The 101,926-nt window shown below is 35.4% G+C and overlaps 2 protein-coding genes and 1 pseudogene across 24 annotated transcripts; all 3 read right to left on the minus strand.

The window, feature by feature from the left end:
* Window positions 1–12,631: 12,631 nt before the first annotated feature.
* LOC141570143 (C-type lectin domain family 4 member A-like) lies at window positions 12,632–84,686 on the minus strand. 11 transcript variants are annotated; one of them, XM_088797736.1, is made up of 7 exons: window positions 84,549–84,686; window positions 26,575–26,677; window positions 24,994–25,086; window positions 22,731–22,853; window positions 15,478–15,629; window positions 14,286–14,401; window positions 12,632–13,242 (listed from the first exon to the last, which is right to left on the minus strand). In XM_088797736.1, exons 2-7 carry the CDS (start codon window positions 26,600–26,602, stop codon window positions 13,098–13,100), a joined length of 657 nt encoding a protein of 218 aa, XP_088653862.1. In that variant the 5' UTR covers window positions 26,603–26,677; window positions 84,549–84,686; the 3' UTR covers window positions 12,632–13,097. The 11 variants fall into 11 exon arrangements, with proteins under 11 accessions (XP_088653862.1, XP_074182183.2, XP_074182181.2 ...); XM_074326082.2 differs by lacking the exon at window positions 84,549–84,686 and adding an exon at window positions 26,773–26,791 and having other exon boundaries at window positions 24,994–25,083; XM_074326080.2 differs by lacking the exon at window positions 84,549–84,686 and adding an exon at window positions 26,773–26,790.
* LOC141570144 (C-type lectin domain family 6 member A-like) lies at window positions 38,714–57,081 on the minus strand (annotated as a pseudogene). The gene is made up of 6 exons (XR_016018425.1): window positions 56,900–57,081; window positions 54,945–55,099; window positions 53,387–53,487; window positions 49,332–49,483; window positions 41,941–42,060; window positions 38,714–40,821 (listed from the first exon to the last, which is right to left on the minus strand). The product of XR_016018425.1 is annotated as a C-type lectin domain family 6 member A-like (transcript).
* LOC109440324 (C-type lectin domain family 4 member A-like) lies at window positions 61,491–100,782 on the minus strand. Of its 12 annotated transcripts, none has more exons than XM_074326093.2 (7): window positions 100,644–100,782; window positions 77,072–77,174; window positions 75,498–75,587; window positions 72,725–72,847; window positions 63,909–64,060; window positions 62,718–62,833; window positions 61,491–61,696 (listed from the first exon to the last, which is right to left on the minus strand). In XM_074326093.2, the coding sequence occupies exons 2-7, from the start codon at window positions 77,097–77,099 to the stop codon at window positions 61,555–61,557; spliced, it is 651 nt and encodes a 216-aa protein (XP_074182194.2). In that variant the 5' UTR covers window positions 77,100–77,174; window positions 100,644–100,782; the 3' UTR covers window positions 61,491–61,554. The 12 variants fall into 12 exon arrangements, with proteins under 12 accessions (XP_074182194.2, XP_074182192.2, XP_088653899.1 ...); XM_074326091.2 differs by having other exon boundaries at window positions 75,498–75,590; XM_088797773.1 differs by lacking the exon at window positions 100,644–100,782 and adding an exon at window positions 84,549–84,687 and having other exon boundaries at window positions 72,743–72,847.
* Between the last annotated feature and the right edge of the window lie 1,144 nt (window positions 100,783–101,926).

The raw sequence follows: 101,926 nt of genomic DNA on the forward strand, positions 1-101,926 counted from the left end.
ACGCACACAACTTCCCATCCCTCTGATATCACTATATCATAACTTATTGTTATGTCAATATTCAACATTTACATTACTATGATATATAAATATTATTCACATCTGAAGTATGTACTGTATCATGATTACTTTCTTAAACATGTTTTGCTTTTCATGTTGTTATTATTGGCATCATTTTTCATATTTATTTAGTTTTCTATGTACTGGTGAATAATTCATCCCTTAACTCTCCAGAATTGTGTATCACTCTCAGTACGTTCTGTCAGTCCCATATTTTCATGTGGAAAATAATCCCATTGGAACTCTATCTTTCTTTTCTTATCTGATGTGGATGGCTCTCATGGTTTGCCTCACAGTCATTATTTTGTTGATTTTTATTACATAAGGAAATATTTTGTCATTTTAAGTTTATTTCAAATTATGATAATCCGATACAAGAAAATACTATTTACTTATAAGGAACAAGGTATAAAATAATTATCAAGCTATATAGTTAAGTAAGAAATGCAAGATATTTAAGACTATGTAGATAATGGTTCCATTAGTGTAAAAATTGTAAATTATATTCTATATATGTTATGTAACACACATATGAGTAAACATATATAGAAATATACATAAGAAACTGATCAAACTGTACTTACTCTGAAGAAGCATTTAGGGGACTAGAGTTCAGGATGGAAGAGAGATTTACTTTATACTTCTATCATATTAATGTCTTTACTGTTCGCCTTTTAAAATATTTAACACATTACTTTTTCAAAGATAAAACAGTATTTAAAATTCTTTTCTTTTTCTATTAAATTTATTGGAGTGACAATGGTTAGTAAAATTATATAGGTTTCAGGTGTACATTTCTATAGTATATCTATATATCACATTGTGTGTTTACCACACAGAGTCAGTTCTCCTTCCATCACCATAAGTGCTTCAAACTTCTAGGACTACCACAGTGTACTAAACTAATTAGCTTTTTTTTTTAAATTATTATCAGCTTTCTTAAAGAAATTGTGAAGAATAGGAAAGATGCCATGAAAGTTGATAATAGACTGAAAGGGACTAAGGGGGAAAATAGGAAAACCAATCAGAAAGCCATTGCAATAATCCAAGTAAGAGAGATGATGGCTTGGTCTGTGGTAGTAGCCATGGAGGTAATGAGAAATGGTTAGCATTGGGAGAAATATATATAGACGTACCCATAGATGTATAAAATCACAAAGCGTTCACATTTTATTGACAACTGAATCTCTACCAATATACAGTTTTACACAAATAAATATGAGTAATATTAACTCTACAAAGCCTACTAGTATTTACATAAGTTATGTCAACAGGTCTTGTAGATTTTGTAATTTAGTGAATATGGCAAACACAATTAAAGTCACTTAGCATTACTTCAGTTAAAACTATCATCTTTAAACACAGACACATACACACACGTGGAACCAATCAATCAAACACTCACAAATGTCAATCTAATGACTCACACTATTAAAAAGTCTGAAAACAAAGCATCAAACAATAAAAATATTGTTGTGGGGGGTGGGAGATGAGGGTAAGGGGGATCAAATATATGGTGATGGAAGGAGAACTGACTGGGTGGTGAACACACAATAGGATTTATAGATGATGTAATACAGAATTGTACACCTGAAATCTATGTAATTTTATTAACAATTGTCACCCCAATAAATTTAAAAAATAAATTTAAAAAAAAGAAAACTTTAAAGGGCTTGTGATATTTGGGTTAAAAAAATGGTGTACCACTACCAGTTGGAATATTCCACCTTTGAATTTTAAGAGCTAAGATTTTGAGCAGAGGGAGACATGACTAAGACATTTAAGCCATTCTGTTAGATGTGTAATAAATGCACACCAATTGAAAAGTATATATTTTAAAGTATTATCAAGAAAGCAAAATTAATGAAAAATGACTTTCACAGAAAAGATTATTCCTTCCACTGAAACACCAAACAAAAACACATTATCTTGAATGAATTGAACAAAATAAATAAGGCCATCATGACTGAAAATGTTCTATGACCCAGCATGTTTTCTCTATTCCAGTGATGCATGTATATTCTGCCCTAATTTGATGGGTCCTTCTTTTCTGTCCTCATCACAAGGACCCTTTCATAGGTTTCTATTGAATACAGTTCCAGGTATCTTACAAATCCTACTTGACCCAACGTTACAAGAAAAATCTTTCCAGGCCCACTTGTTTTGGTCATTAATAAGGACAACACAATTTTCTTTCTGATGGTTGTTTGGTTTGCCCTTATGCCAGAATCTGAAATGAAAAAAATAAGTAAATAAATAAAAATAAATAAATTAATTAACACACACACACACACACACACACACACACACACACATACATATATCTATTCAGAGAAAATGCCCCAAGTGAAAACTTTAAATTTGCACTGTCTAATACAAATATCGTAGTATATTATTATAGAGCTTGCTCAACATAGAGTGCTGAGTAAGCATTTTTACATTGGTATGCTCTGCCCCCAAATAAATTCTGCTTGCTACCTTTTTTGCCTATAAAGCTCTTTCACCCCAGTCAATATACTCACACCATGTGTGGGTTAAATGGCGTCTTGTTCACCCATTGCCACTGGACTTCACGGTTCTCATGTGTAAATCCCAGGAAATATGAAAATCGTCTACCCAAAAATTGAATAATAAAGTTCTTCATAAAAAATGTAAATTTTATAAATGTATTTGTATTTACCATGTGATAGCTGTTATGTTAGGAAAAGAGGAAAGAGGTCAAATAGATTACTACTTAAGCACAAAAGCATTAACATCAGACAGATCTGTTTTCATTTCCTGCCTTTGCAGTTTATTGTGTAATGTTAGTAATTGCTTTAATCTCACCAAACCCCAGTTGTCTTATCATCAAAAGGGACAACTCCACTGCTTCATAGAGTTATTGTGAAGATTAACTGAGATCATACTTGTAAACCACTTAGCAAATGCTTCATAGAATCAGATTATTAGGAACTTTTGTTTACAAAATTGCCTTCTTTAATTGTGTATTTCATTAAATTCTATTTTATTCAAAGAGTCAATGAACCTGCAAAGCCATGAAAACAGAATCCTCCAGAAAGCCCTGCTGATCAATAAAAGGGTAGAATGTGAGTCCTGGTACATATATGGAAATATATTACATGAGGATATAAATTTCAGCTTTTAAAGAATTAAATTTACCTTAAGATTTTTTAATTCAGAATTACAACCATATGTCTGAATTATTTTTCCTATGCTTCATCCTGAGTAGCTATTTCAGCCTCGATTAACCATTCATCTATTCACTTACTTCCCATTTATTAAGACCTAGCCAGTGTGCCTAGCACTGCACAGGACCCTGGAGATGTAATTTAAGTAAGGCATGGCCCCAGCCCTCTACAAAGTAGGGGTCATTGGAAGAGATACAGTATTGAACAACTGCAGGACACTGAAGTAAGTGCCATGAAACCACAGTGTAGAAAGTACCATCGAAGTACCTCCAATTTAGAACAGGGAAGGTGGAGTATGGGAGATGGGTAGAGTAGTTTTGAGGAAATAATATATAAATCAACTGGAAAAGACCCGAAGAAGTTGGTCATGTGAAGAAAATGAGAGAGAAGAAAAGACTTTCCAATCAGATGGAATAGGTGAAGCAAAGGAACAAAGGCACAGCAGAGTAGAAAATTCCTCTTTCTCTGCAGAGATTCAAACCAACAGAGAAACTGTGCGAGCCTCCCAACATATCTGCTCAGCTTCTGTGCTGATGGTGGCCCGGTGAGCCCCCATCCCTGTACAGTTCCTTTCACTCTTAGTCCATGTCTTGCTGTCATTAACAGGAAAATAGCAGTTAGACTGGAAGGCTCTCCAGCCAACAGGACAACAATTCCAGGTGCTCCCTCACATGAAAATAGAAATGAAAATTAGTTATAAAAGAGCGTTTCATGTCTAACCACTATGCTGTACACCTGAAACTAATATAAAATAGTGTTGAATGTCAACTGTCACTGAAAAAAATAATAATAATTTTAAAAAGAGCATTTCATCTGCAACAGATTGCATAACTATTTTACCACCTAGTATCCAGTTATCATTTATGGAAATAATATCAGGATTACCAAGATAATTCTGTTCCCCCTTTAAAAAATATCCTGAAAATTACATTTGTAAATGTCTTCTAAACAAAAGTATTTGAATCACATAAGAACTATAAGAAAATTACAGCATATTCTCTTAGAAGGAATGATTATTTTTCAACATCCCTACATCTATTTACATTCATACTTAAAGTGCTTCCATAACAAAGCCTTTTGCAAGACATTTTAACAGATGGGGGGCAAAAAGTATGCTAAAACTCTCAAGCATTTCCTCATTCTCCCAAATGAGACTTTATAAATTCCAGAATAATAAAAGAGATAAAGATGCTTCAACAAAGCTATATATTCTAGAAGGAAACAGTCCTTACGATATGTCTGAATCAAAAGAAATGGAATTAAATTAATGTTATTATTTAAGAAAAATACTTGTTTTGAGTTGTTGAGTTTTAAATGCTTTAGAAGTATAATATATGTGTATATGGTCTGCTTGGGCTTCATTTTTCATTCCACACCACTAAAATTCATTCATGTTGCTATATATAGCTCTATTTTAGTCATTTTTTAATGCTATTACCTCATTACATATTAAATGATTAGAAACAATCGATAGAATTATTCTTCCTTCTATAATATTATAATATAAATAAAATAGATAGGCCATATCTATACCATTTTAACACTGGCCACTCTTAGAAATCTATCTTAATTATGCATTCTGTTCCTTATTAAAGATTGCTTTTCATAATACTACTCAAAGTGCGTATTAACATATTATTTTAATTTTAAAAGCCAATTAAGTTATATATGGCAAACATTTTCCATATGTTGGATGTGATAAATGTCCAACTCCAAGGTTGACAAAAATATTGAAAGCTGTGATGAACAGAAGCATTTATCAAAAAGATATGCTGACATTAATAATATTTTATTTTGCCAATTGTCTGAGAATCATGAACTGATCAAAGTGCTTTGTAAGTTTAAAAAGAAGTATATATAAATAATAGTCATTTGATAAGACTTAGAAAATCCTGTTTTGGTATAATTCCCACAAATTGAGAAAGCAAATGACTATTGATTGAGAAATAGCAAAGTTTTTGCAAGTTGTTCTATTTCTTATTATTTATATTCAACAACACTGAAGAATCACCTAATCCAATTCTCAGTTAACAGATCATTACAAATAATTTTTGATATTAGAACACTGATTTTTGGCAAATAACTCTAAAAATATTGGGTGACATTCTAACAGAGCACTTTTTATTGCTATCTATTTTGATAAGTAAAATTTATCAGATTGCGTTGCTAAAGTAAGATATAAGATTAGAATTGCTGTTGAATTCTATCTCAATCTAGGAATAATATTATTCAACAGTATGTGATTACATGTGATTACATTTTTTTTTAAAGTCCCATTCATGTCCTTAACAGATGGGTTTCCAATAGTTTATTAGTAATAATTTATCAACAAAATAATAATGTATAACAATTTATAATAAATTTGTAATGTTTTGAATATTGTATTCTGATAATAATCATAATAAGTCAATCTAGAAGAAATTTTATAACACTTAAAACTTAATGTTCTATAGGAAATAAAAATGTTAGACATATTCTTTTTACTTTATTATTGGCATTTTGGCAAATGGGGGAAGTGCTATGCAAATATTAGTCCAAGAAGGAAAAAGAATTATATAAAACACGTGACTGTTAAATAATGCGTTTTTCTTTTCCTTTTTTTTGTATGCATGATAGTATTTAGAAACCAGTAGATACGTTTAAGAATAGATGTAACAGTTTTGCTTTTATATGTTAATATTTAAAATATTCCAGAAATTAAAGCTTTTGCTTCTATTACATGATGAAAACTTTTAGATGTCAAATTAAATTATGTAAGGGGTATATAGTTTTTCAAAATCTTTCAGGATGGTTGGCAAGCAAAATAGTGTAAGCAGAGTGCAGGCTTATTGAAGAAACTGTTACTTTACTCATGCTTCTAAATGTCTCAACACTCTAACCTGGACTGAGTGGGAAACAAATTGGGGAAGATACAATGTGGATTTCAATTATTTTTAAACTTTAATTAAAATGGAAATTTTGTATTTGGACTTTTATTTTTTCCTTTTCGTTGGCATAATAATTTGAAAGGGTTTTGTTAAAATCTAAGCACTTTTATTGGCTGATATGGTGTTACATAAAATAATTTTCTGATATAAGCTTATCTGTAACTTGATTCAGTTGTATTGAACATCCTGGTTGACCATAACATTAGGTTGGATGTATGTAGAGAGTAAATTTGCAGTCTCTTATGCCAAATGAATGTGAAGTTCATTTAATTAATATCCATCTCTGTCACGTTCATTTCAGAGCATTCTGAAGGCAAAGGCTAAAAGTACCCATTGCTGTTTCCAGGTAGGTATTGTTTAAAACTTCAGTTGTTATAGGAGTGGCTCCAAAAGGTGGGAGGGAGATGACACTGATGGAATTATCTTTTTCTCCCCAGAAGAACCAGCTCCACAATTGTTTGACCAAAAATCCCCACCAAGACAAGAAAAGCATAGGCCAGAGAGAGTAAAGAGAATCATTCCTCACCACCTCCATGCACTATATTCTTGCCAAATACCAAAAAAAAAAAAAAAAAAAATTCCAACATCTCATAGAAATACAGAGAAACTACTGTCCCCTCTTTACCGCTCATAGATTTCTCGATAAAAACAGAAGAGTGAATTATTTAGTTCTTGAAATAGCAAGAATCTGAGATCTATTTGGATTTCTTTACTTGGAAGGAGTAAAACCATAAAGACCACTACAAACATGCTCTTTTCCTTTCTTTGGCATATTTAACTAGACAGAATTGAAGGCAGATTATGATTCTGACTTCAACTCTCCCAACTTTCCACATTCAAATGTACCAGGACTATACTTTGAAGTGAGGGCAGTCTCATCATGAGCCATGTTCCAACATCCAAACTGACCAATAATAGAGCTGATATTTGGAATATAGATGGGTGTTATTAACCAGGAAGCTTAGATAACAAAAAAAGAATTTTATCCAAACGATAAGAGTGAGGATAATTTGAAAACAGAACTTTTATGAATAACTTCCAGGGTTGGCTTGAGCAAATTACATGGTATGTTGGTAGCAGTTATTGAGATCAAGAAGTCTAGGGAGGAACAGTTTTGATGGCAAATCTAGAGCCTGACATGAGCATGTAACTTCAGAGATATCTTAAAGATATCCAAGCAGAGACTATACAAAAAAAAATAGAACAACCCGAACTTGAGCTTCACCCTGACCTCTCTCTCTGAGAAAAGAGACAATCTGATTACAAATTGTAATACTTTACCTGTGACCCAATCCCTTCACTGAAGCAGATTAGACTTGAATGATATGTACATAGTTCAGACAGCCTTTTGTCAGCTTTGCCATATGTAAAATGATAAGTCACTGTGGAGGAAGAAGAAGAATTAGCATCCATCCATTCTTTTTCTATAAAGCCTTATGCTCTATAAATCTGTGCCAAACAGGCTTTCCTCCAAATGCTACCATTTTCTTTTCTGTCTAAGCAAGCCCAATCAAGACCATGTTGACTTACCGCTTGTTTGTATTAATTTATCTTGTTTGTTTATAAGTCTGCACCTTTTTTTCTCTTTCTTCTTTGAAATTTCAGCCCTATATTCTAGAGCAGAGATTCTATCTCTTTTCTACATCAATTAATTATAAACACCTAGAACAGTGATTGTTACAAAATAATCCATAGATATTTGTTGATCCTCTGGTTATACGCTTCTCATTAATTTTGATCATGAAGCAAGCATACAGAATATTTTGATATTTTTAAAATTTTCTGACTGCTGATAGCTACAGATAAACATATGGGGTAAAGAGAAACCAAGGGGAGCCTTTAAACATTTAGACATTTTAAATATCACAAATAAACATTAACTTTTGTGTTCAAAGGTGTGCACATTGAGCAAGACCTGTTTTCTCTCAGGTCCTAATTTGATTCTTTACTCATTTCTGTCTTGTCCTGCTATGACTGAAGCTTAGTACTGCCAAACCTTTCTACTTTTCTCTTAGCCTATGACTTGGGGTCCTAAGTATCTGCTTCCTCTTGATTAATGAAATAACTATTCTTAAACCTTCTCTCTTGCATTTGACCATGAGAAGTGAAACAGATTCTAACTTTGGTGATAATTATTTGTGTTTTAGTAAAGACGATGAGATTTATTTATATCTCAAGAGAACTTTAAACATGGTCCATTTGACATATGAAGTCACTTTCACTTAATTCCAGATTGTTCAATATCTATTGCAATCACCTTATCAGTGAATAGAGAACCAAATTACAGATTAAAGACAAAAGAATTTTGGTATTGCTCACAAAATATAATTGAAATTTTTATTTGGAAGCAAAGGGAGCAGGAAAGAAGTATTTTATTCCTTTACATCTCTATTATTTCATTTCAATACTTTTTCTCTTCAATTGGAAAAGACTGCCAGGTGAAAATCAAAGACCCTATTCTAAACTATTACGATTACAAAAGCAATTATACTCATCTTCTCAAAAGAGGCTTTTTGTGACTAGAGAACTTGTGATCATTAGTAAACCATATAGTGGAAAACGGTGTCTTAGAAGAGGCTACAACTAACAGATATTCGTATGTGTGGTCATGATTGGGAACATGCTAATAAAATCAGCTGAAATATATCTGGAAGCAGAGTCAATTATGAAAAGACGGAGGAAGAGGAGAAAAGAGGAGGAAGAGGAAATCAAAAAAATTTTTGGCATACCAAATAAAAGCTAACATACCAATGGTGTAAAGGAGAATATACCCTAGGGAATCTTTATAGACATGTTGAGGAAAGGAATCAAGAGAAGTTGTACTCAGTGAAGAACTTACCCATACAGCTCACGATGAAACAAGTGCTGAGGAGAGCTATGGAAATCACAGCAACAGACCAGAGCCTCACGTGGGATCATCATACTGCTTTCTCTGTCAGAGCAGCAAGACAAACGCAGTTACCAGGGGGCCAGGAAGCCAGAGTTCCTAAGAAGCTTAGAGCAATGAAGAAACCAGATGAAGGATTCCAGATTATGATAATTACAAATCTAAAACAATAGGAGAGCTTAGAAACTCACTCAGCATAAATGACCAGGTAGTAGCTCTGAATTCCTAAACAACCTGGCAAAACTCATGTTCAACCAACTGTCATTTCCACTTCCTTCTTCTTTCTTCTTAAATAGTACATTCACCCATGGATTCCCCATCTTTCTCAAGACATCACTTTTGTCTCCCACGTCTCATGCCACTGTATTAATATTTGGTTTCTTATCCTTTCAAGTACTTTTGGCTCTGAGGAATTATTCTTTCTTTTCACTTCTCATGACTGCTATAGTGGTCCACGGATAGAGATCCCTTCAATCTGTCCGTTGTCTATCGCTTCTCCCCAGATGACTTATCATCTCTTCATACACTTCTAACTTTCTCTCTCCAAAAGTAAGAAAAGGAACACTTACCTCTACTGTGAGGTTGCCCTTCATGTACCATCATGTTTAGAGAGTCCAGGAGCCTGTTGTGTCTGTCTCTCTCTGAAGATGTTACCCAGAGACCTGGCTTCATTCAAATAGGTCAAAGACCAGAAACAAAAAGTAAAACACTCTGATGAGACTAAGAGACTTCCAATGTAAAATGTACCTCAACAAACGAAGTCGTGGTTTAAGGTCTCCAGTGACGTTAAAATATCAAAAAATAAAAATAAAAGAGGAATTGAGAAGCATATCCAAAACTGTTCATGTAAACTTTGTCAAGAATGTTCAAATCATTTGCTCAGTTTCTGACATGAATTTCTCTCTGATTCCTACTCATGAAAAATAGAAAATTTTATATGCCCTAAAAGAAATGTAATTGTAGGACTTAATTAAGTGCTAAGATCTAAATAAATGGAAAGATATTTCATGCTCTTGGATAGGAAAACTTCATATTATTAAGATGTCAGATTTCCCAATGGTCCATAGATTCAATACAATCCCAATCAAAATACCAGCAAGGTATTTTGTGAATATCAACATTGATTCTAAAGTTCATAGGGGGAAGCAAAAGATCCAGAATAGCTAACACAATATTGAAGAAGTACAAAGTTATTAATAGAAGACTGACGCTACTTAATATTTAAGTCTTACTACAAAATTACAGTAATCAAGACAGTGCATTATTGGTGAAAGAAAAGACAAATAAATCAATAGAACACAATTGAGAACCGAGAATAGACAGACACACAAATATAGTTAACCGATCTTTGACAAGACACTCCAATGGGAAAAGCATAGTCTTTTTAACAAATGGTGCTAGAACAACTAGAAACACACATGCAGAAGTGCATCTAGACATACACCTTATACCGTCACAAAAATTAACTCAAAATGGGATACAGACCTAAAAGTATAAACAAAACTGCAAAGCTTCTTCAATATGACACGGGAGGAAATCTAGGTGGCTTTGGGTTTGGCAATGAGTTTTTAGGTACAACACCAAAAGTATAATACAAGGAAACAAATGGGTAAGTTGAAATTCATTAAAATTAAAAACTTCTGCTTTGTGAAAGGTACTGTTAAAGGAATAAAAATGCAAGTTATATAATATAATATGCCCACTATACAAGAAGAAGAATTAAATGATATTTTGCATTTTCTTCAGTGATGGTAAAATTAATCTACTCTGATTTTTAAATTGTTACTAATCTCTTTAGATTAGTCAATTGTTACTAATCTTTTGTGATTGAATATGTTTCATTATTTTGCAGAATCTTGGTTCAAAACTGATGTAATTTGAAGGTGTCTCAGTTATACATCAGTATTGTTGAATAATAAAAAAAACTTAGTGGCTTAAAACAACTCTTTCGTTATTTTTCGCAATTCTGTCCATTGATTGGAACTCAGCTGGATGATTCTTCACTTAAATGTCACTCTTTAAACACAAAATTACATAAAATCTGTTATATACAATCTTGATTTAATGGTGCTCTAGGGAAAATTTTTTAAAATAGGTTCTGAACCACAATCATAAATGTAATGTGTAGAGAGGAGAAAAGTTCCAGCACTGACTAATGTTACCATTCTCCTTTTCACTCCATTTTAAGCACATCTATTCTGACAATCAAAGGCATTTAATAATGTAGTTCTTGTTGCCCTTCCTACAATCCACTCCCAGATGATTGAAATATAATAATAATGGGAAAATTTCATTGTAAATAAAGTTTCCCCAGAATTAGTATGTAAGTTGCTCTCTGGGAAATAAACTGATAAATTCTACATACAATAAATATGATCAGACCTATATAAAAATAACTAAACTTTAGATATTGATGGGAAATGAGTGGCAAATGTAATTACTGAGTTGTATCAAGAATATCAGGGTATGATCTCAGGTCATATTGGGATAACCATGGTGAGAATTAGCTTTATCATGATCAATTATAACTACTATACTAAAGCAATGAATTACAGGCTTTATTGTAAATATGATATATTTTACATTGTTGTAAATGAAAATGATCTGTGAGAACTTTGGTAAAAAAGGGGACTACAAATACACCAGAGGACCTTTGGAGTGGCAAACCATACATAGAAACCATAAAACTTAACTAAAGAAAAAATGTATCAAAATACCTGATGAATATAAATCTGTATTAACTCACCAGTGTTAACCTAAAAACAAAAGGCCAAAGTGAGAGGAAACAAGCATTTGAGATCCAAAAGCTGTGATTCAGGCAGAAACCTAAATAGCATTCCAACTATAAGTTGAAGATAAGGTGTATTTATGAGACACGTAAGGGGAACAATTACATAAATAGATAGAAGGGATTTCTATAGGTGCAGATAGACTAACATAGTAATGATAATTCTAAAGAATGTCTTTAATTTTCAGCCAGGTAGTCATAATATCAGCTTTTTTTGTTATCCTTGCAAACAGTTGTTTGGGATACAGTGCTCCTTTAGGTCCAGTTCAAAGGTCATTTTGCCAAGTTTTAACATCTCAGAGGAAGAGTAAGACATGCAAGGCACTTCCTCTGGGATGGCAACTCCAACTCCCTTTTTAAAGAGGCTCTGTTTATATTCTTTTTCACACCAATAATAACTATAATTCTAAATATCTAATACTCAATCTCTGATTAGCCTATGGCTGTACTCTGATGTTAAATAACAATCCAAGACCAAACAGAGAATGTTAAGAGCCCAAGAGCCCACTGGACAAAGGCTGAAACTTATCTTACACTGAGGTGTATAATATTCCAACTGCTACATAGTTTGCTTTCAGTGAAAATAATAAATCTCTCTGAGAAATGGAATGTAATATTCAGTATTATTTTCTTTTGACCAACCCATAAAGAGAAAAATCCACATCATATCATTATATCAGTATCGAACCCCTTAGCAATTAGACCAATATTGGGATGGAGGCTCATGCTTCCTCCGTTTGTCTGCAGGTAGGCTCTCCAGTATGTGTCTGCACATGGAAAATGCTCAGTATATTTTCATTTTATTAATGAATAAATAAATGAATGTGTACACTGATTTTATCATAGGTGAACTAGGTGACAGCTTACTGGAAAATTCTATGGAGATCACTTATACAAGCTTACAAATGAAATTTAAAAAGCAAATTAGGGGCAGCCAGATGGCTCAGTTGGTTAGAGCCTGAGCTCTTAACAAGTTTGCCGGTTCAATTCCCGCATGGATGATAAGCTACGGCCCGTGCAACTAAGATTGAAAACGGGGTCTGGACCTGGAGCTGAGCTGCGCCTTCCACAATTGGATTGAAGGACAATGACTTGACTTGGAGCTGTTGGGCCCTAGAAAAACACACTGTCCCCCAAAATTCCCCAACTGAAAAAAAAAGTTTAAAAAAAATAAAAACAAAAAGCAAATTAGCTCTCTCTTTAATGGTGGACACCAATTCAACCACATGTTCACGGAGAATTTTCATTCATAAGTAGATCTTCATCATCTCGCAAATTGATCTTAGAGGTAGATCACAGGGGATATCATTCAAGCCCCACCATCTCTGCTGACGAGCATTCAGAACAGCACAACGCTCATCAGGATCACTGGGTTCACCTAGGTGCCAGAATCTGAAAGGGGAAAAAAGGATGAGGATGTGTCTTCAAATAGTGAGAAGGGTTAGAGACAGTGAGGGAGAAAGCTGGGGTTTAACTTTGTGAAAGTCAAGGCAGATATGCCCAAGTCATTCCTTTCCTACTTCTCATGCAATGTTTTCTCCATCTGTGTCTCTGACATTTCCCTTGAAAACTAAGCCTACACCATCCAGTACCGTGTTATCTTGGGGCATAAACACTTTCCCAGTAGATATTCCGGAGGCTCCCTTCTATGTGTCCATCTATACGCCCTGTTCCTAGGGAACTGCCACTGCTCCTTTAATGATGACAAGGTTTTACCTTGGTTCCCTGGTTCCAAGTATCAATCAATGTAGTTTGTTTCCTTTTTTCTTCTTCTTTTTTTAAATGTACTGCTTTTGGAGTCTAAAGAAGTAGCTAAAATCTCTGAATCTGCTACTATTCCTGTTATCTTGCACAAGGATTTTAATTTCCCTCATTTACATATCTAAAAAACAAAGAATAAAGTAATACCCCTACATATATCACCTAAGGACCAAAGGCAGTAATTTACTAAAATGTCCTAAAGTACTTAAGAGTTTTAAAATACCCTCATAAATATGAAATATTATAAAACTATGAGAATTTAGCTTATTTGCTTTATGAGAGATAGTAAATATTAACAATGGTTATAATCAATACAGACATAAATATTTGTTATATTTAGAAATATAAATGTACTGGTTAAAAGCACAGACTTTGGAATCAGATAGACTTGGTTTAAGGGCCACTGACACCACCACTGGATAATATTCACTGAAGTATCTAAACTCTCTAAACTCAGCTTCCTCAGCTCTACAGTGAGAAAAATAATGTGTGCCTCATAGAATTCTTCGTGATTAAAGTAGATAATAAATAAAATTATTTAACATAGTGCCCAAGAGTTAAAGAAGAGGTGAGCTATTTTATTTTAATACCTAACAGCTGGCATTGATAGTGTGGACCCCCTAAATTCCTGATGATCCAAGACACAGGATTCCTTTATCGAATTCTATACTCACGTGGCACTTCGATTGTATGGTGTCTGATCAACCCACTGCCAGTGTCCTGTCCCCTCTGGGTCTGACAGCCCCACAAAATAAGCGTTCCTTTTTTCCAGTTTCCCAGTGATAAATTCCTGAAGGAAGAAAAGAAAGCAGTGACAGCCTCTAGAGTATTCACGTTCAATTGATTTCTTTATGGCTTTAGGGAGAAGAGAAGGAAAGGAGAAGATGCAGGAACAAACACATGGAGGCCCTGCTCAGGATCCTAGGCCTTCCCCAGCTGTGCAGTGCAGGACCATACGTAGACATCCCTTGTGAGCATGATATTTGTCTTAATCTACTTGGGCTCCTATAACAAAATACCACAGACTGGGTGGCTTATAAACAACAGAAATCTATTTCTCCCAGTTCTGAAGGCTGGAATCCCAGATCAGGGTACTAGCATGGTGGGGCAAGTCTGGCACCTTCTGGCTGTGTCCTCACATAGTGGAAAGGCGATGTAGCGATTTGGGGTCTTTTTTATAAGAACACTAACCCAATTTATTGGTGCTCATGACCTAAGCACCTTGTGAAGGCCCCACTTCCTAATACCATCACCTTTGGGAATCAGAATTTCAACATATGAATGTGGAGGGGACACAAACATTCAGAGTATAGCAATGTTCAATACATATGGAAGCAATTTCTATCCATGATCATAGTGAATTCTCATCTCCGACTCACTTCCCTTCTTTTCTTCACTAAGAGATGATATACTCCAAAGTTATGCACGAGAAAACATTTGCAGATTAAGTTATTTTCCTTTCACAACCTCAGATTCTTTTGCTTCATTTCTGATTGTTGATGGTGATTCTTCCTGATTGAACTTTATTTCCCTATTTGACCTAACACCCCTTCTCTGTTAAACTGTCATTTATAAAATAATTACATGTTGCAATAATAAACTGATATTTCAGGCTGAAATAATTTCATTCTTCCTTTCAACCCCCACATATTGTATTTTAAATGTCCCCATTTATTTTGAGGGAGATCAGTTTCATGGAAGCAGGAACGAGGTGTGGAATGTAAAGGCTTAAGTGATCTTTCCCATCTATTTTAAAGTCTTTTGCCCCAGTGCCAATATCCCAAAACAATGAAAAATGTTCTCCCTAGCCAAAAGGTGTACAAAACCCAGACAAAATTCCTGACTTCATTATTTATTAGAAAGTACCTGCTCAGCCTTGGTGTTGATCACTAGAAGGTGAGCCTTCATTCCTGAGCAGTTCTTCTCACTCTCATTCCAATTTTCGTCTTTAGTAGAGATGAAGTAGCAATTCAAACTAAATGGCTCCCAACCCTTTGGGCAGCAGCTCCAGTCTTTGTCTGTAGTGACATAAGGCCATATAGGTACAATATAAGAAAAGTAATTCACAAAGTGTGTGTTAAAATTAAGGACCAAGAGGGATCCCATGGAAACCGGAACTCCCATCTGCATCCAGAGGTAACAAGGAGCCCCCGTCCATCAGGTGTAAAGGTCAAGTCTACCTACAACAAGCAGTAACAAAGCAGGGCCCCCTTTCCCTTGCCATAGTGCTATCAGGAAAAGCCAGCTAAAGCAGGGTTAAATAAGATCCAGACACTCAGAACATTATACATTAACATCTAGGTTTCAGTGGAAAATCACTCATTATACCAAACACCAAAATGTTCTCAAAATTAATATAAAAGAAAAAGAAAACAAATACATGGCAATACAACAGAAACATTAAAATTATCTGATTTTTTTTAAATTAAAGTTTATTGGGGAGACAATGGTTAGTAAAGTTACATAGGTTTCAGGCGTACAGTTCTGTAATACATCATCTATGTTGTGTGCTCACCACCCAGAGTCAATTCTCTTCATCACCATATATTTGACCCCGTTTAACCTCTTGTACCATCTCTCTCCCCTCTTACCCTCTGGTAACCACTAAACTATTGTCTGCGTCTAGGAGGGGTGTTTTTTTTTGGGGGGGGAAAGGGGAACAGAACTTTATTGGTGTGTACTTCCAGGACTTTTTTCCAAGTCAAGTTGTTGTCATTTCAATCTTAGTTGTGGACGGTGTGGTTCAGCTTCAAGTTGTTGTCCTTTCAGTCTTAGTTGTGGAGGGTGCAGCTCAGCTCCAGGTCTAGTTGCCATTGCTAGTTGCAGGGGGCATAGTCCACCATCCCTTGTGGGAGTTGAGGAATTGAACTGGCAACGTTGTGGTTGAGAGGATGCAATCCAACCAACTGAGCCATTCGGGAACTCAGCAGCAGCTCAGCTCAAAATGCCATGTTCAATCTTAGTTGCAGGGGTGCTGCCCACCATCCCTTGCGGGACTTGAGGAATTGAACTCGCAACCTTGTGGTTGGGAGCACACTAGCCCATGTGGGAATCGAACCGGCATTCTTCAGAGTTAGGAGCAAAGAGCTCTAACCGCCTGAGCCACCTGGCCAGCCCGCGTCTATAAGTTTTTGTTTCCCTATTCGTTTGTCTTGCTTTCTTGTTGCTTTTGGCTTTATGTCCCACATATCAGTGAAATCATATGGTCTTGACTTTTTCTGTTTGATTTATTTCTCTGAGCATAATAATCTCAAGATCCATCCATGTTGTCGCAAATGGCACTGTTTCATGCTTTCTTATGGCAGAGTAGTATTCTATTGTGAAATATATATACCAAATCTTCTTTATCCAATCATCTATTGGTTGTTTCCTTGTCTTGACCACGGTAAATAAAGCTGTAATGAACATCGGAGCACATATATCTTTACAGATAAATGTTTCCAGATTTTTTGGGTAGATACATACCCAGGAGAGGGATTGCTGGGTCATATGTTAATTCTATTCTTAATTTTTTGAGGAACCTCCACACTGCCTTCTATAGTGGTTGCACCAATCTGCATTCCAACCAACTGTATATGAGGGTTCCTTTTTCTCCACAGCCTCTTCAACACTTGTTACTATTTGTCTTGTTGATGATAACCATTCTAACTGGTGTGAGATGACATCTCATTGTGATTTTTATTTGCATTTCACTGATGATTAGTAATGTTGAGCATTTTTTCATATGTCTATTGGCCATCTGTATGTCCTCTTTGGAGAAATGTCTATTCAGATCCTCTGCCCGTTTTTTAATTGGATTCTTTGTTTTTTTGTTGTTGAGTTGTATGAGTTCCTTATGCATTTTGGATATTAGCCCCTTATCCGAGGCGTTGTTTGCAAAAATCTTCTCCCATTCAGTTGGTTGCCTCTTTATTTTGTCAATGGTTTCTTTTTGCTGTGCAGACGTTTTCTAGTTTGATATAGTCCCATTCATTTATTTTACCTTTTACTTCCATTGCCTTTGAGGTCAAATTCATAAAATCCTCTTTGAACCCAAGGTCCATAAGTTTAGTACCTGTGTTTTCTTCTATGCAGTTTATTGTTTCAGGTCTTATGTTTAGGTTTTTTATCCATTTTGGGTTAATTTTGGTACACGGTGACAGATAGCAATCTAGTTTCATTCTTTTGCACATGGCTTTCCAATTCTCCCAGCACCATTTATTGAAGAGGCTATCTTTCTCCACCATATGTTTCTGGCTCCTTTGTCTAAAATTATCTTGCCATATTTAAGTGGTATTATTTCTGGGATTTCAATTCTATTCCATTGGTCTGTGTGTCTGTTTTTCTGCCAATACCATACAGTTTTGATTATTGTTGCTCTATAGTACCATGTTTCCCCGAAAATAAGCCCCAGTTAAGATCATCAGCCAGATGGACATATTTAGTATGTTATGTCGATGTTTCAGAAGAAAATGACATGACTATATTTGAATAATGGTAGATTGTTGTACATGAAAAAATAAGACATCCCTGAAAATATGCCCGAATGCATCTTTTAGAGCAAAAATTTATATGAGACTCGGTCTTATTTTGGGGGCAATATGGTACAAGCTGAAGTCAGGGAGTGTGTTACTTCCAGCATTATTCTTTTTTCTTAGGATTGCTTTGGCTATTCGGGGTCTTTTGTGCTTCCATACAAATCTGATGACTTTTTGTTCTATTTCTTTAAAAAATGCTATTGGGATTTTGATGGGGATTGTATTAAATCTGTATTTTGCTTTGGGTAATATGGCCATTTTAACTATGCTGATTCTTCCAATCCATGAACATGAAATAACTTTCCACTTCTTTGTGTCTTCTTCCGTTTATTTAAAAAATGTCTTATAGTTTTCAGTGTATAGGTCTTTCACATCCTTCATTAAGTTTATTCCTAGAAGTTTTATTCTTTTTGTTTCCATTGCAAAAGGAATTGGTTTTCGGGGTTTTTTGTTGTTGTTGTTTGTTTCTTTTCTTTTTCTGAGACTTCATTGTTAGTATACAGGAATGCAATGGATTTTTGTACGTTAATTTTGTAGCCAGCAACTGTACTGTATTCATTTATGGTTTCTAATAGCTTTTTTGGTGGAGTCTTTAGGGTTTTCTATATATAACATCATGTATCTGAAGAAAGTGACAATTTAACTTCTTCATTTCCAATTCAGATGCTTTTTATTTCTTTCTCTTGCCTGATTGCTCTGGCTAGGACTTCCAATACTATGTTGAAAAGCAATGGTGATAGGGGACATCTGTTGTGTTCCTGAACATAGAACTTCAGTTTTTCACCATTAATTATGATATTAGCTGAGGGTTTGTCATGTATGGCCTGTATTTTGTTAAGGTATTTTCCATTTCATTAAGTGTTTTAATCATAAATGAATGTTGTATCTTGTCAATTGCTTTTTCTGCATCTATCAATATAATCACATTATTTTTATCCTTTATTTTTTTATGTGGTTCATCCTTGTGCCCCTGGGATGAACCCCTCTTCACCGTGATGTATACTCTTTTTAATGCATTGCTATATTCGATTTGCTAGAATTTTTTTTTTTAGGATTTTTGCATCTGTATTCATCAGAGATACTGGTCTATAATTCCCTTTTTTTTTGTTATCCTTACCAGGTTTTGGTATCAGGGTAATATTGGCCTCATAAAATGAGTTAGGCAGTATTGTCTCTTCTTCAGTTTTTTGGAAGATTTTGAGTAGGACAGGTATTAGATCCTACTGGAATGTTTGGTAGAATTCACTAGTGAAGCCAGCGGGTTCTGGACACCATACATCGTTATTACCATACTACTGACTATTTTCCTTATGCTATATCCTATATCCCCATGCCTGCTTTGTAACAACCAATTTGTACTTCTTAATCTTTTCCCTTTTTCACCCACACCCAACCCCACTCCCATCGGGCCACCATCAAAATGTTCTCTGTATCTCTGAGTTTGTTTCTGTGTCGTGTGTTAACTTATTTTGTTCTTTAGATTCCATTTATAAGTGAAATCATATGACGTTTGTCTTTTGCTGTCTGACTTACTACACTCAGCACAATATCCTCTAGGTGGTATTGACCTAATTGAGTTGAAAACTTATGCCCACACTAAAATCTATATGCAAATGTTTACAGCAGCTTTATTTACAAGCATCAAAAACTGGAAGGAATCAAGATGTCCTTTAACAGATGGAAGGATAAACCAACTTTGATACAACCTACAAAAGAATAATATTCAGTGATTTTTAAATGAACTATTTAGTCATGAAAAGACATGGAGGACCCTTAAATGCATATTGCTAAGTAAAATCAGCCAGTGTAAATTGACTACCTACTGTATAATTCTAATGGTAAGGCATTCTGAAAAAGGCAAAAGTATAGAGAAAGTAAACATTTCTGTGATTACTAAGAGTTTGGAAAGGAGGAAGGAGCACAGGAAATTTTTAGACTGCTGAAACTATTCTGTGTGATACTGTAATAATGAATATATGACATTATGTATTTGTCAAAAATCCATAGAACTTTACATATTTATTGTATGCAAATTTTTAAAATTCATTTAGGAGGTCAGGGGATCCCATTAAAGAATGAAGACTGTGACAATAGAATCTAACTGTATTACAAGTATAAGAAATAACCACACTGAAGAGGGTGGGGTGTAAGGTGATGACCTAAGTAACTTTGGAAATGGAGTCTATAAAAGACAAAAGAAACTGTGCATAAGCTCTGTATTCTAGATATAAAGTTGTTTCCCATGGTGATATGAGTTTCTGATTCTGATACTATTATCTGTGTTACTTGGAATTGAATAATTAAGTAAATGTATTGGGCAATGGTGAGAACCAGATTTGTCACTTAAAGATATCAAGGGGTGTAGACTAGAATGATGCATGTGATAATGGATTAGAGTTGGAGACATCAGTAAAAACTGATGTTTAACTTATTATAGGTACAGATAGTTACATGTAGAAATATTCATAGATATATGTAAATACACAGGTTAGTACACACATATATATTTTTTTGCTCTATCAGCTGAGAAGGCCTAAGAGAAATGATACCCCAGTAGCAATGAGCATACCTAGTGTCCAGAGCTTGGTTTCTAATACGGGTCTTCAAGTACAGGAGCCATAGCTCCTCAGACCCAAAAAATAACCTCTCAGGCTTTTCTGATAACTTAGGACACATCTTGTTGCTAATGGACACACAAAATAAATCAAGATAAAGCACCAAAGCTCACAGACCAAAGCTGTGGCAGCTTGATGCTGAGATGCTGAGTGCAGTTGCCTGGGAAGGAGCTTGGCAGGGCCACTCTTGCTGCTCAGGTGTGTGCTGTCTCTGTTAACAGCTTGCTGCAAAACAAACAGTAACTGCTTTGCTTGCTTTTTGCTTTGTTCTGTAAAAGTGAAAATCCTCTTCAGATTTACTTTGATTAACAAAAACAGGTACTAATTTAGGTCTTTTGTATAAGTGAAGTGGCAAAATGCAAACTTCTGAAAAGCGGGGGATACCTATGTTTTGTTATGGCAGCCCAAGCAGACTGATACAATGCTCCACCTTAAAGGACAGGGAGGATAATTCCTCAATACTTAATTGTGGGCTGCATACAGCAACTTCCCTCCAAAGTGTACAGCATGAAAAGGGGGGGGGGGAGAATAACTTTATACTGGAGAAATATGACAAACATTACCTCAGCCGTGTGATCAAAGTCAACATCAATTGTCAAAAATCATGTTGATAGAATATAATGTGATGAAAATATGATATAATGTGATGAAAATGGTACTTCATATCTGTGATCCTCCTCTCAAAAACCAATAACCCCAATCTAATCATTAGAAAAATACCGCTAATTTCCAATAGAGGCTCATCCGACAATATACCTGGCCAATATTCCTCAAAACTGCCAAAGTTATCAAAACCAAGAAACATCTGAGAAACTATCACAGCCAAGAGGAGCCTAAAAAGACATGAAAACTAAATGTAATGAGGTATTTTGGATGGGGTCCTAGAATAAAAAAAAAAATAACATTAGGTAAACCCTAAAGAAATCTGAATAAACTATGAACTTTATTTAATGCTAGCATATTAATACTGGTTCATTAGTTGTAATGAATGTACCTTACTAATGTTGAGATGTTAATAACTGGGGAAACTGTGCACAGGGGAGGGGAATGACATGGGAACACCTGCCCCATGACTCTCACTCTCACTCCTCTGAGCATGTCTTGCTGTTCAGTATCCTCCCGATTTCTCCAGCTCCATTCCATCCTTTTGGAACTGACATTCTGCTCTGCACATTTAAACTTTGTTCACATGGGAATTCTGTATTAATTGCTCAGTTTTGCTATAACTGTAAAACTGTTCTTTAAAAAATTGCCTATTTTTCTAATTAAATAATTCACATTCATATTTATATCACTATAAATTATCTTGATATCAACATTATCATCTTGATAAAACAAAACTAAAACTTTCTCTTCCAACATCTTCAGTCTTAGTCTCTATAGGTAAAACCCTGTAAGAGTATTTTATGTGTTCTTCCAGAAATGTTTTATGAACATACAATATGTTTTCTTCCATCACCATGTGATATATAGATGATGCATTCTCTTAGAAGGAGTGATTATTTTTCAACATCCCTACATCTATTTACATTCATACTTAAAGTGCTTCCATAACAAAGCCTTTTGGCAGGGCATTTTAACAGACGGGAGGGGGGCAAAAACTATGGTAAAACTCTCAAGCATTTCCTCATTCTCCCAAATGAGACTTTATAAATTCCAGAATAATAAAAGAGATAAAGATGCTTCAACAAAGCTATATATTCTAGAAGGAAACAGTCCTTATTATGATATGTCTGCATCAAAAGAAATGGAATTAAATTAATGTTATTATTTAGATGCCAAGAATGGCCCATAAATGTGTCATTATATCCTCCAGTTATTCAACTGATTACAGTCATGAGAAATAATTCTCTCAATTTACTGATGCTCATTTTTGTGCCAGATTCTCATTTTACGTTATTTTACTCTCTCCTGGTTTATTACTGATATACTTTAAACCAGATTATGAATTTGAATGGAAATGGAAATGATGAAGAAATTCTCTTACGCTCTCTGCTACCTGTACCTTTCCGTTCTGATTTTCCTCTGATGCACGTCAGCGCTGTGTGATGCTCTGGTAACTGGAACCCTCCTGTGCTTCCCTTACAGTGTAGAAAGTTGTAATGAGTCACTGTCAAGGAGGGAGAAAAGTTAGTTTCCTTTCCCTATATAACTGCTTAATTAGAGAAATGGGGCTGACTGCTCTAACCTCTCTCCCACCCTAATAGTAAGCCTCCCCCCGCCCCACACATTCTCTTTTCTTCCTATGCAATTCCTTTATTGCAGTTTCAGGTGAATTGGTTGAAAAGAATTGTTGAAAATGAATATTTCATCATATTGTGCATTTTGTACTTTATGAGAGTAGTTTTGCAAGCCTTTATGTGCATGTGCTTTTAAGCATACTTTTCTATCAGAATTTGTGTTAGCATGGAGATTTTTGGTGAACACTGTCCTGCAAAGTTTTATGAACCTTATACATTTATTTATCTTCTAAATGTTTTTACTTCAAAATATAACCAAATGTAAAGAACTAAAAAACATAAATTATCAAATTATTGTAAAGGGAAAATTCTAGGTAACAACTACCCAGATCAAGAAACACAACATTACCCACACCCCAGGTGACCTTCACATCCAAATGCAGCTCACTCCCTCTCTCTTAAAGGTAATCATGCCATAGCTTTTAAAGTAATCACTTTGTGCTTTGCTTCACAATTTTACCACTTAATAACATATCCCTAAACCATATAGATCACATTTGCCAGCTTTTGTACTTTATAAAACGGAATCATACAACATGTCTTCTTTTGGTTGTCTTCCACTCAACATTATCTGTTGTTATGTGCAAATTTAATTTACCCATTTTCATTGCTGTAAAGTGATCCATTGTCTTAATGCACTAAAGTGCATTTATCTGTTTTTCTTCTGGTAGAGATTTACATTATTTCCAGTGTCTGCCTATTGGAAGCTATGCTGCTCTCAGCATTTTTGACCATGCATCCTAGAGGACTTAAGCATGCATTTCTGCAAGGTATATGCCTAAGAGTGGAATTGCTGTGATAGGATATACATATTATCCACTGTGATAGTGGCAGCTTTCCCAAAGTGGGTTTACTGCTTTCCACGCCTACCAGCAACAATTCATTAGAGGTCCAGTTGCTCCACAGTATTATCAATATCTGGTAGTGCCACACTTTTAAATTATTGCCATTCTTGTATGTTAGCAATGGGATCTCATAGTGAATTTAGTTTGCATTTCCTTCAAAACTAATGGTTGAGTTTTTATATGTCTATTTTATATGTTTATTGGACATTTCATTCTGGTTCTATAGTGCTTATTCAAAATTTTGCCCGTTTTTCTGTTGTACGGTCAGTATTTTTCATATTGATTTGAAAGATTTGTTTATATATTCTGTACACTAATTCTTTACTAATTATGTGCATTACAAACATCTCCTATGGCTTTCTGTTTTCTCTCAGTGGTATTTTTTGTTGTACAGTAATTTTTATGTTAATTAACATAATTTGTCAATATTTTATTTATTGGCTAGCACATTTTGTAACTTGTTTAAGAAATCATTTTCTGACTCAAGACCATTAAGATATTCTCCATTTATCTTCTAAAAAGTGCTCTTGATTTGTTTTTCACATTTTGGTCAATTATCCATCTTGGGTTGGTTTTTATACATGATATGAGACAGGAGAACAATTTCATTTTTAAATTACGGATAATTAATGGTCCCTATAACTCTGTAATATCCCCTTCTGTTTTATATAAGGAGTTTAAATATGCTGGATCTGTAACTAAGCTCTCTATTCTTTTCCTCTGGTCTATTTGCCTATACTTGCATCTTTATTATATTACTTTAATTATAATAACATTGCAGTGGGTCTTGATATCAGAAACAACTGGTCTTCCAACTATTCTTCTTTTCAAAGCCAGTCTGTAGTCCATCTGAAAGTTGGTTTTTTGCATAAGAGGCAACCCTTTGTAATCCTAGTCCAAAATGGGGGATGATTTACTACAGCCACCAACCTTCACATGTATAGAAAAGGGTCTAAATTCCATCTTTCATTCTCTGAGACAAGGCAGCACCAGCAAACAATAGCAGGTCAAGTACATAGCCCTGAATATTAGATCCAAGACCCTGAAGATATTATAGATTGATATGTTGGGGGAAATCAAGATAACAAAAGATTTAGAGCAATTTTATGAAATTTGTTTGGGAAAATAACTCAAGGGGAGCTCCTCACTTTTGCTAATAACTTACCCAAACAACTTGCAATAAAGCAGGCACCAAGAAGTGAGATGAAAACAATAGCAATGGCCCAAGGGATCAGCTGGAACTGGGGGCTTCCTTCTACTAGGACAGAAAGGAAGACAAATAGGTTATCTGCTTCTCAGCCACAAGAGCTGGGGAAGCTAATTCTACCAAGGAGCAGGCTAAATATGAGGTCATCCAAAATATTTTAGATCTAGAGGAGGGCTTAATGTTTTCCCCTGACTAAATCAATTTTAGAGCTTACAAATCAATCAATCAATCAATCAATCAATCAATCAATCAGAACTATGTTAACAATTTTGAGGTTGGAATAGGAAACACTTTTTATAAAGAAGATACAAAACCCCAAAGTTATAAAAAATTGATCATATAGGTACATAAAAATTAAAACTTCTATATAACACAAATTCTGTTAAAACACAAGGAGATACAGAAGAAAAATCTTCTCACAATATTAATATCCAGACTGTATAAAGAATTTAAAAAATCAATTGGAAAAGTGAGCAAAAATTGGGCAAGAAATTTGCTGAATATTTAATTTACTGAATTATAAATTGGCCATTAAATGAATAAAAATATGCTCAATCAGAGAAATGTAAACAAAAATGTTATGGTAAGATTTTTAATATATCAGATTTTAAGAAGTAAATTACAAATATGTACGGCACTCTTGGTGAGGAAATAAATGCTTCTACTGAACTACAAACTAGAAAGTCTTTTAGACAGATCAAGTTAACAGCATTTATCAATTTTTAAATACATTAACATTTGTCACAACAATTTCAGTTCTAGAGATCTATCCTATAGAAATAACTGAATTTATTTATATTAAAGGATATTCATTACAGTACTTATGGAAATAGAAAAAAACACTGAAACAATATTTACATATGTATTATCAATAGTAGAGATTCCATATCACGGTGAATCTATATAATGGAATTCTATATGGCAATTAAAATAATCATATGTATCAGTGCATATTGCCATAAAAAATCTCCAAGACATATTGTTACATAAAAACATTTTTTACAGCACCACTGTACATTGTGGGTTCATTGAACTTTGCCATGTTGGGGTAACAAGCTAAAGTGAAACGTTAATTTTAAAATGATATATTTCTGCGTTTGTTCTCTATATTTCTCAAAATATTATATAATGTTCTCATAATACAAATCCATTCGTATCACTTAAGTAAAACATAAAATGGGGTAAAGTTAGAGACTCAGGAATGCTGTGAGCCTTAGTCGGTGTGTTTTCTATCTTTCTTCTATCTCTTCCCTTTAAAACAATCTTCCCAAATTTCTTTCTTTCCATCTTGTTTTTCTTTTATACACTTTAAATCCTCTGTGGGCCCAATTTATGTTTTACAAAGAAGTTTCTGTTACTCAATGTATTTAAATCTGTCTATGACCTTCCTCTTCACCAAAGTCATCCTCATTTTTTTCCACCATCTCCTCTCCATATCATCACATTCAATCTTCAAAACAACAACCATCAATTTGTATTTTTAAATCTTAGTCATAATTTTGCCTGCCTCTTTAAAACTGAAAAGAGAGAAGTACTCACGTCTATTTTGAGGTTCTTCTTGCCCCATTGTATGTTAACTCTTTTGTTGTCCAGTGTTTAGGAGGAACAGATGCTTCTAATATTTTCCTCCCAGGGTATATTTCTGTAGATAAAAGAATATATTCAGAAATACTTGAGATTGAACATCAATCTTACCTATTTTACTGAGACTATAAAGTTGCCAATATAAAACACAACTCAAAAGAAGAAGTCTTTTCAGAGACTGGGCTTTCGTTTGATTCGCTTTGGGAGACGGAGCAAAGAAAAAAAAAGGAAATTGAGAAAGCAACACCCAAAAACAGTTAGCAGAAATTTCCATAAGTATTTTGAAATCACTACATTGGTGTGACATGTCGAATCATCCAATTTGTTTTTATTCATTTAAACAAACAAAAAATTAGCGATACCCTAAAAAACAATCATTATACCTAATAAAATTTTAGTACTCTATTTGACAGAACTAGAGCAGTTACTATCTGCTGCCAAAGTTCCAGTGCAGATGCAAGAAAAAGGGGTCCTCGTGCTTTCTGTCTGTGGTAGCCAAGACTGAATGGGGGAATACAGGGGAAAAAAACATGGAGAGAGTGTTTGCAACTCAGAAATAACCTTGTAAACAGTGAAAAACCTGTTTTACTCCAAAGAAGAATCTTAAATACACGTGAAAAGGACAAACCAGTGCTCACAGACTCAAAATATTATAAAAGACCAGGCATTAAGAATGGACATTGGGCGGGCCCGGTAGCTCAGGTGGTTGGAGCTCTGTGATACTAACTCCGAATGCTGCCGGTTCAATTCCCACATGGGTCAGTGTGCTCTCAACCACAAGGTTGCCAGTTCGACTCCCGCAAGGGATGGTGGGTTACGTCCCCTGCAACTAGCTACGGCAACTGGACCTGAAGCTGAGCTGCGCCCTCTACAGCTAAGATTGAAAGAACAACAACTTGACTTGGAAAAAAGTCCTGGAAGTACACACTGTTCCCCAATAAAAAAGTCCTATTCCCCTTCCCCAATAAAAAAAAAAATCTTTAAAAAAAAAAAAAAAAAAGAAAGGACCTTAATGATAAGAGTAATCTCTTAACAAATCAAAATTGACAATGGGACTTATAGAGAAGGAAACATAATATAATCTTAGACCATTTCTTGGTCCAAAAGAGTCATGATCATGAGAAAGCTCCTTGATGAGAGTTAGCCTCTAGATAAAACATTCACACTTGATCATAGCGGTTGCACAAAATTAAGTGTTAATCTTAGCCAAGTAAAATTAAAAGTGTAGGACTGACAAAGATAGGAAGTAAAAGTGAGAAGAAAGTTGTAGGAGTAATCATCCTCATTTTAATACAGGTACAACAAAAAATTAATGAACAAAAATATTATTTAGAGTTGCAAAAGCAGCAAATAAATTCATAACTAAAAGTAATAATAATCATTTAATTGTCAAAATTTGAAAGAGAAAAGGTGAAAATAGAGAGGAAAGTGAAAAAGAATAGGGGAGCAAGAAGTACTGGGTTGTAATGTTCAGAAAAAAGAGATATAAGTATTATTTAGAGTCACAGAAAAAAATTAGCAGAATTAAAAAAAAAAGCTAAAACAATTTACCTCTGTGCAGTAAGGTTGGGGTAGAAAAGGATGAAGTGAGAGGCTGCTGCTTTTCATCATGAACTATTTTGTACTATTTAAATTGTCATCTTGTGCATATTTCATTTGACAATAGACCTTGATGATTTCAGAATTTGCATTCCTTTTTATTATTCCATACTACAAAATTGGCATGAGTACCTAAGTCAGTACAAGTGATTAGAAAATTAAAATGGCAAAGCTAACCCCTCTGAGTGCATTAGAGCACAGGAACAAGAAGAGGAATACAAGGTCCAGAAACATTTCTAACCCAGCTATGGTTGAAGATATTGTCAGTCTCTGAGAAAGTCAAATTCTGGAGTCATGACTCAGCTGCAGGAGAATATTCAAGCCATTAGTCATACTTGAAATCAGATAAGTAACAGCACTGAGGGTCTTGATAATAGATGCTTTTAAGTACAGAGAACAGCCAAAGGAGTGGCTGTTAGCTGCTGAGTGTCAATTGAGCGGTTTTCAGCACAGGGTCCAAAAGCAGAGTCATAGACATAAAAACCAACCTGGCCATAGGCAGAAACCTAATCATATGGGTGTATTTGGGGTAGTATGAGGATAGGGTAAATAACTTAAAAATTCATAGACAATGCAAGCACCCTGCACTGTAGATATCAGATTTATTAGCAGCAAAATAAATGTCAGCCCTACAACTGAGAGGAGTTGACATCCTTTATGATTTCTCAGGTCAACTCAGAAAGTAAGCAATGTTGTTTTTAGGAGATTGACATTGGTGATTAAAGCTGGAAAAGGCTGGAGAAAGAAGTAGCCAACAAGTTATGGATGCTTTGTGAAGAACACTGAAAGAGCAAGTTAAGAACACTGATCTGAGGTAATATGCTTCTCAGAGGTCAGATAGGACAGAGCAAACCAGAAATGTTTACGAGTATGTCTAGACCAACAGTAAAGATCTGCCTTTCTTTCCATAAGTGCTGCTGACACATCCTAGAGGACAGATTGTAGTCAAGGACATTAATAAAAGAACATTATTCAAGTAGGGTAGACAGCATCCATACTCTACATTACCAACTGGTATTTACATACCAGTCAGTATAGATGCTGTCTACCCCCTTTATTAATAATAATAATATTAATAACAATAAAAATCATAATAATAAATTATAAAATCCTTAGAAAACAGAGATTAAACACTTACATCTACATTTCTTTTATTATCAAGGGCAAACTTAACTTTTGTTTTAAGGCTATAGCAGTTCTACCAAATCACTATACTTTTAAATTCCATTAAAATCCTTTTGAGGTCGTCATTGTCTTACCTCTTATTTTCTATATAACCTGTGTATTGTGTTAAGTCTTTCATTTGCAAAATACAGAAGTAAGCCTACTAAAAACTTCCAAAGAGAGAAAAATGTATAGGAAGTCTGCTCATGCATTCCACAAAAACTAAAGTTACTGAACAACCAGTTTCCCAGAGGTTGAAGCAAGGTAGCAGAACTGCATTTGAACATCAAGAAGACAAAAATCATGACTGCAAAAGAAATATACAACTTTAACTTTGACAATGAAGACACTGAAATTCTAAAATATTTTACTTACTTTGACTCAGTCATCAAATGGAGACTGCAGCCAAGAGATCAAGAGACGGCTGAGACTCAGACGGGAAGCAATGGGAGAATTTGGAAAGATCACTCAGAACAAACGTGTGTCATTAAAGACCAAAGCTGAGATCATCCACCTCCTCATATCCTCAATTACTATGTATGGATGAAAAAGTTGGATGGTGAAGAAGGCTGAGAGGAAAAAAATGGATTCATTGGAAATACGATGTTGGAGGAGGGCTCTATGGATATTCTGGACCTCCAGAAAGACAAACAAGTGGGTCCGAGAGCAAATTAAGCCTGAAACATCGCTGGAGGCAAAAGTGACAAAACTGAAGCTGTCCTACTTCAGGCACATCATGAGAAGGCAGGGGCCTTTGGAAAAGACAATAATGCTGGGAAAATAAAAGGCAGCAAGAAAGAGGAAGACCAAATATAAGATGGATTCACTCCATAAAAGAAGCCATAGGCATGAGTCAACCTAGTTCTGGAAGATACAGCTCACAGTGGCCCATGTGGGGATCAAACTGGCAACCTTGTTATTAAGAGCACTGCACTCTAACCAACTGAGCTACCTGGTTGCCCCCTGTATTTTAATTTTTAAAAATAAATCTCTTCAGTGAAAGAAAAAAATGGAGCCTTGTGGCTCATTCTGGCCAATAATTTGTGACATGTTTCACATCAGGTCAAAACATTTACTACTTATAAGAGAATCTTCAGAGCTCTCTTTCCCCCATAATCATTCATATAGTGGCTGTACCATCTGTCTTGACTCCCAAGTGAGGAGAACAGTAATATAGAGTCTTACCATCTAGAAATGGACATACAGCATGAAAAAGTAGTTTTGTTTTGGTGTAATTGTTTCTCACAGCATAATACAGTCTATCCTGGCAAATACAATGTCTAAAAAATTGATAAGGTCAACAAACATGAGTATGAGTCTGAGGTCAATAGTATCTACCATAAGACAAAAATAGAAGGTAACTTTTTTAAATCAGAGAATATTTTGATTTATTTAATGAGAAACAGAAAGCAATTTTTTAAAAAGAAACAAAATTGAAGAATAGTGCATTGAAAACATGAAATAAGGTAGCAGTGATAACTCAGTGTAAAATAATCACAATAAATAGAAATGGGTTGAACTCACTACTTAAGACAGAAACTATTAAGATCGATCAAAGGATGCTGTTTACAAGATGCATACTTAAAACAAGTAGCAGGAAAATTCAAAAATGTTGACGGGATGAGATGAAATAAAAAAGAAAGGAAAAAAGATAAAGAAAAGAAAAAGACTCAGGCAATATGAACTAAAAGTTTGAATATCAATTTGAATTTCTAATGAAATAGAATTCAATGCAAACTATTGTAAATGAAGAAGAATGTCACATATTGTTAAAAGGCAACATAGAAGATTAATCATAACAGGAGAGAGACTCAAATTATATAAAGAAATAACTGACAGCAATAGAGGTAGAATTAGATAAATCAACATTTACAGTTGGAGATATTAACACATCTTTCTAAACTGGTTGATTAACCATACTAAAGATAAGCAGTCATACGTTTTGTACTTGGTTTTATTAACTAAAAACAAAATTTTAGTAGTCTGCCACCCGGAAGAGGGCCCTCACCAGAACCCGACTAAGTTGGAACCCTGATGTTGGACTTCAGTCTCTAGAACTGTGGGAAATAAATAAATTTCTGTTGTTTGTAAGCCACCTAGTCTACGGTAGTTTGTTTTCGCAGCCTGAACTGACTAAGACAGGTCTATTTTATTGTATTAAGTTATACTTCAATAAAGTCGATTCAGAAAAGAAGGCAATGAGCATGGCAAAAACCATTCTTTTCTCTCCATATTCTTCAGTTCATAAAGAGAAATTTCCACTAACACTTTCAGCATGTTTTTGTGGCTCTTCATTTCTCGCAGTATCTTAGACTCTTGAGATAAAATCTGATGCTTCCATTATGTCCACTGGGGAGAACCAATTAATCAAAGGGCAGTATTCAAGTGTTGTTTTTCTCTCTTGGCTCTCTACAGGAAGGCTAGCAGAGGTCTTTTTTTTCTAGCATGTAGCCTCCACAGTTCTCCCCCAAAGGGGTTTCCATTTTAGACTTGGAGTTGGGATAGTAATAAAAAACTTTTTTTTTTTTTGGCTACAAATCCAATCCGTATTTTTCAGTACAGCTTTACCATCAATAAATCTGGTATTTGGATTCTTTCCTGGTTTTTTTATTTCATTCTCTAGAACTCAGAAATGAGAGGGCTGTCACTAATTACCTTTAAACTTTAATAGAGTTATTATAATACCATTGAGTATATACTGTACTTTACATTACAGTTATTATAATACCATTGAGTATATACTGTACTTTACATTCCATACTTTTTACTTATAGTTGACATTGAATATTACTTTATATGAATTACAGCTGTACAGCATAGTAATTAGGTATTTATATAATTTATGAAGTGATCCCCCCAATAAGTCTAGTATGCATCTCACACTATACATAGTTTTTACAATATTATTGACTATATTTCCCATACTGTAGGAGTATTTCACATCCCTGTGGCTATTTTGTAACTACCAACTCTTACTTCCTAATCCCTTAAACTTTCTCACCCACCCCCACAACAACTATCATTTTGTTCTCTGAATCTATGAGTCTAATTTTTGTTTTGTTTGTTCATTTATTCTGTTCTTTAGATTCCACATATAAGTGAGATCCTTGGTTGACTTTGTAACTGATGATTTGGCCACTTGTTCCCTTCCCACACTTTAATCCCCGCTCTTATGTTTTAAATTCACCAATAAAGAGTGAACCCATAAAACTTAACCCCCCCCAACCATAACCCCATGAAAGAAGAACCCCAGACCTGCTCTCCCTCTGTCTCTCTCTTTTTATCTCTTCAGCCATGAGGAGGCTACTGGGGCCCATGTGAGTGCTCTCAGGGACTTCTAGCCGAAAGCGTAACTATCAATAGCTTGAGACCAACACAAAACCAGGTAAAGAAGGGAAAATTATTGAGAATCATCCTTAGATTAATAGTTTGGGCATCTGGATATATGTAGAAGCCATTTACTGAAAGGGAGAGCACAAGAAGAGACAGTATTTTGGTAAAATCGAGGGCCTCATTTCAACATGTAAAGTTTGAAATGCCTATCTATAATCTCTAAGGGAAACAACGGGACCTACTCATTTGGAACTCAGAGTGGAGGTCAAACTGAATAGGAATTTGAATATTAGAACAAGAAGTCTGATTACTCATGCAAAAGTGATATCTTCCAGTAAAATTGCTTTTCACAAGCAGGTCATCAAAAAACCCATGTCAATTTTCCATTATACAGAATTTTGACGAGTCACGGGGAAAGAGGAAGGAGGATTAGTTCCTGTACTATTTATTATGTCTTTACCAGAACACATGCTCTCACTGATTATCTTACTCCTGTTGTCCCTCATTTATTTTCTCTCATATTTCTTAAGGTTAAAATATGCCATCACTTGCCATCATGATTCTGACCATTTAATGCCAACTCTCTTCAGGTCTCCTAATTATATCACTTTTCTCTGTGCCAAACCTCAAGAAAAAATTTCACTATCTCAGAGCTTGTTTGTATTTCATTTTTATTTAGTTATAGGTTTACATATTTTTTCAATGACCATCCAATTAAAATGTAAGAGCTACAGTTTAGAGCAGGCACTACTAGGGATCTCACTGGTTCTCTAGCACCAAGAAAATAGTAATTATTTGATTAAAAAATATGTTGACTCACTGGCTGCCCATTTCTCTGTATTTTATTATTCTGTGGGCCTTTCAAAAGTTTTTAAGTTTTCTGACTACTAGTAACTACAAAAAAATATAAGAGGTAAAATACACAGGAGAAATTTTCAATGCTTTGAGATATCTTAAATGTCTTACAATGAAAACTACCTCTTTGTTCTTTGGTAAGGACACGAACTGATCTATCTTTGCTCCTCCGTTCATTTCTTCACTCCTTTCATTTATTTTCTTCTGATTTGTGGAGACTTGACTCAATCCAATTTCTCTACATTTCTCTTGGTCAAAATATGTGTTTCCTAATCAGCTTCTACTTTATTAATGAAACACCTATTCTTAAACCCATTTATGTCTGGCACTTGACCTTAAAAAATTAAATGGAGCTGACCTTAGTGATGATACCGTTTTTTTTTGCATTACACTAAAGTCTGAGCGATTTTTCTTAACATTCCTGAAAATTTCCGGTTGTCTAAATCAACATGTTCCTAATTCGCATAAGAAGGCAGCACAAGAAGGGCAAAGGGAGAACACAGATAGTGCCTGACAGCCTCTGTGGCCTTTGGAGAGTATTTTAATCAGCACCTATATGTGTGATCAATTAGATGCCTACCACTTTTTAAATAAGCAAATCTGCCTTTCACAGAAAGACTGGTGCTTTTCAGTTTGCTACCTCTGTGCTGTGCCTATGGGATTAGCCATGATGAGTCCGTTCGAACACCTTGAGAACTGTTTCTTGGTTCTTTATAGACTTAGGGGTCTCATGGATGCACGTTTTGTTGGTTTTCAAAGCTAGATTTTTGGGGGCCCACCTCTCAGGTACAGGTCTTATAAGTTAGGGTGCTAGATGTGGGGTTCAAGCCCTTCACTCCTCAGGGAGAAGCTGGGACGCTTCTAATTGTGGGTCACTGTGCTAGGGTGGGGTTCATGGCAAGATTGTTTCTCGGCCTCTCCTACCCATATTAGTATGAGTTTTTCCTCATTCACCTGGTGTGTAGGAACTGCTCAGCTAGTTTTGGGGCTTTTTCTAGAGGAAATAGTTCCATATGTAACTGTAGATTCAGTGTGTCAGTGGGAGGAAGCGAATTCAGGATTTTCCTACATCACCATCTTGAACCACAGTGCACATTTTTCTTTGCCTTTCAACTGCTCATATCTGAGCTATTTTTCTAATTTTACCTTTTCCTAACCTATTATTAGTGTTATAATCTCTAGTACTAAAATTCTCTAACTTCACAATTCTCTCACCTGTTGGTTTAATTACTTTAGAGAGCATCACTCTTGGAAACAATCTCAATTCCTAATCTTCCATTGTTGGTTTTACTTATACTCTCCTACCTGGAACTGAAAAAAAATAAGTTCTAACTTCCACTTTGAGGTTATTCTTTTAGAAACACTGTGTGCGCATTGCCATAGCAAGGTATACTAGGAACCTCTTATGTCTGTTGCCCTGAAGTTTTTATCCAGGAAACCTGGATTTTTCAGAGAAGTTAGGCCTTAGTCACTCTAAAAAACTAGAAAACTTCCAATGTAAAATTCATTTCAAAAGAAATAATATTGTTAAGGGCTAAAGTCCCCAAAGATTTAAAACCTTTTCCTTTACATTGAGAAAAATGCAAGCAAAAGTACATTCAAAAATAAAAGAATGTTAAGGACGTCTCCAAAATGTTAAAATCATTTGCTTGATGTTTCACATGAAGTTACTCTATTTGATTACCACATCAGATCATGGAAATAAGACATAAAGTAATTAGTTTCTAGGCCTCCAAAATATGAACATTTATTGTTATTCTCCATGGTAAATTTTCATTGGAAGTTTTTTTCATGAAGTAAATAATGCCTTATGAAGAAACATAAGTCATCTCCACCAGAAAGATGGGCAATATCCTAATTTTGCAGACATGATTTAGTTTAAAGAAGGAAATAATATTTAAATAGCTATAAGATCTATGAATATTTTACTGTGTAGGATATGCTTTCAAAAATAGAAAAGAATGAGAAAAAATGAAGTAAAATACAGAAGAAAGAGGAAGAGATACAGAAGATGATAGAAAGTCTTAACATATATTTAAATGAAATGCCAGAAAATAAAAAAAGAAAAAGAGAATTGGAGAAATAATGGCTGAAGACTTTCTAACACTAAAGATGTGCATCAATCAACATACTTAAAAGTCCCAAAGAATCCAAGGTAACACAGAAAAATAAGAAGAAAGAGAAGAGGAAGAAGAAAGAAACATTAGAAGGGGAAGTGAGAGGTGAGTGGGAAAAGGAAAAACAGGAATAACAAGAAGGAAGGAAAGAGGATGAGAGGGAAGGATGGAGGAAATCCTAGACATTTCATAAGAAAACTGCAGAGGGAAAATAGACAAAGAGAATGTCTCTAAAACGGCCAAAGAAAAAAAGGAAATTGCCTTCAAAGGAGCAAAATTTAGCTAAATTGTTAACTTCTTACGCACAATTATGAAAACCAGAAGATGCTGAATGATACTTTCATTGAGCTGAAAGAAATTCATTACCAACATAAAATTCTATACCCAGCAAACATTATCTTCAAGAGTAAATGTGAAATGAAAAGAAAACATTTTCAGGAAAATAAACACTGAAAAAAATTGCCTTCAGAACACCGATATAAATAAAAATATAAAGATTATTGTATAAAAACTGAGGGTTGCTAGATGGGAGTGGGGGGGTGGGGATAAAGGTAGGGAAAGGAATTAGAAAGCACAGTCAGTAACCACAAGATTGCCACAGGGATACGAAAATCAATTTGGGGAATGTAATCAATAATGTTGCAAAGATTTTGTAGGGTGTCCGACGGACACTTGTCTCGTTAGGGAGACCACCTAAGGGAAGATGTAGATGCCTGATCACTGCACTGTACACCTGAAGCTGAAGCTGAACAATAATGAATGTCAACTACAAGTTTATATATATATATATATATATATATATATATATATATATATATATATATACACACACACACACACACACACATATATATACACATTTACAAGGAGCAGAGTAAAGTATTAGGAATAGAGACAGAGGAAATGTAATGGCTGTGTGCAATGTCAGAGGGATAGTGAATGGGGGGAGGGGGCTTGTCACTGTGTGAGGGATATAAATGATAAATGTCTAACTATTACATTGTTTTGTGCACCTAAAACTAATAAAATAAAATGAAATAAAAATGACAAAAAAAAGATTATTATATAGATAGAAGAAAAATTATTCCAGGTATGAAGTTTGAGATGAAGAAATGAGTAAAGAGAAATTTTAAAATAGTAAATATGTAGATAAATCTACATGGACATTGACTGTATAAAACAAGTAAAATAAAATTTGTAAGGTACAAAGAATATATAAAATTTTACTATATGTGCTGCCGAAGCGAGCATGTGAATATATAAAATTAACATACATGACAATAATAGCTTATAAGTAGAGAGGAGTGGCAATGGAGTTAACGTGTTCAAAGGTTCTTATACTATCCAGGAGGACAGCAAATCATCAGTTAACACTAGATTTGATAGGTCATTGCTTCACATCACAATTTCTAGAGTAACCACTAAAAGAATATTAAAAACGTATATAACTTCCAAAATAACAAAAGGAGAAAATAGTAATTTAAAAATAATCCATCCAAAAGATGACAAGAAAGAGCGAGTGGGAAGGAACATAGAACATGATGGGGAATATGGAAACCACATAGTAAGATGATAGATTTAAAACCATGTATACCATTTCCCCAAAAATAAGACTTAGCCTGACAATCAGCTCTAATGCCACTTTTGGAGCAAAAATTAATATAAGGCCCAGTCTATAATATAATTTTATATATATTATATATATTATATAGTATACATATTATATATATAATATATATATATACTACATATACAATAATAATTTTAATATAAGACCCAGTGTAATATAATATAATATAATACAATATAATATAATATAATAAATATAATATAATGTAATACTGGGTCTTATATTGATTTTTGCTCCAAAAGATGCTTATTGTCTGGCTAGGTCTTATTTTTGGGGAAACACCGTATGAAAAATTGTCATAAATGCAAACGCATTAAATTTGCCACCTAAAAATTGGGTTGTCCAAACTAATTTTTTTTTTTTAAGATTTTATTGGGGAAGGGGAACAGGACTTTATTGGGGAACAGTGTGCACTTTCAGGACTTTCCTCCAAGTCAAGTTGTTGTCCTTTCAATCTTAGTTGTGGAGGGTTCTGTTCAGCTTCAAGTTGTTGTTCTTTCAGCCTTAGTTGTGGAGGGCGCAGCTCAGCTCCAGGTCCAGTTGACGTTGCTAGTTGCAGGGGGCACAGCACACCATCCCTTGCGGGAGTCGAACCGGCAACCTTGTGGTTGAGAGGACATACTCCAACCAACTGAGCCATCCGGGAGCTCAGCGGCAGCTCAGCTCAAGGTGCCATGTTCAATTTTAGTTGCAGGGGTCGCTGCCTACCATCCCTTGCAGGAGTCGAGGAATTGACCTGGCAACCTTGTGGTTGAGAGCCCACTCTCCAACCAACAACTGAGCCATCCGGGAGGCAGCTCAGCTCAAGGTGCCGTGTTCAATCTTAGTTGCAGGGGGCAGAGCCCACCATCCCTTGCGGGACTGGAGGAATTGAACTGGCAACCTTGTGGTTGGGAGCCCACTGGCCCATGTGGGAATTGAACTGGCAGCCTTCGGAGATAGGAGCACGGAACTCTAACTGCCTGAGCCACCGGGCCGGCCCCCCAAATTAATTTTTTAAAAATTTAACTACATGTTGTTTACAAGAAGCATATCTAAAACAGAAGACTCAAGAAAAGTCAAAAATGAAGAAAAAGGAAATACCTTATAATACTAATGTATAGCAAGTTGGTAATATCTATTTTAATATCAGGAAAATAACTAAAGCCAAAGGCTGAAGTTAAAGCAAGTGATGTCATAATGATAACTGTGGGTGCACAAAAATATTTTAATCATAATTTGAGATTCATAATACACTATCTTGATATTATTGTCAACATAGATTTATGTACTTTTTAATGTGGTTGTACCAATATAAATTCAAATCAACTATGCATAAGAGAGCCCATTTAAATTGGTGCAGCCACCATGGAAAACAGTATGGAGGTTCCTCAAAAAATTAAAAATACAACTGCCATATGACCCAGCAAGTCCACTTCTATTTATTTATCCAAAACACTAATTCAAAAAGATATATGCACCCCTCTATTGTTCGTTGCAGTACTACTTACAATAGCCAAGATATGGAAGTAACAACTTAAGTGTCCATTGATAGACAAATGAATAAAGATGTGGTACATAAATACAATAGAATATTACTCAGTCATAAAAAATAATGAAATCTTGCCATTTGTGGTAACATGGATGGACCTAGGGGATATCAGGCTAAGTGAAATAAGTCAGATAGAACAAGACAAATACCATATGATTTCACTTGTATGTAGAATCTGAAAAACAACATAAATGAACATATAAAACAGAAACAAATTCAGAGATACAGAGAACAAAATGATGGTCGCCAGATGAGAAGGAGTTGGGGGATGGGCAAAAAAAGTGAAAGGGGTTAAGAAGTACAGATTGTCAGTTATAAAAATCATCATGGTGATGTAAAGTATAAGATAAGGAATATAGTTAATAATATTGTAACAACTATGGATGGTGCCAGATGGATACTAATCAGGATGATCATTTCATAAGGTATACAAATGTCTAATCACTATGTTGTACACCTGAAACATAGTTATAAAATTGTATGTCAACTATAATTGAAAAATAAATTTAAAAAAAAGTCAATTAAAATAAATAAACTGAAAAAATGAAAAAAAATATTCTCTTTCAAACAAATAGATCCGATTTATCTATATCTCCTCCAATACTTGGTATTATCTGTTTTTTATTTTTTGCCATGCAAATGGGTATGACATGGTATATTACTGTGATCTTTACTTGTAGTTCTCAAATTATGAGTAAAGCTGAGCATCACTATAAAACATGTTTGTTGAATTATGTATTTCCTCTTCTCTGAAATGCTTTTCAAATATTTTGCCCATTTTTTGTCTTCCTAATTCATTTGTGACCACTGTTTATATATTCTTGGTATTAATGCTGTGTTAGTTGTATTTGAAATATATTCTCCCAGTTCAACCTTTAAAGGTTTTCTTTATAGTGTTTTGATGAAAACACGTTCATAATTTCAGTGTAGAATAATTTTCAATTATTTTTCTTCTTGGTACACATATTTTGTATCTGTTTAAAGGAAACTTCCCAAATAAATTTTAATTTAGAAAAAGAATTATAGTGTGGATTTGCAATTCTGGCTAGAATTCATGGCCTTACCATAAAAAGAAAAACAAAGAAATCCTGCTATGGTAGCCAGCCTACAAGATGGCCCTCCGTGATTTTCATCTTCTGCTGTTCATGCCTTTGGGTAATCCTCTTCTTTAGTATATCAGGTTTGGTCTATGTGAACAATAGAACGCACCAGAAGTTACCGGGTTTGACTTCTAAGGCTAGAAGACATCGCTGCTTTCACTTACTCTCTTAGATTACTTGCCCTGGTAGAAGCCAGCCACGATATTGTGAGAACACTCAAGAAACCCTATGGAGAGTTCCCTATGGTGAAGAACTGAGGCCTTCTAACAACAGCCAGTACCAAGTTGGCAGCCATGTGAGCGAGACATGATGTATATCCTTCAGCTCTTGCCAGGTCTTCAGATGATTGCAATCCTATCACCATCTTGACCAAAAGGATTTCTCAATGGCATTTTGAGGAAGGTCAGTCATAATTTTTAATAGATACCTACTTATAAGTCTTCTAATAGACAAAATAACACCGTTTCTGACACAAGGAATGTTTGTGAAAAGAAGTATGAAGAAAGTAAAGAAAATCATGCATAACAAATGAAATAAGAAAAACGAAAAATAAGGAAGGAAGAGCTCACCCTATCATTAGTGGAAAAAAGGAAACTATAAGGGGGTGATTGAAGGGAGAAAAGGAGCTGGATAATTCACAGCTATGATGTGAATTACATATAAATTACAAGAGGAAATTATCATTTTATGATAGGTCTCAATTTTAAAGATGTCGATAAATAGAGTTCCGATCATAGATAAGTCTTCATTTCACATATTGAATTCTTTTTAGAGTAACAGAGAACATCATTCAAGCCCCATCCTCCATGATCCCAGAAAACTATTAAAGCTCAATCCTCTGCAGAAAAAATGGGCTCACACTGGTGCCATAATCTAAAGAGAAACAAAGAATAAAAACAATTCTTCAATGAATGCATAGTGATCATAAAGTACATAGGTTTGGGATTGAAGAGAATGAGGCTCAGGGTAAAAGAATATCCCAATGATTGCTCTCCTCTTCTCTTACAGCCCTCTGCAAAAACCCCAAACCTCAAAACCTCAAAAACACACTTTTATAATTGCTCACCTAACATTCTCCTGGCAAAATTTTTATGAAATAGGGGAACACTGAACCTTTTCCCTACAATCTGATCTTCACTTCCTCCTCTACACAGAGCCCTTATCCTGATATGAGTTGTTAAATAATTCATAATTCCTTTTTAGTGGCATGTAATAAAGAGGCTGCTTCCTTCATTTGTATACTCTTATCACCTTCCCAAATTCCTCTATTCTCATGTAGATACCCTAAACAAGTGTCAGGATGTTTGAGTCTGGACATAAGAAGTTACTCTACTTCTAAGAAATACAATCTGTGGCAGGAGTGAAGTGGTGGGAGATAGACCTTGTTTTTGAAATTAAGAGACCTGGTTTTGTTACTGACTCATTTTGATCTCAAGCACATACCTTAATCTTCTCTTTATTTATAAAAATAGGAATCATAATCTCGTCCCCAAATAACTACAAGATTGTATGAGAATCAAATGAAATAATGTATAGTTAAATCTGGGTTTTTTTCAAAGCCACAAATAAATAGTATTATTATATAACTATCCTACTAAATTGAACATAGTTTCCAGATATTTTAAATCTTATTAATTGGGAAAACATTAATTAAAGTATCTACATGTTTAGACGCAGCAAACTGTAATGATTAAGAACACCATCTTTGGAGTTAGACAGACATGGCATTGAGACCCAGTTTCTCATCTTACTAGTTATTGAGCTTGGAAAAGTTATTCCATTTTTCATCAGTAAAATTAGTTCTGAAGAATAAGTTTTCATGAAGATTAAATGTGATAATGCATGCCCTTAGTAAGAATTTAATAATGGTTAGAATCTGTTATATGTATAATAGTTAGTATTAGCATTAATAGTTACTGCTAACAAAATTTCCCTACATTTCTATGTAAGCAAAGCCCTATATATGGTTCATTAATCTGAGTCTGCACTCACCTGACATTTTCCTTGTAAGGTGTCTGATCAATCCATTGCCAATTGTCATTCCTTTGTGGATCTGAGAGTCCCCCCCAAAAAAAAAAAAAAAGATGCATTCAGCTGCTGGACAATGAAATTCTACATAAAGAAAAAAGTCATAGACTGAAATTTCCAGCTTGAACAGAGAAGTGTTCTTATAGCTCTAAAGAAAATGCAAAATGTGAGGAACAGTCTCATGACAGCACATTGGAAAACAGAATGGGCCAAAAGCACCAACATCACTATAGGAAGGAGGGAGTTATAACCCATGAATCCAATCTCAGGCAGAAATTATTGATTTTTTTTAACCAAAAGACAGAACTCTTTTTTAAATGTACATGTCAGTTTTTGTGCTTTCAATCATTTTTTTTTTAATTTTATAAGTTCAGATGTGTTCCATCTTATTGCTCATTGTTTATCAGTGAAATTGTATTTGGGTTATCAAAATTCAAATTTCTTTCTCTATTCTCCTAAGTAGTGCCTCTCTAAGAAGTAGTAAATTATTTGTAAAAGGTAAACATAAACCAATGCTTAGTAGATGTTAACTGTAGTGATTATTTCTTTAAAAATTATTAGTCTCATTTTCCCACCAGGGTTTTTATATTACCTCTTTGAGCTATATAGATTGTTTTCCTGTAGGTAATTTTATTGAAATAAAGTGTAATTAATTTTGAATTGGACACGCAGGCTTAAGAATTTCCTGTGTGTTGTCCTGAGATTATCAGACATAAAGCAAATATTCCAGGGCAAGGAGGATGCTCCTTAGCCAAGGGTGTCATACAATACATAAATTTCCCAGGCATTCATTTCTGTTTATAGAGGTACCCGGCTTGTCATGGAATATTTGCCAAGGCATTTTATGTATTTCAGTGATTTTAAAAGAACAAGACAAACAAATGAGAAACAAAAATTCATAGACACAGACAATAGTTTAGTGGTTACCAGAGGCTACGGGGGACAGGGTCTGGTAGATGAGGGTAAAGGGGATCAAATACATGGTGATAGAAGGAGAACTGACTCTGGGTGGTGAACACACAATGGGATTTATAGATGATGTAACACAGAATTTTACACCTGGAATCTGTGTAACTTTACGAACAATTCTCACCCCAATAAACTTTAATTTAAAAAATTAAATAAATAAATAAAAATAAACAATGCTACACTGAGGGGGAAAAAAGCAAACACCTATCCGTTTTTTTGATATTAACATATCAGCTTAAGTATATTTGTAGCTTGATATTGAAGAATTTTAAAAGAAGAGAGAGAAATAATTTCTCTCTATTTCCCAAATGCTCTAATTAATTTTAGTTAACAAGAGTATGTACCTTTTTGATGTGATGTTTTTGTGATTAAAAAGTAGTTGCAAGTAATGTTTATAATATGTCAGACATTGCAAATATCTACAATAATTATAACATCCCCAATCTTTTGCAGATGAAATTTCTACATACTGAACCACAGGTTTTCCAGGCTCCTAAATGTATCATTTCATTGCACATTTCAGCTATCAGAACAGACGACCTCCCACAAAAAAGCATAAGATGCCTTCAGTTGACAAGTTCCTTTAACTGCATATGTTTAACTACACACCTGTAATGGAATTAATCATATTTCTAAGTTGCTTGCTCCAATGAAATAGGCTTGTGTAGTTAGGGAACTAGAATGGCAAGTAAGTTTAAAATGGCATCCTTTGCAAAGAACTCAGACTTTTAATTTACTATTATAAAATCAGTTGGTACTCACTGCCCAAGAGTGGTATTATTGAGTTTTTGTTAAAACAATCTTAGTGATTTGCTTTGTTTAAAACAACACAATCACAAATGCCACTATCTCTCAGACATTTGAATTTTTGTTTCAGCTTAGGTACATATTGAGTGAACACATTAATCTAGGCAGAGAAAGTTTTTCTATGCCTCTACTCCAGTGATAAAAGGAGCAATTTTTTAAAAATACTAATTTTGAAGACTTCTAAAAAGAAGACCAGAAAAAGGTCAACACTATGGCCTAAACCACTTACCCAGAAGATATATACATTGTACTTTAGTTCTAAAGTACTTTATTATTAAAAGCAAACAACTTTTACTTAAATTACTTTATTTACCATTGATGTATGTAAGTCTGGGCTCTTTGTAAAAATCAACATCTAATAAAAACATGACTTTGTTTACTGAGATTCAAACTTGATGTGATTTTTCAAATAAAGTCGATGCTTTTAGAAACATAGTGAATGTGTTCCTGCAGTTTTGAAATAGTATATTAGTAATTTTACGTAAGTAATACCTATTTTAGAAGCTGGAGAAAGAAACAAGAGAAAATAACACAAAGAAAGCAATTTGAATGCAATTTCTAAGTTTTCTTTTTTAGGACTCTGAATTTTGCAATGGTCCCTAGAGTCAAATTACGAATTATTCCATTGGTTTGTGTATAAAAATATGCTACGGAGAACTCTAGAGAAAACAGAGAACTTCATAATAGATCCTTAAAAAAATACTGAAAAAAAATTAAAAACCCAGTCAACACTTTCTACTAAGCTTTACTAAATGCTGAGGATGCTACTTGCAATATTCTATGTGGGCATCATTTTTACTTTTGTTTCACTATAATACAAATTAACACTGTCAAAACAGACATTCTTCAAATATAGATGACTTTTTTGAGATGTTTATGTCTACTAGATGCTTGACATACAGGTATATTTAAAGTAAAAGGTTGGATTGAGTCTTACTACATTGAAATCTTTTATTTTGTCAACTGAGAACTGTATGTCTAGTAGATACAAGAAAAATAAGTGAAAATTTGAATATTAAGGTGAGCTTTATAAAGAATTTTCACAAATTTTTGTGAAAAACATTTTTTTGGAAAATATAAACCTTGCTACTGTAATATTACATTTGACATATTTCATTTTATAAATCAGACCTGATCATTTATTTTCCAGTTTAGAGCTGATTTGCCCTTAAGAATATTTGGCTTTCATTTCAACAAACAATACAAACTGGTTGTTTATTGTATGGTTAAATGTCAACATTTCTTTGAGAATCTGAGTATAGTAGAAACAGAATTTTGAAACAGAAACTGTTAACTTCTTGTTTGGAAAAGTCAACAGAATTCTGTAGAATCAGGTTTCACTACACATATGCCATTCATCAACCAAAAGAAAATGGAAGGTCAATATGGATCTTATTTCTCAGTTATGGATGTAGACAATATAGAAAGATTGATATTAATCTCATTTTTTACTATGTAAAATAAATATTTATTTTCTTTTGAAAAAAAAGTACATGCTCTGCTGACATCAGCCAGATGGTGCAATAAAAAGGCCCAGGCCTTCATTTCCCCACAGATACACCAATTTAACAACAGTATACAGACCTAATTATTTTTATGGGTATTCAAGAAACCAGTCAATAGGCTGCAACACCCAAGGCAAATGCAAACCTAGAAAATCTGCATCAAAGTAGGTAGGAAAGCTTGCTGCATTTACTCACCAAAACTCCCCTACTTAATGGAACAGCACAAAGAAGCTGGGAGAAAATGCCCAATTCACAGATTCTTCCTTGGGAAGGAAAGAGAAGAGTGAAAAATATTTCCAATGTTCTGGCTTCTGTCTTGCCTCACTGGGAGTACTGGGAGTGACTGCCTGCCCTGGCCCCCACCATTATGTGTATGTCTGCAACCACCCCCTACCACTACACAGGTAACTGCAGATGGCCCCTACAGCCAAGTGTGTGCACACCGCCAGCTCCCGCCCACCATCACTGCTGGCCTTACTCCCTAGCCAATGGACCTGAGAAAACCACTGAGGAAAGCATTAGGACAGCAATAGTCTCTGCAGAGCTGACCAAGGACTATACAGTTGTTGATGCTGTGAATCCCAATGGCCTGAGCTAAGAAGAAATTACCTTCTTGTACCCTCTGCTGCCACAAACCCCCACATTTCGTGTCCTGCACCACTAGACCTGTGGTTGCAACACACTCCAGTATGCCCCCACCCACAGGTGAAAGTCTTCTCTTGCTGAAGTCAGTCCCTAAAGTCTGGAAGAGATGATTGCTTCTTCAAATACACAGACACCTATGCAAGACTACAGGGATCACAAAGAATCAGGGGGAAGGGACTCCACCAAAGGGATACAGCAAACCTCCAGTAAGAAAGAAATGGAGATCCAAAGAATTCAAAATGATTGTTCTAAAGATGCCCACAGAGCTATAAGAGAACACAGATAAACAACTCAGTGATATCAGAAAAACAATATAAAATCAAAATGATTCAACAGGGTCGGCCCGGTGGCTCAGGCGGTTAGAGCTCCATGCTCCTAACTCCGAAGGCTGCTGGTTTGATTCCCACATGGGCCAGTGGGCTCTCAACCACAAGGTTGCCAGTTCAACTCCTCGAGTCCTGCAAGGGATGGTGGGATCTGCCTCTGCAACTAAGGTTGAACACGGCACCTTGAGCTGAGCTGCCTCCCGGATGGCTCAGTTGGTTGGAGCACATCCTCTCAACCACAAGGTTGCCGGTTCGACTCCCGCAAGGGATGGTGGGCTGTGCCCCCTGCAACTAGCAACGGCAACTGTACCTGGAGCTGAGCTGTGCCCTCTACAACTAAGACTGAAAGAACAACAACTTGAAGCTGAACAGCACCCTCCACAACTGAGATTGAAAGGACAACAACTTGACTTGGAAAAAAAAAAGGCCTGGAAGAACACAGTGTTCCCCAATAAAGTCCTGTTCCCCTTCCCCAATAAAATCCTTAAAAAGAAAACAAAAATGATTCAACAAAGATATAGAAAACAAAGAAACAAACAGAAATTTCAGAGCTGTTGAATCCAATGGCAGAACTGAAGAATTCAATAGAAATCTTCAAAATTGCTTGACCAAGCAGATGAAAGAATAAGTGAGCATAAAGATGACTCAATTAAAATTATTCTCATAGGAGCAAAAAGAAACAAAAGGAAGAGACTGAAAAAAGGCATATAAGATCTATAGGATACCATCAAGAGAACCCAATCTGTGTATTATTGGAGTTCAAGAGGGGTAAGGAGGCAGAAAGCTTATTTAAAGAAATAACAGCTGAGAACTTCCAAACCTTGGGTGAGATTTGGATACCCAAGTTCAGACAGCTCATGATTCACCAAACAAACCCAACTTAAAGAGATCCTATTCAACATACATTACAATAAAACTGTAAAAAATCAAAGACTAAGAAAAAACTCTTAAAAGCAAAAGAGAAAAAAAAGCTTACACTTATAATACAACCCCCTAAAGGCTAACAGCAGATTTCTTGGCAGAAACCCAACATGTTAGATGTATTCAAAATGATGAAAGAAAAACCTGTTAACCAAGAATACTTTACCCAGAAATTTTTTTCAGAAATGAAGTAGAGATAAAAATGTTCCCAGACAAACAAAAGCTGTAGGAATTCATCACCACTAGATCTACCTTACAAGAAATGCTGAAAGAAGTATTTCAATCTGAAATAAAAAGATACTAATTAGTAACATAAAAACATATGAAAATTAATAATGCACTGATAAAGATAAGTATATAGTTAGATTCAGAATACTTTAATACTGTAACATGGTGGCTTGTTAACCACTTAATTTTAATATAAAAGTTAATGGACAAGAGTATAAAAAATAACATAGCTACAGAATTTATTAATGGATACACAATATAAAGAGAGTTTTGCAAAATGTAACAGCAAAAACATAAATTCAGGGAAGTAAAAAGTAGACTCTTCGTTGTGATGGAAGTTAAGTTGTTATCAGCTTAAAATAGACTTGTATCTGTAAGGTGCTTTCTGTAAACCTCTGGTAACCACAAAGCAGAAAGCTACAGTAGATTCACAAATGATAACGAGAAAGAAATCAAAGCATAACTCTATGGAAAATAATCAATTCACAAAAGAAGTCAGCAGGAGAGGAAGGAAGGAACAAACCAGTCAAAAACAGTTACTCAGATGGCATTAGTAAGTCCTTACCTATCAATAATTACCCTAAATGTAAAAGAATCGAATTATCCAGCCAAGATATAGAGTGGCTGGCTAGATTAAAAAACAAACAAACACACAACTATATGCTGCCTACAAGAGACTCACTTCAGCTTTAAGGACACACTGAAAGTGAAGGGATAAAAAAAGATATTCCATGCAAGTGGAAACCAAAAGATATCAGGAGTAGCTATACTTATATCAGACCAAAAAAAAAAAAAAAAGACTTTAGCTAAAAACTATAACAAGAGACAAAGAGTGTCATTATATAATGATAAAGGGGTCAATTTAGCATGAAGATATAATAAACATAAATATGCATGCACCCAATATTGAAGCATCTAAATACATTAAGCAAATGCTACCACATCTGAAGGAAAATCATATGATAGGTCACAAAATATCTCAGCAAATTTAAGAAGATTGAAATCATACCATGTGCACTTTTTGTACGAGTGTAAACTATTGCAGCCCCGAACGATGGTTCCTCAAAAAATTAAAATTAGGGGCGGACGGGTGACTCAGTTGTTTAGAGCACGAGCTCTGGGCAATGGGCTGCCGGTTCAATTCCCACCTGGGCCAGCAAGCTGCGCTCTCCGCAACTAGAATGAATTCAATGAGCTGCCACTCAGCTCCTGGGTGGCCAGAGGTCTCCGTTGGTTGGAGTGCAGGCTGTCAACCACAAGGTTGCGGGTTCCACTCCTGCAAGGGATGGTGGGCTGCACCCCCTACAACTAACAATGGCAACTGGACCTGGAGCTGAGCTGCGCCCTCCACAACTAAGACTGAAAGGACAACAACTTGACTTGGGAAAAGTCCCAGAAGACACACTGTTCCCCCATAAAGTCCTGTTCCCCTTCCTTCCCCACCCCCCCAAAAAATAACATTAGAATTACCATATGATCCAGCATTCCCACTTCTGGGTATATATCCTAAATAGTTGAAAGCAGGATCTCAAATAGATATTTGCACACCCATGTTCACTGCAGCATTATTCACAATAGTCAAGAGTTGGAAGCACCCCAAATGTCCATCAATGCATGAATGCAATGCATGAATGGATAAATAATATGTGGTACATAACAAAAGGACAAATACTGTATGATTCTACTTATATGAGGTACCTAAAGAGGTCAAAATCAAGAAACAGAAGATAGAAGGGTAGTTGCCAGGAGCTGGGGGGAGAGGAAAATGGGTAGTTGTTCAATAGATATGGTTTTAGTTTTACAAAATGAAAAGTATGTAGAGATCCTTTTGCAACAATGTGAATATAATTAACATTACTGAACTATACACTTAAAAACAGTTAAGATGGTAAATTTTGTGTTATTTTTTTCCTACAATTAAATTTAAAAAGAAAAAGAAAGAGAACAAAAGTACCTGCTCTGCTTTTGTGCTGATCACCACCAAATGAGCCCCTATCCCAACACAGTTCTGCTCATTCTTAGTCCAAAAATTCTGTTCAGGAGAAATGAGGTAGCAGTGGGAACCAAAAGGCTTCCAAGTACTTGGGCAACATCCCCAGAATTTTTCTGTGTTACATGAAAAGGAAGGGTGAATGCAAGATGAGACAAATGAGATCAGAGAGGTATGTTCTAGACACATAAAATTCCAAGGACCTGAGGTTGTTTTTCAGAGATGGGCTCCTTTTTTTATTATCATTATTTTTTATTACTTTGAGGTATAGAGTTGGGCTTCTTAATTCATGTATTTATTGTCCCCTAAATTATATAATTTGGGGCCATAGAATTGCTTTTAAATAAACATTATTTAACATTAAGTTCTCAATATTTACTAAGGTATACCTGCAGAATTCTTCTGGATTTTTTGACTATCAACATTTTTTTCTGTTCTTCATATCCCTTATATATTAGAAGCACCAAGTTCTACGAGTTACAAATGACTAACAAAAGTGTATCTGGAACGCCAGTTCTGCTTAGTAATCTTGGGCAAGCCACAGAGCCTCAGGATTTTAAAAATAGAAATAATAATTCTCCACAAGGTGGTTATGAGAATGAGAATTATGCCTTATAATTCTGGCTGCACCATTTATTATGTATGCCTTTGGGGAAATTATATAACCTCCTTGAGTCTCACTTATTTCATCTATAAAATGGAAATAATTTTATAGATGTACCAACCTCAAAGGGTAACGTAATCCCATAATATGTGAAAGGCACTTTAAAAGGTGCTTAAGATGAAATTATGGCTCATAAATGTTACCTACTACTAAGTTTTAAACCAGTATCAAACATGTAAGAGTTTTAAAAATGGTCAGTTCTCTCCTTTCCCCTTAGTAACACAAATTTACCACTCTCCTATAATTAAAAAAAATATTTAGTTAACCATATTTATAATCAATAACACATTTTGGTTATATATATATATATATATATATATATATATATATATATATATATATATATATATATATATTTATATGTCAATACATATATATGTTTATATGTCATTTTAGCACAGATATATGTACAACTAAATAATAAGTTGTTTTGAGTTGTTGAGTTTTAAATGTTTTAGAAGTATAATATATGTGTATATGGTCTTCTGGGCTTCATTTTTCATTCCACACCGCTAAGATTCATTCATGTTGTTGTATGTAGCTCTGTTTTAGCCATTTTTAAATGCTATTACATCATTACATATTAAATGATTAGAAACAATCGATAGAATTATTCTTCCTTCTATAATATTATAATATAAATAAAATAGATAGGCCATATCTATACCATTTTAACACTGGCCTCTCTTAGAAATCTATCTTAATTATGCATTCTGTTCATTATTAAAGATTGCTTTTCATAATACTACTCAAAGTGCGTATTAACATATTATTTCAATTTTAAAAGCCAATTAAGTTATATATGGCAAACATTTTTCATATGTTGGATATGATAAACCTCCAACTCCAAGGTTGACAAAAATATTGATAGCTGTGATGAACAGAAGCATTTGTCAAAAAGATATGCTGACATTAATAATATTTTATTTTGCCAATTGTCTGAGAATCATAAACTGATCAAAGTGCTTTGTAAGGGTAAAAAGAAGTGTATATAATTAATATTCATTTGATAAGACTTAGAAAATCCTGTTTTGGTATAATTCCCACAAATTGAGAAAGCAAATGACTATTGACTGAGAAATAGCAAAGTTTTTGCAAGTTGTTCTATTTCTTATTACTTATATTCAACAACACTGAAGAATCACCTAATCCAATTCTCAGTTAACAGATCATTACAAATAATTTTTGATATTAGAACACTGATTTTTGGCAAATAACTCTAAAAATATTGGGTGACATTCTAACAGAGCACTTTTTATTGCTATCTATTTTGATAAGTAAAATTTATCAGATTGCGTTGCTAAAGTAAGATATAAGATTAGAATTGCTGTTGAATTCTATCTCAATCTAGAAATAATATTATTCAACAGTATGTGATTACATTTCTTTTAAAAGTCCCATTCATGTCCTTAACAGATGGGTTTCCAATAGTTTATTAGTAATAATTTATCAACAAAATAATAATGTATAACAATTTATAATAAATTTGTAATGTTTTGAATATTGTATTCTGATAATAATCATAATAAGTCAATCTAGAATAAATTTTATAACACTTAAAACTTAATGTTCTATAGGAAATAAAAATGTTAGACATATTCTTTTTACTTTATTATTGGCATTTTGGCAAATGGGGGAAGTGTTATGCAAATATTAGTCCAAGGGGGAAAAAGAATGATATAAAACATGTGACTGTTAAATAATACGTTTTTCTTTTCCTTTTTTTTTTGTATGCACGATAGTATTTAAAAACCAGTAGATACGTTTTAAGAATAGATGTAACAGTTTTGCTTTTATATGTTAATATTTACAATATTCCAGAAATTAAAGCTTTTGCTTCTATTACATGATGAAAACTTTTAGATGTCAAATTAAATTATGTAAGGGGTGTATAGTTTTTCAAAATCTTTCAGGGGGGTTGGCAAGCGAAATAGTGTAAGCAGAGTGCAGGCTTATTGAAGAAACTGTTACTTTACTCATGCTTCTAAATGTCTCAACACTCTAACCTGGACTGAGTGGGAAATAAATTGGGGAAGATACAATGTGGATTTCAATTATTTTTAAACTTTAATTAAAATGGAAATTTTGTATTTGGACTTTTATTTTTTCCTTTTCGTTGGCATAATAATTTGAAAGGATATTGTTAAAATCTAAGCACTTTTATTTGCTGATATGGTGTTATATAAAATAATTTTCTGATATAAGCTTATCTGTAACTTGAATCAGTTGTATTGAACATCCTGGTTGACGATTACATTAGGTTGGATGTATGTAGAGAGTAAATTTGCAGGCTCTTATACCAAATGAATGTGAAGTTCATTTAATTAATATCCATCTCTGTCACGTTCATTTCAGAGCATTCTGAAGGCAAAGGCTAAAAGTACCCATTGCTGCTTCCAGGTGGGTATTGTTTAAAACTTCAGTTGTTGTTATAGGAGTGGCTCCAAAATGTGGGAGGGAGATGACACTGATGGAATTATTTTTTTCTCCCCAGAAGAGCCAGCTCCACAATTGTTTGACAAAAAATCCCCACTGTGACAAGAAAGCATAGGCCAGAGAGAGTAAAGAGAATCATTGCTCACCACCCTCAAGCACTATATTCTTGCCAAACACCAAAAAGAAAAAATTCCAACATCTCACAGAAATACAGAGAAACTTCTGTCCCCTCCTTACTCTCATAGATTTCTCCATAAAAACAGAGGAGTGAATTATTTAGTTCTTGAAATAGCAAGAATCTGAGATCTATTTGGATTTCTTTACTTGGAAGGAGTAAAACCATAAAGACCACTACAAACATGCTCTTTTCCTTTCTTTGGCATATTTAACTAGACAGAATTGAAGGCAGATTATGATTCTGACTTCAACTCTCCCAACTTTCCACATTCAAATGTACCAGGTCTATACTTTGAAGTGAGGGCAGTCTCATCATGAGCCATGTTCCAACATCCAAACTGACCAATAATAGAGCTGATATTTGGAATACAGATGGGTGTTATTAACCAGGAAACTTAGATAACAAAAAAAGAATTTTATCCAAATGATAAGAGTGAGGATCATTTGAAAACAGAACTTTTATGAATAACTTCCAGGGTTGGCTTGAGCAAATTACATGGTGTATGTTGGTAGCAGTTATTGAGATCAAGAAGTCTAGGGAGGAATAGTTTTGATGGCAAATCTAGAGCCTGATATGACAATGTAAGTTCAGAGATATCTTAAAGATATCCAAGCAGAGACTATACCAAAAAAAAATAAATAAATAAATAAATAAAAATAGAACAACCCGAACTTGAGCTTCACCCTGACCTCTCTCTCTCTGAGAAAAGAGAAAATCTGATTACAAATTGTAATACTTTACCTGTGACCCTATCTCCCCACTGAAGCAGATTAGACTTGAATGATATGTACATAGTTCAGACAGCCTTTCGTCAGCTTTGCCATATGTAAAATGATAAGTCACTGTGGAGGAAGAAGAAGAATTAGCATCCATCCATTCTTTTTCTATAAAACCTTATGCTCTATAAATCTGTGCCAAACAGGCTTTCCTCCAAATGCTACCATTTTCTTTTCTGTCTATGCAAGCCCAATCAAGACCATGTTGACTTACTTCTTGTTTGTATTAATTTATCTTGTTTGTTTATAAGTCTGCACCTTTTTTTTCTCTTTCTTCTTTGAAATTTCAGCTCTATATTCTAGAGCAGAGATTCTATCTCTTTTCCACATCAATTAATTATAAACACCTAGAACAGTGATTGTTACAAAATAATCCATAGATATTTGTTGATCCTCTGGTTATACGCTTCTCATTAATTTTGATCATGAAGCAAGCATACAGATTATTTTGATACTTTTAAAATTTTCTGACTGCTGATAGCTACAGATAAACATATGGGTAAAGAGAATCCAAGGGGAGCCTTTAAACATTTAGACATTTTAAATATCACAAATAAACATTAACTTTTATGTTCAAAGGTGTGCACATTGAGCAAGACCTGTTCTCTCTCAGGTCCTAATTTGATTCTTTACTCATTTCTGTCTTGTCCTGCTATGACTGAAGCTCAGTACTGCCAAACCTTTCTACTTTTCTCTTAGCCTATGACTTGGGGTCCTAAATATCTGCTTCCTCTTGATTAATGAAATAACTATTCTTAAACCTTCTCTCTTGCATTTGACCATGAGAAGTGAAGCAGATTCTAACTTTGGTGATAATTATCTGTGTTTTAGTAAAGACGATGAGATTTATTTATATCTCAAGAGAACTTTAAACATGGTCCATTTGACATATGAAGTCACTTTCACTTAATTCCAGATTGTTCAATATCTATTGCAATCACCTTATCAGTGAATAGAGAACCAAATTACAGATTAAAGACGAAAGAATTTTGGTATTGCTCACAAAATATAATTGAAATATTTATTTGGAAGCAAAGGGAGCAGGAAAGAAGTATTTTATTCCTTTACATCTCTATTATTTCATTTCAATACTTTTTCTCTTCAATTGGAACAGACTGCCAGGTGAAAATCAAAGACCCTATTCTAAACTATTACGATTACAAAAGCAATTATACTTGTCTTCTCAAAAGAGGCTTTTTGTGACTAGAGAACTTGCGATCATTAGTAAACCATATAGTGGAAAACGGTGTCTTAGAAGAGGCTACAACTAACAGATATTCATATGTGTGGTCATGATTGGGAACATGCTAATAAAATCAGCTGAAATATATCTGGAAGCAGAGTCAATTATGAAAAGACAGAGGAAGAGGAGAAAAGAGGAGGAAGAGGAAATCAAAAAATTTTTTGGCATTCCAAATAAAAGCTAACATACCAATGGTGTAAAGGAGAATATACCCTAGGGAATCTTTATAGACATGTTGAGGAAAGGAATCAAGAGAAGTGGTACTCAGTGAAGAACTTACCCATACAGCTCTCGATGAAACAAGTGCTGAGGAGAGCTATGGAAATCACAGCAACAGACCAGAGCCTCACGCGGGATCACCATACTGCTTTCTCTGTCAGAGCAGCAAGACAAATGCAGTTACCAGGGGGCCAGGAAGCCAGAGTTCCTAAGAAGCTTAGAGCAATGAAGAAACCAGATGAAAGACCCCAGATTATGATAATTACAAATCTAAAACAATAGCAGAGCTTAGAAACTCACTCAGCATAAATGAACAGGTAGTAGCTCTGAATTCCTAAACAACCTGGCAAAACTCATGTTCAACCAACTGTAATTTCCACTTCCTTCTTCTTTCTTCTTAAATAGTACATTCACCCATGGATTCCCCATCTTTCTCAAAACATCACTTTTGTCTCCCACTTCTCACGCCACTGTATTAATATTTCGTTTCTTATCCTTTCAAGTACTTTTGGCTCTGAGGAATTATTCTTTCTTTTCACTTCTCATGACTGCTGTAGTGGTCCAGGGATAGAGATCCCTTCAATCTGTCCGTTGTCTATCGCTTCTCCCCAGATGACTCGTCATCTCTTCATACACTTCTAACTTTCTCTCTCCAAAAGTAAGAAAAGGAACACTTACCTCTACTGTGAGGTTGCCCTTCATGTACCATCATGTTTAGAGAGTCCAGGAGCCTGTTGTGTCTGTCTCTCTCTCTGAAGATGTTACCCAGAGACCTGGCTTCATTCAAATAGGTCAAAGACCAGAAACAAAAAGTAAAACACTCTGATGAGGCTAAGAGACTTCCAATGTAAAATGTACCTCAAAGAACGAAGTCGTGGTTTAAGGTCTCCAGTGATGTTAAAATATCAAAAAATAAAAATAAAAGAGGAAATTGAGAAGCATATCCAAAACTGTTCATGAAAACTTTGTCAAGGATGTTCAAATCATTTGTTCAGTTCTGACATGAATTTCTCTCTGATTCCTACTCATGAAAAATAGAAAATTTTATATGCCCTAAAAGAAATGTATTTGTAGGACTTAATTAAGTGCTCCCTAGCCAACCTTTTCATTGGATTTTACGTAAGGCTTAATCCAAGTAATGGATTAAGTGTCCTAGGAAGTGAACAAAAGTCTGATTAAATAGATATGGTTTAGTTAATATGTTAATATAGTAAATTACATACAGACCCATGGACATTGTTCAGGAATATGATAGCAAAATGGAAGATCCTGGAATTTCTCTACAAAGTAATTAAATATTCTTATTGTATCAATACTAATATTAAGCAGAGGTTAGTAATATTTTACAATCTCCCTAATTAGGCAAGGGAAAGCTTAAAGTGGTATAATATCAGAGGCGGGCTTCATGAATTCCTTGTCATCACACAAGGGTTTGAGGATCCTTCTTAACATGAAGTCCCTAGAATGTAGACCTTCATTAACATCAAAAACATCTCCACATTCCCAAGTGAGCAATCATGAATGCAAGAAAAAAAAATCTACCATGGATATATGAATATGAAACACAATAGGCTTTTTCCCCCTCAAATTACATAGCCTTTATTTTACAAAACTAGAAAAGCTAAAATCTGGACTATACTTACTGCATTCCAGGATCACAGAACACTCAACCTCAAGATTCATCTGAACACTAGCTGAACAGAACCACCATAACTATGGATATAGAGAAGAGGCCACAACAGGAAGCTACAAAAGAGTAAATTAAATCCAAAGTAAGCAGAAGAAAATGCACAATAAAAATGAAAACAGGGCCAGCCCAGTGGTTCAGTTGGTTGGAGCACCGTGCTCCTAACGCCGAGTTCTCCAGTTCGATTCCCACATGGGCCAATGAGCTACCCCCTCCACACCTAAGATTGTGAACAACGGCTCTCCCTGGAGCTGGATTGCAGTGAGCAGAGGAGGCCGGCATGAGCTGCCTTGGGTTGCTGCGGGCTGCTGTGTGCTGCCATGGGCTACCATGTGCTGCCACGAGCAGCCGTTGGCCCGCATGAGTGGCCGTCAGCCAGCGTGAGTGGCCGCCAGCCAGCATGAGTGGCTGACAACCTTCGTGAGCGGCCGGCAGCCGGCAAGAGCTGCTGTGAGTGGCCCACGGATGACAGGCGACTGACTGCTTCAACTGAGAAGAGCGCAAAGCTCATAATACCATCATAGGCCAGGGAGCTATGTCGTACACAACTAGACTGAGAAACAACAGCTTGAACTGGAGTGGGGGGAGGAGGCGGAAAAAAGGGAAAAACAAAGGAAAACAAACATCAATGAAATTAAAAACAGGAAAGCCACAGAGAAAGTCAATGAAAACAAAAGTTTATTTTTTTGATAATATAAAGAATAAGTAACTCCCTAGCCTGGCCAACCAAGAAAAAAGGAAAGAAGACAGAAATTACTAATATCAGAAGTGAAAGAGAAGTTATAAAATTAGTTATCACTAATGACACCCTCAGACATTAAAAAATAATAAAAGAATATTATGAACAACTCTATGCCCACAAATGTGATTACTTGCATAAAATGAAACAATTCTTCAAAGACACAATCTACCAAAACTCATACAAAGAGAAAGAGATCACCTGAATAAGTTTGGGTCAACAATTAATAACCTTCCAAAATAGAAAGCATCAGGCCCAGATAGTTTCACTGCTGAATTCTATCAAATTTTTAAGGAGTAAACGGTATAAATTCTCCACAATTTCTTTCAGAAAATAGAAGCAGAAGAAGCAGTTCCTAACTCATACTATGAGGCCAGCGTTACCCTCATACCAACACCAGACAAACACATTACACAAAAGGAAAACTACAAATATTTTTTATACACATAGATGTAAAACTCCTCAACAAAATATTAGCAAATTGAATCCAACAATGTATGAAACGAATCATAGATCACAGAGCCAGGTGGAATTTATTTCAAGTATGGAAGCCTGGTCCAACATTTGAAAATCAATTACTGTATTCCATCACATCAACAGACAAAAGAAGAAACACCATATAATCATATCAAAGATCCAGTAAAAAGCATTTGAAAAAAAACGCAACACACATTCATGATAAAAACTCTCAGCAAACTGAGAGCAGAGTGGAAACTTCAACTTAAATAACATTTACAAAACAAACAGTTACCATCATAGTTAATGGTGAGAGATTGGGTGCTTTTCCTTTAGACTGGGAACAAAGTAAAGATGTCCTCTTTTACCACTCCTGTTCAATATCTTACTGAAAGTCCTAGCTAATGCCAAAAGAAAAGGTGTATATAGATTGAGACTGAAGAAATAAAACTGTTTTTGTTCATAGTTGACATGATTGTCTATATAGAAAGAAACCAAAAAATTGACAAAAGAAACTCCTGGAACTTGTAACTTACTTCTGGTAAGGTAGGATACAGGATTAATATACAAAAGTCAGCTGCTTTCCTATAATCCAGCAATGAGTAATTGCAATTTAAAACTTAAAACACCATTTACATTAACATCAAAGAAAAAAAAAAGAATAGGTAGGTATAAATCTAACAAAATATGTACAAGATCTATATGAGAAAAACTACAGAACTCTGAAGAAAGGAATCAAAGATCTAAATAAATGGAAAGATATTTCATGCTCTTGGATAGAAAAACTCTGTATTATTAAGATGTCAGATTTCCCACCTTGGTCTATAGATTCAATACAATCCCAATCAAAATATCAGCAAGGTGAATATCAACATTGATTCTAAAGTTCATAGGGGGAAGCAAAAGATCCAGAAGAGCTAACACAATATTGAAGAAGTACAAAGTTATTAATAGAAAACTGACACTACTTAACATTTAAGTCTTACTACAAAATTACAGTAATCAAGACAGTGCTTTATTGGTGAAAGAAGAGACAAAGAAATCAATAGAACAGAACTGAAAACCGAGAATAGACACACACACAAATATAGTTAACCGATCTTTGACAAGACACTCCAATGGAAAAAGCATAGTCTTTTTAACAAATGATGCTAGAACAACTAGAAACACACATGCAGAAATGCATCTAGACATACACCTTATACCTTCACAAAAATTAACTCAAAATGAGGTACAGACCTAAAAGTATAAACAAAACTGCAAAACTTCTTCAATATGACATGGGAGGAAATCTAGGTGGCTTGGGTTTGGCAATTAGTTTTTAGATACAACACCAAAAGTATAATACAAGGAAACAAATGGGTAAGTTGAAATTCATTAAAATTAAAAACTTCTGCTCTGTGAAAGGTACGGTTAAAGGAATAAAAATACAATTTATATAATATAATATGCCCACTATACGAGAATAGGAATTAAATGATATTTTGCATTTTACTCAGTGATGGTAAAATTAATCTACTTTGATTATTAAATTGTTACTAACCTTTTTAGATTAGTAAATTGTTACTAATCTTTTGTGTTTGAATATGTTTCATTATTTTGCAGAATCTTGGTTCAAACTGATGTAATTTGAAGGTGTCTCAGTTATATATCAGTATTGTTGAATATAAGCAAAACTTAGTGGCTTAAAACAACTGTTTTGTTATTTTTCACAATTCTGTCCATTGATTGGAACTCAGCTGGATGATTCTTCACTTAAATGTCACTCTCTAAACACAAAATTACATAAAACCTACTATATACAATCTCGATTTAATGGTGCTCTAGGGAAAATATTTTAAAATAGGCTCTGAACCACATTCATAAATGTAATGTGTAGAGAGGAGAAAAGTTCCAGCACTGACTAATGTTACCATTCTCCTTTTCACTCCATTTTAAGCACATCTATTCTGACAATCAAAGGCATTTAATAATGTAGTTCTCGTTGCCCTTCCTACAATCCACTCCCAGATGATTGAAATATAATAATAATGGGAAAATCTCACTATAAATAAAGTTTCCCCAGAATTATTATGTAAGTTGCTCTCTGGGAAATAAACTGGTAAATTCCATATACAATAAATATGATCGGACCTGTATAAAAATAACTAAACTTTAGATATTGTTGGGAAGTGAGTGGCAAATGTAATTACTCAGTTGTATCAAAAAATCAGGGCATGACCTCAGATCATATTGAGATAACCATGGTGAGAATTAGCTTTATCATGATCAATTATAACTACTATACTAAAGCAATGAATTACAGGCTTTATTGCAAATATGATATATTTTATATTGTTATAGAAAAAAATGATCTGTAAGAACTTTTTTAAAAAGGGGACTACAAATACACCAGAGGACCTTTTGAGTGGCAAACCATACATAGAAACCATAAAACTTAACTAAAGAAAAAAATGTATCAAAACACCTGATGAATATAAACCTGTATCAACTCACCAGTGTTAACCTAAAAGTAAAAGGCCAAAGTGAGAGGCAACAAGCATTTGAGATCCAAAAGCTATGATTCAGGCAGAAACCCAAATAGTGTTCCAACTATAAGTTGAAGACGAGGTGTATTTATGAGAAAGGTGAGGGAAACAATTACATGAATAGAAGGAAGGGATTTCTATAGGTGCAGAAAGACTAACATAGTAATGATAATTCTAAAGAATGTCTTTAATTTTCAGCCAGGTAGTCATAATATCAGCTTTTTTTGTTATCCTTGCAAACAGTTGTTTGGGATACAGTGCTCCTTTAAGTCCAGTTCAAAGGTTATTTTGCCAAGTTTTAACATCCCAAAGGAGGAGTAAGACATGCAAGGCACTTCCTCTGGGATGGCAACTCCAACTCCCTTTTTAAAGTGGCTCTGTTTATATTCTTTTTCACACCAGTAATAACTATAATTCTAAATATCCAATACTCAATCTCTGATTAGCCTATGGCTGTACTCTGATGTTAAATGACAATCCAAGACCAAACAGAGAATGTTAAGAAGCCCAAGAGCCCACTGGACCAAAGCTGGAACTTATCTTACACTGAGGTATATTATATTCCAACTGCTACATAGTTTGCTTTCAGTGAAAATAATAAATCTCTCTGAGAAATGGAATGTAATATTCAGTATTATTTTCTTTTGACCAACCCATAAAGAGAAAAATCTACATCATATCATTATATCAGTATCCAACCCCTTAGCAATTAGACCAAAATTGGGATGGAGGCTCATGCTTCCTCTGTTTGTCTGCAGGTAGGCTCTCCAGTATGTGTCTGCACATGGAAAATGCTCAGTATATTTTCATTTTATTAATGAATAAATAAGTGAATGTGTACACTGATTTTATCATAGGTGGACTAGGTGACAGCTAACTGGAAAATTCTATGGAAATCACTTATACAAGCTTATACATGAAATTTAAAAAACAAATTAGGGGTGGCGGGTGGCTCAGTTGGTTAGAGCTTGAGCTCTTAACAACAAGGTTGCCAGTTCAATTCCCACAGGGATGGTAAACTACGGACCCTGCAACTAAGATTGAAAACGGGGTCTGGACCTGGAGCTGAGCTGCGCCTTCCACAACTAGGTTGAAGGACAAAGACTTGACTTGGAGCTGTTGGGCCCTAGAAAAACACACTGTCCCCCAAAATTCCCCAATTGAAAAAAAAAAGTTTAAAAAAAATAAAAACAAAAAGCAAATTAGCTCTCTCTTTAATGGTGGACACCAATTCAACCACATGTTCACGGAGAATTTTCATTCAGAAGTAGATCTTCATCATCTCGCAAATTGATCTTAGAGGTAGATCACAGGGGATATCATTCAAGCCCCATCTCTGCTGACGAGCATTCAGAGAAGCACAACGCTCATCAGGATGACTGGGTTCACCTTGGTGCCAGAGTCTGAAAGGGGAAAAAAGGATGAGGATGTGTCTTCAAATAGTGAGAAGGGTTAGAGACTATGAGGGAGAAAACTGGGGTTTAACTTTGTGAAAGTCAAGGCAGATATGCCCAAATCATTCCTTTCCTACTTCTCATGCAATGTTTTCTCCATCTGTGTCTCTGACATTTCCCTTGAAAACTAAGCCTACACCATCCAGCACTGTGTTATATTAGGGCATAAACACTTTCACAGTAGATATTCCGGAGGCTCCCTTCTATGTGTCTATCTGTACGCCCTGTTCCTAGGGACTGCCACTGCTCCTTTAATGATGACAAGGTTTTACCTTGGTCCCTGGTTCCAAGTATCAATCAATGTAGTTTGTTTCCTTTTCTTTTTTTAAAAAAATGTACTGCTTTTGGAGTCTAAAGAAGTACCTAAAATCTCTGAATCTGCTACTATTCCTGCTATCTTGCACAAGGATTTTAATTTTCCTCATACATATCTAAAAAACAAAGAATAAAGCAATACCCCTATATATTACACCTAAGGACCAAAGGCAGTAATGTACTAAAATGTTCTAAAGTACTTAAGATTTTTAAAATACCTTCATAAATACGAGATATTATAAAACTATGAGAATTTAGCTTATTTGCTTTATGAGAGAATATTGTCAATTGGTTATAATCATTACAGACATAAATATTAGTTATATTTAGAAATATAAATGTACTGGTTAAAAGCACAGACTTTGGAATCAGATAGACCTGGTTTAAGGACCACTGACACCACCACTGGGTAATATTCACTGAGGTATCTAAACTCAGCTTTCTCAGCTCTACAGTGAGAAAAATAATGTGTGCCTCATAGAATTCTTTGTGATTAAAGTAGATAATAAATAAAATTATTTAACATAGTGCCCAAGAGTTAAAGAAGAGGTGAGCTATTTTATTTTAATATCTGACAGTTGGCATTGATAGTTGGGACACCCTAAATTCCTCATGATCCAAGACACAGGATTCCTTTATCGAATTCTATACTCACGTGGCACTTCGATTGTATGGTGTCTGATCAACCCATTGCCAGTGTCTTGTCCCCTCTGGGTCTGACAACCCCACAAAATAAGCCCTGTTTTGTTCCAGGTTCCCAGTGATAAATTCCTGAAGGAAGAAAAGAAAGCAGTGACAGCCTTTAGAGTATTCACGTTCAATTGATTTCTTTATGGCTTTAGGGAGAAGAGAAGGAAAGGAGAAGATGCAGGAACAAACACATGGAGGCCCTGCCCAGGATCCTAGGCCTTCTCTGGCTGTGCAGTGCAGGACCACACGTAAACATCACTTGTGAGCATGATATTTGTCTTAATCTACTTGGGCTCCTATAACAAAATACCACAGACTGGGTGGCTTATAAACAACAGAAATCTATTTCTCACAGTTCTGAAGGCTGGAATCCCAGATCAGGGTACTAGCATGGTGGGGCAAGTCTGGCACCTTCTGGCTGTGTCCTCACATAGTGGAAAAGCGATGTAGCAATTTGGGGTCTTTTTGACAAGAACACTAATGCAATTTATTGGTGCTCATGACCTAAGCACCTCGTGAAGGCCCCACTTCCTAATACCATCACCTTTGGGAATCAGAATTTCAACATATGAATTGGACGGGACACAAACATTCAGAGTATAGCAACGTTCAATACATATGGAAGCAATTTCTATCCATGATCATAGAGAATTCTCATCTCAGACTCACTTCGCTTCTTTTCTTCACTAAGAGATGATATACTTCAAAGTTATGCACGAGAAAACATTTGCAGATTAAGTTATTTTCCTTTCTCAACCTCAGATTCTTTTGCTTCATTTCTGATTGTTGATGGTGATTCTTCCTGATTGAACTTTATTTCCCTATTTGACCTAATACCCCTTCTCTGTTAAACTGTCATTTATAAAATATTTACATGTTGCAATAATAAACTGATATTTCAGGCTGAAATAATTTGATTCTTCCTTTCAACCCCCACATATTATGTTTTAAATGTCCCCATTTATTTTGAGGGAGATCAGTTTCATGGAAGCAGGAATGAGGTGTGGAATGTAAAGGCTTAAGCGACCTTTCCTATCTATTTTAAAGTCTTTTGCCACAGTGCCAATATCCCAAAACAATGAAAGATGTTCTCCCTAGCCAAAAGGTGTACAAAACCCAGACAAAATTCCTGACTTCATTATTTATTAGAAAGTACCTGCTCAGCCTTGGTGTTGATCACTAGAAGGTGAGCCTGCATTCCTGAGCAGTTCTTCTCACTCTCATTCCAATTTTCGTCTTTAGTAGAGATGAAGTAGCAATTCAAACTAAATGACTTCCAATCCTTTGGGCAGCAGCTCCAGTCTTTCTCTGTAGTGACATAAGGCCATATAGGTACAATATAAGAAAAGTAATTCACAAAGTGTGTGTTAAAATTAAGGACTAAGGGGGGTCCCATGGAAACCGGAACTCCCGTCTGCGTCCAGAGGTAACAAGGAGCCTCCGTTCATCAGGTGTAAAGGTCAAGTCTACCTACAACAAGCAGTAACAAAGCAGGGCCCCCTTTCTCTTGCCATAGTGCTATCAGGAAAAGCCAGCTAAAACAGGGTTAAATAAGATCCAGACACTCAGAACATTATACAGAAACATCTAGGTTTCAGAGGAAAATCACTCATTATACCAAACACCAAAATGTTCTCAACATTAATATAAAAGAAGAAGAAAACAAATACATGGCAATACAACAGAAATATTAGAATTATCAGACTTTTTTAAAAAGTTTATTGGGGAGACAATGGTTAGTAAAGTTATATAGGTTTCAGGTGTACAGTGCCGTAATACATCATCTATGTTGAATGCTCAACACCCAGAGTCAGTTCTCTTCATCACCATATATTTTACCCCATTTACCCTCTTATACCATCTCCCTCCCCCCTTACCCTCTGGTAACCACTAAACTATTGTCTGTGTCTGAGTTTTTGTTTCCCTATTTGTTTGTCTTGCTCTTTTGTTGCTTTCGGTTTTATATCCCATATGTCAGTGAAATCATATGGTTCTTGACTTTTTCTGTCTGATTTATTTCTCTTAGCACAATAATCTCAAGATCCATCCATGTTGTCGCAAATGACACTGTTTCATTTCCTTATGGCAGAGTAGTATTCCATTGTGGTATATATACCACATCTTCTTTATTCAATCATCTATTGGTTGTTTCCATGTCTGGCCACTATAAATAAAGCTGTAATGAACATCAGAGCACATATATCTTTACAGATAAAGGTTTCCAGATTTTTTTTTTATTAAATTTATTGGGGTGACAATTGTTAGTAAAATTACATAGATTTCAGGTGTGCAATTCTGTATTACATCATCTATAAATCCCATTGTGTGTTCATCACCCAGAGTCAGTTCTCCTTCCATCACCATATATTCAATCCCTCTTACCCACATCTCCCACCCCCCACCCCCCACCCCCTTACCCTCTGGCAACCACCAAACCATTGTCTGTGTCTATGAGTTTCTGTTTCTCATTTGTTTGTCTTGTTCTTTTGTTGCTTTTGGTTTATATACCACATATCAGTGAAATCACATGGTTCTCTGCTTTTTCTGTCTGATTTATTTCGCTCAGCATTACTCTCTCAAGATCCATCCATGTTGTCACAAATGTTCCTATATCATCTTTTCTTACCGCCGAATAGTATTCCATTGTGTATATATACCACAACTTCTTTATCCATTCATCTATCGAAGGGCATTTTGGTTCTTTCCATGTCTTGGCCACCGTAAACAAAGCTGCAATGAACATTGGAGCACACGTGTCTTTATCTCTAAATGTTTTCAGATTTTTTGGGTAGATACCCAGGAGAGGGATTGCTGGGTCATATGGCAATTCTATTCGTAATTTTTTGAGGAACCTCCACACTGCCTTTCATAACGGCTGCACCAGTCTGCATTCCCACCAACAGTGTATGAGGGTTCCTTTTTCTCCACAGCCTCTCCAACATTTGTTACTATTTGTCTTGTTGATGATAGCCATTCTGACTGGGGTGAGGTGATATCTCATTGTGGTTTTGATTTGCATTTCTCTGATGATTAGTGACGTTGAGCATTTTTTCATATGTCTATTTGCCATTTGTATGTCCTCTTTGGAGAAATGTCTCTTCAAGTCCTCTGCCCATTTTTCAATTGGGTTGTTTGTTTTTTTGTTGTTGAGTTCATGAGTTCCTTGTATATTCTGGATACTAGCCCCTTATCGGAGGCACTGTTTGCAAAAATCTTCTCCCATTCAGTTGGTGGCCTCTTTATTTTGTCAATGGTTTCTTTTGCTGTGCAGAAGCTTTTAAGTTTCATATAGTCCCATTCGTTTATTTTAGCTTTTACTTCCATTGCCTTTGGAGTCAAGTTCATAAAATGCTCTTTGAATCCAAGGTCTATAAGTTTAGTACCTATGTTTTCTTCTATGCAGTTTATTGTGTCAGGTCTTATGCTTAAGTCTTTGATCCATTTTGAATTAACTTTGGTACATGGTGACAAATAGCAGTCCAGTTTCATTCTTTTGCACGTGGCTATCCAATTCTCCCAGCACCATTTATTGAAGAGGCTGTCTTTGCTCCATTGCATGTATTTAGCTTCTTTGTCAAAAATTATCTGTCCATATTTATGTGGTTTTATTTCTGGGTTCTCAATTCTATTCCATTGGTCTATGTGTCTGTTTTTCTGCCAATACCATGCTGTTTTCATTATTGTAGCCCTGTAGTATGAGCCAAAGTCAGGAAGTGTGATATCTCCATTATTGTTCTTTTTCCTTAAGATTGCTTTGGCTATTCGGGGTCTTTTGTGGTTCCAAACAAATCTGATGATTTTTTGTTCTATTTCTTTAAAATATGCCATTGGGATTTTGATGGGGATTGCATTGAATCTGCATATTGCTTTGGGTAATATGGCCATTTTAACTATGTTGATTCTTCCAATCCATGAGCACGGAATGTCTTTCCATTTCTTTGTGTCTTCTTCAATTTCTTTCAAAAATGTCTTATGTTTTCAGCATATAGGTCTTTCACATCCTTGGTTAAGTTTATTCCTAGGTATTTTATTCTTTTGGTGCAATTGCAAAAGGAATTGTTTTTTGTATTTCTTTTTCTGAGATTTCATTGTTAGTATATAGGAAGGCAATGGACTTTTGTGCGTTGATTTTGTAGCCAGCAACTTTACTGTATTCGTTGATTGTTTCTAATAGCTTTTTGGTGGAGTCTTTAGGGTTTTCTATATATAGCATCATGTCATCTGCAAAGAGTGATAATTTAACTTCTTCATTCCCAATTTGGATGCCTTTTATTTCTTTCTCTTGCCTGATTGCTCTTGCAAGGACTTCCAACACTATGTGGTTTCCAGATTTTTGGGGTAGATGCCCAGGAGAGGGATTGCTGAGTCATATGGTAATTCTATTCTTAATTTTTTGAGGAACCTCCACACTGCCTTCCATTGTGGCTGCACCAATCTGCATTCCCACCAACAGTGAATGAGGGTTTTCTCCACAGCCTCTCCAACACTTGTTATCATTTTCCTTGTTGATGATAACCATTCTAACTGGTGTGAGGTGACATCTCATTATGGTTTTTATTTGCATTTCTCTGATGATTAGTGATATTGAGCATTTTTTCATATGTCTATTGGCCATCTGTATGTCCTCTTTGGAGGAATGTCTATTCAGGTCCTCTGCCTGTTTTTTAATTGGATTCTTTGTTTTTTGTTGTTGAGTTGTATGAGTTCCTTATGTATTTTGGATATTAGCCCTTTATGTGAGGCGTAATTTGCAAAAATCTTCTCCCATTCAGTTGGTTGCCTCCTTATGTCAATGGTTTCTTTTGCTGTGCAAAAGTTTTCTTGTTTGATATAGTCCCATTCATTTATTTTAGCTTTTACTTCCATTGCCTTTGAGGTCAAATTCATAAAATCCTCTTTGAACCCAAGGTCCATAAGTTTAGTACCTATGTTTTCTTCTATGCAGTTTATTGTTTCAGGTCTTATGTTTAGGTCTTTGATCCATTTTGAGTTAATTTTGGTACACGGTGACAGACAGCAACCTAGTTTCATTCTTTTGCATGTAGCTTTCCAATTCTCCCAGCACCATTTATTGAAGAGGCTATCTTTCTCCACCATATGTTTCTGGCTCCTTTGTCTAAAATTATCTTGCCATATTTATGTGGTTTTATTTCTGGGATTTCGATTCTATTCCATTGATCTGTGTGTCTGTTTTTCTGCCAATACCATACAGTTTTGATTATTGTTGCTCTATAGTACCGTGTTTCCCTGAAAATAAGACCTACTCCGAAAATAAGCCCCAGTTAAGATTGTCAGCCAGACGGACGTATTTAGAATGTTATGACGATGTTCCAGAAGAAAACAACATGACTATATTTGAATAAAAGTAAATTGTTGTACATGAAAAAATAAGACATCCCCTGATAATACGCCCGAATGCATCTTATAGAGCAAAAATTAATATGAGACCCGGTCTTATTTTTGGGGAAACATGATACAAACTGAAGTCAGGGATTGTGATATTTCCAGCATTATTCTTTTTTCTTAGGATTGCTTTAGCTATTCAGGGTCTTTTGTGCTTCCATACAAATCTGATGACTTTTTATTCTATTTCTTTAAAAAATGCTACTGGGATTTTGATAGGGATTGCATTAAATCTGTATATTGCTTTGGGTAATATGGCCATTTTAACTATGTTGATTCTTCCAATCCATGAACATGAAATATCTTTCTACTTCTTTGTGTCTTCTTCCCTTTCTTTTAAAAATGTCTTACAGTTTTCAGTGTATAGGTCTTTCATATCCTTCGTTAAGTTTATTCCTAGGTATTTTATTCTTTTTGTTTCAATTGCAAAAGGAATTGGTTTTCGGGGCTTTTTGTTGTTGTTGTTGTTTGTTTGTTTTCTTATTCTTAGACTTCATTGTTAGTATACAGGAATGCAACAGATTTTTGTACATTAATTTTGTAGGCAGCAACTGTACTGTATTCGTTTATGGTTTCTAATAGTTTTGGTGGTCTTTAGGGTTTTCTATATATAGCATCATGTCATCTGCAGAAAGTGACAATTTAACTCCTTCATTCCCAATTCAGATGCCTTTTATTTCTTTCTCTTGCCTGATTGCTCTGGCTAGGACTTCTAATACTATGTTGAAAAGCAATGGTGATAGGGGACAGGCCTGTCATGTCCCTAAACATAGAACTTCAGTTTTTCACCATTAATTATATTAGCTGAGGGTTTGTCATGTAGGCCTGTATTTTGTTAAGGTATTTTCCATTTCATTAAGTGTTTTAATCATAAATGAATGTTGTATCTTGTCAAATGCTTTTTCTGTATCTATCAATATAATCACATTATTTTTATCCTTTATTTTTTTTATGTGGTTCATCCTTGTGCCCCTGGGATTAACTCCACCTCATCGTGATGTATACTGTTTTTAATGCATTGCTATATTCGATTTGCTAGAATTTTTTTTTTAGGATTTTTGCCTCTGTATTCATCAGAGATACTGGTCTGTAATTTCCTTTTTGTGTGTTATCCTTACCAGGTTTTGGTATCAGGGTAATGTTGGCCTCATAAAATGAGTTAGGCAGTATTGTCTCTTCTTCAGTTTTTGGGAAGATTTTGAGTAGGACAGGTATTAGATCCTACTGGAATGTTTGGTAGAATTCACTAGTGAAGCCAGCGGGTTCTGGACACCATACATCGTTATTACCATACTACTGACTATTTTCCTTATGCTATATCCCATATCCCCATGCCTGCTTTGTAACAACCAATTTCTACTTCTTAATCTTTTCCCTTTTTCACCCACACCCAACCCCACTCCCATCGGGCCACCGTCAAAATGTTCTCTGTATCTATAAGTTTGTTTCTGTTTCATCTGTTATTTATTTTGTTCTTTAGATTCCACTTATAAGTGAAATCATATGACATTTGTCTTTTGCTGTCTGACTTACTACCACTCAGCAAAATATCCTCTAGGTGGTATTAACCTAATTGAGTTGAAAACTTATGTCCACATAAAATCTATATGCAAATGTTTACAGCAGCTTTATTTATAAGCATCAAAAACTGGAAGCAATCAAGACGTCCTTTAGGATAAACAAACTTTGGTATACCTACAAAGGAATAGTATTCAGTGATTTTTAAATGAACTATTTAGTTGTGAAAAGACATAGAGGACCCTTAAATGCATATTGCTAAGTAAAATAAGCCACTATAAATTTACTACGTACTGTATAATTCTAAGCTAAGGCATTCTGAAAAAGGCAAAAGTATAGAGAAAGTAAATATTTCTGTGATTACTAAGAGTTTGGAAAGAAGGAAGGAGCACAGGAAATTTTTAGACCACTGAAACTATTCTGTGTGATACTGTAATAATGAATATATGACATTATGTATTTGCCAAAAATCCATAGAACTTTGCATATTTATTGTATGCAAATTTTAAAAATTCATTTAGGAGGTCAGGGGATCCCACGAAAGAATGAAGACTGTGACAATAGAATCTAACTGTATTACAAGTGTAGGAAACAACCACACTGAAGTGGATGGGGTGTGAGGTGATGACCTAAGTAACTTTGGAAATGGAGTCTATAAAAGACAAAATAAAATGCGCCTAAGCTCTGTATTCTAGATATAAAGTTGTTTCTCATGGTGATATGAGTTTCTGATTCTGATACTATTATCTGTGTTACTTGGAATTGAATAATTAAGTAAATGTATTGGGCAATGGTGAGAACCAGATTTGTCCCTTAAAGATATCAAGGGGTGTAGACTAGAATGATCCATGTGATAATGGATTAGAGTTGGAGACATCAGTAAAAACTGATGTTTAACTTATTATAGGTACAGATAGTTACATGTAGAAATATTCATAGATATCTGTATAGACACAGGTCAGTACACACATATATATTTTTTTGCTCTATCAGCTGAGAAGGCCTAAAAGAAATGATACCCCAGTAGCAATGAGCATACCTAGTGTGCAGAGCTTGGTTTCTAATACCGGTCTTCAAGAACAGGAGCCATAGCTCCTCAGACCCAAAACATAACCTCTCAGGCTTTTCTGATAACTTAGGACACATCTTGTTGCTAATGGACACACAAAATAAATCAAGATAAAGCTCCAAAGCTCACAGACACAGATCAAAGCTGTGGCAGCTTGATGCTGAGATGCTGAGTGCAGTTGCCTGGGAAAGAGCTTGGCGGGGCCACTCTTGCTGCTCAGGTGTGTGCTGTCTCTGTTAACAGCTTGCTGCAAAACAAACAGTAACTGCTTTGCTTGCTTTTTGCTTTGTTCTGTAAAAGTGAAAATCCTCTTCAGATTCTTTGGTTAACAAAAACAGGTACTAATTTAGGTCTTTTGTATAAGTGAAGTGGCAAAATGAAAACTCCTGAAAAGCGGGGGATACCTATATTTTGTTATGGCAGCCCAAGCAGACTGATACAATGCTCCACCTTAAAGGACAGGAAGGATAATTCCTCAATACTTAATTGTGGGCTGCATGCAGCAACTTCTCTCCAAAGAGTACATCATGAAAAGGGGGGTGGAAAATAACTTCATACTGGAGAAATACGACAAACATTACCTCAGCCGTGTGATCAAAGTCAACATCAATTGTCAAAAATCATGTTGATAGAATATAATGTGATGAAAATATGATATAATGTGATGAAAATGGTACTTCTGTGATCTTCCTCTCAAAAACCAATAACCACAGTCTAATCATTAGAAAAATACCGCTAATTTCCAATAGAGGGGCATTCGACAATATACCTGGGCCAATATGCCTCAAAACTGCCAAAGTTATCAAAACCAAGAAACATCTGAGCCAAGAGGAGCCTAAAGAGACATGAAAACTAAATGTAATGAGGTATTTCGGATGGGGTCCTAGAATAAAAAAAAAATAACATTAGGTAAAAACTAAAGAAATCTGAATAAACTATGAACTTTAATTAATGCTAGCATATTAATACTGGTTCATTAGTTGTAATGAATGTACCTTACTAATGTTAAGCTGTTAATAACTGGGGAAACTGTGCACAGGGGAGGGGAGTGAGATGGGAACACCTGCCCCACGACTATCACTCTCGCTCCTTTGATCATGTCTTGCTGTCCAATCTCCTCCCGATTTCTCCAGCTCCATTCCATCCTTTTGGAACTGACATTCTGCTCTGCACATTTAAACTTTGTTCACATGGGAACTCTGTATTATCTGCTCAATTTTGATGTAACTATAAAACTGTTGTTAAAAATTGTCTATTTTTCTAACTGAATAATTCACATTCACATTTATATCACTATAAATTATCTTTATATCAACATCATCATCTTCATAAAACAAAACTAAAATTTTCTTTTCCAACATCTTCAGTCTTAGTCTCTATAGGTAAAACCCTGTAAGAGTATTTTATGTGTTCTTCCAGAAATGTTTTATGAACATACAATATGTTTTCTTCCATCACCATGTGATATATAGATGATGCATTCTCTTAGAAGGAATGATTATTTTTCAACATCCCTACATCTATTTACATTCATAGTTAAAGTGCTTCCATAACAAAGCCTTTTGCAGGGCACTTTAACAGACGGGAGGGGGGCAAAAAGTATGCTAAAACTCTCAAGCATTTCCTCATTCTCCCAAATGAGACTTTATAAATTCCAGAATAATAAAAGAGATAAAGATGCTTCAACAAAGCTATATATTCTAGAAGGAAACAGTCTTTATGATATGTCTGAATCAAAAGAAATGATATTAAATTAATGTTATTATTTAGATGCCAAGAATGGCCCATAAATGTGTCATTATATCCTCCAATTATTCAACTGATTACAGTCATGAGAAATAATTCTCTCAATTTACTGATGCTCACCTTTGTGCCAGATTCTCATTTTATGTTATTTTAATCTCTCCTGGTTTATTACTGATATACTTTAAACCAGATTATGAATTTGAATAGAAATAGAAATGACAAAGAAATTCTCTTACGCTCTCTGCTATCTGTACCTTTCCGTTCTGATTTTCCTCTGATGCACGTCAGCGCTTTGTGATGCTCTGTTAACTGGAACCCTCCCGTGCTTCTCTTACAGTGTAGAAAGTTGTAATGAGTCACTGTCAAGGAGGGAGAAAAGTTAGTTTCCTTTCCCTATATAACTGCTTAATTAGAGAAATGGGGCTGACTGCTCTAACCTCTCTCCCACCCTAATAGTAAGCCTCCCCCCGCCCCACACATTCTCTTTTCTTCCTATGCAATTCCTTTATTGCAGTTTCAGGTGAATTGGTTGAAAAGAATTGTTGAAAATGAATATTTCATCATATTGTGCATTTTGTGCTTTATGAGAGTAGTTTTGCAAACCTTTACGTGTATGTGCTTTTAAGCATACTTTTCTATCAGAATTTGTGTTAGCATGGAGATTTTTGGTGAACACTGTTCTGCAAAGTTTTATAAACCTTATACATTCATTTATCTTCTAAATATTTTGACTTTGAAATATAACCAAATGTAAAGAACTAAAAAACATAAATTATCAAATTATTACTCTAGGTAACAACTACCCAGATCAAGAAACACAACATTACCCACACCCCAGGTGACCTTCACATCCAAATGCAACTCACTCCCTCTCTCTTAAAGGTAATCATGCCATAGCTTTTAAAGTAATCACTTTGTGCTTTGCTTCACAATTTTACCACTTAATAACATATCCCTAAACCATATAGATCACATTTGCCTGCTTTTGAACTTTATAAAACGGAATCATACAACATGTCTTCTTTTGGTTGTCTTCCACTCACATCTGTTGTTATGTGCAAATTTAATTTACCCATTTTCATTCCTGTAAAGTGATCCATTGTCTTAATGCTCTAAAATGCATTTATCTGTTTTTCTTTGGTAGAGATTTACATTATTTCCAGTCTCTGCCTATTGGGAGCTATGCTGCTCTCAGCATTTTTGACCATGCATCCTAGAGCACATAACCATGCATTTCTGCAAGGTATATGCCTAGGAGTGGAATTGCTGTGATAGGATATACATATTATCCACTGTGATAGTGGCAACTTTCCCAAAGTGGGTTTACTGCTTTACACTCCTACCAGCAACAACTTATTAGAGGTCAGGTTGCTCCACAGTATTATGAATATCTGGTAGTGCCACACTTTTAAATTATTGCCATTCTTATATGTTAGCAATGGGATCTCATAGTGAATTTAATTTGCATTTCCCTTAAAACTAATGGTTGAGTTTTTATATGTTTATTTTATATATTTATTGGACATTTCATTCTGTTTCTATAGTGCTTATTCAAAATTTTGCCCATTTTTCTGTTGTATGATCAGTATTTTCATATTGATTTGAAAGATTTGTTTACGTATTCTGTACACTAATTCTTTATTAATTATATGCATTACAAACATCTTCTCCTATGGCTTTCTGTTTTCTCTCTGTGGTATTTTTTGTTGTACAGTAATTTTTACTTTAATGTAATATAATTTGTCAATATTTTATTTATTGGCTAGCACATTTTGTAACTCGCTTAAGAAATCATTTTCTGACTCAAGATCATAAAGATACTCTCCATTTATTTTCTAAAAAGTGCTGTTGAGGGCCGGCCCGGTGGCTCAGGCAGTTAGAGCTCCATGCTCCTAACTCCGAAGGCTGCTGGTTCAATTCCCACATGGGCCAGTGAGCTCTCAACCACAGGGTTGTGCCGGTTCAACTCCTCGAGTCCGGCAAGGGATGGTCGGCTCCGCCCCCTGCAACTAAGATTGAACACAGCACATTGAGCTGAGTTGCTGCTGAGCTCCCGATGGCTCAGTTGGTTGGAGCGCAGGCTCTCAACCACAAAGTTGCCAGTTCGACTCTCACAAGGGATGGTGGGCTGTACCTCCTGCAACTAGTAACAGCAACTGGACCTAGAGCTGAGCTGTGCCCTCCACAAATAAGACTGAGAGGACAACAACTTGAAGCTGAACGGCACCCTCCACAACTAAGATTGAAAGGACAACAACTTGACTTGGAAAAAAGGCCTGGAAGTGCACACTGTTCTGCAATAAAGTCCTGTTCCCCTTCCCCAATAAAATCTTTTTTTTTTTTTTTTTAAAGTGCTGTTGATTTGCTTTTCACATTTTAGTCAATTATCCATCTTGGGTTGGTTTTTATACATGATGTGAGACAGGAGAGCAATTTCATTTTTAAATTATGGATAATTAAATTGAACAAAACTATCCTTTCCCTATAACTCTGTAATATCCCCTTCTGTTTTATATAAAGAGTTTAAACATACAGGATCTGTAACTAAGCTCTCTATTCTTTTCCTCTGGTCTATGTGCCTATACTTGCACCTTTATTATATTACTTTAATTATAATAACGTTGCAGAAGGTCTTGATATCAGAAACAACTGGTCTTCCAACTATTCTTCTTTTCAAAGCCAGACTGCAGTCCATCTAAAAGTTGGTTTTTTGCATAAGAGGCAACCCTTTGTAATCCTAGTCCAAAATGGAGGATGATTTACTACAGCCACCAACCTTCACGTGTATAGAAAAGGGTCTAAATTCCATCTTTCATTCCCTGACACAAGGCAGCACCAGCGAAGAATAGCAGGACAAGTACATAGCCCTGAGTTTTAAATCCAAGACCCTGAAGTTATTATAGATTGATATGTTGGGGGAAATCAAGATAACAAAAGATTTAGAGCAATTTTATGAAATTTGTTTGGGAAAATAACTCAAGGGGAGCTCCACTTTTGCTAATAACTTACCCAAACAACTTGCAATAAAGCAGGCACCAAGAAGTGAGATGAAAACAATAGCAATGGCCCAAAAGATCAGCTGGAAATGGGGTCCTCCTTCTACTAGGACAGAAAGGAAGACAAATAGGTTATCTGCTTCTCAGCCACAAGAGCTGGGGAAGCTAATTCTACCAAGGAGCAAGCTAAATATGAGATCATCCAAAATATTTTAGATCTAGAGGAGGGCTTAAAGGTTTCCCCTGAATAAATCAATTTTAGAGCTTACAAATCAATCAATCAATCAATCAATCAATCAATCAATCAATCAGAACTATGTTAACAATTTTGAGGAGGTTGGAATAGAAAAGGTTTTATCTAAGAAAGATACAAAACCCCAAAGTTATAATTGATTATTTGGGTACATAAAAACTAAAACTTCTATATAACACAAATTATGTTAAAATAAAAGGAGCATACAGAAGAAAAGTCTTGTCACAATATTAATATCCAGACTGTGTAAAGAATTTTAAAAATCAATTAGAAAACTGAGCAAAAATTGGGCAGGAAATTTGCTGAGTATTTAATTTACTGAATTATAAATTGGCCATTAAATGAATAAAAATATGCTGAATCAGAGAAATGTAAACCAAAATATTATGGTATGATTTTTAATATATCAGATTTTAAGAAGTAAATAAAAAATACATATAGCACTCTTGGTGAGGAAATAAATGCTTCTACTGAACTAAAAACTAGAAAGCCTTTTAGACAGATCAAGTTAACAGCACTTATCAATTTTTAAATACATTAACATTTGTCACAACAATTTCAGTTCTAGACATCTATCCTATAGAAATAACTGAATTTATTTATATTAAAGGATATTCATTACAGTACTTATGGAAATAGAGAAAAACACTGAAACTTAATATTTACATATGTATTATCAATAGTAGAGATTCTATATCACGGTGAATCTATATAATGGAATTCTATATGGCAATTAAAATAATCATATGTATCAGTGCATATTGCCATAAAAAATCTCCAAAACATATTGTTACATAAAAACATTTTTTACAGCACCACTGTACATTGTGGGTTCATTGAACTTTGCCATGTTGGGGTAACAAGCTAAAGTGAAATGTTAATTTTAAAATGATATATTTCTGCATTTGTTCTCTATATTTCTCAAAATATTATATAATGTTCTCATAATACAAATCCATTCGTATCACTTAAGTAAAACATAAAATGGGGTAAAGTTAGAGCCTCAGGAATACTGTGAGCCTTAGTCGGTGTGTTTTCTATATCTTTCTTTTCTCTCTTCCCTTTAATACAATCTTCCCAAATTTCTTTCTATCTTGTTTTTCTCTTATATACATTAACTCCTCTCTGGGCCCAATTTATGTTTTACAAAGAAGTTTCTGTTACTCAATGTATTTAAATCTGTCTATGACCTTCCTCTTCACCAAAGTCGTTCTCATTTTTTTCCATATCATCACATTCAATCTTCAAAACGACAACAACCATCGATTTGCATTTTTAAATCTTAGTCATAATTTTGTCTGCCTCTTTAAAATTGAAAAGAGAGAAGTACTCACGTTTATTTTGAGGTTCTTCTTGCCCCATTGTGTGTTAACTCTTTTGTTGTCCAGTGTTTGGGAGGACCAGATACTTCTTATATTTTCCTCTCAGGGTATATTTCTGTAGATAAAAGAATATATTCAGAAATACTTGAGATTGAACATCAATCTGACCTATTCTACTGAGACTATAAAGTTGTCAATATTAAAACACAACTTAAAATAAGAAATCTTTTCAGAGACTGGGGTTTCCTTTGATTCACTTTGGGAGACAGAACAGAGAAAAAAAAGGAAATTGAGAAAGCAACACTCAAAAACAGTTAGCGGAAACTTCCATAAGTATGTTGAAATCACTAGATCAGTGTGTCATGTTGAATCATCCAATTTGTTTTTATTCATTTAAACAAACAAAAAATTAGCAATGCCCTAAAAAAACAGTCATTATACCTAATAAAATTTTAGTACATCTATTTGACAGAGATAGAGCAGTTACTATCTGCCACCAAAGTTCCAGTGCAGATGCAAGAAAAAGGGGTCCTTATGCTTTCTGTCTGTCTGATTGTAGTAGCCAAGACTGAATGGGGGAATACAGGGGAAAAAACATGGAGAGAGTTTTTGCAACTCAGAAATAATCTTATAAACAGTGAAAAACCTGTTTTACTCCAAAGAAGATATAGTTTACAGGTGAAAAATAAATAAACATACCCTCATTTCTCTCTTTTCCTGGATATTATATTCTCAAAGGCAGTTATATGCTTGAGGTAAGCTCTGCCCTAGAAAGTACTCTATGCTGAGTAAGTTGTGTGCAAAATGGTAAGGGACAATGTGACCAATGAGCAAAAGCTTTTAATGTACACAGTGTAGGTACATTGTATGTAAAGACACAAAAACCTTTGTTTTAGAGTTGAGAAAGTGGTGGTTGAGCTGTTGATTAAATCCCAAAACATTCATAGATGAAAGAAAACAGGTTTGTTAAGGCAAAGGAAATGAATACGTGACATTCTGTGGTAAAGACATCATCAGGGGTCCTGACTTCATTTACAGTACTGTCATGGACCGAATGCTTTTGTCCCCTGCACCCCTGCTGGCACCCTGACTAACCACCTTCCAGAACTGTGAGAAGTAAATGTCTATTGTCTAAGCAACCAAGTCTATGGAATTTTGTTTTGTTATAGTAGCCCAAAATGACAAAGAAAAGTACCGAGCATTTAGATATCCTTCTTAAATTTAAGCTTCCAGGATATGTCCTTTTGCCTGCATTCTTCCTTAAAGAACAATATTTATATATATATATATATATATATATATATATATATATATATATATATATATATATACATACACACACACACACACACACACACATACACATATATATATATGTATATATATAATATATCACATATAATATACATATTCTTCCTTAAACTACAATAACATACGTTCTTCCTTAAATATTAAATGTGTGTGTGTGTGTGTGTGTGTGTGTATATATATATATATATATATATATATATATATATATATATATATATATATGATCTTTTCTTTCTTCTTAGGTTCCTTTCTCTTTATCTTTTGTTTATCTATATAGGTTTTTCTTTGTTGTTACCGTGAGGCTTACACAAAACATTGTATACTTAGAACAGCCTATTTTATGCTAATAACTGAAGTACAAACACATACTGAAGCTTTATATTTTTACTCCCCTCTCCCATGTTTTAAGTTTTTGATATCACAGTTTATATTTTTTTACCTTGTGTGTCCATTAACAAATTATTGCTGTTATAGCTATTTTTTATTACTATTGTCTTTACCGTCATACTAGATTTATAAGTGATGTACCCACCACCATTACAACATAAGAGTATTCTGAATTTAACTATATATTTATCTTTACCAGTAAGATTTATATGTTCATGTTTTCCTGTTACTAATTAGCATCCTCTCGTTTCACCTTGAATAAGCACCTTTAACATTTCTAGTGAGGCCGTTCTACTGGTGATAAACTCCTTCAGCTTTTGCTTCTCTAGAAAACTTTCTATCTCTCCACAAGAAAAATAACAAGGAAACATTGGACTTAAACTACATGTTAGCCAGATGGACTCAACAGACATTATAGAATGTTTCACCCAACAGTAGAAGAATGCACGTTCTTCTCAAGCACACATGGAACATTCTCCAGGATAGATCATATGTTAGGCCACAAAACAAGTCTAAATAAATTTAACAATATTGAAATCATATCCAGCATCTTTTTTGGTCACAATGGTATAAAACTAGAAATCAAACAAGAAAAAAAACTGGAAATGCATAAATATGTGGAAATTAAACAAAATGGTACTGGAAAAACAATGGGTCAAAGAAGAAATCAAAAGAAAAATAAAAGACATTTTGTGACAAATGAAAATATAAATACAACATAAAAAAAACTTGTGGGATGCAGCTAAAGCAGTTCTAAAAGGGGAATTCATATCAATAAATAACTACATGGTAAAAATATTTTTTGAGGTAAAAACAAAACTTAAAAATATTCAAACATCCTTCCAAAACGTGATATGGAAATCAAATCAAGCTATTAAATCCATTAAGATTTTGGCCAGACAACACTTTCAAATAACTAAACTAACTTGCAGCAAACAAGCCCAGAAATGGAGATAAGTCCGTGGAATGTAAGCCTCAGAGATTTGCTAGAGTGAGGAATCCAGTATAATCTGTTATTCAAAATTTCACAATGCATTGCAAAATCTGTCAGTTGAGAAAATTCAGAATTGCCCATTCTATTGGGCTACGCAATCCCTTCTACACCACACGTTTCTGTTTTTTGTCATTTTCACTTTAACGGCCTTTATCAAAACTACCCCACAGTATCTCACAGGTGAATTGTTGCTCTGAAGTGCAAGAAATATTTCAGCGTCAAATCTTGGGTCAAAATTTAGCAGAGATACAGTTCTGCCCTCAGAGTTTTTGGATTTATCCTGATGTAAGAGCCTAAAAAAAGATATATAGACAACAAACATAACAGGAAATTACTGATGAAAAAATCAGGGCCAAGAAGGAGTTAGAAATAAAACTAATCACACAGTCACAAAAATTTAATAAGCATCTACAATGATGCAAAGCACTTTGTAGATAGTGGGAATACAGCAGGGAACATTGCCTTTCACTGATTCCACAATACACTTATAATTTGCTAGGGACTCTTTCACACTCTGGGGAAAAAGCAGTAGGCAAAATAGGTAAAAATTACCTGTACTAGGACGACCTAAAAGATGAGTAGCAGTTGTCCCACAATCTCCCCCTAAATGAAATGGGGTTTCTTTCAAATGTGGCAGAGACTCAGTATTTTACAAGATACTTGTCTCATTCTTTGTTCTAAGATAATGTTATAAAAAGTTAAAATGTACGGGGCAGCCGGATGGCTCAATTGGTTGCTCTTAACAACAAGGTTGCCGGTTCAATTCCCCATGGGATGGTGAGCTGTGCCCCCTGCAACTAAAACTGAAAACAGCGACCGGACTTGGAGCTGAGATGTATGTGCCCTTCACAACTAGATTGAAGGATAACAACTTGGAGCTGATGGGCCCTGGAAAAAAACACACTATTCCCCAATTAAAAAATTAAGAAATAGTTAATATGTAAAAATGACAAACCAGTGCTCACAGACTCAAAATATTTTAAAAGACCAGGCATTAAGAATGGACGTTGGACCATAAACGATCCCAGATAGCCGTAGCAATCTTTAGAAATAAGAACAAAGTGGGAGGTATATCAATACCTGACATCAAATTATACTACAAGTCTACAGTAATCAAAACAGCATGGTACTGGCATAAAAACAGACATATAGATCAATGGAACAGAATAGAGAGTCCAGAAATAAATCCATACCTATATGGCCATTTAATCTACAACAATGGAAGCAAGAATGTACGGTGGGGTAAAGACAGTCTATTCAATAAATGGTGCTGGGAAACCTCGACAGACACATGACAAAAAATGAAGCTGGACCACCTCCTTACACCATATACAAAAATAAATTTAAAATGGCTTAAAGACTTAAATGTAAGATCTGAAACCATAAAATTCCTAGAAGAAAATATAGGAAGAAACTTCACAGACATTACCCAGAGTAAGATTTTTACTGATATATCCCTCGCGCCAGGGAATTAAGAGAAAAAATAAACATGTGGGATTACATCAAACTAAAAATTTCTTCACAGCAAAGGAAACCATCAATAAAACAAAAAAGGATCCTACTGAATGGGAAAAGATATTTGCCAATGATATATCTGATAAGGGGTTAATATAAAATTAATTTGGGGAACGTAATCAATAATGTAAAGATTTTGTAGGGTATCTGATGGACACGTATCCCATTTGGGAGACCACCTCAGGGATGATGTAGATGCCTGATCTCTGCCCTGTACACCTGAAGCTGAACAATAATGAATTCCAACTATAATTTTATATATATACATATATATTATGTATGTATGTATGTGTATATATACATATATATATATATATATATGTATATTGTTACAGGAAGCGGAATACAGCATTAGGAATAGAGGCAGTGGAAATGTAATAGCTCTGTGCAATGTCAGAGGGATAGTGGATGGGGGGAGGGGGTTCACACAGTGTGAGGGATATAAATGATAAACGTCTAAGTATTGCTTTGTCTTGTGCACCTGAAACTAATAAAAAAAAGATAAAAAAAAGAATGAACCTTGGGCCGGCCTGGTGGCTCAGGCGGTTGGAGCTATGTGCTCCTAACTCCGAAGGCTGCCAGTTCGATTCCCACATGGGCCAGTGGGCTCTCAACCACAAGATTGCCAGTTCGATTCCTCGAGTCTTGCAAGGGATGGTGGGCAGCGCCCCCTGCAACTAAAATTGAACACGGCACCTTGAGCTGAGCTGCCACTGAGCTCCCAGATGGCTCAGTGGGCTGGAGCGCGAGCTCTCAAACACATTGCCAGTTGGATTCCTTAAGTCCCTCAAGGAATGGTGGACTGCACCCCCTGCTACTAGCAATGGCAACTGGACCTGGAGCTGAGCTGCGCTCTCCACAACTAAGACTGAAAGAACAACAACTTGAAGCTGAACAGCACCCTCCACAACTAAGATTGAAAGGACAACAACTTGACTTGGAAAAAAGTCCTGGAAGTACACACTGTTCCCCAATAAAAAAGTCCTGTTCCTCTTCCCCAGTAAAAAATCTTTTAAAAAAAAGGACCTTAATGATAGGAGTAATCTCTTAACAAATCAAAATTGACAATGGGACTTATAGAGAAGGAAACATAATATAATCTTAGACCATTTCTTGGTCCAAAAGAGTCATGATCATGAGAAAGCTCATTGATGAGAGTTAACCTCTCGATAAAACTTGCACACTTGATCATAGCTGTTGCACAAAATTAAGTGTTAATCTTAGCAAAGTAAAATTAAAAGTGTAGGACTAACAAAGATAGGAAGTAAAAGTGAGAAGAAAGTTGTAGGAGTAATCATCCTCATTTTAATAGAGATATAACAAAAAATAAATGAACAAAAATATCATTTAGAGTTGAAAAAGCAACAAATTCATAACTGAAAGTAATAATAATCATTTAATTGTCAAAATTTGAAAGAGAAAAGGTGAAAATAGAGAGGAAAGTGAAAAAGAGTAGGGGAGCAAGAAGTACTGGGTTGTAATGTTCAGAAAAAGAGATATAAGTACTAGAGTCACAGAAAAAAATTAGCAGAACTTAAAAAAAAAAAAGCTAAAACAATTTACCTCTGTACAGTAAGGTTGGGGTAGAAAAGGATGAAATGAGAGGCTGCTGCTTTTCATCATGAACTATTTTGTACTATTTAAATTGTCATCTTGTGCATATTTCATTTGACAATAGACCTTGATGATTTCAGAATTTGCATTCCTTTTTATTATTCCATACTACAAAATTGGCATGAGTACCTAAGTCAGTACAAGTGATTAGAGCATCAAAATGGCAAAGCTAACCCCTCTGAGTGCATTAGAGCACAGGAACAAGAAGAGGAATACAATGTCCAGAAACATTTCTAACCCAGCTATGGTTGAAGATATTGTCAGTCTCTGAGAAAGTCAAAGTCTGAAGTCATGACTCAGCTGCAGGAGAATGTTCAAGCCATTGGTCATACTTGAAATCAGATAAGTAACAGCACTGAGGGTCTTGATAATAGATGCTTTTAAGTACAGAGAACAGCCAAAGGAGTGGCTGTTAACTATTGAGTATCAATTGAGCGGTTTTCAGCACAGAGTCCAAAACCAGAGTCGTAGACAGAAAAACTAATCTGTCCAGAGGCAGAAACCTAATCATATGGGTATATTTGGGGTAGTGTGAGGATAGGGTAAATAACTTAAAAATTCATAGACAATGCAAATACCCTGCACTGTAGATATCAGATTTATTAACAGCAAAATAAATGTCAGCCCTACAACTGAGAGGAGTTGACATTCTTTATGATTTCTCAGGTCAACTCAGAAAGTAAGCAATGTTGTTTTTAGGAGGTTGACTTTGGTGATTAAAGCTGGAAGAGGCTTGAGACAGAAGTAGCCGACAAATATGGGTGCTTTGTAGACTTATTCCTAACAAGATGGTCTTTCCTGTTGTTTCTCATCTATTATACAGATCTTTTATGAGCCTGTAGTGTATCCCCTACCTCCAACACCTCTTGGTTAAAAAAAAAGAAGAAGAAAAGAAAACAATAGGGGCCGGCCCGGTGGCTCAGGCGGTTAGACTCCATGCTCCTAACTCTGAAGGCGGCCGGTTCGATTCCCACATGGGCCAGTGGGCGCTCAACCACAAGGTTGCCAGTTCAATTCCTCAAGTCCTGCAAGGGATGGGCAGCACCCCCTGCAACTAAGATTGAACACGGCACCTTGAGCTGAGCTGCCACTGAGCTCCTGAATGGCTCAGTTGGTTGGAGTGCGTCCTGTCAACCACAAGGTTGTCGGTTGGACTCCCACAAGGGATGGTGGGCTGTGCCCCCTGCAACTTGGCAACTAGCAACGGCAACTGGACCTAGAGCTGAGCTGCGCCCTCCACAACTAAGACTGAAAGGACAACAACTTGACTTGGAAAAAAGTTCTGGAAGTACACACTGTTCCCCAATAAAGTCCAGTTCCACTTCCCCAATAAAATCGTAAAAAATAAATAAATAAATAAAGTTAATACAAGTCACCCAACCAATACACCTGGGAGAATATGAGTACCAGCTGATGCTAGCTATAACCTTGGAGCATTACGAAAAATGTACCTCTAAAAGCAATAATAGTTAATATTTGTTGAAATGTCAGGCACTGTTCTGAACAGAAATTAACTTACCTAATCTTCACAAAATGAATAAGTACTATTATTTCCCCTCTTTGAAAATAACATACATAATATATATATATATATATATATATACACACACACATACATACATACATACACACACACACACACACATATATGAAAAGTTAAAAACTTGCCTGAGCTCTGGCAGAGAGTATGCTAGAACTGGAATTCAGATCAGGTATCATGGAACTTAAGGCCATACTGTTAACCACTAGATTGTAGTCCTCTGAGAAAAGAAGGATATTTTATCAGGTAAGATACCACTGATCAAATGAACACTAGCTGGAAGGTAAATTAAAAACATAGACTAACAGGAAATAAGAACATATCTAGTATAGAAACCATGACTGGACTACACTAAAAAAGGAATCTGTGCAAGAGGCAGAGGAGGGAAAGTTGTATACCAACTCCAGTGATGAGGAAAGCAGCATAGACAAACAGGATGACAACCATAGCAGCAATCCAATGACGCAACAGGGGCCCACAGCTTCCTCTCTTGGTGGAGCAAGTAAAGAACACTGATCTGGGGTAATATGCTTCTCAGAGGTCAGATAGGACAGAGCAAACCGGAAATGTTCACAAGTGAGTATGTCTAGACCAACAGCAAAGATCTGCCTTTCTTTCCGTAAGTGCTGCTGACACATCCTAGAAGACAGATTGTAGTCAAGGACATTAATAAAAGAACATTATTCAAGTAGGGTAGACAGTATCCATACTCCACGTTACTGACTGGTATTTATATACCAGTCAGTATAGATGCTGTCTATCCCACTTTAATAATAATAATAAATTATGAAATCCTTAGAAAACAGAGATTAAACACTTACATCTACATTTCTTTTATTGTCAAGGGCATACTTAACTTCTGTTTTAAGGCTATAGCTGTTCTGCCAAATCACTATACTTTTAGATTCCATTATAATCCTTTTTAGGTTGTCATTGTCTTACCTCTTATTTTCTATATAACCTGTGTATTGTGTTAAGTCTTTTCGCTTGCAAAAAAATAGAAATAAGCCTACTAAAAACTTCCAAAGAGAGAAAAATGTATAGGAAGTCTGCTCATGCATTTCACAAAAACTAAGGTTACTGAACAACCAGGTTCCCAGAGTTTGAAGCAAGATAGCAGAACTGCATTTGAACATCAAGAAGACAGAAATCATGACTGCAAAAGAAATATACAACTTTAACTTTGACAATGAAGACACTGAAATTCTATAATATTTTACTTACTTTGACTCAGTCATCAAATGGAGACTGCAGCCAAGAGATCAAGAGACGGCTGAGACTCAGAAAGGCAGCAATGGGAGAATTTGGAAAGATCACTCAGAACAAACGTGTGTCATTAGAGACCAAAGCTAAGATCATCCACCTCCTCATATCCTCAATTACTGTGTATGGATGACAAAGTTGGATGGTGAAGAAGGCTGAGAGGAAAAAAATGGATTCATTGGAAATACGATGTTGGAGGAGGGCTCTATGGATATTCTGGACCTCCAGAAAGACAAACAAGTGGGTCCGAGAGCAAATTAAGCCTGAAACACCGCTGGAGGCAAAAGTGACAAAACTGAAGCTGTCCTACTTCAGGCACATCATGAGAAGGCAGGGGCCTTTGGAAAAGACAATAATGCTGGGAAAATAAAAGACAGCAAGAAAGAGGAAGACTCCACAAAAGAAGCCATTGGCATGAGTCTAAAGGAGTTGAGTAGCAGTTGAGAACAGGACACTGGACATCACTCATTCACAGGGTTGCAGGGAGTCAGAGCCAACTCAGTGGCATATAACACACACACAGGGAGCAGGAGAAGAATAAAAGGACCTAAGAATGTACTAACATGCTTGTGTTTTTATGAAAAAACATAAAGATATTGATAAGTATGTTGTTATGACTTATGTTTGCCAAATATTCTAGTTTTACTATCTTCTGATCATATGATCTCAGTCACTGGGGTTAAGTGGAGCCTTGTAAATTGTTGAACTATGTTGTAAACCTCAAACTAATATAATACTATATATTAACTGTATTTTAAATTTTTTAAAATTTAAGTGTGTTTTTCCAGGACCCATCAGCTCGAAGCTAAGTAGTTGTTTCAATCTAGTTCTGGAAGGTACAGCTCACAGTGGCCCATGTGGGGATCAAACTGGCAACCTTGTTGTTAAGAGCACTGCACTCTAACCAACTGAGCTACCTGGTCGCTCCCTGTATTTTAATTTTAAAAATTAAATATATTAAGTAAAAGAAAAAATGGAGCCTTGTGGCTCATTCTGGCCAATAATTTGTGACATGTTTCACACCAGGTCAAAACATTTACTACTTATAAGAGAACCTTCAGAGCTCTCTTTCCCCCATAATCATTCATATAGTGACTGTTCCATCTGTCTTGACTCCCAAGTGAGGAGAACAGTAATAGAGTCTTACCAACCAGAAATGGACATGCAGCATGAAAAAGTAGTTTTGTTTTGGTGTAATTGTTTCTCACAACATAATACAGTCTATCCTGGCAAATACAATGTCTGAAAAATTGATAAGGTCAATAAACATGAGTATGAGTCTGAGGTCAATAGTAGCTACCATAAGACAAAAATAGAAGGTAACTTTTTAAAATCAGAGAATATTTTGATTTATTTAATGAGAAACAGAAAACAATTTTTTAAAAAGAAACAAAATTGAAGAATAGTGCATTGAAAACATGAAATAAGGTAGCAGTGATAACTCAGTATAAAATAATCACAATAAATAGAAATGGGTTGAACTCACTACTTAAGACAGAAACTATTAAGATTGATCAAAGGATGCTGTTTACAAGAGGCATACTTAAAACAAGTAGCAGGAAAATTCAAAAATGTTGACGGAATGAGATGAAATAAAAAAGAAAGGAAAAAAGATAAAGAAAAGGATTCAGGCAATATGAACTAAAAATTTGAATATCAATTTGAATTTCTAATGAAATAGAATTCAATGCAAACTATTGTAAATGAAGAAGAATGTCACATATTGTTAAAAGGCAACATAGAAGATTAATCATAACAGGAGAGAGACTCAAATTATATAAAGAAATAACTGACAGCAATAGAGGTAGAATTAGATAAATCAACATTTACAGTTGGAGATATTAACACATCTTTCTAAACTGGTTGATTAACCATACTAAAGATAAGCAGAGATACGTATTGTAGTTAGTTTTACTAAAGAAAAAAAATTTTTTTTAATTGTAATACAATGAGAAGATAGTAGGAAGAGGGCCCTCACCAGAACCCGACCAAGTTGGAACCCTAATGTTGGACTTCCAGCCTCATAAATAAATTTCTGTTGTTTGTAGCCACCTAGTCTATGGTACTTCGTTTTCACAGCCTCAACTGATTAAGACAGGTATATTTTATTGTATTAAGTTATACTTCAATAAAGTTGATTCAAAAAGGAAGCAATGAGCATGGCAAAAACTATTCTTTTCTCTTCATATTCTTCAGTTCATAAAGAGAAATTTCCACTAACACTTTCAGCATGTTTTTGTGACTTCATTTCTCACAGTATCTTAAACTCTTGAGATAAAATCTGATGCTTCCATTATGTCCACTGGGGAGAACCAATTAATCAAAGGGCAGTATTCAAGTGTTGCTTTTCTCTCTTGGCTCTCTACAGGAAGGCTAGCGGAGGTCTTTTTTTCCTAGCATGTAGCCTCCACAGTTCTCCCCCAAAGGGGTTTCCATTTTAGACTTGGAGTTGGGAGAGTAATAAAAAACTTATTTTTTGGCTACAAATCCAATCCTTATTTTTCAGTACAGCTTTACCATCAATAAATCTAGTATTTGGGTTCTTTCCTGGTTTCTTTATTTCATTCTCTAGAACTCAGAAATGAGAGGGCTGTCACTAATTACCTTTAAACTTTAACAAATAGGCTTTGATAATAGATTAGATGAAGGGGTATAGTGTAAACACCTGACAGTTGGGGTGTTTATTGTAATGCAATTGTCTGCCTTAAGCTGTTGATTCTCAAGGCATCCACTTAAAAGATGGCTATCTTCCAATGAAGATTGCCAGCTACTTCCCCTTCCCCGAGTTTCCTTTGTTTTAGAGATCTCTAGTTGACTCTTCTTTTCAATTATTATTAGCTTCAGGTGTACAAAACAACATAGTAAGTAGACATTTACACACCTAACAAAGTGACAATCTCAACAAGTCTACTACTCATCTGACATTGCACAGAGTTATTATAATATCATTGAGTATATACTGTACTTTACATTCCATACTTTTTACTTATAGTTGACATTGAATATTATTTTATATTAATTACAGCTTTTAAATTAATTAGGCTTTATATAATTTATGAAGTGATCCCCCCAATAAGTCTAGTATGCATCTCACACTATACATAGTTTTTACAATATTATTGACTATATTTCCCATATTGTAGGAGTATTTCACATCCCTGTGGCTATTTTGTAACTACCAACTCGTACTTTCTAATCCCTTAAACTTTCTCACCTCCCCCCAACAACTATCATTGTGTTCTCTGAATCTATGAGACTATTTCTGTTTTGTTTGTTCATTTATTCTGTTCTTTAGATTCCACATTAAGTGAGATCCTTGGTTGACTTTGTAACTGATGATTTGGCCACTTGTTTTTCCCTTCCCACACTTTAATTCCTGTTCTTATGTTTTAAATTCGTCAATAAAGAGTGAACCCATAAAACCTTACCCCCTCCCTATCCATAACCCCATGACCTGCTCTCCCTCTGTCTCTCTCTTTCTCTCTCCAGCCATGACCTCACTGTGTGGTTCCAGGCATGCTGTGTACCCTCCAGGACTTGTGAGCAATAAGCCTTATTATTTTTTTCAAAGATTCCTGATGGTTACTGCTGAGGGTGTCTTGCAATCATAATAAAAACCACAAGAGCCAGTCCAGCCACAACATTGGTTCCAAAAGTGAAGATGTCTGTGGGGGCTACTGCGGGCCCATGTGAGTGCTCTCAGGGACTTCTAGCCGGAAGCGTAACTATCAATAACTTGAGACCAGCACAAAACCAGGTAAAGAAGGGAAAATTGTTGAGAATCATTCTTAGATTAATAGTTTGGGCATCTGGATATATGTAGAAGCCATTTACTGAAAGGGAGAGCACAAGAAGAGACAGTTTTTTGGTAAAATCGAGGGCCTCATTTCAACATGTAAAGTTTGAAATGCCTATCTATAACCTCTAAGGGAAACAATGGGACCTACTCATTTGGAACTCAGAGTGGAGGTCAAACTGAATAGGAATTTGAATATTAGAACAGGAAGTCTGATTACTCATGCAAAAGTGATATCTTCCAGTAAAATTGCTTTTCACAAGCAGGTCATCAAAAAACCCATGTCAATTTTCCATTATACAGAATTCTGACGAGTCACTGGGAAAGAGGAAGGAGGATTAGTTCCTCTACTATTTATTATGTCTTTACCAGGCTGGGTAGCCAGCCACCAGAACACATGCCCTCACAAATTATCTTACTCCTCCTATTCTCCCTCATTTATTTTCTCTCATATTTCTTAAGGTTAAAATATGCCATCACATGCCATCATGATTCTGACCGTTTATCGTGCAGGGGATACCGCCAACTACGCCATGTGTTGTGGAGGGCGTCCTGCAGGGTCTCTGGTCCCGCTCCCCACATAAGAATGCAGGACACGGTGAGGCCAAAAAGGAACACCCACGGAGCCATAGATAGGGAAGTCATACCACTATATTCTCACTGGCGGCTGGGTTGGAGACACAGGAAGCAGGAGCCACGCTGTTCACAATCCTCGCTGCACCGCTTGGAGGCTCAACCACCATCTTCTTGCTAGCCCCCATTTTTCTGCTAGCCTAGCCACAGCAGTTATATTAGTGGCCAATGGCTCACTGGTTACAGCTGACGGCCAACTAGCCACAGCTGATGGCCATGCAATCACAGTTGATGGCCATTTACTACCTGAGCCAGCAGCTTTCTATGTGAGGCCGAGAGCCTGGAAACTGCTTTTTGGGGTTCTGTTCCCACACTCCACCCCTACAGGCTCTCGCCTCACAATCTACGTGACAAGCGTCTTCCGCGAGGGGCCCTGTGCGAGGAGCCTGGAGGTGAATGCAATATCCTGGACATAGCCAGGCTCTCTGGGCACAGCCAGGGTTTTTCAGGGCACCACCAGTACTTCTGGGCATGGCCAGACTTCCTGGGCTTCTTAGGGTACCACTAGTTTCCCCGGGTACAGCCAAGGTTTCTCAGGGCGCCACCAGTACTTCTGGGCACAGCCAGACTTCCTGGACTTCTTAGGGTACCACTAGTTTCCCCGGGTACAGCCAAGGTTTCTCAGGGCACCACCAGTACTTCTGGGCACAGCCAGACTTCCTGGGCTTCTTAGGGTACCACCTGTCTTCCCGGACACAGCCAGGGTTTCTCAGGGCACTGCCACTCTCTCTCTGGGAACAGCCCGACTTCCTGGGCACAGCCAGGACACCTCAGGGCACAGCCAGACTTCCTGGACTCAGCCAGGGCTCTCAGGGCACTGCCACTCTCTCTGGGCTTCTCAGGGTACCGTGCTGGAACAACAGCGACTTACAATCAAGGTGCTTACATATTCTCGATGGTGGCCGGTCAGGACACAAAAGCAAATATCCCCCAGTTCCACTACATGGTGATATGTTCCCAAACAGTCAAGCTGTCCATTAAATTAGGGATGGAAGGCAATTCCCCACAGTCCATAGTCATTCGCCAGGGCTGTCCTGGGGGTGAGGGACGACTTTGACCTCACCCACATCTCCCACGGAGGACTCAGCAAGCCTTTCCTCCTGGGACAATTCCCACATCCGGGCTGCCTGACCAGGAACTTCCCCGGCCCACAGGGCCACAACAACCTTTGCTTTCTCCGGCCTGTGCTGGCTGGGGAACCGTCCGCATCTTTCCACCTCTCCACGGGGCTCCATCTCTCTAGCAGCTGCATGGCTTTACCTGTGCTGGTGGGAGAACCGTCCACGTCCTCCCACCCCTCCATGGGGGCCCAGCTCTCCAGCAGCTGCTCCTCCTGGTCTTCTAGAGACTGAGTGTTCATACACACAAACTGCTCCACCGTTCTTTGCAGAGCTTTGGTTGGCACCATACCCTGCTCGCTGCACCATTTGTCGTGTGGGGGACCCTGCTCATTGCGCCATTTGTCATGAGGGCGTCCTGCGGGGTCTCTGGTCCCGCGCCCCACATAAGAATGCAGGACACGGTGAGGCCAAAAAGAACACCCACGGAGCCATAGATAGGGAAGTCATACCACTATATTCTCACTGGCGGCTGGGTTGGAGACACAGGAAGCAGGAGCCACGCTGTTCACAATCCTCGCTGCACCGCTTGGAGGCTCAACCACCATCTTCTTGCTAGCCCCCATTTGCTGCTAGCGTAGCCACAGCAGTTATATTAGTGGCCAATGGCTCACTGGTTACAGCTGACGGCCAACTAGCCACAGCTGATGGCCATCCAATCACAGTTGATGGCCATTTACTACCTGAGCCAGCAGCTTTCTATGTGAGGCTGAGAGCCTGGAAACTGCTTTTTGGGGTTCTGTCCCCACACCGTTTAATGCCAACTCTCTTCAGTTCTCCTAATTATATCACTTTTCTCTGTGCCAAACTTCAAGAAAAAACTTTACTATCTCAGAGCATGTTTGTATTTTATTTTTATTTATTTATAGGTTTACATATTTTTTCAATATCCATCAATTAAAATGAAAGAGCTACAGTTTAGAGCAGGCACTGTTAGGGATCTCACTGGTTCTCTAGCACTAAGAAAATAGTAATTATTCAATTCAAAAATATGTTGACTCACTGGCTGCCTATTTCTCTGTATTTTATTATTCTGTGGGCCTTCTAAAAGTTGATAAGTTGGGGCTGGCCCGGTGTCTCAGGCGGTTAGGGCTCCATGCTCCTAACTCTGAAGGCTGGATTCCCGCATGGGCCAGTGGGCTCTCACCACAAGGTTGCCAGTTCAATTCCTCGACTCCCACAAGGGATGGTGGGCAGCGCCCCCTGCAACTAAAATTGAACACAGCACCTTGAGCTGAGCTGCCGCTGAGCTCCCAGATGGCTCAGTTGGTTGGAGTGCGTCCTTTCAACCACAAGGTTGCCGGTTCAACTCCCGTAAGGGATGGTGGGCTGCGCCCCCTGCGACTAGAAAACAGCAACTGGACTTGGAGCTGAGCTGCTCTCTCCACAACTAAGATTGAAAGGACAACAACTTGACTTGGAAAAAAGTCCTGGAAGTACACACTATTTCCCAATAAAGTCCTGTTCTCCTTCCCCAATAAAATCTTTAAAAAAACAAAAGTTGATAAGTTTTCTGACTACTAGTAACTTCAAAAAATATAAGAGGTGAAATACACAGGAGAAATTGTCAATGCTTTGAGATATCTTAAATGTCTTACAATGAAAACTACCTCTTTGTTCTTTGGTAACAACACGAACTGATCTATCTTTGCTCCTCCGTTCATTTCTTCACTCCTTTCATTTATTTTCTTCTTATTTGTGGAGACTTGACTCAATCCAATTTCTCTACATTTCTCTTGGTCAACATATGAGTTTCCTAATCTGCTTCTGCTTTACTAACGAAACACCTATTTATCTCTAGCACTTGACCTTAAAAAACTAAAATGGAGCTGCCCTTAGTGATGATATTTTTTTTTGTATTACACTAAAGTCTGAGTGATTTTTCTTAACATTCCTGAAAATTTCGGGTTGTCTAAATCAACATTGTCCCAATTCGCATAAGAAGGCAGCACAAGAAGGGCAAAGGGAGAACACAGATAGTGCCTGACAGCCTCTGTGGCCTTTGGAGAGTATTTTAATCAGCCCCTATATGTGATCAATTAGATGCCTGCCACTCAGGCTGAAGCTTTTTAAATAAGCAAATCTCCCTTTCACAGAAAGACTGGTGCTTTTCAGTTTGCTACCTCTGTGCTGTGCCTATGGGATTAGCCATGGTGAGCCTGTTCGAACACCATGAGAACTGTTTCTTGGTTCTTTATAGACTTAGGGGTCTCATAGATGCAAGTTTTGTTGGTTTTCAAAGCTACATTTTTGGGGGCCCACCTCTCAGGTACAGGTCTTATAAGTTAGGGTGCTAGATGTGGGGTTCAAGCCCTTCACTCCTCAGGGAGAAGCTGGGACGCTTCTAATTGTGGGTCACTGTGCTAGGGTGGGGTTCATGGCAAGATTGTTTCTCGGCCTCTCCTACCCATACTAGTATGCGTTTTCCCTCATTCACCTGGTGTGTAGGAGTTGCTCAGCTAGTTTTGGGGCTTTTTCTAGAGGAAATAGTTCTATATGTAGCTGTAGATTCAGTGTGTCAGTGGGAGGAAGTGAATTTAGGATTTTCCTACATCACCATCTTGAACCACAGTGCACATTTCTCTTTGCCTTTCAACTGCTCATATCTGAGCTATTTTTCTAATTTTACCTTTTCCTAACCTATTATTAGTGTTATAATCTCTAGTACAAAAATTCTCTAACTTCACAATTCTCTCATGTTGGTTTAATTGCTTTAAGAGCATCACTCTTGAGCATCACAATATCAATTCCTAATCTTCCATTGTTGATTTTACTTCTACTCTCCTACCTGGAACTGAAAACAAATAAGTTCTCACTTCCACTTTGAGGTTATTCTTTTAGAAACATTGTGTGCGCATTGCCATAGCAAGGTATACTAGGAACCTCTTATGTCTGTTGCCCTGAAGTTTTTATCCAGGAAACCTGGATTTATTCAGAGAAGTTAGGCCTTAGTCACTCTGAAAAACTAGAAAACTTCCAATGTAAAATTCATTTCAAAAGAAATAGTATTATTAAGGGCTAAAGTCCCCAAAGATTTAAAACCTTTTCCTTTACATTGAGAAAAATGCAAGCAAAAGTACATTCAAAAATAAAAGAATGTTAAGGACATCTCCAAATATGTTAAAATCATTTGCTTGATGTTTCACATGAAGGTACTCTATTTGATTACCACATCAGATCATGAAAATAAGACATAAAGTAATTAGTTTATATGCCTCCAAAATATGAACAAGTATTCACATTTATTGTTATTCTCCATGGTAAATTTTCATCGGAAGTTTTTCCCACGAAGTAAATAATGCCTTAAGAAGAAACATAAGTCATCTCACCCAGAAAGATGGGCAATATGCTAATTTTGCAGACATGATTTAGTTTAAAGAAGGAAATAATATTTAAATAGCAATGGGATCTATGAATATTTCACTATGTAGGATATGCTGTCAAAAATAGAAAAGAAAGCATGAGAAAAAATGAAGTAAAATACAGAAGAAAGAGCAAGAGATACAGAAAATGATAGAAAGACTTAACACATATTTAAATGAAATGCCAGAAAATAAAAAAAGAAAAAGAGAATTGGAGAAATAATGGCTGAAGACTTTCTAACACTAAAGATGTACATCAATCAACATACTTAAAAGGCCCAAAGAATCCAAGGTAAAACAGAAAAATATGAAGAAAGAGAAGAGGAAGAAGAAAGAAACATTAAAAGGGGAAGTGAGAGGTGAGTGGGAAAAGGAAAAACAGGAATAAAAAGAAGGAAGGAAAAAGGGAGGGCAGGAAGGATGGAGGAAATCTATACCTAGACATTGCATAAGAAAACTGCAGAATGTGGGGGGTGGGGGGTGGGAGATGAGGGTAAGGGGGATCGAATATATGGTGATGGAAGGAGAACTGACTCTGGGTGATGAACACACAATGGGATTTATAGATGATGTAATACAGAATTGTACACCTGAAATCTATGTAATTTTACTAACAATTGTCACCTCAATAAATTTAATTTAAAAAAAATTAAAAAAAAAAAAGAAAACTGCAGAAGAAAAAAGAGAATGTCTCTAAAACAACCAAAAAATAAATAAATAAAGGAAATTATCCTCAAAGGAGCAAAATTTAGCTAAATTGTTAACTTCTTATGCACAATTATGAAAACCAGAAGATGCTGAATGATACTTTCATTGAGCTGAAAGAAATTCATTACCAACATAAAATTCTATACCCAGCAAATATTATCTTCAAGAGTAAATGTGAAATGAAAAGAAAACATTTTCAGGAAAATAAACACTGAAAAAACTTGTCTTCAGAAAACTGATATAAATAAAAATATAAAGATTATTACATAAAAACTGAGGGTTGCTAGATGGGAGGGGGGATGGGGATAAAGGGGTAGGTGAAGAGATTAGAAAGCAGATTAGAAAGAGATTAGAAAGTCAGTAACCACAAGATTGCCACGGGCTTACAAAAATCAGTTTGGGGAATGTAATCAATTATGTTGTAAAGATTTTGTAGGGTGTCTGACAGACACTTGTCTCGTTAGGGAGACCATCTCAGGGAAGATGTAGATGCTTGATCACTGCACTGTACACCTGAAGCTGAAGCTGAACAATAATGAATGTCAACTACAATTTTACACATATATATTATATAAATATATATTTACAAGAAGCAGAGTACAGTATTAGGAATAGAGACCATGGAAATGTAATGGCTGTATGTGATGTCAAAGGGATAGTGAATGGGGGGAGAGGGGTTGTCACTGTGTGAGGGATATAAATGATAAATGTCTCACTATTGCATTGTTTTGTGCACCTAAAACTAATAAAAAAATTAAATTAAATTAAATTAAAAAGAGGGGGAAAAAGATTATTATATAGATAGAAGAAAAATTATTCCAGGTATGAAGTTTGAGATGAAGAAATGAGTAAAGAGAAATTTAAAAACAGTAAATATGAAGATAAATGTACATGGACATTGGCTGAATAAAACAAGTAAAATAAAACTTGTAAGGTATAAAGAATATATAATATTAACATACATGACAATAATAGCTTATAAGTAGAGAGGAGTGGCAATGGAGTTAACGTGTTCGAAGGTTCTCATACTATCCAGGAGGACAGCAAATCATCAGTTAACGCTATATTTGATAGGTCATTGCTTCACATCACAATTTCTAGAGTAACCACTAAAAGAATAGTAAAAATATATATAACTTCCAAAATAACAAAAGGAGAAAATAGTAATTTAAAAATAATCCATCTAAAAGATGACGAGAGAGAGAGTGGGAAAGAGCATAGAACATGATGGGGAAAAGAGTAACCACATAGTAAGATGATAGATTTAAAACCATGTATACCGTTTCCCTGAAAATAAGACAGCCGGACAATCAGCTCTAATGCTTCTTTTGGAGCAAAAATTAATACAAGGCCCAGACTTATTTTAATATAATATAAGACCGGTCTATAATATAATATAATATAATACAATACAATACAATATAATTTTATATATAATATATTATATATATTATATAGTATACATATTATATATAATATATATATTATATATATATATACTATATGTATAATATAATTTTAATTGAAGACCCAGTATAATTTAATAATATAATATAATATAATATAATGTAATACCGAGTCTTATATTGATTTTTGCTCCAATAGATGCTGATTGTCTGGCTAGGTCTTATTTTCGGGGAAACACCATATGAAAAATTGTCATAAATGCAAATGCATTAAACTTGCCACCTAAAAAATGGGTTGTCCAATTGAATTTTTTAAAAATTTAACTACATGTAGTTTACAAGAAGCATATCTAAAACAGAAGACTCAAGAGAAGTCAAAAATAAAGAAAAAGGAAATACCTTACAATACTCACCTATATAAAGTTGGTATATCTATTTTAATATCAGGAAAATAACTAAAACCAAAGGCTAAAGTTAAAGCAAGTGATGTCATAATGATATGAATTGTGGGTGCACAAAAATATTTTAATCATAATTTAAGATTCATAATACACTATCTTCTTGATATTATTGTCAACTTAGATTTATGTACTTTCCAATGTGGCTGTACCAATATAAATTCAAATCAACTATGCATAAGAGTGCCCATTTAAATTGGTGCAGCCACCATGGAAAACAGTATGGAGGTTCCTCAAAAAATTAAAAATACAACTGCCATATGACCCAACAATTCCACTTCTAGGTATTTATCCAAAACACTAATGCAAAAAGATATATGCACCCCTATGTTGTTCGTTGCAGTACTACTTACGATAGCCAAGATATGGAAGTAACTTAAGTGTCCATTGATAGACGAATGGATAAAGATGTGGTACATATATACAATAGAATATCACACAGCCATAAAAAAGAACGAAATCTTGCCATTTGTGATAACATGGATGGACCTAGGGGATATTAGGCTAAGTGAAATAAATCAGATAGAACAAGACAAATACCATATGATTTCACTTGTATTTAGAATCTAAAATCACCATAAATGAACATATAAAACAGAAACAAATTCAGAGATACAGAGAACAAATTGATGGTCGCTAGATGGGAAGGAGTTGGGGGATGAGCAAAAAAAGTGAAAGGGATTAAGAAGTACAGATCGCCAGTTATAAAAATCATCATGGTGATGTAAAGTACAAGATAAGGAATATAATTAATAATATTGTAATACTATGGATGGTGCCAGATGGATACTAATCAGGGTGATCATTTCATAAGGTATACAAATGTCTAATCACTATGTTGTACACCTGAAACTAATATAAAATTGTATGTCAACTATAATTGAAAAATAAATTTTAAAAAAGTTAACTAAAATAAATAAATTTAAAAACTGAAAAAAGTATTCTCTTTCAAACAAATAGATCCGATTTATCTATATCTCCTCCAATACTTGGTATTATCTGTTTTTTATTTTTTGCCATGCAAATGGGTATGACATGGTATATTACTGTGATCTTTACTTGTAGTTCTCAAATTATGAGTGAAGCTGAGCATCTCTATAAAACATATTTGTTGAATTATATATTTCCTCTTCTGTGAAATGCTTTTCATATATTTTCCCCATTTTTTGTCTTTCTAATTCATTTGTGACCACTGTTTATATATTCTTGGTATTAATGCTGTGTTAGTTGTAAGTATATGAAATTTCTTCCAGTTCAACCTTTAAAGGTTTTCTTTATAGTGTTTTGATGAAAACACGTTCATAATTTCAGTGTAGAATAATTTTCAATTATTTTTCTTCTTGGTACACATATTTTGTATCTTTTTAAAGGAAACTTCCCAAATAAATTTTAATTTAGAAAAAGAATTATAGTGTGGATTTGCAATTCTGGCTAGAATTCATGGCCTTACCATAAAAAGAAAAACAAAGAAATCCTGCTATGGTAGCCAGCCTACAAGATGGCCCTCTGTGATTTTCATCTTCTGCTGTTCATGCCTTTGGGTAATCCTCTTCTTTAGTATATCAGGTTTGGTCTATGTGAACAATGGAACGCACCAGAAGTTATCGGGTTTGACTTCTAAGGCTAGAAGACATCGCTGCTTTCACTTATTCTCTTAGATTACTTGCCCTGGTAGAAGCCAGCCACGATATAGTGAGAACACTCAAGAAACCATATGGAGAGTTCCCTATGGTGAAGAACTGAGGCCTTCTAGCAATAGCCAGTACCAAGTTGGCAGCCATGTGAGCGAGACATCTGGATGTATATCCTTCAGCTCTTGCCAGGCCTTCAGATGATTGCAATCCTATCACCATCTTGACCAAAAGGATTTCTCAGTGGCATTTTGAGGAAGGTCAGTCATAATTTTTAATAGATACCTACTTATAAGTCTTCTAATAGACAAAATAACACCATTTCTGGCACAAGGAATGTTTGTGAAAAGAAGTATGAAGATAGTAAAGAAAATCATGCATAACAAATGAAAGAAGAAAAAAGAAAAATAAGGAAGGAAGAGCTCACCCTATCATTAGTGGAAAAAAGGAAACTATAAGGGGGTGATTGAAGGGAGAAAAGGAGCTGGATAATTCACAGCTATAATGTGAATTATATATAAATTACAAGAGGAAATTATCATTTTATGATAGGTCTCAATTTTAAAGATGTCTATAAATAGAGTTCCGATCATAGATAAGTCTTCATTCACATATTGAGTTCCTTTTAGAGTAACAGAGAACATCATTCAAGCCCCATCCTCCATGATCCCAGAAAACTATTAAAGCTCAATCCTCTGCAGAAAAAATGGGCTCACACTGGTGCCATAATCTAAAGAGAAACAAAAAATAAAAACAATTCTTCAATGAATGCATAGTGATCATAAAGTACATAGGTTTGGGATTGAAGAGAATGAGGCTCAGGGTAAAAGAACATCCCAATGATTGCTCTCTTCTTCTCTTACTGCCCTCCTCAAAAACCCCAAACCTCAAAACCTCAAAAACACACTTTTATAACTGCTCACCTAACATTCTCCTGGCAAAATTTTTATGAAATAGGGGAACACTGAACCTTTTCCCTACAATCTGATCTTCACTTCCTCCTCTACACAGAGCCCTTATCCTGATATGAGTTGTTAAATAATTCATAATTCTTTTTTAGTGGCATGTAATAAAGAGGCTGCTTCCTTCATTTGTATACTCTTATCACCTTCCCAAATTCCTCTATTCTCATGGAGATACCCTAGACAAGTGTCAGGATGTTTGAGTCTGGACATAAGAAGTTACCCTACTTCTAAGAAATACAATCTGTGGCAGGAGTGAGGTGGTGGGAGATAGACTTTGTTTTTGAAATTAAGAGACCTGGTTTTGCTACTGACTCATTTTGATCTCAAGCACATACCTTAATCTTCTCTTTATTTATAAAAATAGGAATCATAATCACGTCCCCAAATAACTACAAGATTGTATGAGAATCAAATGAAATAATGTATAGTTAAATTCTGGTTTTTTTTCAAAGCCACAAATAAATAGTATTATTATATAACTATCCTACTAAATTGAACATAGTTCTGATCCAGATATTTTAAAACTTATTAATTGGAGAAAAAATTAATTGAAGTATCTACATATGTTTAGACGCAGCAAACTGTAATGATTAAGAACACCATCTTTGGCGTTAGACAGACATGGAGTTGAGACCCAGTTTCTCATCTTACTAGTTATTGAGCTTGGAAAAGTTATTCCATTTTTCATCAGTAAAATTAGTTCTGAAGAACAAGTTTTCATGAAGATTAAATGTGATAATGCATGCCCTTAGTAAGAACTTAATAATGGTTAGAATCTGTTATAATAGTATTAGCATTAATAGTTACTGCTAACAAAATTTCCCTACATTTTCTATGTAAACAAAGCCCTATGTATGGTTCATTAATCTGAGTCTGCACTCACCTGACATTTTCCATGTAAGGTGTCTGATCAATCCATTGCCAATTGTCATTCCTTTGTGTATCTGAGAGTCTCAAAAAATAAGAAAATGATGCATTCAGCTGCTGGACAATGAAATTCTACATAAAGAAAAAAGTCATAGACTGAAATTTCCAGATTGAACAGAGAAGTGTTCTTTATGCAAAGTGTGAGGAACAGTCTCATGACAGCACATTGGAAAACAGAATGGGCCAAAAGCATCAACATCACTACAGGAAGGAGGGAGTTATAACCCATGAATCCAATCTCAAGCATTTATTTATTTTTCTTCTCCAAGAGACAGAACTTTTTTTTAAATGTACATGTCAGTTTTCATGTTTTCAATCATTTTTTAAAAATTTTATAAGTTCAGATGTGTTCCATCTTATTGCTCATTGTTTATCAGTGAAATTGTATTTGGGTTATCAAAATTCAAATTTCTTTCTCTACTCTCCTAAGTAGTGCCTCTCTAAGAAGTAGTAAATTATTTGTAAGAGGTAAACATAAACCAGTGCTTAGTAGATGTTAACTATAGTGATTATTTCTTTTAAAATTATTAGTCTCATTTTCCCACCAGGGCCTTTATATTACCTTTTTGATCTATGTAGATTGTTTTCCTGCAGGTAATTTTATTGAAATAAGGTGTAATTAATTTTGAATTGAACATGTAGGCTTAAGACTTTCCTGTGTATTGTCCTGAAATTATCAGACATAAAGCAAATATTCCAGGGAAGGGAGGATGCTCCTTAGCCAAGGGTGTCATACAATACATAAATTTCCCAGGCATTAATTTCTGTTTATAGAGGTACCCTGCTTGTCATGGAATATCTGCCAAGGCATTTTATGTATTTCAATGATTTTAAAAGAAAAAAAAAACAAATGAGAAACAAAAACTCATAGATACAGACAATAGTTTAGTGGTTACGAGAAGGTAAGGGGGAAGGGAGCTGGTCGATGAGGGTAAAGGAGATCAAATATGTGATGATGGAAGGAGAACTGACTCTGGGTGGTGAACTCACAATGGGATTTATAGATGATGTAATACAGAATTGTACACCTGAAATCTATGTAACTTTACTAACCATTGCCACCCCAATAAACTTTAATTTAAATAAATAAATAAATAAATAAATAAATAAATAAATAAATAAATAAATAAAAATAAGCAATGCTGCATTGGGGGGGGGAAAGCAAACACCTATCCCCGTTTTTGGTATTAACATACCAGCTTACATGTATCTGTAGCTTGATAATGAAGAATTTTAAAA

This window comes from Rhinolophus sinicus, chromosome 1, assembly GCF_057876585.1.
Source record: "Rhinolophus sinicus isolate RSI-liver-muscle chromosome 1, RSI-T2T, whole genome shotgun sequence".
NCBI lineage: Eukaryota > Metazoa > Chordata > Mammalia > Chiroptera > Rhinolophidae > Rhinolophus > Rhinolophus sinicus.

What these genes read in the sequence shown, in the direction of transcription:
- LOC141570143 (XM_088797736.1), bottom strand. Translation starts at nt 26,602, where the DNA reads ATGGGGCAAGAAGAACCTCAAAATAGAC. An exon ending in AGAAGAACCTCAAAATAGAC is followed by an intron (nt 25,087 to 26,574) that starts GTGAGTACTTCT and finishes TTTCTGTCCTAG; the next exon opens with TAGAAGGAAGCCCCCAGTTC. An exon ending in AGGTACAGGTAGCAGAGAGC is followed by an intron (nt 15,630 to 22,730) that starts GTAAGAGAATTT and finishes ATGTCACTACAG; the next exon opens with ACAAAGACTGGAGCTGCTGC.
- LOC109440324 (XM_074326091.2), bottom strand. Translation starts at nt 77,099, where the DNA reads ATGGGGCAAGAAGAACCTCAAAATAAAC. An exon ending in CTTTATTGCAAGTTGTTTGG is followed by an intron (nt 72,848 to 75,497) that starts GTAAGTTATTAG and finishes CCTCCTTGACAG; the next exon opens with TGACTCATTACAACTTTCTA. An exon ending in CCATACAATCGAAGTGCCAC is followed by an intron (nt 61,697 to 62,717) that starts GTGAGTATAGAA and finishes TTCCCCTTTCAG; the next exon opens with ACTCTGGCACCAAGGTGAAC.